Source organism: Mobula birostris, chromosome 8 (genome assembly GCF_030028105.1).
Source record: "Mobula birostris isolate sMobBir1 chromosome 8, sMobBir1.hap1, whole genome shotgun sequence".
Classification (NCBI taxonomy): domain Eukaryota; kingdom Metazoa; phylum Chordata; class Chondrichthyes; order Myliobatiformes; family Myliobatidae; genus Mobula; species Mobula birostris.
The window spans coordinates 122,155,989-122,300,167 of NC_092377.1; the positions used below are offsets into that span (position 1 = coordinate 122,155,989).

The window sequence follows — 144,179 nt, forward strand, 5'->3', positions numbered from 1 at the left end:
AACAGTACCATGCACCCACTTCTTTTGCATCCCTCTCTGTCCTTTCTGAGACATCTAAAACCCGGCACTTGAAGTAACCATTCCTGTCCCTGAGCCATCCAAGTCTCTGTAATATCTACCACATCATAGCTCCAAGTACTGATCCACGCTCTAAGCTCATTCGCGTTGTTCACAATACTCCTTGCGTTAAAATAGACACATCGCAAACCGCTGGTCTGAGTGCGTCCCTTCTCTATCACTGCCTCTCCTCCCTCACATACTGACTCCAAGCTTTCTCTATTTGTGACTCAACCGCCTGTTCCCCAGTCTCTTCAGTTCAATTCCCACCGCCCAACAATTCGAGTTTAAACTCTCCCCAGTAGCCTTAGCAAACCTACCCGCCAGGATATTGGTCCCCCTGGGAATCAGCGGCAAATCGTCCTTTTTGTACAGGTCACACCTGCCTCAAAAGAGGTCCCAATTATCCAGAAATCTGAATCCCTACCCCCTGCTTCAATCCCTCAGCCACGCATTTATCCTCCACCTCATTCTATTCCTATACTCACTGTCACGTGGCACAGGCAGTAATGACGCTCTCGGAGGAGATTGCGTTTGTCAATTTCAACTGACAGTCGTCCAGAACAGAGAAAATCCAGGACCAGTTGCATGAGGAGGCACTGAGGCCAAACGATTGGAGTGTCTAGATTAGTTTTTAGGGGGTGATGGTTCAAAGCTCAGCTTTTTAGCTGTTTCGACACAAAATTATGAGCCAAAGGCCCTGTTCCTGTGCTCTTCTGTTCTACGTTCTATATTTTTGTTCTATGGGAAGGGATGGGAGGGCACGCAAATTTAATTTGACGTCACTTTATCAGAGACATTGTTTTCCTCTGACGTACTATACTATGCTCTACACTTTATGCTCAATGTTGGTAATTATCCCGTCAATGTTCTGTGTTACACGTTATGCTCAACATATAAACTGTCGGTAGTTACCATCTTACCTGGCTTCATGACGTGACTTGGGGAATATATCAACAGCGACCTCTGCTCTGATTTTTACCAAGACTTCTGCTACTGTGGTTTGAGTAACAGCAATGTTACGCCAGATGCTGGAAAAGTCTGAGGACGAACTTATTAAATTCTGACGGTTCAATGGATTTGGAGAGCTCTCGCACGAAGTCTGAAAGGGTGCAAAGCAGCAGAGCCTGAAGGTGCTTATTATGTTTTGAAATGAAGATGTTGAACAATGGATGAAGATGCTCCGGGCTTGCACAAGCACAAAGACGGTCTCTCTGTGAGTGGTGACTGTTTCTTCTCAGTACTAAGACACTTGGGTAATTTTGAAATATGGTAATTATTTGATTCTTCTGAACGAACAGAAAATAAGTAAACTCTGCTCCATGAGTGATGAGTGCTTGTGATAGCCAGATGGAAATGCAGTGGTGATCAGCAAACGGGGACATGATATGGTTATAGAACAGGAAAAAAGGCTGAGACAACCTCTCTGATATCAATAGTACTGAATGAGCACCCAAAAATGCTGATACGCTGAATCAGCGACACTTCGTGGCTACAGCAGCACCACCCAAACCCGAGATCTACGCCCGGAAAATTTGTCAAGTGCTGCAGAAGCTGTGAAACATTTGTCACACAGTCACACACAATCTTTTGAGAAGATGAACTCGGCGGGAAGGACATAGCATTGCAGCTTGCTATCCTGCAGTGAAGTAAACCCCACAAGGCAACTCACATTTGTGCTTCATGTACTTATGAAAATATTTCTTTTATTTTACTGGTTCTTATTGCACTGCCTTTTCCTATTATTAAGTCTGCAAAATAACTATTTCCTTCTTCATTTAGCAGTTCGGTCCTCAGAGCAGGATGTGAAAACATTGCCTTCAGATTGTTAAACATCCGTCCTCCCACTTTAGTAATCTAGTCGATAGGGTTTGGTTAACTCTCTTGAGTGAGACTGGGATTTCGACATATCTAAGACCCTTATGAATTTATATTTCTCGATAAATGCCCTTACTTTTGCTGCAAGGGAAATAATCTAAACATTCCAGACTCTCCTAGACTTTTAACCATTTAATTCAACTGATATCCTGATTATTTCTGTATGCATTACGTCTCTCACCTAATGACATCTTTCCTACAAACAAGGCGTCCAGAACTACGCACTGTCCTCCATGCACGCAATCACTTGTATAGCTGTACTGAACTGTCCTAACTCTTATACTCGAAGCCGCAGTGATTAAGGTAATGCTTCACCATCCTATGTCACATACTACGTGTTGGGGCAACAAGGTCTTTCTTTTCAGCAATCTTACCCAATCTATCTGCTACTGATTTGTCCACTTCTTCAGTTGATTTTGATCTTGTTATCACCTGAGACAACATTCGTCGATATCCACTGTAACCCTATTTTTGTGTTTGGCGGAATCCCGCAGCCATGGTACTCGTTCAAATCAACAGCACACACAATGAAACAAAGGGAACCAATGCGATCCGTTTGGCACAACATGTGTCTCTAAACCGATTCCGAAAATAAATAAGCGATTCAAACTATAGAATGCTTCTTTCCACCAAGTTAATTTTCTATCAATGTGGCTAGTTCACCCTGTGTCCAATATGAATGCAACCCATGTATATGGCGCTGTGTTGAATAGAATTCTGAAGAATGAAGGGTGACCTAATTAAAACTTATCCAATGATGAAAAACCTTAATAGAGAGGATGGGGAGAGGATGTTTCCTATGGTGGGACAGTCTAAGGAGTCTAAGGAAGTTGGAGAGTCAAATTTTAAGAAGGACATTCTTGCTTTTGAGGGAGAGAACCGTAGGTTCACGAGGTTAATTCCCGGGATGGTGGGACTGTCATATGCTGAAAGATTGGAGTGACTGGGCTTGTATACACTGGAACTTAGAAGGATGAGAGGGGATATGATTGAAAGATATAAGATTATTAAGGGATTGGACATGCTAGAGGCAGGAAGCATGTCCCGACGTTGGGAGAGTCCAGAACCAGAGGCCACAGTTTAAGACTAAGAGGTAGGCCATTTAGAATGGAGTTGAGGAAACACTATTTTCACCCATAGAGTTGTGGATCTGTGGAATGCTCTCCCTCAGAAGGCAGTGGAGGCCACTTCTCTAGATGCTTTCAAGAAAGAGTTAGATAGAGCTCTTAAAGATACTGGAGTGAAGGGATACGGGGGAGAAGGTAAGAACGGGGTACTGATTGTGGTTGATCAGCCATGATCACAGTGAAAGGCGGTGCTGGCTCGAAGAGTCGAATGGCCTACTCCTGCACCTATTGTCTATTGTCTATTGTCTAGAACCAAGGGACACAGCACCACAATACAGAGGGGCCCTTTTACAATGGAGATGAGGAGGAATTGCTTTACCCTTAGAATGGTGAATCTGTGGAATTCATTGTCACCGGGAGCTGTGGAGACCAGGATTTTTATATGCACATTTAAGGCAAATGCTTTATACTTTATTGTCGCCAAACAATTGACACAGAGAATGTTTGTTGCGCGGATTGCACTGCCCGCGACGGTGATGGGAGCGGATGCCACTGGGTCTTTTAAGAGCCTCTTAGATAGGTACATGGAGCTTATAAAAGCAGAGGGCTCTGCGCCAGGGAAATTATAGGCAGTTTCTAGAGAAGGTTTCATGGTCGGTGCAACATAGTGGGCCGAAGAACGCTAGGAATTGCCATGAAAGGGTTAGCGATTTATGTTTCAATTTATCTACAATAATAACCGGGTGTTGCTGGAATTCTTGGTCAAAAAGTTGGATAAGTGCAAGGGACTAACCTTTTTCATCTTAGGGCGTGGTGGAAATATACTGACGGGATTGCTGGGGCCCTGGAAGAGATAGGTAAACATTCATTCATTACTCATGAGGTGCTGGAAGGCAGTAGCGCGGCTGATCTTGTGCCTTAGTTGAAGGAAACTTAAAAAGAGACACCAGGGAAACACGGACTAGTTGTTAGCAGGTAATTAGTGGAACGTTGCTGGTCAGTATTCTGTGAGACAGAATCTTCCTGTATCTTGAAAGACAAAGACCATCTACAAATAATCAGCATACCTTCCCGCATCGGAATCTCGTGGACATGAGTGAGTTAATTTCAGGAAGTAACGAAAAAGATAGACGAGACTAGGGAGGAAGGTATTGTCTACATAGACCTTGCCAAGTTTATGAAATGTTGTGACATGACAACCTTGTCGCGGAAGTTAACTGATTTTGGATTCGTACAGAGCGAGCTAACTGAATGTAAGTTAACTTGTTGGTCACAATTAGATTGTGTGAGTAGACAATTGACCTCCTTGACCAATGGTGTGCAGCAAACTTCGCTGCTGGTCCCGCTGTTATTTGCTAATTATGTCAACAATTTGGATGAAAACGTCGATTACCAAGTTTACAAATGATACGAAGATTGCGATTAGATACAGTGAAGAAGGTTCTACATAGTATCTAGATAAACTTGAAAGTGCTCCAAGAATTGTTTGATATTGTCCCACTCGAACTATTGCGCAGTGCTAAAATTAAAAAAAAACACACAAAGTTAAGTTGAGCAGGATAAGCAGGATGCCAGAGTCCTGGAGAGTATGGTAGAGCGATTGGGGGCGGGGGGTGGGATCCGGCGTGCGAGGGTTATTGGAGTAAAAGTACAGTTTTTTGTTCCGTGCAAATGGACACAGAGAATTATATGGTGTTAAAGAATGCATTTGATACTCACCATTAGTCGGGGTATGATTATAGGAACTGGGACGCACTTTATAACTTAAGTAGTTGGTAAAAGTACATTTGAAGTTTTGTGTGCACTTCTGGTTACCCAGTTGTAGAAATAATGCCACTAAGCTTGAATTTCTTCATACATGATCCTCATGGATGTTTCGGAGACCAGTGGTCTTGATATACAAAGAGGGACAAAATATACAGGGACCTTTATCTCCCTGAGTCATGAGTAGCTAAGAACTTAGTTATAGAGGTTTATAAAGGCACGGAGTTCATTGCTATATCCAACAGCCACTGCATTTTTCCAAATTTGTGGCAGTCCAAATTTAGATGGTCTAGTTTTATTGTAGGAGAGGCACGATTTGTAAGCAGAATTAAAGGCTGTTTATATATTTTTTTACACTGCCGAAGAAAGGTTCGTGGAAGAGCCGGATATAGCAGTAGATGCCATTTCTCTTACATGCTTTGCAGAAAATTTGGATGGCCCATAGATCGAAAAGGTTGAATTGGAACAATGGGACCAGAACAAGTCGGTAACATGTAGATATGGATGTATTGGACACAAGGACCTAATTTCATTCTGTCTAACTATGATACTCTAAAGAGGAATCTGGAGCCTTATCCATTTGTTTTCTGTCATTACGGACCTGAACAGAACAATATGTTGGTATTCAAACTAATACTTTAGCGCAGGACCTTAAAGATGTGAAACAAAATATGGTAATTATTTGTGGAGAATATTTTAAATCGACGAAGGTCTTCAGTCCGTAGTTCCCAGTTCACAACTGTGACATGAGAAACTACTTTCATCGGTGTCCGGCAGGCTGGTTTGTTCGAATAAAAACGAAATCTGTGACGATGATTCTCGTACCTTACTGTGCCAACTGGTGATTATTTTGGATCTTTTTTATGTCCGATGTAAACTGCAGTCAATGCAGCCTAGTAGTTTGCGAGAAGGCAAAATACTCAGTAAGCACGATGTGCAGCATGGATCAAAGTTGCTGGGACTCCACGCTCGCCTGGGCTAGACCGCGACGAGTAGGAGGGACGCTGCGGTGAGCACGGAAGCCTAGGGCGCGGGCCCGGGTGGAGCCGCAGCAGGTGCAGACCTTGGTGGTAGTAGCAAATATTCACACGAGAACTTTGAAGGCAGAAGTGGAGAGGGGTTCCATGTGAACAGCAGTTGAACATGGGTCAATCAGTCCTCAGAGATGGGCGAACGCTATTCTAAAGGGACGGGCAATGGCCTCCGTTGCCCTGGGCCAATCGAAAGGGAATTGGGTTCAGATCCCAGGATCCGGAGTGGCGGAGACGGGCGCCTCGCAGCGTCCCTGTTTCTTGTTCGACTGTATGTTCCACCCATTGAAAGCATTCTCCCGTTGTGCAGTTTTTCTTTACCAATTTTCAGGAATATCAACAAAGTCTTCGGCCGTCGTTGAGAAGTTAATGCTGTCAGATAAGGCATTAAACGGTTAATTTAGGAAGGAAATGGCTATTTCTCAAGAAACATAATTCCGCTTCAGAATCTGTCCATCCGAACGTTTGGCGAACGATCTCAAATCAGCAGTCTGCGATAGTTCAGACAACCGCACAGAAGACAGAACACATTATCCGCGGTCTCTGCTGCTATTGCCTTTCACAGAAACATGGAAAACCTACAGCGCAATACAGGGCCTTCAGCCCAAAAAGTTGTGCCGTACATGTCCTTACTTTTGAACTAACTAGGCTTACCCACAATCTTTCTATGTAGAGGTAATGTTGTAGCTATATAGGAAGCTGGTCAGACGCCACTTGGACCCCACTGTGCTCAGTTCTGGTCGCCTCACTACAGGAAGGACGTGGAAACCAGAGAAAGGGTGCAGAGGAGATTTACAAAGATGTTGCCGAGATTGGCGAGGATGCCTTATAAGAAAAAGTTGAGTGAACTCGGCCTTTTCTCCTTGGAGCGACGGAGGATGAGAGGTGACATGATAGACGTGTACAAGATAATAGGTCAACCTGCGTAGCAGCATTGACTGTCCTATGGGCTCGGACCCAAAGCTGCTACACAGGTTGACTCTGTGGTTAATAAGGCATACGGTGCATTGGCCTTCATTAAACCTGAGATTGAGTTTAAGAGCCGGAAGGTAATGTTGCTGCTATATAGGACCCTGGTTAAACCCCACCTGGAGTACTGTGCTCAATTCTGGTCGCCTCACCTCTTCTGTAGGGTTCCCTGAGAACATCTGTTTCCAATTTAGGCTAACAAGTTCCTGCCTGATAGCATCATATTTCCCCTTACTCCAATTAAACGTTTCTTTAACTCGTCCGTTCCTGTCCTTCTCCAGTGCCATGGTAAAGGAGATAGAATTGTGATCACTGTCTCCAAAATGGTCTCCCACTGTGAGACCTGACACCTGCCCAGGCTCATTTCCCAATACCAGATCAAGTACAGCCTCTCCTCTTGCAGGCTTATCAACATGTTGTGAAGAAACCTTCTTGAACACACCTAACAAACTCCACCCTATCTAAACCCCTCGCTCTAGGGAGATGCCAATCGATATTTGGGAAATTGAGATCTCCCACCAGAACAGCCCTGTTATTATTACACCTTTCCAGAATATGTCTCTCTATCTGCTTCTCGATGTCTCTGTTACTATTGTGTGGTCTATAAAAAACAACATTGATGAGGCTTTTGGAGATTTTGTTGTTTCTATGGCACCGTTTTTTTTTACAGGGAAAGGATGCCAACTCCTTGCCCAAACTCGCTTTTTTCGCCGCTGGGATTGGGAAAGTCCATTGCAGAGTTATATTTTGAACTACGTTCTGCTGAATTATTACAGAATCCCAACTCATTCTACATGTCATTTCAATTCTTACTTGTTATTGACTGCGTGATATATTCCTCACATTTAACAGAATCTGAAGCTGTAAGATCCATCTACTTAATATGATCTGAAGAGGTATATGGGCAGAATATTTTACACTAGGTCTAACGTGTTAATTGAAAAGGAACAGTATCCATTATTTTCTCCAGGTATAGTAGATGCGTAACAAATGCAGAACCGTGGATGTGCTCTCTTTCGTGCTCTACGATAATTAGAAGACTCACAAGTAGCAAAGCAGGACTATTGTCTGGCGGGGACAACCAGGTCTCAGTGATTTGTACAGGGGCTATTTTCGTGAACCCATTGCGTTACCAAACGGATAAAGTAATTGGGTGACCCGTTTTAGCGATATTTCAAAACTGATTTAGATAAAATCGAACGTCTCAATTTTAACTTCTTATGGTTGCCGGTTTAGTCAATATAAATCGTATATCATTTCCACAGATGACATCACTGGTGACTTGATAAGGATTGCTACCGATAAATAACCACGATGAAAAACAACATATGAAGGAAGAAGCCGCTGAACGATAGTCTTACAACATTCCTTACCACATTATCCACATCGCCCTCAATTGAATCCTAATTGTCATCTCCTTACGGTGGGACTATCCCTAAGAATTAGGAGATAACGGATGTTATTTTGCTTCTGTTTCCTCACCTCAGCCACTGCCCTGCATCCCATGCAAAATACGGTAGACACTCCTCTCGCTGCCACCCACATTTGCCATCTCAACTATGCCAAACAATGATATCTCAGTCAGACCTTGACCTAAAATGCGGTCTGGTCCATCTCTCGTCACTTCAATGGGTGAACTATTGCGGTATATTACTCTCAAATTTTCATTTTGCTTATGACCATGATCCGACTGCAACTGTTGGTGCAGCTACGTAGCCCCTGATCGCCACGTTTCATACCCCCAAAATTACTCATTCACATCTCGGCCCTTCCTTATGGCAAGACATAAGTATTCCCTCACAGTGCATTGAGTGATGTCCTGCAAGCGCCAGCTTGTTGAAATAACTATCAACAGTCTTTTCAGGTCGACAGCTAGCACACATCTCTCGGGCAGAGGTTTTGGGATCATTCGCGATGGAAAATGAAAATTCGGCAACTGTTCCCGCTACAAACAGATGGCATGCTACTATCTACAATGCTGCTACGCACATGTGAAAATGAGAATGCGAACTCTTCAGTTGCCACTATTCTGCCCTCAACGAGTGATATATAGGCAAACGTGCATGTTGGACAACTTCCTGGATATAAGAGCCCCTAGTGCCGAAGGGCGGATTCTTATGGTTAACAGAATGCAATTTAGCTTTGGGGCTTGGCAGCATAGACGAACAGGGCGTATTTAGGTGATCGTAAAATTTCACATAAACGCATTCATATGTCAATGGACAGAGTCCTAAAAGTAACAAAGATACATTGAGAGAGATATGCATATATCATTGGCTTACCCTGAAATAACTTTTTAAAATTCTAATAACGGGAAGGAATAGAGCAGTAATACTATATTCCATGTTTCAGGAAAAGCTGAAAAAATATGCTCCAGGAATATCTGGGTACTTATATGCAGACCTGATATTAAACGTACTTATTATAATAGAACTATTGTATTTGAGTATTTGTGATAGCAAAATGTCTCAATAATATCTCAAGAACCGTGATATTTTCTGTTATACTTCTGGTGAGTATAAGCATAAATCTCAAAGACGGAGCATGACTGCACTTATTAAGAAAGCTAATGCATTTATACTTTGGGTATTGAAGATCAAGACAAAGCTGAGGGCTCATCGCATTTTTTTTTTGCGCAGCATGCGCTGTCGATCATGCAGCTAAGCTCAAATGTACTCGTCAGTCAATGCAGTTGGCTATTCCGATGATATGGCGAGAGCAGAGTGATCATATGACAAACTACTACTTCTGTCTGACTTGGGTGTCTAGGTTCTCGACTAAAATAATAAATCCATTGCATACCCCAATCTTCCTTCAGCCACGAGACCTATGCCGCAAAATGATAGTCTTCCAGTACCGATGCCAACAGAGTCATGGAGCCTAGAGGAAGCAGATGAAGGTGCCATGATGCACGAGCCTGGAATGGGAAATGTCATTGATACATGCACGAAATGCTGGAGGAACTTATCAGGCGAGACGACATCGATCGAAAAGAGTTAACAGTCCACATTTCGGGATGATGTCTTTCATCAGGACTAGAAAATAAAAATATGATTCGTTAGATCAAGAAGGTGGGGTAGGAGAGGACGAAATACAAGGTGGTAGATGATAGGATAACGGGGAGTGAAGAAAGTTGATGGGTGAAAGAGATAAAGGGCAATAAAAGAGGGAATGTGATTGGAGACGGTATACGACTATGAAAGGAAAGGGAGAGGTGCACCAGAGGAAGGTAAGGAGATCAGGAAGGAGAGGGAAACAAGTCTGGTAATGGCGAAGGGAGGGGGGTGGAGGGCGGGGAATCACAAGAACTTCGATAAATCGATGTTTCTGTTATCGGGGTGATGGCTAACCAGATGGAATATAAGGTGTTGTTCATCGTTCCTGAGTGTGGCCTCATCACGTCAGTAGAGGAGGCCATGGACCGGGAATGGAAAGTAGAATTAAGGTGGATGACCGCTCCGTCAGTAATTGGTTCCAGGACAGAAATGTATGGCTATTAACTCTGAAGCCAAAAGCATTGTGGCTATCGAGTTTGCACATTGTACCAGTGGCATGATAAACACCTCTTTGCCCAGAACAGATGATTGGAGCCATAGAAACATAGAAAACCTACAGCACAATACAGGTCCTTTGGCCCACAAAGCTGTGCCGAACATGTCTTTACCTTAGAATTACCTAGGCTTACCCATATCCCTCTATTTTCCCGAGCTCCATGTACCCACCCAGGAGACAGTTAAAAGACCCTATCGTTTCTGCCTCCGTCACTGCCGACGGCAGCCCATTGCAAGTACTCACTATTCTTTGTGTAATAAAACTTAGCCCTGACATCTCCTCTATACCTAACTCCAAACACCTTTAAGCTATGTCCTCTCATGCTAGCCGTTTCAGCCCCGGGAAAAAAAGCCTCTGAATATCCACACGACCAATGCCTCTCATTATCATGCACACGTCTATCAGGTCACCCCTCATCCACCGTAGCTCTAAGGAGAGAAGGCCGAGTTCACGCAACCTATTTTTATAAGGCATGCTCCCCAATCCAGGCAACATCCTTGTAAATCTGCTTTGCACCTTTTCTATGGTTCCCACGTTATTCCTGTAGTGAGGCGACGAGAACTGAGCACAGTAGTACAAGTGGGGTTTGCCCAGGGTCCTATATAGCTGCAACGTTACCGCTCGGCTCTTAAACTCAGTGTCACTATTGATGAAGCTTGAAGCACCGTATGCCTTCTTAACCGTAGAGTCAACCTGTGTAGCAGCTTTGAGTGTCCTATGCACTCGGATCCTAAGGTCCCTCTGATCATCCACACTACTAAGAGTCTTACCATTAATGCTATATTCTGCCACACCATCTGCCACTTCTCAGCCCAGTTTTGCATCCTATCAATGTCCCGCTGTAACCTCTGACAGTCGCCCACACTCTCCACAACAACTCCAGAATTTGTGTCATCAGCAAATTTACTAACCCATCTCTGCACTTCCTCATCCATGTCCTTCCTCATCCTTTATGAAAATCACAAAGAGTAGGTGTCCCAGAACAGATCCCTGAGGCACACCACTGGTCACCGACCTCCATGCAGAATATGATCCGTCTACAATCACTCTTTACCACATATATAAACTCCACCCCATCTGAACCCCTCACTCTAGGGAGATGCCAATCAATATTTGGGAAAGTAAAATGTCCCACCACAACAATCCTGCTGTTATTACTCCATTCCATAATCTGTCTCCTTATCTGATCCTCGATGTCCCTGTTACTATTGAGTGGTCTATAAAGAACACCCAGTAGAGTTATTGACCCCTTCGTATTACTAAAGTCCACTCACAGAGACTTCATAGACTACCCCTCCATGAGTTCCTCATTTTCTGCAGCCGTGACGCTATCCCTGATCGACAATGCCACGTCCCCACCTCTTTTGCCTCCCTCCCTATTTTTTTTCTGCATCATCTAAAGCCTGGCACTTAAAGTAGCCATTCCTGTTCTTGCACCACACATGTCCCTGTAATGGCCGCAACATTATAGCTCCAAGTGCTGATCCATCCTCTAAGCTCATCCGCTTTATTCACAATGCTCCTCGCAACCCTATCCCCTGCCTATCCTCCTTTTCGCACTGTCTCCAAGCTTTTTCTATTTGTGAGCCAACCTCCTTATCCTCCGTCACTTCAGTTCGGTTCCCACCTCAATTCTAGTTCAAACCCTCCCCAATAGCCGAATTTACTATACAGTACTGTTCTTTAACTTCTAATTCTATGCCGTCAAGGTACATCAATAATGCAGTTCCTTTCGAAATACCAACTTACTGTATTACCCAAGTAAAACAAGATTTTTTTTTCAGTATACATACTTAGAACTGATTTTATTTTCTTAGAGTGAATGTTCTTGGAGTACATCACAGGAGCACAAAGCCATGTGTGAAAAGTAAGTGGAGATAATGTTATACGTTTATATGTAGAAACATTTGCTCTTGAAGTACATGCCATGTTATCTGTAATTTTCTCTACCACTGTGTAGAACTTATTAGGTAGTGTGTGGAAGCTAATCGCCAGGATGTTCAGTTCTAATGAGAAATTAAATAGGCTGGATCGTTCCCACTGGCGTGTAGGAGGCAGAGATTAACATTCTTGCAATTTAAATAATTATAGGTAGTGTGGGCAGTGTAGATAGCCACTTCTTTTCCCTGGACTGAAGAGAGATCATTGACTGAAAGACAAGTTAAGGACAGGCAAACACGTTTACTGGTGGAGATGTGTGAAGTATCTCGGCTTTTGGGACAACCTAGTTCTATATGGTTATTGGATAGACTCTTTCCATCACATGAAGGTGGAGGTAACCATCTCCGAGCCTGAAGTACCTTTCTGACAGAAACTTGCAGGCTGAGATTTCATTTCCCTTGGAGGAGTTATGGAGAGAAAGCTGAAATTGCTCTGAATGAGATACCTCCCAACTTAGAAGGAAGAGTCACGGAATTTATTTTTCAGAGGGCGGGGAATATTCGTATTCTCTCCTCAGGTGGAGTTGTAAACATCATTGACACACGGAACCTTGTTCCATTGCTGGATGAGATTTTTTTTTTTTTGATGGGGTGGCGGTGTTGTTGATATGAGAGAAATTAAGCTTAGGCCATAATCAAATGAGCCATCATGTCAATAAACGGCATAATACTCTCGGGTGACTAACGGCCCCACCCATTTTGTGTTTGTTGCATTAGTAAGGTGCGATTTCAACCAAAGACGCCAGAAAACGTAACACATGCCTTTCGAAGCGACAAGGGCAGTTACGTTGTCGCAGAAGGCAATGCCAATGTGCATATCCAATGACTTGTGCTTGATGCTACCCCTGATATTTTATTTAAGAATTGGGGCTCTTCCAGTTCAACATCTGCAAGGTAATGTTACAAAACAAAGAATACATGCTTGGAACACATGGAGCATTGTGTTCAATTCTGTTTGTCTTATTATAGGAATGATATGGAAGCATTAGTGTGCGTCAAGAGGGATGCTGCCTGCAACAGCACATGCATGATGAGGATAGTTTGAGAGAGCTAGGGATTTTTCTCTTTGGAGTGAAGGGTTGCGAAAGATGACTGGATAGAGGTGTAGACGACGGTAAGAGTTATAGATAAACCTAGCAGCCAGATACACTTTTTATTCCCTGCATCGAAATGGTTAAGACGACAGGGCATAATTTCAAGGAGATTGTAGGAAAATAAATGGTGGAGCTGTCCGCGGTAGTGCTGGGTGCGTGGAACGCGCTGACAATGATGGTGGTAGAAGCAGATATATTAGGGCTAAGTAATGGACTCTTAGAAATGAACATGCATGAAATAAAGGGGAGGCTATGTGAGACGGAAGAGTTAAATCGATATTGGACTAAGTTGAAATCTCGGCACCACATCACGGAAATAGCTTGTACTGTGATGATCTGTGTTCTATCTTCGATGTTCCTCTGACACATGGGTGCCTCGGGTTGCTGCAGTGGTACAAATACGTGTGGCTGCTGCAAACTTCACCGAGAGGAAATGTTTGGCCGGACTCTCCAGACAGAGAGCATGCCAATGAAAATCAATGGAAAAGAGACAACAAATGAGACAGAGTCTTTCGCTGTCAGAAGACATGAGAAAGATATTGAATTCTGCACCATGGTGGTCGCGATGAGTGAACGAGTATCAAAAAGGCCGAGCAGAGTTTAAGCGAAATTGTGCATTAAGCAACAAATGCGATTTACTACAGAAAAACGGCCCGATTGATGATTCGTGAAAGGAAACGCAAATTGGTCACTTCAGAACATCACCTCTGGGGAGCGAAACGTGCAATGCAGCAACAATTAGAACAAAGCAATGCCACTGCTAGAGACCAAGCACTTTAATCTATATTCTGATCAATCCAATTATAATGTTCCATTACAGTCAAAGAGATGAATTCAATTCGTTGTTCGTAACTAGCAAAATGTAAAACCCTGAAGGGACGAAACTTATGAAACCTAAACCTGTCAAATTAAACCTACTTAAGCTGACTTAAGCTAAGTTGAGAATGTAATTAAACAATGTATTTAAGTGGTCAACTTAGGATATGAGACCTGACGGTCCCAAGCTCTCAACTACCGAGAACAACGCATGAATACGTAAGCTATTCCCTTCGTTTTTACCACGGCCCACATACGTGAGTAGCTAATGTATTAAGCACAATAAACTCCCGACAAACCATACAACGTAGATACAAAATTGAACCATTGCTCCAAAATGCAGTGCAAATACAACAGTTTAGCAAACCGTATTTACCTAGTCTTATTGATCTTCGTGATGCAGTCAGCTAGTGCATCCACTTGTCACCGGAATCGGATATGGCCCATGTGCGGAGCAAGAGACATTGAAGCGGGTCGATAGTTCACAAACTTTAATGCGAACAGAATTAGATGGAAAAGAAAAGAATAAATGCTGAGCCAAACAGGGCTATTAGTTAAAACTCTGAAATGGAAAACGAACACTACGCTGCGGCTGAAAGGAATAACTAAATGTAAAACGATTACCGCTAGTCTTCAGAATCAGTTAACACGACAGTCCAATTTCTCAGGCAAGGACGAATGCAAGCAGGCAGCGAAGCATTCAAGTCTGGACAAGCACAACGACGGAAAGAACCGAGTTAAACACCACCACATGAAATAATAATTAGCTGACATGTGTATTATTCAGGAGCGCTATTGCCGTATCAGCTGCGCTGCCGAATCCGTGGTTGTGACATCCACAGTCGCAGCTTCAGCACCATCGCCGACCATAGACCTATCCATCGCTCCAGCTGACAAAACTACAGGGGAGGGAGCACCTCAAACTGAAAACAAAAGTGTCCGCATAAGGAATTAATACATAGGTGTGCAACTTTTCAAATACATTCAATATTAAATCTCGTTTGATTCCTTGTGCTTCCTTTCGTTTACTCCCTTCAATATCATAAAGTTAACAGCAGCTGTACTGTCGAGACATTATTGTACAATTAAACAATAGATTGAAGGTAACAGACGTTAATCCCTTAGAACTCATATTTGCTGTTGTTGTTTTTCTGAAAGCTGGAAATTAGATCTTTCCAGAACACGCCTGTTTTTTGGGGCCACACGGTCCTTCGGGTGTCAGGTTAAAATTGAGCAGGAAGTAAAAGGCGCGAAAAACTAATCGCAGCAGCGCTAGTTACTTAAATAAAATCCTTACTTTTGCTTTGTAATCGTTCATCCTTTTTAGTTTCATTGCAGTTGTGCTTTCTCTAGAACCTCCGGTCGTTCCATATTAAAATACTCGAAATGGGGGAGTCACGTAGGCGCCGGGCAAGATGGCCGCACGTTAGCGGAGTTCCGACAACCCACCATGAAATTCTATTAATTAGAGCATATTTATCCCTCCTTCTCCGGATACAGCTGCTCCGCAGTTAGAAACTGTTTGTTTTCTTCACTAAAAGTGCTAATAACAATTTTGTGAGATAACTCTGTACTATGTCAAGACCTTCTAAGAACTCTACAACGAGACGCGTGGCTACAAGACAGAGCCCACAATCCGAAGTTCAAGCCACACCAACGACACAGACGGACCAAGGCTCCAACGTGGAGAATTTACTGGCTGAGGTTAGTCGTACGAGTTTCACTCTACTCGTGGTGGCTGCTGATGTATCTACGGTTAAGGAAACGACAACAGAGCTGAAGAACTCTGTCAATGCCATTCAAGAGAGTCTGACGGAAGCCGAGGGCTGCCTCTCTAAGGTAGAGGACACTACTGTGCAACTGGTGGGTGCCAGCGAGCAGGATAATAAACGCTTGGACCTGCTGTGGAACCATGTCGAGGAGTTGGAGAGCAGCAGCAGACGCAACAACGTTAGGCTGATCGGTCTAAAGGAGGGTGCGGGAACGGCCGGTCTGAATAAGTGTGTGCAAAGAGCAATGTCCGAAGGATTTGGCATTGAACTGAATGCAAAGTTTGAGATCGAGAAGGCGTATCAGGCCTCGGCTCCTAGACCGGGCGAGGATCGCCCTATCAGGCTGGTCCTAATACGATTCTTGCGCGAGTTCAGTGGGAGGGATGCAAAGTTTCCTTCTTTCCAGATATGTCCAGAGAATTGGCTGAAAAACGGAGGGCAACTGCCATGGCTCGGAAAATGCTGCAAAAAGTCCACGTGAGGTATACACTCGCTTATCCTGCAGTTCTACGCTTCGCGTGGAAAGGAAAGCAAAAACATGTTCTTTACTACTGCTGCAGAAGCAGAAAAATTGATTCAGGAAAACTGCGGTGCTGGCACTGTCTGAGAGACAGGATATGATTACAGTATTAGGCGGAGATAATTTTTTAGGTATAACAAGGTGGGTTGGGAGCTGGTTAAAGTGGTTTGATTAGGGCTAGGCTTACTAGCTGGCACGGCACTTTGCGGACCATATCATGTGTCTTTTTTTTCTTTTCTGTTTCTTTGCGGAGTTTATCCTGCTTGTTTGTTTTTATTTGTTGGTTAATCTGGCAGAAATATATTATTTCTATATTTTTGGGTAATGTTGGTTGTTTACTTGTTGTTTGAGAGCGCAGCATTTGCAGTGCTTGTTAGTAATAATTGAGCATGGGGATAGAGTACAGGTTTTTTTTGGAGTATTCATTCTATGGCATTGCAGACTCAGCCATCCGGGTTAATGTATATTTTTGCACATGTGCGCATGAAGTTTAAGACATGAAAATGGTTAATTTCATATCATGGAATATTAATAGGTGTGGAAATCAATCAAGAAGAAAAAGATTTTATCATACCTTAAAGGTGTACAAACTGATGTTGCATTTGTCCAGGAAACACATTTTAAAGACGTTGAAGCACTGAAATTTAGAAGAGATTAGGTGGGCCAGATATTCTATTCATCATTTAATAGCAAACAAAATGGGACGATGATTTTAGTTAACAAAAAAAAATCGTATTGATTGGGGAATTTAAAGACAAGGAAGGCAGGATAATTTGTATAGATGCACTTATTAATGGGGTGAAAGTAGTACTTTGTAATATATATGCACCTAATAAGGAAGACCCAGACTTTCTTAACAAGGTGAACGAAATTTTTAGGTACCAAGGAAGGAAAAATAATTTTAGCAGGAGACCTTAACCAAGTAATGGACCCTGTTATTGATAAAAGCAAATTTCAGACATCACCAGTACCTAGGGACAGGGCTGCCTTACATCAACTTCTTGAGGCTGTCGGTCTGGTGGATATATGCGGATTGGTGAATCCATCTGGAAAAGAATATACATTTTTCTCTCATCAACATAAATCTTACTCTAGAATAAATTATTTTCTAATATCCAACTCCATTATTGAACAGGTAGACTGTGAAATTGGACCAATAGCATCATCAGACTATGCACCAGTTGAAATTCAATTTAACTTAGAAACTGAAAGGGGAAGGGAGGGAGTAGATGGCGATTGAATACTATGCTACGGATTTTAGTGATAAGTTGGCTGAGGATCTGACTTCGTTTTTTTGAATTAAACTTGGGGACAACAGTAAAGCTGTCACGGTATAGGAGACATCCAAGGGGTATATAAGAGAAAAATTAATAGCACAAAGATCTAAAAGAAAGAAAGAAAGTATGGAGCAAAATAAAATCTGGAAGCAGAAATAACCACTTTGGAAATGGTCTTATCAAGACAATATACCGATGACTTATATAAAGATCTGTGCAATTTGAAATACCAGCTAAATAACATATATAACAAAAAAGCAGAATATGCATTATTTAGATTAAAACAAGTTTCTACAGAGGTGGTAACAAAGCTGGTAATTAAGCCTGTAATTAAGAAATGGGATATATTAGTGTCATCATCTGAAGAAATAAACGAAGTCTTTCTATGTTCTATGAACATTTATATGCATCACCGTTTAACCATGACCAGCAGGATCTGAATCAGTTTTTTTTTTGCTAACATAATGTTGCCTACATTATTCCTACAACGAGCTGAGTCCTTAGATGCCCCAATAACTGAGAATGAGGTTAGACAGACTATTGCGGCTATGAAAATGGGTAAATCTCCAGGTACGGATGGCTTCCCAGTTGAATGTTATAAGAAACTTCTGGACATATTGGCTCTTATTCTAACAAAAATCTATTCAGAAGCATTTAATTTGGAATCTTTACCTAATACATTTAATGAAGCATTAATATCGTTGAACCCAAAAAAAGACAGGGATGCAAAATGTCCTTCCAATTATAGGCCTATAAAATTAATTAATGTGGACTGTAAGATACTGACTAAAATGCCGGCTTCACGATTAGAGAAAGCATTGCCATTTATAATTAATACTGACCAAGTTGGTTTCATTAAAAGCAGATCCCCAAATGACAATTTAAGGAGATTACCGCACTTAACATGGCTGAACTCTTGACGTAATATCTCAGTTACTGCCATATCTCTGGACGTGGAAAAGGCCTTTGACAGGGTTGAGTGGAGATTTTTAACCACAGTCTTGTCATTCATTAGGGTTGGCTGTATCTTTAAATCATGGATTGGAATTTGGTATAAAAACCCTAAGGCTGCAGTTATTACAACTGGTATCATATCCCCATTTTTTAACATTTCAAGGGGTACACGCCAAGGCTGCCCCTCTGTCCAGTGTTAGTTACATTTTTTTTATGAACCATTGGCAATCATGATTCGAGCAGATCTAATTATTAGAGGGATGAAGGGAGGCGCAAAGGAGCATAAGCTGATTTTATTACTAATTAGCGACCCTCCTAATTTCTTACCCTCACTAATGAAAACTATTCAATTATATTCTCAGGTATTTGGTTATAAAATCAACTGCAAAAAATCTAACGTTTTGCCAATGTCAAAATTGTTTTTCAAATTCAGTATCTCAGTTTACTCTCAGATGGGTGCCAGTTGGAATGAAGTATCTAGGGGTCAAACTCAGTCAGAATTTGGATGAAGTAATCACTTTAAATGATGATCCATTATTGAGTATGTGACAAAAGAACCAGTTATCAGAAGATTGATGCCGATAAGAGGACAATGGGGGAACATGCAAGATGCTAATAAGAGAGAGACGAGAGGGATTAACGAAAAGGAGACACAGATCCGAGTATTGTCAGAGACCGGTGGCTTTGAACCGTGAACTGTTTGAAGTTGATGGACAGGAGATACCCCAAAAGGGGGATAAAAAGGGACAGGTTCGCTAAGGCAACAGACACGACTCCACGAGGTAACGAGACCCTGGAAGCGGTGTGCCCCACAAGTGGGTGAGAGTTTTGGAGGTCTGGTCGCGAGACCAGCCATAGACGCACAGGGTAGAAAGGTACGGGTCGGCGGGAACCTGTTGGTGTGTCCGCCCTTGCCTGGGTGCCGGGTTTACCGCAGAAAACGATCGTATCTGGAACGGACGGGACACAGTCGGTGACCTCAGAAGACATTACAAAGGGCTCGCCCGAAAGCTAACTGCGAGGATTATCGAAGGTCTGTTTGGAAACCGTTTTGAATATTCATTCGCTTTCGCTCTCTCTCTTCTCCCCGTCCCAACGGCACAACAGCGATAACTGCGAACTGAACTGAACTTTGCGTCACTTGAAACTGATCATTTACCCCTAGACTGCGATAGAGCTTGATTGATCCTATTATCCAAGTTCTGTGTACATGTGTGTTTTATCATTGCTAAACTGTTGCATTTATATCCTCTTGATTAGAGTACTGTGTTGCTTATTTCTTTAATAAAACTTTCTTAGTTTCAGTAATCCAGTCTCCAACTAAGTGGTCCATTTCTGCTGGTTTGGCAACCCAGTTACGGGGTACCTAACAAGTAGAATAAGAAATAATCTGCATAAGTAGGGTGCACTGAGACTGTCAATCTGGGGTAAAGTCAATGTAGTTAAAATGGTCATAGCACCTCAGTTTAACTATCTTTCTATGATGCTTCCTTTAAAGACATGAAATTTGATCTACAAGCAATACAACAAAATTATTAATGATTTTCTATGGGATAAGAAGAAGCCCAGAATTAAAATGAGTAAGATGTATCTGTCCAGGGACATGGGTGGGCTCAGTCTACCAGACGTCAGGGCATATAAATTATCCTTTGAAATGACTAAGTTAGCTAAACATTGGGACAGGGCTGATGTTGATTTAGATTGGGTAATTAAAGAACGGAGCTTGGCTGCACCACATTCTCCCCTTAACATCCTCTCACAACATGTGGAAAACAAGACTAATCTAAACCATACACTATTTCGCTCAAGGAGTGTGCGGAGTACAATTCATAAAGCCTGTAGAATGTCACATTTAAACCAGTTATACTCCTTGTTCTGGAATAAGCCTGAAATATGCATTGGCAAAAGAATAGTGTACTGGAAAGAATGGAAGATTCAAGGTGTAAATACAGCGGGGGATCTCTATGAGAATGGGATTTTTATGTCATATGTGGATTTGCAGAGGAAATATTACTTTGCAGACAAAGTGAATTTTTGGAAGTATTTACAAATAAGACATTGCATTAGTAGCATATTTAAGAACGGTGACCCACGAAGTCACTCTTTAACTGAATACCTTACATTACCACAGGAAGTTCATAAAGCATCAGTGCTTTATAAAATGTTCAAGCACTCTGTGGGTGAATCGTGTAACAATCTCAAAGCAGCATGGCAGAAAGATCTTCGAAGCGATATTGAAGATAATGAGTGGTCAAATATTTTATCAAATATGGGTAGACATATTCGGGAAGCGAGAGGGAAATTTATTCAGTATAAGAGAGTAAACAGATATTATTGGCCGCCAACTAGACTGTACAGAATGGAGATTGTTGATAATAATTTATGCTGGAAATGTAAAAATGAGATGGGCACACATTTTCACATGATTTGGGAATGTTCCATGGTATGTCCATTTTGGTGTAAAGTTCTTGAGTTGTTGGGGAATTGGTCGAGTTCCACACAGCCCTTGTGCCCACGGCTTTGTCTCTCGAGTGATAGGACAATGATACCTAATGTAAACAATGACAAATTTACTATTTTAAAGGTGGGTCTCATTACAGTTGCAAGAATTATATTGCAAAACTGGAAAAAAGTAGATGTCCCACTGTGAAGGAATGGACTGACGAAATGATTAATATTTCATCATATGAACACATGTTGTGAAGAATTAACAGTGAGGGAAAAGTGCAAGATGCGTGAGATCAATTTTGGTTGTAAGTTAATTTAAACTTAAATTAGAACTTCTGTCTGTCTCTAAGTTTTATTTGTTTTCCTGTCATGGGATAGCTGTGTAAATATGCTGTACTATATCTGCTCTGTGATATGCTGTGCTGCTTTGTAAAATAAGAATAAATAATAATAACAATTAGAATTAAAAAAATACTCGAAATGGAAGGAGGAAAAATGTCCTATTAAATGAAGTTCTGAATGGAAATGTACGCACGGATGTTTGAGTGAAAAGTGATCAACTTATTATATATTGTAAACATGAGAAAATCTGCATATGCTGGAAATTCAAGCAACACCCACAAAATGCTGGTGGAACACGGAAGGTCAAGCAGCATCTATAGGAAGAAGTACAATCGACGTTTTGGGTCGAGACCTTTCGTCAGGACTAATGGAAAAATGTTATAGCAAGAGACTTGAAAGTGGGAGGAGGAGAGGAAGATCCGAAATGATAGGAGAAGACAGGAGGGGGAGAGATGAAGCCACGAACTGGGATGTTGATTGGCAAAAGGGATACAAGGCTGGAGAAGGGCGTGTATCATGGGACAGAAGGCCTTGGAAGAAAGATTGGGGGAGGGGAGCACAAGAGGAAGATGGAGGACAAGCAAGGAGTTATTGTGAGAGGGAAACAGAGAGAGGAAAAAAGAATAAATAAATATAGATAGATAGATAGATCGATAGATAGATAGATAGATAGATAGATAATAAATATATAGATAGGGATTGGGTAAGAAGGGAAGGAGGGTCATTAATGGAGTTAGGGAAATCAATGTTCATGCCATCAGTTTGGAGGCTGCCCAGATGGAATATAAAGTGTTGTTACTGCAAGATGAGTGTGGCTTCATCTCACCCAGACAGAATATAAGGTGCTGTTCCTCCATCTTAAGTGTGGCTTCATTTTAATTCCACGTCCCATTCTCATTCCGATATGTCAATCTACGGTCTCCTCTACTGTCACTTACGCTCTGTCCGCCAGAGGAAGCAGGATCTCCCAGAGGCCACACATTTTAATTCCACGTCCCATTTCCATTCCGATACGTCAATCCGTGGCCACCTCTACTGTCGAGAAGAAGCCACTCTCAGGTTAGAGGAACAACGCCTTATCTTCCATCTGGCTAGCCTCCAACCTGACAGTATGAACATTGATTCTTCTAACTTCCGTTAATGTCCGTCTTCCCCTTCTTACCTTATCCCTTTCCCCTTCTTATCTTATCCCTTGTTTATTTGTGAACGCAGCAGGCCAGGCAGCATCTCTAGGAAGAAGTACAGTCGACGTTTCGGGCCGAAACCCTTCAGTTAGCCCTGACGAAGGGTCTCAGCCCGAAACGTCGACTGTACCTCTTCCTAGAGATGTTGCCTGGCCTGCTGCGTTCACCAGCAACTTTGATGTGTGTTGCTTGAATTCCCTGCATCTGCAGAATTCCTCGTGTTTACCTTTGTTTATCTTTCTATTCTTTTTTTTTCTCTCTTTCTCTCTCACAATAACTCCTTGCCTGTTCTTCATCTTCCTCTGCTGCTCCGCTCCCCCTTTCTTTCTTCCAAGTCCTTCCATACCATGATATTCCCCCTTCTCCAGCCTTGTATCCCTTTTGCCAATCAACTTCCCAGTTCTTGGATTCAGCCCTCCCCTCCTATCTTCTCCTTCATTTCTGGTCTCCCCCTCCCTCTCCGACTTTCAAATCTCTTACTAAATCATTTTTAGGTTAGTCCTGACGAAGGGTCTCGAATCGAATCGTCGATTGTACTTCTTCCTATAGATGCTGCCTGGCCTGCTGCGTTCCACCAGCATTTTGTGTGTGTTAATTAATATCGTCTCAGGCGCAGTTAGGGTACACTGCAGTTAACTGAAATTTTCATTGAGTTTTGCCTGGACTCGGGCATTGTCAAAACGTATTATTTCTCCATATCCGCCGCTGGACTTGAATGATTTCCCAAGCCATTCTAAGTTGCACATCATACGGTGGCAGAGATGACCATACTCCAAAGACAAGTTCTTTCATTTTACAGATTGTCACATTAGCAACTGAAAGGTATTAAAACGAAGTCATACTGATTCAAACGAAAACGAAACAATTGCTAGAAATCTGAAGGAACAGCGAACCATGCAAAATTTCTGCTCGTCAAATAGAGGCTATGGAGATGAAAAAAAAAGAAACACCTCAAATAGGTACTTTGTTTTTCTTGTCAACTGACGCTGACGGAACCTTTCAGTATTTAACACATCACCTTTTTCTGCTTTACTCCATGCTGTGCTCCTTGACTTATTACTTGGGAGAATATCAGAATAAAAACACAAGAACATGAGAAATAGGAGCTGAATTAGGCCATCTGGCCTCTCAAGTCTGTTCTACCATTCAATAAGATTATGGTTGATCTGACCATGCTCATAACTACCCGCATTTCCCCCGCAACCCTTAATTTCCCATACTGTGCAGAAATCTATCCAACCTTGTCTTAAATATTTTTACTGAGCTTGCCTCCACTACTTCGCTGAGCAGAGAATTCTGCAGATTCACCACTCTTTAGGACAAGAAGTTCCTCTTCATCGCCGTCCTAAATGTATTCTGCCCGAATGAGCCATGTCCCTTAGCTCTAGTCTCTCCGACTAGTGGAAACAACTTTCCTGCCTGTATCTTATTATCCCTTTCATAATTTTATAATGTTAATGGAGACCAAATTAAAGTGTATTGGTTTAAGGTGGTAGGTTAATAATTTTAAATTGAAGAGCAAACTTGCACGCAATGTGTTTTGCGGTAAGTGCAATAAGCGGTCAGACGAAGTCTTCATCTCCGTGTTTAAAATGTAACTTGATAAATTCACTGATATGACATGTTTTGGTGGAAATGGGTCTAAGGCGTGTAGTTCCAGTCGATTGACCCTCTTCTTTGTTTAACTTTGCAGCTTCCTCAGTATAACTACTGTATTGCTTTGCGAAGATGCGACCGCTAATACATTTAATTATATCTTGAACTCAGAACCCGAGATGCTAAAACAGCAGACCTTACCAGAACTTCCGACGAGTTTCAATTGTAGTCATTCAAAGCTAATGCAATTTCCTTTAGGAGGCTTCGGTATTCTGAACATGTCTGTACCTTAGATGATAACTGCATATTGGCCGGAAAAGTGTAGACCTACTGGAATGATTTTCAACAGGAGGCAGGTGAGGAGCTTCCTGCAGCTCTAGGTAGGGTCCATGTCCATTATTGAGTCTGAAATCTGAAACGCATTGCTTGGGGGCGACTGCATAGGACATCTCTCTCCGGACGTTGAATCATCGTCAGATCCACAACGGTTTCATTCAAGGATTGCCCCATGGTTGGATTTATTCTGCATCCCGGAGAGCGTGTTCTCCCTGGTGTGAGACTGCATTTTTGTGTTATCCTGTTGGAAACTTTGCACCTGTAATTACCAGTGCAATTCAAGGACAGATTAGGATTGGCTGCTGCTGCAAAGTTAATTAAACCATTAAATTATCTGAAATATATGGCTTCACTAAGTAGGTGAGATTTAACAGTAAAGTTTGAAATAGCAGAACATTTAACCGTGCAGGATATGAAACAAGCTCTGTGTGGTTGAGGCTTTCCAGTCTATTTAAAGCAAACATATTGGTGATTTCAGAATGATGATATCCATGTTCAATTAATACAGACAACTCAGCAATTGTCTGGGCATTTCTAAAATCTGAAGGCAAAAAACTGAAATCTTATAAACTAAACGAACCACGAATCCTTGCAACAAACAAAAAAATCCAGGTAGTCAGTTTTAATCTTGTAATATATATATTTTAATTTCGTTATTAAACATGTTCATGGACATGGAAAGATGGTGCAGTAGTTGATATATTAGTGATACCCTTAATATGAGGCTTCGATCTTTATTCTACAGTGCATTTTCAACAAGCAGATGAAAGACTGGATACTGCAATTTTTGATCAGTATACAGACGAGCAGCCCTGCCATATATTACAAATCCTACATGGCTTTGTATGGCTGAAAATGCAAACAAATAAGTTGAAAGCATTTTCTTTTCAAACTTTAATATTTATGCTTCAATAATAACAGCACGTGTAGAATGTGAACGACTTGGTTTCAAATCCTGCCAATAGTACCGCTACTAATTACGGTGTATTTTCCAGTCTTTTAAAGGTAACATTTAAATGATATGGGTCACATTAATTTCATTATTAGCACCATACGCAGAGCACACGCATTCTCCGTCAGATCACGATCCTCAAGATATGAAGATGGTTTCAACTGCTTTCATTCATGGTATTCCTAACATGCATCACCTTATCCCACTCAACTTACAACTTTTAGCATTCGATAGCTTTACCCTGATTATCGATGCCTCTCATAATTTTGTAAACCTGTCAGGTGTCCTCTCAGGCAACCGAGCTCCAGAGAAGACAAACTAAGTGTGTTTCCTTTTTCCATATAAAGTCCTCTTATACTCTCCAATCCAGGTAGCATCTTGTTAAACTGCGTTTCAGATCTTCCTCTGTCCATGTACATTTTCAGAAAGATAATAAATTCAGGCTTTGCAATTAACGTTGCAACAGTGTACGGGAGGAAACGAGGACGAATAACTGCTAGTTATAATTAATTGATTTTCGTGACGTATTTTGCAGTCATATATCAGTATTTTATGAATTTTAAACCTGTTATTTATTTCTTTGTCATTCTTCTTCAAACTGTTCTACTTCTCTTTCTGACTGTTTAGTGCGCAGCAATACAGAAATAAATGTGGGTGGATTGGACGTACTGAATGCATTGAAATCTAGATTTTGTACTTATATATTCAAATCACCGCCTTGTAAATTACAATGTGTCAATCTCCTCCCTAATTATTTGATTTGGCTGTATTGAAGTTTTATCTGCTTTTCACAAAACGAGAATGTGGTACTCCGCAATTTCTACTTTGCTCAATCTCGACATGACGTTTGTTTTATTTTGCTTGTTTATTCAGGTTATAATTATCCTCCTGAATAGTCTTTGGTTGAAGAAAAATGTAGTTCGTCCTCAATGGAATGTTGTCGTGAATTATTTTCAAACAAGGAGCACGTGCAAGAAGAAGGGGTTTGAAGCTCAATGTACTGTACTTGATTCTGGTGAGACGGCAACTGGAGAGCCGCCTACACTTTAGTCGCTAAACTTATGAAAGAATGTATTGCATTCGAAGCAATACAGTGAACATTTATTACCATTATTCGCGGGTTGAAACAGCAGACGTATGAGGAAACATACAATATAGCAGGACGACACTGTATTCATTCGAGTTTAGAAGGATATCAGGTAGACGGATATAAAAGTAACAATGAGAAGGACTTATTTTGTGGGAAATATGAAGAAGTATTACTTATTCGCTGCATCCGGGGAACTGGGTGGCGATGTAATTTCAGATTAGCTTCGTAGGTTTAAGAAGGACTCGTGTCTTTGGCAAACGCTTTCAGGGATGCGAAAGCGAAGACCTGGAATATGTTCAAGACCGAGACTGACAGACCATTCATGTACAATGTCATCAAAGAAGAATGTGAATGTTTGAAGGCAAGTTTCATTCAGGCATATTAAATAGGAGGAGCAGAATGGTGGGTTAGATTGGCGTGTTCTTGTCTCTGTCTATAAGGAAAGCATTTCAATGTGCCCTTTTCAACTTCGACAAAGCTCCATTTTAAATTATTTTTGATTCGCCAAATAATTATAATTTTGGCAACATGGTGATTGAATTTCTAAGCATTTAGTACTTGAAAACTGTCACAGGATGTTAGTGGAATATTTATGTATTCTTACAACTTGCGTCGCTATGGCTTGGTAGAAGCCCCTACTCTGCATTTCGCCCCGCTTGCAAGGATCCTAAAAACTGTCGCCGATTTCAGTTGTTTTACATTGTCCAAAATAGTACAATTGTCATCCTCGACGTGATTTTTTTAACGTATTTCTTACACCCGTGCTCTGTTAGTGGACTCCATACCCTGGGAAAATTATAGGGACTATCACCTTTCTGTGTTATATACTTCTTCAGAGCAATCCTTCAGCTTCCCACAGTCTATGGAAATTCCCATCCTATCCAGTTTTTACGTACTTCATCACATTCCTCATAATCATATAATCATGGATAATTATGTCCAGTAGCTTGACAAACGTTATTTATAAGCCTATGATCTCCTGGCATTATCGTCTTATCGTGCACAAGCACGCATATCCGATATGCATTACGATGACCTCAGCAAAATTTGAAAGGTATAATCATATCGGCGTAGAATGCCTGGCTCAGATTTGGAAACCTCTTCTCTGAAACAGAAGTGTTCTATGTAGCAATAAAGGACCAGGAGTTTAACACAAAAAATATGACTAAATTAGTAAGTAAAGACCATCAAATTGTGTCTTGCCAACTTGATTGTTTTTTTCTGTCATGGTGACGAGAGAGATTGATGATGGTAGGGCAGTGGATGCTGTCTACCTGGATTTACGTAAGGCATTTGACAAAATCCCTAATGAGAGGCTAATCTTGAAGGTCAATATGCATGGGGTCCGCAGCGAATTGCTGTTTGGGTTTAGAACTCGCTTGCACATGGAAGACAGAGGGTGGCATTCGAAGGGACTTATTCAAGCTGAAGATTGTAATTAATGGCGTCAGCAGGGATCTGTTCGAAGACCACTGCTGCTGGTGATGTACATAAATAACTGGATTAAAATATAGATGGATGGGTTAGGGTGTTTCTACATAATACAAGATTGGTGGAGTTGTGGACAGTGTACAAGACTGTCAAATAATACGGCGCGATATATAGCAGATCAGTTTCAAATATGGGCAGAGAAATGACACATAAATGCGAGGTGTTGCACATTAGTACGGCAAATGCAAGGAGACAGTGCACTGCTGAAGGCAAAATCCTTAACACTGTTGCTGATCTTCGGATCCAAGTATATAGCTCTTTGAAAGTGACTACACAGGTCGATAAGGTGGTTGAGAAGGTTGATGGAATGTTTCCTTTAATTAGTCAAGGCAATGAATTCAAAACTCAAGAGAAAATGTTGCAACTTTATAAATCTATGGTTAGGCCACATCTGGAGTATTCTATGCTGTTCTTATCGCCCCACCACAGAATGGAGTTCGAAGCTTTGGAAAGGGTGAGGCAGAGCTTAACCAGAATGATGCCTGGTTTAGAGGGTACGTGCAATCACGAGAGGCTGGATAAACTTGACTTGTTTTCTTTTGAGCGCCGGCGGCGAAGGGAGACCTGATAGAAGTTTATAAAATTATCAGATGCACAAACTGTATCTGCTTATCAGAATTGAAAAGTCTAAAACCAGCTGGTGTGCACTGAACGTGAGAAGAGTAGGTTCAAGGGCGATGAAGGAGGGAAGATTTATACTCAGATAGTCGTCGATGCCTGAAATGTGATGTCTGGTACAGTATTGTATTAGAGGCTAATATATGAGAGGTCATAAGAGAGGTTTGGATAGACACATGGATATCGGAAGATGGGTGGACAGATAGAGTTAGGAGGGTTTAGCATTTGGGTCTTTTTGATTCGCTTTATAGCTGGTTAGGCACAACATATTGGACGAATGGCCTGTTCCTCATCTGTACTGTTACATGTTCTATGTTCAATGCAAAATAAAGCTCCAATAGAAATAATAGTAACTCGTGAGGCGTTTTCGGTCTGCAGTTTGCGGAATGCTCTGCAGATATAGAGGGGAGCAGGGAAGTTAAATACCGCCGGTGGTCCAAAATAGGAACAAATGCCATTATGCCTGTACAGTAACCAGATTGGGCGGTGCTCTGGTCGGCGTTTACTGTCCATGTGAGAAGCGGCTAGAAGCTCAACCTGACTGTATGTATAAAAACACATACACCTTAATTTTTGAAATTGAAAGGCACCTGCGGATGAGAGTAATACGGCGCTGCCTTGGGATTCCTAGTGCATTCCAGTAAGCCAGCGCGTGACGGTAAAGAGATCCGCTAATGGACACGCGGACAGGCACCGGAAAACCCCCAAAAATGCAGCTTACATTCAAAGTAACCTACCAAAAACACAGACTGCGACTACTGAAGTTGTTTCCAGAGTGGCCGTCCGTTTGCACCTGAGAACACTCAGGGAGTTAAGAGAGGACGCACATGAAATGTTAATTAGAGATCAAAGCAAATTACAATGAGTGTACATTATCAAGTAACGGAGCTTAAGACTGACATGACAGCAGAGCGGAACAAACTTATAGCATAATGTCCCTTCCTGCAAGTAAATGCACAACGAATAGCAGATAAACGTAGAATGATAATAAAAGAAATAAATTAATCTATATAGACACGTAAAGCAGATAAAACAATGCTAAACGAGAAAATAAGGAACATGCTACCACTACAACAACACTCCCCCACCTTTACTCCCCGGAAGTGCTGATGAAAATAGAATTATTTCAGCAACTGCTACAAGGCTGGCAGTAATAGCAACAACACAAACGTCGTCGCCACAGAATATAAATGACGACGCTGAGCTTGCAGACAAAATAATGCTAACCTTTACCACGCAACATAAGAATGCATGGGCCCCTACATGCCAAAGGAAATCACGTTAACAAATGTTGCAAAACTTGTCAATACTCTTAAAAATATATAGCACAATACTTAGAAAAAAAAGAAACTTTTTTAAGAACTACACACGATAACACACTGGGCGGCATGAACAAAAGTGCATTCCAATTGTTCCAAAATAAAGGAGTAATTGAATGAGAACACCAATATGGTAGAGGAGATCGATAAACAAAACTGAAAACTTTACAACCGAAATAGTCCCCAGAATTAGGTATAAACTGCATAATCCTAACAAAAGAGTTGAGAAAACAGCTAAGGAAGGGTGAATATAACTACAGCTGTGAAGATCCCTGCTTCACCTGATGACCCAGTGATCTCTGTCTCAGAAGCCTATGTCAGGCTATCTTTAGAGAGGGTGAACCCAGCAAGGCGGAAGGACACGATGGAGTACCTGGTAAGGCTCCGAAACCTGTGCCAACCATCTGGCAGGAGTATTCAAGGACAGTTTCAACCTTTCACTGCTACGGGTGTAAGTTCCCACTTGCTTCAAAAAGCCAACAATCATACCAGTGCTGAAGAAGAATAATCTGATCTGCCTTAATGAATATCACCGAGTAGCATTCACATCAACAGTGATGAAATGCCTTGAGAGGCTGGTCATGACTAGACTGAACTCCTGCCTCAGAAAGGACCGGACCCATTACAATTTCTCTATCGTCTCAATAGGTCAACGGCAGATGTAATCTCAATAGCTCTTCACACTGCCAAAGACCACCTGGACAATGCAAATACCTATGTCAGGTTGCTGTTCCTTGACTATAGCTCAGCATTTAATACTATCATTCCCACAAATCTGATTCAGAAGTTATGGAACCTGGACCTCTGTACCTCCTTCTTCAATTGGATCCTCGACTTCCTAACCGTAAGACTGAATCTGTGTGGATTTGTGACAACATATTCTCCTCGCTGAGGATCAACACTAGTGCACCTCAGGGGGGTGTGCTTACCTCACTGCTGTACTCTCTCTTTACCCCTGACTGTGTGGTTAGGCGTAGCTCAAATACCATCTATAAGTTTGCGAATCATACAAGCATTGTTGGCATAATCTCAGATGGCGCCAGGAGTTCGTACAGGAGCGAGTGTGGTGGAGTGGTGTCGCAGCAACCTTGTACTCAACGTCAGTAGGACGAACGAGCTGATTGTGGGCCTCAGGAAGGCTATGATGAAGGAAAACAGACCAATTGTCATAGTAGGATGAGAAGTGGAGAGAGTGAGCAGTTGCAACATCCTGGACGTCAAGACCTAACCTGGTCCTAACATATCGATGCACATATAAATAAGGCAAGACCGCGACTATACTCATTAGGGGTTTGAAGAGATTTGGTATGTCAACAAATGCACTCAAAAACCTCTATAGATGTACCGTCGAGAGCATTCTGACTGGCTGCACCACTGCCTGTTATCGGGAGGGGGTGTACTGTACGGGACCGAAATATTCTGCAGAGAGTTGTAAATTTAGTCGGTATCATCTTCGCTGCTAGCCTACAAAGTACCCAGAAATTCTTCCAAGAGCGGTGTCTCATAAAGGCAGCGTCAATTATTAAGGACCTCCAACACCCAGGGCATGCACTTTTCTCACTGTTACCATCAGGTAGGTGGTACAGAAGCCTAAAAGCACTCACTCAGCGAATCAGGAACAGCTTCTTCCCTTCCGCCATCAAATCCTGAATGGACATTGAACACGTGAACACTACCACACTTTTCAGATATATATTATTTCTGTTTTTGTATGGTTTTTAATCTATTCAATGTACGTATACTGTATTGGATCTACTTATTTATCTATTATTATAATTAAATTATGCATTGCATTGAGCTGCTGCTGCTAAGTTAACAAATTTCACGAAACATGCCAGTGATAATCAAACGGAATCTGATTCTGATTTTGAAATATAAAGTTCACCCAAGATGCGTTACCCTTGAGTACTGTTGGCGGAGACAGCCTACCTAAGGGAAGCAAAAGTGGCCGCGCCTCAGACACAGTGTGGCTCTGTGACTCAGAAGGGTCGGGAAGAAGCAGATGGCAGCAGTGATAGGGGACTCTATAGTTAGGGGGTCAGACAGGCGATTTTGTGGACACAGAAAAGAAGCACGGATGGTCGTTTGCCTCCCAGATGCCAAGCTCTGGGATGATTCTGACTGCGTCCATCATATCCTTGTTTCAGTCGAAGCAAGCAGCTGAGAAGAAGGGAGTGAAGAAATCGGGTACAATTTTTTTTTTTTAACGCTGCTCGGGGAGAAGGGTCTGCACTGCGCAGGCACGTGACGTAGCGCGCCAAGGTTTCAAAACAGACCACCATATACAGCGGCCATCGTGGTAGCGGCCATTGTCGGAGTAGACTGAGTCAGAGTGGGCCGGCTTTGGCTCAACAGGCTTTAGCGAGAACAGTCAGAGGGCAGGGCAGGTTCCGGTAAGTTTTTTGTTCAAATTGTTTAGGGCAGAGAGAATACCAGGCAGGATGTTGTAATGCTCCTCTTGCAGGATGTGGGAAGTCAGGGAGACGTCCGATGTCCCTAACAACGACACCTACAAGAAGTGGATTCAGCTGCAGTTCCTAACAAACCGCGTTAGGGAACAGGAGCAGGAGCTGGATGACCTGCGGATCATTCGGGAGAATGAGGAGATTATAGATAGTAGCTACAGGGAGGTAGTTACGCCAAAGGAGCAGAGCACAGGAGATTGGGTCACTTTCAGGCGAGGAAAGAGGAAAGGGCAGGCAGAGCAGGGTTCCCCTGTGGCCATTCCCCTCAACATCAAGTGTACCACTTTGGATACTGTTGGGGGCGATGACTTACTTGGGACAAGCTGCAACAGCCAGATCTCTGGCATTGAGTCTGGTTCTGCAGTGCAGAAGGGAGGAGGGAAAAAGAGGAGAGCGGTAGTGATAGAGGACTCGATAGTTAGAGGTGCAGATAGGAGGTTCTGTGGTCGTGACAGAGAATCCAGGATGGTTTGTTGCCTCCCGGGTGCCAGGGTCAAGGATGTCTCTAATCGCTTGCATGGCATTCTGAAGTGGGAGGGCGATCAGCCAGATGTCGTGGTGCACATCGGTACCAATGACATAGCAAAGAAGAGTGAGGAGGTCCTGGAGAGTGAGTAGAGAGAGCTTGGTAGGAATTTGAAAAGCAGGACCTCAAGGCTGGTAATCTCAGGATTGCTACCTGTGCTACGTGCCAGTGAGGGTAAGAATAGAATGCTCTGGAGGATGAACAAATGGCTGAGGAACTGGTGTAGGGGGCAGGGTTTTCGATTTCAGGACCATTGGGACCTGTACGACGGGGACGGGTTACACTTGAACTACAAGACCAGTACCCTTTCAGGGAGGTTTGTTAGTGCTGTTGGGAGGCATTAAACTAGATTTGCAGGGAGATGAGAACCAGAGTGCCAGAGCTGACAGTGAGGCTGGGATGAAAATAAATGATGTTAAAAGTTCAAGCAAAGCTGCGAATAGAAATGCTGTGAGTGGTGGAAAAAAGTCTTCTGAGGTGTATATTTCAATTCTAGGAGTATTGCGGGGAAGGCAGACGAGCTGGGGACGTGGATTGACACATGGAATTATGACGTTATAGCAATTCGTGAAACTTGGCTACAGGAGGTGTAGGACTGGCAGCTTAATATTCCAGGGTTCCGAAGTTTCAGATGTGATAGAGGCAGAGGAATGAAAGATGGTGGGGTAGCATTGCTTGTCAGGGAAAATGTTACAGCAGTGCTCAGGCAGGACAGATTAGAGGGTTTGTCTATTGAGTCCTTATGGGTGGAACTGAGAAACAGGAAGGGTATGGCCACATTAGTGGGGTTAAATTATAGACCACCTAATAGTCAGTGGAAATTGGAGGAAAAAATCTGCAGAGAGATAGCAGACAACTGCAGGAAACATAAAGTTGTGGGGGTAGGGGATTTTAATTGTCCACATATTGATTGGGACTCCCATACTGTTAGGGGTCTAGATGAGTTAGAGTTTGTAAAACGTGTTCAGTAAAGTTTTCTAAATCAATATATAGAGGTACCAACTAGAGGGGATGCAATATTAGATCTCCTATTAGGAAACCAGTTAGGACAACTGACGGGAGTGTGTCTAGGGGAGCACCATAGTTCCAGTGATCATAACACGATTAGTTTCAACTTGATCATGGATAAAGATGGATCTGGTTCTAGGGTTGAGGTTCTAAACTGGAAGTAGGCCAAATTTGAAGAAATGAGAAAGGATCTAAAAAGCGTGGACTGAGACAGGTTGTTCTCTGGCAAGGATATGATCGGTAAGTGGGAATCCTTCAAAGGAGAAATTTTGAGAGTGCAGAGCTTGTATGTTCATGTCAGGATTAAAGACAAAGAGATTAGGAACAAGAAACCTTGGTTCTCAAGGGATATTGCAACTTTGATAAAGAAGAAGAGGGAGTTGTATGACGTGTATAGGAAACAGGTGCTTTTATAAGGTGCTTGAGGAGTATAAAATGTGCAAGAAAGTACTTAAAAAAGAAATCAGGATGGCTAAAAAGAAGACATGAGGTTGCCTTGGCAGTCAAAGTGAAGGATAATCCAAAGAGCTTTTACAGGTATATTAAGAGTAAAAGGATTGTAAGGGATAAAATTGGTCCTCTTGAAGATCAGAGTGGTCGGCTATGTGTGGAACAAAAGAAATGGGGGAGATCTTAAATGTTTTTTTTTGCATCTGTATTTACTAAGGAAACTGGCTTGAAGTCTATGGAATTAAGGGAAACAATAGTGAGATCATGGAAACTGTACAAATTAAAAAGGAGGAGATGCTTGCTATCTTGAAGTAAATTAAAGTGGCTAAATCCCTAGGACCTGACAGGGTATTCCCTCGGACCTTGAAGAGGACTAGTGTCGAAATTGCTGGGGCCCTGGAAGATATATTTAAAAAGTCGGTGTATACAGGTGAGGTGCCGGAGGACGGGAGAGTGGCTCATGTTGTTCCATTGTTCAAAAAAAGGGATCCAAAAGTAATCCTGGAAATTAGAGGCCGGTAAGTTTGACGTCGGTAGTGGGTAAATTATTGGAGGAAGTACTAAGAGACAGAATCTACAAGCATTTGGATAGACAGGGACTTATTCGGCAGAGTCAACATGGCTTTGTGCGTGGTAGGTCATGTTTAACCAATATATTGGAGTTTTTCGAGGAGATTACGAGGAAAGTGAATGAAGGGAAGGCAGTGGATGTTGTCTACATGGACTTCAGTAAGGCCTTTGACAAGGTCCCGCATGGGAGGTTAGTTAGGAAAATTCAGTCGCTAGGTATACATGAGAGGTGGTAAATTGGATTAGACATTCGCTCAATGAAAGAAGCCAAAGAGTGGTAGTAGAGGATTGCTTCTCAGAGTGGAGGCCAGTGACTAGTGGTGTACCACAGGGATCAGTGCTGGGTCCACTGTTATTTGTCATCTATATCAATGATGTGGATGATAATGTGGTAAATTGGATCGGCAAATTTGCTGATGATACAAAGACTGGAGGTGTAGTGGACAGTGAGGAAGGTTTTCAAAGCTTGCAGAGGGATTTGGACCAGCTGGAAAAATGGGCTGTAAAGTGGCAGATGGAGTTTAATACAGACAAATATGAGGTATTGCATTTTGGAAGGGCAAACCAAGGTAGAAAATATAGGGTAAATGGTAAGGCACTGAGGAGTGCAGTGGAACAGAGGGATCTGGGAATACAGATACAAAATTCCCTAAAAGTGGCGTCACAGGTAGAATAAGGTCCTAAAGAGAGCTTTTGGTACATTGGCCTTTATTAATCAAAGTATTCAGTATAAGAGCTGGAATGTTATGATGAGGTTTTATAAGGCATTGGTGAGGCCGAATCTGGAGTATTGTGTTCAGTTTTGGTCACCAAATTACAGGAAGGATATAAATAAGGTTGAAAGAGTGCAGAGAAGGTTTACAAGGATGTTGCCGGAACTTGAGTATTTTAGTTACAGAGAAAGGTTGAATAGGTTAGGACTTTATTCCCTGGAGCATAGAAGAATGAGGGGAGATTTGATAGAGGTATATAAAATTATGATGGGTATAGATAGAGTGAATGCAAGCAGGCTTTTTCCACTGAGGCAAGGGGAGAGAAAAAAAACAGAGGACATGGGTTAAGTGTGAAGGGGGAAAAGTTTAAAGAGAACATAGGGGGGGGGTGCTTCTTCACACAGAGTTGTGGGAGTATGGAATGAGCTGCCAGACGAGGTGGTAAATGTGGGTTCTTTTTTAACATTTAAGAATAAATAGGACAGATACGTGGATGGGAGGTGTGTGGAGGGATATGGTCCGTGTGCAGGTCAGTGGGACTAGGCAGAAAATGTTTCGGTACAGCCAAGAAGGGCCAAAAGGCCAGGTTCTGTGCTGTAGTTTTTTTTTCTATGGTTTCTACGGTTTCTATCCTGAAGTGGGAAAGAGAACAGCCAGAGGTCTTGGTACATATTCGTACCAACGACATAGGCAGGAAAAGGGAGGAGGGTCTGAAAGGAGACTACAGGGAGTTAGGAAGGAAGTTGAGAAACAGGATCACAAAGTTAGTCCTCTCGGAATTACTGCCTGTGCCACTGACGGTGAGTATTGGAATAAAGTGAGGTGGAGGATAAATGCGTGGCAGACGGTTTGGAGCAGGGGGCAGGGATTCAGATTTCTAGGTTAATTGGGACCTCGTTTGGGGCTGAAGTATGGAACCGGAGGAGATTGCAGAGGTTCTTAATGAATCCTTTTCTTCATTATTCACTACGGAAAAGGATCTTGGCGATTGTAAGGATGACTTGCAGCACACTGAAAAGATTCAGCATGTAGATATTAAGGAAGAGGATTTGCTGAAGCTTGTGGAAAGCATCAAGTTGGATAAGTCACCAGAACCGGACAAGAGGTACCCTAGTCTACTGTGGGAGGCGAGGGAGGAAATTGCTCAGCCTCTGGCAAAGATCTTTGCATCGTAAATGGGGACGGGGGAGGTTCTGGAGGATTGAAATGTTGCGATGCTGTTCCATTATTTAAGAAAGGGAGTACTGATAGCCCAGGAAATTATAGACTTTACTCTGTCTGTAAGTTTTACTTCTGTGGTTGGTAAGTTAATGGAGAAGATCCTGAGAGGCACGATTTATGGACATTCGTAAGACATAATATGATTGGGAATAGTCAGCATGGCTTTGTGAAAGGTAGGTCGTGCCTTACAAGCCTGATTGATTTTTTTGTGGATGTGACTAAACACATTAATGAAGGTAGAGTCGTAGATTTAGTGTATATAGATTTCAGCAAAACATTTGACAAGGTACACCATGGAAGGCTTATCGAAAAAAAGTAAGGAGGCAAGGGATCTAAGGAGACATTGATTTTTGGATCCAGAACTGGCTTGTCCACAGAAGGCAAAGAGTGGTTGTAGACGGGTCATATTCTGCATGGAGGTAGGTCACCAGTGGTGTGCCTCAGGGTTCTGTTCTGGGACCCCTACTCCTTGTGATTTTTACAAATGACTTGGATGAGGAAATGGAGGGATGAGTTATTAAATTTGGTAATGACACAAAGGTTGGGGGTGTTGTGGATAGTGTGGAGGGCTGTCGGAGGTTACAGCGGGACATTGATAGGATGCAAAAATGGGCTGAGAAGTGGCAGATGTTTTTCACCCCAGATAAATGTGAGGTGGGTCATTTTGGTAGGTCAAATATGATGGCAGAATACAGTATTAATGGTAAGACTCTTGACAGTGTGGAGGATCAGAGGGATCTTGAGGTCCGAGTCCATAGGACACTCAAAGCTGCTGCGCAGGTTGACTCTGTGGTTAAGTCAGCATGTGGTGCATTGGCCTTCATCAATCGTGGGATTGAGTTTAGGAGGTGAGGAATCATGTTTCAGCTATATAGGAGCCTGGTCAGACCCCAGATGGAGTGATGTGCACAGTTCTGGTCGCCTCCCTGTAGGAAGGACGTAGAGCCATAGAAAGGGTTCAGAGGAGATTTACAACGATTTTTCCTGGGTTGGAGAGCATGACTTATGAGAATAGGTTGAGTGAACTCGGCCCTTTTTCCTTGGAGCGACGGAGGATGAGAAATGACGTGATAGAGGTGTACAAGATGATGAGAGGCATTGATCGTGTGGATAGTCAGAGACTTGTTTCTAGAGCTGAAATGGCTAGCACGAGGGGACACAGTTTCAAGGTGCTTGGAAGTAGGTACAAAAGGAGATGCCAAGGGTATTTTTTTTTAACTTAGGGAGTGTTGAGTGCGTGGAATGGGCTGCCGACGCCTGTGCTGGAGGCGGATAAGATATGGTCTTTTACGAGACTGCAGAGCAGGTACACGGAGCTCAGATAAATTAAGGGATACAGGTAATCCGAGATAATTTCTAAGGACATGTTCGGCACAGTTTTGTGGGCCGAAGGACCTGTATTGTGCTGCAGGTTTTCTATTGTATTCTGTTGTATATTCATAAGATACCTTATATACAATAATTGATTGTATCTCCATAAAGTGATCAGAATCAGAATCAGATTAATTATCACCAGCATTTGTCGTGAAGTTGTTAACTTTGTGGCAGCAATAGAAAGCACTAGATAATAATACAGAAAACATCGTGACTTGCAGATACATTTAAAAAGTAGTTAAAAATTGAAAAAAAAAGAACAATACTGACAGATTCAATCTCTATTGAGAATTCGGATGGCAGAGAAGAAAATAACTGTTCCTGATTCGTTGAGTCTGTGCCTTCAGGCTTCTGTACCTCCTTCATGATGGTAACAATGAGAAAAGGACATGTCCTGAATGGTGGGGGTCCTTAATGACGGACGTCACCTTTTTGAGGTACCGCTCCGTGAAGATATATTCGATACGATGGAGGCTAATGCTTATGACGTCGCAGACTAATTTCACAACTTTCTGCAGGTTAATTTGATGCAGCGCAGTAGCTCTCCCATACCAGATTCTAAGCGCAGAAATGTCTGTCCATAAGATGACTGAAGGGAATGATAAAGCAGTGGTGTTTTAGGCTGTGGAGGGGTGGGTTAGCGGTGGAGATGTTGATTAGACTTACTGCTTACTACATGACCAAATAATGTAGAGCATGGGGCTGACAATTTATTTTATATCTACAGGACGAAAAGAAAAGTTTTACAGCCAAAATAGGATGAACTTTTAGGAATTACAGTCATAGAACTAGAAAGCTCTGTTTCTCATATATCTGGATAACAATTAGGTGAAGGAGAGGTAGGGCAAAAATCTGTGCCAGTGTCAGTTAGGTTTGCAAGATCAGCCCAGCAGAGGTCTCCATTCTAGATAATTTCGGTAAGGCAACCTTGGGATGCTTCTATTACTGTGTTCCCCGACTTTCAATCTTGTACCTCTAATTCTTTGCCTAGGAAAACAGACTGTTATACTTATTTGCTATTAAGAATGTTTTTGAAACACTACTCTACATTACCTCTTGAAGATTATAGCCTTGAAGAGACAGCTCGAGGGTAACACACAAGGCAAGCACATGGACCAGATTTAACCATTTGGTTTCAAATTAAAAAAAATGATTTCATCAACAGCTCACGCATCACAGTCTTCTTTTGAGGTGACAGGTGGGACCAAATATACATTGATGTCTTGTCAGTCGAAGGCAGGATGGCAGCACTCTACCTGTATTCTTGGTCCCTTCTGTGGAATATTTACAATAGATAAACAGAAGATGAACAGAAGTTGCAAGCATCACACCATTACAATCGATATTTTTGCAATTAATATTATATCTGTAAATGCTGGGCAACAGTCAAGGTTAGGCAAAGAAGTAACGTTTAACTGAAAACATGAAAATGCATTTTAATTGGAAATGGAATACGATTTTCAGAATGCACGTTTCCTTATTTTTTCCTACGTGCAGAAATATCAGAACTATCATGAAGGTTCTCAGATACGTTTAACTGGTTTTGAGTTTGCAGGTTTTAGTTGCAGCTAAGAGAGAAAACACAGAACATATTAATGTCCAGTAAAAGGACAGGCTTTCGATCCGCGATGCCTGCTCTACTAACGTCATTCCTTCTGCCTGCATATGGTCTATATCCTTCAGTTTCCTGGCTGTCCCAGTGACGTACTAAACACCTGTTTGAGCAACCTCAGTAATTATTGAAATAGGTCAGGTTAAAATGATCATGTCACGCCTTTCATGTCAACAATACCAACGAAAGACCCGCTGGTGAAAGCGAAAGATGTTTATGTTCATAAATATCTGGTTAACACTGCATTAATCGGAAGCTGTTCTCTGTAATAGCGACCACGCAGTTGTTGAAGTCATCCTATCTAGATTGTACAGCTTGTCTTTGGAAGCAATGTTCAGCAGGTTGATTTATAGGAACAGTGATGTATATGGAGACCGAAATGCGTAAAGAATTGCTTGACCTGCAGAAGATGGATAGCGTCGCTATTGATACAATCACTCTTAAATTAAAGGAGTCGCTCAGTATTTTGCCTCTCAAATGACGGAGAGCCTTTACAATTCCCTTCCTCGTAGTTTGCTGGAAGCGGAGATTTTAAATTATTTTAAGATAATCTGGTATATCGTTAGTCATAGAGTAGATTCATAGAAAAATACATCACAGAAAAAAAGGCCCATTAACAATAAAGGTCGTGCCAAAACATTTAAACTGCCTAGTTCCATCACCTGCACTCAAACCATACACTCTATACCCCTGCATTCCATCTAACTATCCAAACTTCTCTTGAAATCGAAATCGCCTCCACCATTTGCGCTGGCAATTTGTTCGACACTCTCACTATCCTCTCATTGAAGGTTTTCACTGATGTTCCACCTTTCACCCTTAACCCTTGACTTCTAATTGCAGTCACACGTAACCTCAGAGGAATACTCATGCTCATATTTACCCTATGTCACCTTTTTCAAATGATTTGATTTCATTTTTTGCCAACAGAAAAACCGCCCCTTCTGCCTTCCTGCCTGTCCTTTCGATGCAACGTGGGTCCTCGGGCATCATGCTTCCAGATATGATCTTCTTTCAGATATGATTTAATGATACCTACAGCATCATAACTGCCAATCTGCAATTGTGCTGCAATTTCATACACATTATTCCGTACCCTGTCTGCCTTTAAATGTAACACCTTCAGTGCTGTATTTACCCTTTTCGATTGTGTCCCCCTTTCATGCTGCACCTCTTCCTGCGGACTGCAGTGTACCCTATGAACAGTCTGTCCTTCCTACTATTGCCTCTGTTTGTAAACCAGCTACCACATTTCCATAGTGCATTGTCCGCATTTCATATACAATACCTCGTGCAGCACGTTACACTATTGGCACAGTCCTCAACCTTTTGACTTCCAGCACCTCCAGATTTTCTCGTCTTTGCACATTATCATCCAGATCTTTCATACAGACAACAAACAACAGCAGGCCCAAGCCTTCTGTCGGAGAAGGAACCAAGGACTGCCACTGTTTGAATGTTATCACGAAGCCAATGTTTAATCAACGTGACTACTTCATTTTTCATACCAAGTGACCGAATCTTATTAACTAACCCTGCCATGCGGGATCTTGTTAAATGCCTTGCTGCGGTTCATGTAGACAACCTTGCAATCGTCAACTTTCTTGCCAAATTCCTTGCCATCATTAACTTTCTTCGTGATATCCTCGAGAATCTACGCAGTATATGTCACACACAAAGCCATACTATTTATTCTTAATCAGCCCCTATCTATTCAAATACTCATATATCCGTTCTCCTAGAACACCTTCCAATAATTTCTCCACTACTGATGTAAGGCGCAACAATGTTAAATTTTCTGGTTGATTCGCACAGCCTTTCTTAAACAGAGGAACTACAGTCACTACATTTTAATCGTCTCGTAGCTTATCTGTCGCTACAGATTATTTATATGTCTCTGCTAATGCCCCATGCAATTTCTGCACATGCCTTCTACAGGGAACGAAGAAATACCTAGTCTGGTTCTGGAGATTTATAATTTCTCTCCAGACAGCAAACACTTCCTCCTTTGTAATATTAGTTCCGCGACCTTCCTACTAATTTTCCTCACTTCCATAGAGAGTGCATCTCCCGAATCAATAGTGATGAAAAGAATATATCTTTATGGTCTCCCCCATCTAATATTGTCTCCACGCATAGATTAACATTCTAATCTTCGAGATGACCAATTTTGTCACTTGCAATCCTTCGGCTCTTAACATAGCTGTAGAATTACTTACGATTCTACTTCACCTCGTTTGCGAGGGCAATTTCCTTCCTTCTTTTAGCTCTGTTGATGTCCTTATTAGATGCTCCCTTGCATTTTGTATATTACATAATTACTTCATTTGATCCTCCGTATGAATGCCTGCTATGGATCTTTTTTTTTTTTTTATCTCTCTAACCAGGGCCTGTATCACACTATCGCACACTTTCTCGTTGGAACTTCTACGTGCTGATTAAGGATCCTTCCCTGAGCACATTTTATATAGTCTTATCTAGTCATTTTACAGTATGGAAGTCATCGTCAAAATGTCGAAATTTAAAATCACCTCCTATAACAACTTTATGTTTGCATTAATAGTCTGGGATTTCTGCAGATTTGTCCTTGAAATCCCAGTGGATTGTTATATGGTCCGTTATATCCCTCACTAATGTGGTCACACTTGTCATATTCCTCAGTTCCACCCATAAAAGCTAACGAGACTAGTTCCTGATTGGGCCTATACGGAGCTTTCCGAATGCATCAGTGCAGCAGAATGTGGAGTTGAGGGTATTTTTTCATTGCATCCGGGAGTAGACCCCTGGGTTTGACGCTGGCAGTCCGGAGTCTGACCCATGTCCTTGTGGCCTTATGGGTTTAGCCTGCGTGCTCCATTTCCCTTTCACGGCTCATCGACGTGCGGTGTTGATGCGTTATTCGGCTGCTAAGAATGGTTTCCCTTTTGTGTGGGTGAAGATTAGAACAACGGGACAATATACCACAATGTGGATGGCGTCGATTAAATGTAAAATAATTCGTGTGTGTTTGTTTGTGAGTGGGGCGGTGGTGGTGTTGGTGGGGTGGGGAGGGCTGTTACTGTATTGCTCTGAGCTGGCAGATATTCGATGAGCCGATTAGAAATATAGAAAACTTTCCTGTATCCGAGTAACGTGTTTTAATTCACATGCTCCTCCCCAGGACTTTGATTATACCTCCACACTTCCCTCATCTCCACCCAGACATTTACATACAAACTGTAAATGTGCAACTTACTTTGGTCGATTGACCCATCGACCGTGCGCATCACTGCAATGCGAGAGAAAACAGGAGATCCCGGGGTAACCCCACGATTTTGCTGCGAGAACCCGGACAGCACGAGAACTCGAGATCGAAGGTGGATATTTCGGAATTCGGGGCAGCGGCACTACCTGCTGCAGCACGAAAAGCACCGATGATTCGGCAAATTTCCTGAAATATACTGAACGTTTTTTGTGTTTAAACTTTGAACTTGTACTGAACGTTAACGGTTTTTATTTATACGCTTTGAATTGGCGAGACCGATGAGGAACATTGATGCATAATTAAAAAAAAACACTCTGGCACATACTGAAGGCTAGAAAGTAAATATTTTTTCTCAGTTGGGAAGACCCGAAGTTAGCTCGCACTGTGAAGATATAAACGCAGGGTGGGTGAAATGTGGTGTTGCTAGTGGGGTATGTGTGCATTGGCGATGGGTGTTGCTGTTTTCATTGGGCATTGGAGGAGAATGGTAGGAATGTGTAGAATAGTGTTGTAAGTTGTCTTCGGTTCGCTGCGGGAGTATTTAGCAGCAAGTCGATGGGGTTACCCGCCCTTTGATACTTATCTTGTTTTCAATTAACGGTGGGACAGAATTGAAAAAATATATATATATCTCCTGGGAGTGCTGGGCAGCGGACTGCCAAAACAAACTGGAGACGATCAGGAGAGAAGTTTTCCACGAACGGCTGCGCCCACATGTTTCCTTTCTGTTAACTATTTGGAATATGTGGCTCATACTTTTCGTAAACTGTATAGGCAGTAATTCTATTTTTATATCAAACGTCTGTCTGTTTCTCAGCGTCGAACTGTTACTTGTGAATTTAAAATTGAGTCTGCGATTATGCTTACAGCGCAATCACTCGTTCGCAGGCTGCAGGTTCAGTTGACGGAGGTAGGGGTGCGATTTGGGGCGAGGTGCGAGTGCGAAAGACGTTTAGTCACACAGTGCTCTTTCCCTGTCATGACCAGTGCAAACAACTGAGCCTTGTGAAAGGAAGTTCCGAAGAAGTGCGATTACTTTGAGTTTCCTGCCCTTTTGGGAATTGTTTTGACTGTTCCGCGGGTGGGGGGGGCATGTTTGAGCGTAGATAAGAGCGAGGATTGGAAGTGGGCCACGGGCGCATTCCGGCGATGTGACTCACCAGCTGAGCTCCGCACAGAGGCGGCTGTAGCGAAGAGGCCGGCAGCAAAAGACGTATGCTGCTCCGCCGAAATGCAAAACCTCGGATTCTCTCTGCTCCTTTGCTCTTTGTGCATAGTCGCTGGTGAGATAATGCTCTTGTGTTTCAAAAACCCGGTGTTGTATGCGAGAGGTGCTGCTGAAACCCAGTGTGTGCCGATGTGGGACTGGGTGTAGGGGTTATTTTCTACGTTACTCCAGCGTTGCTAATTCGGGGCCCGTTTCTATTTACAGTCAGGCCGGAGCCGCTCGCGGCGCAAGACGAAACGGACGTGATCTATGCTGCGGTGGGGGCACCTATTGTCCTTCAGGCAGAAGTATCCGCTGACTCTCGAAGCGGCACATGGAGGTTCAGTTGCAGAGACGTAGCTGTATGGATCGGTAACACGACAGATGTCAACAACGATTACTCGGACAGAGTGGAGTTGCTGAGTAACGGGTCTCTAACTCTCAGATATCTGACAGTGAACGACAGTGGAGAATATGTTGTTACTACGAACCCGACGTTCTCCAACTCATCAGTCACAACCCGCATGGAACTGAAAGTTCTGGGTAAGCAGATTGCGTCTATGGTGATTGTTAACAAATTCGTGTGAAACAACAGAACTCAATGTGAGAGAGTCAGGAGAGATGTGAAGCTCACGGGAATGTGAGTGCAATGGGCCGAAGGCCTTAATCTCTGTAGACCGCTGATTTTTTTGTTACCATAAATCATAGATTTCATCTCATTATGTCACAGTCATGTGTTTTTCTAGATTCAATTAACCGGAACATCAGGGAGCTGTTATCTGGCCACAGTTAGAGTCGAAGAGAATTGCGAACAATTTCCATTGCAATGACTGCACTGTGATTTAAGTGGTTCAGTAAGAGATTAGATGTTTAGCTCTTTAGTTTCGAAACACACTCTGTGCTTCACTCACCCACGCTCATTCTCTTTCCGTGTCCTTTTCTGTCTTCCTCTGACCTCTTTTTTCTCTCTCTCTGTATAGCTCCCCTTGTCTCTATGTCTCTCCATCTATCTATCTCTCATTCCCCCCTCTCTCTTTCTTTCTCCCTGTCTCGCCCACACACACACACAAACATCCCAGAGGCACCACACACACTCTCTGTATTTCCCCCCAAAATTCCATCATCCAGTCATCCAGAATTAGTCTATCTCCCTTTGCTCACTCTGAACTCTTCTCTGGTCCCTTGTTTGTTTTCTGATCATTCTCTTCTCTCTCTCTCTCTCTCTCTCTCTCTCACACACAAACACACACACACACACACACTCTCTCTCTCTCTCTCTCTCTCTCTGTTCTCTCTCCTCCCCCCCCTCTCTCTCTCTCTCTTTCTCTTTCTCTTTCTATGTCACTGTCTCCCTCTCCCTCTCTCCCTCCCTCCCCCCGGTCCCATTTCAGCTTCCGTCCACCATCACCACCTCTCGCTTCTTTAAAATACGCGTCTTCAGAAGTTTTTATCTTTGTCAAGCTTCTACCGACTCGCTTCGTCAACTCTTTCCAACGTTTTCATAATAAAACATGCATGAAAATGATTCATTTTTACAAGAAATAAAGGGGTAACATTACCGTGCCAACTCCTCCACCCATCTTCTTTCTCACACTTACTCATCATTTCTGTCCCTATCTCCCTCTCCTTCCCCTCCAGCGTCTCGCTATCCAACTGCTCTCTCCTGCTCACTTTCTCTATCTTTCAACTTTCTAACTGTTATTTCTTACCTTAAAAGTTGAACAAATCCCAGCACTCTGCACTGGATAGATCCTGCTATGAAAATAATCATCAAAAAATGGTGAAACACTCTCCAGGTCAGATCGCATGAGAGGGAGGATAGATAGCTGGAGTAGACTTTTCAGGTCAAGAACTTTTCAAAGGTTTCAAAGGTACATTTAACGTTAGAGAATGTGCACATTATACATCCTGAAATGCCTTTTCTCTTTATCAGAATTGGGAAAGTGGTAAAAATACTCATGCTTTAAACAGAAAAGAACGATAGAATTTGACAGGGTCTGGGTATTTTCCCCGAGTTGAACACATCCGTGAACAAGTTTGAGCTCTTTGTAGCGGGAACATAACGATTGTCGGTAACCAGCCGTCGATTTCACTTTCCTTCTCTGTACTTCCGTTTCTTTATCACCTTCACCCGTCTGTTCCTTCAGCTCTGTTACACCTCGTAAGTAGATATGCCCGGAAAATTTGGGATTACATTTATTTTCCTTCTCTCTTTCTTTTTTGTCCATACATGATGTGTACTTGTTTCTTTAATCCAAGCACAGGAAGCGCCCTCTCAACTATTATCTGCATCCTGTTACAAAATTCCTTTGTTTGCTTCATTACTCCCCATCCCTCGGTGGTGGAACCACGCAACTCCTGAATGTTCCAGGCCTGATGATGTGCCTTGACTCAAAATGTTGTTTTATTTCGATTTCCAATGCCCTGTCTGTTTCACCGTGTTCTTCCACCTTGGTCTTTTTTAACATGACGAAATTCTAAGTAAAATAAACGTTTGATGAGTTTTTCCTCATAGATCCTGTTGCTGCCAGTAAGTTCAAATCACTGTCATCTTCTGCTACAAACTCCCTTTAATCCCTAAACATACACGTACGCTATTTAGATGTCTACCCCATTGCTAAGAATTGTGCATCCTTCCCATCTGGTCCACTCATATTCGACATTCTGCAGTTTCATTGTCCTCAGCCTCCACCGCTGGACAGTAAACAATATTATCTCGGTAATCTTATATTGTCGGTGTTTTACTGTTCTAGACGAAAGCGTATTCTGTGCATTTCAACTGCACGATCTGCAGCCGTGCCTCCTATTTTCTGCCACGTAGTAAATAGACTTAAAGAACTACACTCACCTCCGGCCTACTAATATTTTACAATGTTAGGAGGACTGCACGCTATTAATGTAAATGCCTTAGGCAAGAAAATTGAGTTAGGATTTTTATTAAAATATATATGACGATGGAAGAGAACCAAAACAAGATATAGGTACTTTACATGGACTATTTATTCTAATTCTCTTATTTCTGCGTATTTCCCATTCCTCCTAACCTTACTCAATGTATCTACATTGTGGGGATCTCTGCCAATGAGAATTAAGCACACAGCTCTAGGATTGTCTCTATTGCTTCCATAATTTGGTAATGGATTGAAATTCTTGACAATTGCGTGTCAAATCACCAACAGAACACAGGAGTTCTCAGTTACTTTGAAGTAGAACAAAAGTTGCCAAATATTATCTGATAAAAATAAGTCCGGCATTGCACAGCAGACCAAAGAAGGGGCTGCAAGGGAAAATGAAATAATTTTCTCTTAGGAGTATTTCAGTTATATATAGTGTAAAAATGATACAGGAATGCAGTCGCAACAAGCAAAGTTACAGGGTTTTGATCCCAACTGTGGACAATACCTTTCTCGCCACAGATGCTCTGCGACTCCCTGATATGTTTCAACAGATTGTTTGTTGCTCCAAATTTCAGCATCTATAAAATACTAAATCTCCATTCAAGAATGCAGGAGAGGTCGAAATACTTGAACTGAGAAATCCACGATTTTAAAGCTCATCTTTATTAAAAAGAAACACCCCAGAACAATATCTTGTCTGAAAGAAAGTAAAGTGACATAGCAGAACTGAATTCAGTTTGTGGTGGCCAAAGTTAAATTTTTGTTGCTGGGAGAAGTAAATTTAATTTATTACAAGAAAGGAAATTAGTACACTTCTTCGAAAGTTGAAAACAAAGTAGCATTTGATGATCATATGAAGGAAAGAAGCGCAGATGACTTCAATTCGATGAAAATGTGATCTTTGTTCACGAGTAACTGAAGACGTTTCCTGATAATATTAGGTAGCATGTTCTTCAATTTTAAACACTTGTATACTTGTAGATAGAATGTGGTTTCGGAGTCCGCAATTTTTAGCGAGGCTCTTCATAGCAGCAGGAAAATACAGAGCTCGTAAAATAAAACAAACTGTTTCTGCCCGTGTAGAGGCAGAAGCTGAAATAAGAGGCGACCACAGTTAAAACCGTTCACTGTTGGCTCGACAAATCAGTCTCCATGATTCAGGACTGTTTTGTTTATATCAATTGGAAGGTATTCTGCGATGAAGATGTCTCCGAGTTCACGGAAGGGGTCACGAGCTTCATCCGGAAGTACGTCAAGGACGTTGTCCGCCAAAAATTGGTCAGGGTCTATACAAACCAGAGACCCTGGATCAACAAGAGATAAAGGGGCAACATGTTCCGGGCGCGCTGCACTCACCGCGCGAGACAGAGTTTTCGCCGCCGGTAACCACCATGAACTCAAGAAATGCAGCTGCGATCTATGCAAAGTCATCAAGGCAGCGAAGCGACAACACAGGGACATGATCCAGACACAATCCTCCACCAACAACACATGCAGATTGTGGCAAATTCCGAACACTATCTCAGATTCAAAGCTAAACGCAGTGGTGCTGCTAACATCGCTGCCTCCCTCCCAGATGAGCTAAATATTTTTTGCGCTCGGTTCGATTTCGCCAACACTATGCCCGCCTGGAAAGCCGCCGATACGACCTGCAACTTGGTCATCTCTGAGACTGAAGCGCGCAAGTGATTCGAACGACTCAACAGCCGCAAGATTGCGGGACCGAATGGCGTTTCAGGGTGGGACCTCGGAGTGTGCACAGCAAAACTGGCAGATGTGTTTACATACATTTTAACCTCTCCCTTTCACCGTGTGGAGAGCCCTCCTGCTTCAAAAATCCACCATTATCCCTGTACCTAAAAAGATCGAGGTAACATATCTGAAGGATTCACCTCAATAATAAGCAAATGCTTTGAGAGGCTTATTAAGGACTACATCTGCAGCATGCTGCCACCCATACTGGACCTCTACAATTCCCCTACCAGCACAAACGATCGACAGATGACACAATAGCCACAGCTCTACAGACCGTCCTTATCGCCTAGAGAGGTGGGAATCTCATATGAGCATGTTGGTTTTGGACTACAGCATTCGACACCTAATTCCCTCCAGGCTGAACATGCAGCTCAGAGGCCTCGGCCTTCACCCTGCCTTGTGTCGTTGGATCCCGGTCTTCTTGTCAGACCGCCAGCAGGTGGTAAGATTGAGCTCCCTCACCTCTGCCCCTCTGGCAATCAACACAGGAGCCCCCAGGGCTGCGCCTTAAGCCCCTTCCTTTATCTATGTACACCCAGCACTATGTCGCCACCTAGAGCTCCAAACTGCTCATTAAATTTGCAGTTGATATAACATTGATTGGCCTTATCTGAAAGGAGGCAGCCTACAGAGAAGAAGTCATCACACTGACAGGTGGTACCAAGAAAACAACCTCTCCCTCAGTGTCACAAAAACAGAGGAACTGGTTGTGGACTACAGGAGTCACGGAGACACAGTCACCCCTATTGACATCAATGTATCTGGAGTTTGGAGGGTGAACATCTTCAGGCTCGTTGATAAACACATCAACGAGGGATCTCATTTGGTCTCTACATACTGGCTGTGTGGTAAAAAAAAAACACAAAAGCGCCCTTCTCATCTCAGATGGTTGAAAAAGTTCAGCATGAGTTCGAAATCCTAGGGACTTTCTACAGGGGCACAATTTAGAGCATCCTGATTGGTTGTATGACTACCTAGTATGGAGACTGTACTCCCCACAATCACAGGACTTTGCAGAGAGTGGTGCAGACAGCCCAGTGCATCTATGTATGTGAACTTTGCACAATTAAGGACATTTACAGGAATCATTGGAGACCAGAGTGAACCCAACCACAGACTGTTCCAGCCACTATCACCCGGGAAACGGTATCATAGCATTAAAGCCAGGACCAATAGGCTCCGGAACAGTTTCTTCCACCAGGCCATTATTGAATGTAGTCTCTGTACTACTTTGGTAACATTTGTTTCAGAAGTTCAGAAATTTCACTTCAAAGTTTTGTATTTGACATTTATACCTTTGTTAAATACTCTAACGAGCTACCCAATCTATAACTCACGTAGTTCTATATACTTCTGTCTGTGTCTTCTCTATCCAATGTTCAGTCCAATCTACCAAATCAACACGGATTCCATGCATCGTAATCTTATCGATCAGAACATGAGGAGAAACATTTTTTTTAATGCCATATTAATAACAAAGCAGACAACAGTAACTACCCTCTCGTCATTTAACTTCTTGCTCAACTACCTCAAGAATCTATCAAGTTTATTGCGCATGATCTGCGACAGACAAGTTTTTTCCAAACGTAAGTACACCACGTCCGCATGAATATTTTCCAATAGCTCCTTTATCACTCTTGGTGAGGCTCACAGACATTTCGTAATCTGTATTGTCACTGCTGTCCTGCTTGAACAAATTAGCTCAGAGGTAGTCCTACATTCCTCTGCCCATAGTGGATGAAAATAACTTTGTCAAGAAGAGAGCAACCTCCTCTCCTGCCTCTCTCAATAACTTGGGACGGATTGCATCGGGCCTGAAGACTCATTCACACTAATTTAATCAAGAGACGCAATGCAGCTCCTTCTTGTCTACAATACGCTCTGGGATTATTAGCACACTGCACTGTGGTCTCATTATCGTCCATGTCCTATCCGTTGAAACTTGATGCGAAATCTCTCGTTTAGTACCTCCAATGCCTCCCATGAATGATCTACAAAATTCAGAGTCACCTCCATAGCTAACTTCTTTTTAATGTAGATATACCATGCCTTTGTATTTTCTCTATTTCTATTTGTTAAAACATGTCATCCCTAATTATCGACTGATGTATTTTCCCACTTCCTTTATATTCCATCAGGGTTATGTCTGAAATAGGTCATAATTGTCAAATGGTCTTAATGCAAGTGTGAGAGTGTGCTGTTACAGTTTGGAAAGACCATTGGTGTTTTCTCCTCCGTGGTGATTTCCGTACTTCGGAGTCAGAGACTCCAGGCTTGAAGGCGTTGTCTTCTAGGAGTGGTTTGCACTTACTGAAGTTAACAAGAATAAAGTATGATCTCATACATCGAATGAGATTCTAATGCTGAAAGTCTGTTTCCTTAAACTGGAGGAACTTGAATTAGTCGTTATTACAAGATAAAACAAAAGTTATTTGAAAAGAATTGGTATGACGCTAAAATTAAATCTCAAAATGTCTGTCAATCTTCTGCAATTTGAATTGCAGTCTAACAGGAATGGTAATTACATGAGACCATCTAATTTTGCCGGCAACCAATGACATTGAAGAACACAACACAGCAACTTCCCCTTCTGTGGGTTCTGACTGTAAAGATTATGCCATTAATTTAAACCGCACATACTGCAGTGCGTTGCCGATAACCCTCAACCCTATCTACTCATGCGCCTCTTTCAACGCATCGAGAATTACTATCGTATACGTTCCCATCGGCAGGAACCACAACAATTCTATTTCGGTAAACGTGCTTCATACAGCTTCATTAAACCTGTCCACTCAACCTAAAATGATACCCGTTGGTATTTGACTTTTCCACCCTCGGAAGAAGACGTTGACTACATGTATTAGAGAGTCACAGAATCATAGCGAATACAGGACAGAAACAGGCCCTTCGGCCGATCTAATCCATGCCAAAAGCATTTAAACGGCCTACTCCCAACGACATACACCGGGACCATAACCTTCACTATCCCTACTATCCATGCAACAAACCAAACTGCTTTCAAACGTTGAAATCGACCTGGCATAGACGACTAGTGTTGGCAGCTCATTCCACATTCTCAGGACCCTGTGAGTGCAGATGATTCCCTTCATGTCCCCCTTAAACTTCTCACCTTTCTACGTTAAACTATGACCTCTGGTTGAGCCCCACCTAACCTCAATGGAAAAAAAAACCTGCTTGCATTTATCCTTTCCATGCTGTTGAAAATGTTGCTTGCATTTATTCGTCATATGTTGTATACCTATATCAAACTTCCTCTCAAACTTCCACGTTTTAAATTATATAGTCCTATTCAATCTTTCCTTTTAACTCAGGTCACCAGATTCAGCAACATCCTTGTAAATTTTCTCTGCACTCTTTCAAACATGTTACATCTTTCCTTCAGGTAGGTAAGCAAAACGGTACACAACACTCCAAGTTAGGCTTCATCAACGTCTTATACAACTTCATAATAACCTCGCAGTTTCTGTACTTAGTACATGGATTTATGAAAGCTAATGTTCTGAAAGCTTTCCTTACAACTCTATGTACCTGTGTCAACACTTTCAACGAATTATGTATCTCTGTTCCCAAATCATTTTGGTCTAATACATTCCACTGCCCCCTAAAGTTAACTGTTTAAGAGATAGCCTGGTTGGTCCGACGGAAGTGCAAAACTTCGTAGTTATCTGCATTAAATTCCATCTGCATTTTCATCCCATTTTCTAGCTGATGCTGATTCCTCCGCAAGCCGTGATAGCCTTCCTTACTGTCGACTACAGCCCCAATCTTGGTGTCATCGTAAATTTGCTGATCTAGTTAAGAACATTACCATCTAGATCATTGATAACGATGACAAACAACAAAGGAACCAGCGCCGATCCCTGCGGCACACCACACGCTTCCAAACAGAGGTGGCAACTCTCTGTTACCACTTTGGCCCCTGCCAGAAAACTAATGTCTAATCCAATTTGCTATCTGATCGTGAATGCCGAGCGACTGTACCTTCTTAAGCAGCCTCCCATTTAGGACCCTGTCAAATGCCTTGCTAAAGTCTATGTAAACAACATCCACTGTCCTGCCTTTATCCACTTTCCTGGCAACTTCCTCAAAAAACTCTACAAGGCTGGTTAGACATAACCTAGTATGCACAAAGCCATACCAATTATCCTTAATCAATCCTTGTCTACCTGGACCTTTAGAGTATCTTCCAATAACTTTCCCACAGCAGATGTCGGAGTCATTGGCGTATAATTTCCTGGTTTATGTTTATAGCCTTTGTTCAACAGCGGAACAACATTCGATATCCTCCAATCCTTTGGTGTTCCTCCTGTCTATTAGGATGTTTCAACAATGATCCGGTTAATTACCACACAGGAAGGGATCGGTAGTGTTTAATCGGAGAGCAGGTGGGACACCAGGTCTTGTTTTCATTGGTTATACAGACCCAGTTAGGAACGAATGGCCCGAATAGCATCCTCCCATGCCGTAGCCATTCTATAATTCCGCGATTCTGTACGTAAGGACAAACATAATGATAGAACCACCTGCAATGTCAAACCATCACCTTTCATTCCTCTATCTATTTCATCCTTTCTATTTTGGAAACTGCCTCTCATGGTCCTCAAAGTAAGCCTTGTCTACATTTTTTGTGGAAAACTCAATTAGTCCCATTACTTTCGAAACGACTTCTCAGATACCCCTTAATCGTTAGCCTCTTCCCTAAGATGGAATATTAGGGAATATAATGATGGCCAAAACGTTCTTTATTGTCCCAAAAGCAATTTGGGATGTTTTGAATGGGTGTGTTGAAAGCTATTGTGAGCGGGATGAAATCACCAGTACAAATTGAATGCACAGTTAAAATCTTCAAAACAATGACCCCCACAACAAATAGAAAGACATAAAATCTTAAAGGAAATTTCGTAAAGGAAATATTGGAAGTCCTGTAACCGGCAATCGGGGGCTGTTAAAGAAATTAAGCAGAAACGTGAAGTGGAATTGCATTTTACAGAACAATAAAACGCAGCCCAGGTGTTTAACAACTCTGCTTATTACAAAAGGGCTTACAATAACATCAGACTTTCATTTAGCAGATAGGTTCCATAAGGATCACGATCGGTGAACAGGGCGGGGGTCAAAGATGACAGGCAGATAAGGCCAGCTCGGAGTGGAGTTGGGAGACAATGCATGTGAATTTTTGTGTGTGTGAGAGAAAGAGGAGAGAGAGAGAGAGAGAGAGAGAGAGAGAGAGAGAGAGAGAGAGAGAGAGAGAGGAGGGGCTGGAGCGGGACAGAGAGAGAGGGGGAGATGGGGATGAAGGAAAACGCTGAAAGAAGGTGAACAACAGGAATTCTGCAGATGCTGGAAATTCAAGCAACACACATCAAAGTTGCTTGTGAACGCAGCAGGCCAGGCAGCATCTCTAGGAAGAGGTACAGTCGACGTTTCAGGTCGAGACCCTTCGTCAGGACTAACTGAAGGAAGAGTTCGTAAGAGATTTGAAAGTGGGAGTGGGAGGGGGAGATCCAAAATGATAGGAGAAGACAGGAGGGGGAGGGATGGAGCCAAGAGCTGGACAGGTGATTGGCAAAGGGGATATGAGAAGTTCATGGGACAGGAGGTCTGCAGAGAAAGACAAGGGGGGGGGGAACCCAGAGGATGGGCAAGGGGTATAGACAGAGGGACAGAGAGAGAAAAAGGAGAGAGAGAGAGAAAGAATGTGTGTATATAAATAAATAATGGATGGGGTACGAGGGGGAGGTGGGGCAATAGCGGAAGTTAGAGAAGTCAATGTTCATCCCATCAGGTTGGAGGCTACCCAGACGGAATATAAGGTGTTGTTCCTCCAACCTGAGTGTGGCTTCATCTTTATAGTAGAGGAGGCCGTGGATAGACCTGTCAGAATGGGAATGGGATGTGGAATTAAAATGTGTGGCCACTGGGAGATCCTGCTTTCTCTGGCAGACAGAGCGTAGGTGTTCAGCAAAGCGGTCTCCCAGTCTGCGTCGGGTCTCGCCAATATATAGAAGGCCACATCGGGAGCACCGGACGCAGTATATCACCCCAGCCGACTCACAGGTGAAGTGTCGCCTCACCTGGAAGGACTGCCTGGGGCCCTGAATGGTGGTAAGTGAGGAAGTGTAAGGGTATGTGTAGCACTTGTTCCGCTTACACGGATAAGTGCCAGGAGGGAGATCAGTGGGGAGGGATGGGGGGCACGAATGGACAAGGGGGTCGTGTAGGGAGCGATCCCTGTGGAAAGCGGGAGAGCGGGGGACGGAAAGATATGCTTAGTGTTTGGATATCGTTGGAGGTGGCGGAAGTTACGGAGAATAATATGTTGGACCCGGAGGCTGGTGGGGTGGTAGGTGAGGACCAGGGGAACCCTATTCCTAGTGGGGTGGCGGGAGGATGGAGTGAGAGCAGATGTGCGTGAAATGGGGGAGATGCGTTTGAGAGCAGAGTTGATGGTGGAGGAAGGGAAGCCTCTTTCTTTAAAAAAAGGTGGACATCTCCCTCGTCCTGGAAAGGAAAGCCTCATCCTGAGAGCAGATGCGGCAGAGACGGAGGAATTGCGAGCAAGGAATGGCATTTTTACCATTCAAGAGACAGGGTGAGAAGAGGAATAGTCCAGATAGCTGTGAGAGTCAGTAGGCTTATAGTAGATACCAGTGGGTAAGCTGTCTCCAGAGATAGAGACAAAAAGATCTAGAAAGGGGAGGGTGGTGTCGGAAATGGACCAGGTAAACTTGAGGGCAGGGTGAAAGTTGGAGGCAAAGTTCATAAAGTCAACGACCTCAGCATGCGTGCAGGAAGCAGCACCAATGCAGTCGTCGACGTAGCGAAGGAAAAGAAGGTGATGTAGTTTGGTTAGAATGGGAATGTGAAGAGATCAGACATGTAGTGGAGGAAGAACAGCGAGAACAAAAGGAGCTGATGACTTTCTAGATTCGGATACGCATAGAATGTGAGAATGAGGACTATTATCGGAAGGGTGAACGGCAGTTAGAACCCAATGGAATGGTTGGCGATAGATGGAGGAATTATTGTGTGTGAAAATGGACGGGAAGAGTAACACAAATGCGGAGACGTTGGGGGTGTGAGCAATGTGGTGAAGCGATAAAACACTGGAGGTGACGAGTAAATAAGAGCTAATGATCAGATAAATAAGCTGTGAATCAACATCCATTTTTGTCAATTTACCAGCAGAACACTGCGCAGAGATAATTGTGGTGTGCGATATGCAAGTATTTAATATAATAGATGACTTCACATTTCGCTGATCAAATGAGCAGTGTGATATTTTATGCCAAGGAGCAGAGTTTCTTGTGCTCGTAGTTACGAATTTGCCTTATTCCCGTTACAATAAACGTAAAGCCACTATCGGGAAAAGAATATGTTTTATTTTTATCAAAGGAAATTTAGCTGCAACGTAATAATGTAAACGCTGGATTATATCACTTCAGATTTGTTTATTGATCAGAGGTCCTTATCACTCTTCTATAAATCCTTCAACCAATATCCACATTTGACATGAAAAAGGCGCTTGAATTTATGTTAGTTGGCTACCCATAGAACGATAGAACACAAAAGCACAGAAAACCGGCAATTCGGTCCTTCTAGTCTGTACCGAAACATTATTCCGCTACTCCCATTGACCTGCATCCAGTCCATAACCCTCCAAACCTCTCCCATCCATGTACCTATCCAATTTATTCTTAAAACTTAAGAGTGAGCCCGCATTTACCACATAGATGGCAGCTCGTTCCACACTCCCACCACTCTCTGAGTAAAGATGTTCCGCCTAAGCCTTTCCCCTTTCACTCTAAAGCCGTCCTCTCATATTTATCTCTCCTAATCTAAGTAGAAAGAGCCTATTCACATTTTCTCTGTCTGCACCCCTCATAATTTTGTAAACCTCTATCAAATCTCCCCTCATTCTTCTATGCTCCAAGGAATAAATGCCTAAGCTGTTCAATCTTTCCCTGTAACTCAACTCTTGAAGATCCGGCAACATCCTAGTAAATCTTCTCTGCATTCTTTCAAACTTACTGATATCCTTCCTATAGTTTGGTGACCAGAACTGTACACAATACTCCAAATTTGACCTCACCAATGTCTTATACAGCCTCCCCATAACATTCCAGCTCCTATCCTCAATTCTTTGATTCATGAATGCCAGGATGCCAAAAGACTTCTTTACAACCCTGTCTGCCAGTGATGCCACTTTCAGGGAATTATGTACATGAACTCCCAGATCGCTTTGTTCTTCCGCATTCCTCAGTGCCCTACCATTTACTGTGTATGTCGTACCTTGATTTGTCCTTCCAAAATGCAACACCTCACACTTGTCTGCATTAAATTCCATCTGCCATTTTCCAGCCCATTTTTCCATTTGGTCGAGATCCCTCTGCAAGCTTTGAATGCTTTCCTCGCTGTCTACAATGCCTCCAATCTTAGTGTCATCAGCAAACTTGCTGATCCAATTTACCACATTATTATCTAGATCGTTGATATATACAACAGACAACAACGGTTCCAGCACAGATTCTTGAGGCACACCACTGGTCACAGGCCTCCAGTCTGATAAGCAATCATCCACTACCACTCCCTGTCTTCTCCCACACAGCCAATTTCGAATCCAGTTTACAACCACTCCAGTGGATACCTAGTATCTGAACCTTCTGATCTAACCTCCCATGTGGGACCTTGTCAAAGGCTTTACTAAAGTCTATGCAGACAACATCCACAGCCTTTCCTTTATCAGTTTTCTTGGCATCCCCCTCGCAAAACTCTACAAATTTTGTTAAGGGTCTCGTCCTGAAACGTCGACTGTACCTCTTCCTAGAGATGCTGCCTGGCCTGCTGCGTTCACCAGCAACTTTGATGTGTGTTGCTTGAATTTCCAGCATCTGCAGAATTCCTGTTGTTATCCCAATCCACTCTTCCTAGATCTTCCTAGATCTTTTCTCATTTCCTCAAAATTGGGCTTTCTCCAATTTAGAACTTTAACTCCAGGACGAGACCTGTCTTTATCTATAATTAAACCCGTTAAATTCGGCTGTTCAGTTCTTCCCCGTGGGTCATACAGACTGGCAGGCCAGCCCAAGGGCAGAGGGATGACAATCCAGTTCTAACAATATATGCAAAAACCCCATTGACGCCAATATGTTTCCAAAGCTTTCGCGGACTGTTCACACCAGTTGTTAAACTGCTAAGAAAATTTTCTCTAATATAGTTTGATAAATATTGGTATATTTTTAATTACTTTAACATTTTCTTTCAACAAGCCCTTCACCTCCAGTAACCCGCCGAGACAAACTGTAACTGGATTTAAGAGATGCATAATATACAGAAAATATTGGAAATATTCAGCAGGCCGTGCGGTGTCTGTGGTGGGAACATCTGAGTCAGGCGTTTGGGAATGCTGACGCTTTATCAGAGATTGGAAAGATATAATGTTGTCTTTATGCTCCAATGTTCATCTGACTGTAAAATCTTATTTATGAATACATAGATATAGATGAGAGACAGCAAGTCTATTTTTTCTAGGAATTATCATAGAGATAGGCACAACATTGCAAGCGGAGTGGTCTGACCAGTGAAATACTGGCCTATATTGAGCTTGAGTTTTCATCTGAATTACGTTAATGTGAATACCAAGAACCATCCTTAACATCATCGTAGAACTATCAGCCGAGAATTTATGATCCAGATCAACGAACGTATAACAATCTTTGTATGTGACGGAGGTCAGAGGACATTTTGAAATCAGTAGGTAACTTTAATTTCTTAACCTTATATTTCTGCTGACATGTCAAGATGTATATTTTTGCAAACCATGCGTTATTCAATCTGTGCAAATATCTTATGATAAGGTCAATGCCTTCTGTTTATGCTTTACGACTATATGGCGAGAGGAATTGTACAAAACTCGCGAATAAGTGCATTCACACGAAGTTAGAAATATATGTAGAGATGTTTCAGAAATAATAGTTTGCAGATGTGGTCTATGAGGATATACGGTATAATAGCCTATGTATTTATTTAAAAATCAAGAAATTAACCATTTGGCCTGTGGCCAAGTGGTTAAGGCGTTCGTCTAGTGATTTGAAGGTCGCTAGTTCGAGCCTTGGCTGAGGCAGCGTGTGTTTTCTTGAGCAAGGCACTTAACCACACATTGTTCTGCGACGACACCGGTGCCAAGCTTTATGGATCCTAATGCCCTTCCCTTGGATAACATCGGTGGCGTGGAGAGGGGAGACTTGCAGCATGGGCAACTGCTGGTCTTGTATACAACCTTGCCCAGGCCTGCACCCTGGAAACCTTCCAAGGCGCAAATCCATGGTCTCATGAGACTAACGGATGCCTACAAAAAAATTGAGTGATAAATCTCTTTTTTCTGTAGCCTTCCAAACGTCCGTCCATCTTTCAACAATTTTGCAATGTTCCGACGATAGCAACATAGGGAACAAGCCAGATACATTGACATGAAATTTCCTGAACATCTCTGACATCAACATTGAATCATATTTCTGATATATTGGTGATTGATGGTGTTAAATAGGGGAGTCAACAAGCTTGTCAGGATATTGTGGATGTAAGACTAATAGCAATATTTTTTAGACAAATGTTGGAATATGGAGCAACAAAAATCTGCTATAGGAATTAATTGTGTCCATTTGAACTAGTGAGAAGATATAAATAGTCTATGTTGATCTAGAGCTTTGATCCGAAAATGTGACCATCTCTTTTTCCCACAAACATTGTTCCACCCGCTGACAACAAATGATCTGTTGGAAGACGAACATATAAAGAACATATTTCAGTCATTGTATAGCATTGTCGGTCAATCGGGTAAATTCGATGGTCCGAATAGTCTCTAACGTTTTCTGCTGCCCTACGTTAAAACATTCCCGAGAGATGGTGCTCCCGGCAGTCAAGCAATGCACCATCAACCAAGGCAAGTCCTAAATTGTGGCGATAACTCATGTCCGAAATATTATGGAACAACTCTTCACAAGCAAGGCGGAAACTTAATGCACAGTAGTTACCGCAGTGCCGTACCATGTGAAGGTTAATGGGCCAAGCTATGTTGTTGGTCATAAAACTGGATTATTAAGCATTATAATGTCACCTCTAGGATCAAGGAGACAGGGCCAGAGAGTAATTTAAGCGGCCTGTCCATTTACTGATTCAACTGTTTCGGAAATGTTATTATTATGCCTGCTTGAACCAATTCCTCTGGAAGCACGTTCCACGTACTAACCGCTCTCTCTGTGAAGAAATTGCCCCTCGGGCCCCTTTTAAATATTCCGCCTATCAGCTTAAACGTGTGTTTACGAGTTAGAGTTTCCTTTCCCTGGAAAAGTGTATGTTCTTTTACATTATCTATGTACACGATCTTCTTGAGCAACTGCAACATAACGTCCTCAGCATCTGTACTTAGTGCCCTTTCTGATGAAGGCAAGAGTGAAAAACACCATCTGTAACATCTTATTGAACAGTGCCGCTTACTTTCATGGAGACACGGACTTGGGCTCCTCGGCCGTCTCCATTGCACAACAACTTCGTCTGGTTGGAAGAATGAAAAATGAATGTCACTTGTTACATACTCCCTAGCGAATTCTGGCATGCTCAGAACAGTACAATGCATTGCATGGAGACAATATTTGAACAATGAGACAACTTGTTATTTCCCTTTGAATATCCCAGCTAAGTACACTGTACTTTCATAATATGTGGCCTGTAACAATAGCATATTTTCCCACATGTTCTATTTATATTGCTGGAAACAGCTCTGTTTTTAGCCAGCTTGTATAGTTGAACCTCTCAATGTTTGGTAGGAATATATGTTTATGACTGGCACGCAAATTCTCGTCCTCTATTGTTGCAAACACCTGAACAATATTTTCTTTATATAATGATGAGAAAGATCCCAGCAATACAATAAGTACCAAAGAAACAAAGGTGTTTACGTTCCTCTTATAAGAAAATAGTAAAATCCGCTTTACTTTCTATAATCAAACTATATTCCATGAAACAAAATCAATCAACAAGCTGGGATTTACGAAATTATGTGCTCTGTCTTGCAGTTCCTGTTTCGAAGCCTATAGTTGTAGCCAACTTTTCTGAGGTCGTGGAGGGCCATGGGATTCTCACACTGTTTTGCGAAGTCACTGGTGATTCACCCACGATTCGTTGGTTGAAAGACGGAGAATGGCTCCAATATCACGACAGAATGAACATTTCGGCGGATAATCTGACAATAACAATTGCATCAGTCAATAGGTCCGATTCTGGAGGTTATCAGTGCGAGGGGTACAACCCTGTTAGTACGCAAACAAGTGATTTAAGAAATCTGACAGTTTTCTGTGAGTATAAATATCTTTCGATTCAATGGAAGAATTATATTGCATTTCCTTGCCATTTCTTTCCTCCTCTTCACTCCCCTTGCCTTTCCATACTTTACCTTCTATTCCATCCTCTTTATTCCCATTTCTCCCCTTCCCTCCTCATTCATTCTATCTTCTTCCCTTTCCTTCCTTTCTCTCCCATTCTCTTGTTTTTCCTCACTTCTGTTAACTTCCTCTTTCTTCGTTTCCCTTTTTACTCCGCTTTCCATCCCTCCCCTTTCCTTCCCTCCCCTGTTCTTCCCTCCTCTTTCCTTCTTTTCCAGTTTCTTTCTTTCCCCTTCTCTTCTGCTTACTTCCCATTACTTCCCTTCGTTTTCCTTCACTTTCTCCCCTTCCTTATCTTCCCTTCCATTCCCTTCCATCCACTTCTCTCCCTGCTTTTAACTTCCATTCCCTTGTTTTTCCTTTCTCAACCTTTCCCTTCATTTCCTTCCCTTCTGTTCTCTTCCATTTGATTTCCCTTCCCTTCCATCTCCTTTCTTCGCCTTCCTTCCCGTACCTTCCCTACGCTTCCTTCTCATCCATTCCTTTGTCTTTCTATCTCCTTCCTTCCACTTCCATTTCTGAATGTTTTCCCATCCCTTCCCTTCCCGTTTCTTCCATTCCCTTTTCTTCGCATCTGTTTCCTTCCCTTATCTCCCCATCCATTCCATATTCTTCCCTTCCCTTCACTTCCATTCCTTTTTCTGTTGATACCTTTCTTTTCCTTCCATTTCTTCCCTTCCGTTCCCTTCTGTTCCCTTTCAATCTCCTTTGTTTCTCATCCCTTTTCTTCTGTTCCCCTTGTCTATCCTTCCCTTCCTTTTGCCACGTCCCTTTCCGCCCCTTGCTTTTCTTTCCCTACCTATCCTTCCTCGCCCTTCCCTTCTCTTCCATTTCCTTCTCTGCCTTCTCATCTCTTCCTTTCTCCTTCTTTTCCATTCATTCGCTTCCATTTTTACTTCGTTTCTTCCCCCCACCCTCATCTCCTTTCCTTCCGTTTTCTTCTCGTACCTTTCTTACCCTTTCCTTCTCTTCCATACCCTTCCCTTTACTTCCTGTCTCTTCCATTCCCTTTACACTCATTTCCTTCCCCTTTCTTCGCTTCGCTTCCCTTCCTTTCCCACCATATCTATTCCATTTTCTTTCCTTCCCTTCACTGCCATTCCCTTCTCGTTCCTTCCCTTTCTTTCTCTGTCTCTACTCTTCCCTTTTAATCCCCTTTGATCCATTTCTCTTTTCTTCTCTTCCCTTCCCATATTTTTCATTCCTTTCTATTTCCTTGCTTTCCATTCCTTTCCTTCCCTTACCTTGTTGCACCCCTTTCATAGAACATGGAACATAGAACATAGAATAATACAACACAGTACAGGCCCTTCAGCCCACAATTTTGCGCCGACACTCACACCCTGCCTCCCATATAAGCCCCGACCTTAAATTCCTCCATGTACCTGTCTAGTAGTCTCTTAAACTTCACTCGGGTATCTGCCTCCACCACTGACTCAGGCTGTGCATTCCACGCACCAACGACACTCTGAGTAAAATACCTTCCTCTAATATCCCCTTTGATCTTCCCACCCCTTACCTTAAAACCATGTCCTCTTGTATTGAGCAGTGGTGCACTGGGGAAGAGGCGCTGGATATCCACTCTATCTATTCCTCTTATTATCTTGTACACCTCTATCATGTCTCCTCTCATCCTCCTTCTCTCCAAAGAGTAAAGCCCTAGCTCCCTTAATCTCTGATCATAATTCTTATTCTCTAAACCAGGTAGCATCCTGGTAAATCTCCTCTGTACCCTTTCCAATGCTTCCACATCCTTCCTATAGTGAGGCGACCAGAACTGGACACAGTACTCCAAGTGTGGCCTACCAGAGTTTTATAGAGCTGCATCATTACATCGCAACTCTTAAACTCTATCCCTCGACTTATGAAAGCTAACACCCCATAAGCTTTCTTAACTACCGTATTCACCTGTGGGGCAACTTCCAGGGATCTGTGGACATGTACCCCCATGTACCCCCCCCCCCCGCTCCTCCACACTACCAAGTATCCTGCCATTTACTTTGTACTCTGCCTTGGAGTTTGTCCTTCCAAAGTGTACCACCTCACACTTCTCCGGGTTGAACTCCATCTGCCACTTCTCAGCCCACTCCTGCATCCTATCAATGTCTCTCTGCAATCTTTGACAATCCTCTACACTATCTACAATACCACCAACCTTTGTGTCGTCTGCAAACTTGCCAACCCACCCTTCTACCCCGACATCCAGGTCGTTAATAAAAATCACGAAAAGTAGAAGTCCCAGAACAGATCCTTGTGGGACACCACTAGTCACAATCCTCCAATCTGAATGTACTCCCTCCACCATGACCCTCTGCCTTCTGCAGGCAAGCCAATTCTGAATCCACCTGGCCAAACTTCCCTGGATCCCATGCCTTCTGACTTTCTGAATAAGCCTACCGTGTGGAACCTTGTAAAATGCCCTACTAAAATCCATATAGATCACATCCATTGCCCTAACCTGATCTATATGCCTGGTCACCTCCTCAAAGAACTCTATCAGGCTTGTTAGATACGATCTGCCCTTCACAAAGCCATGCCGACTGTCCCTGATCAGACCATGATTCTCTAAATGCCGAGAGATCCTATCTCTAAGAATCTTTTCCAACAGCTTTCCCACCACAAACGTAAGGCTCACTGGTCTATAATTAACCTCCCTTCTCTTTCCTTTCCTTCCTTCACATTCTTCTACACTTTCCTACCCACCTTTTCCCTCCCCTTCCTTCCCTTCCTTCCTTTCAATTTTCTTCGCTTTACATTCTTCTCCTTCTCTTCCCTTTCTTCTGCTTCCTATCCTTCATTTCCCTTTCTTCCTTTCCCTTCATTTTCCTTCCCTGCCATTCCCTTCTCTCCCTTCTCGTTCCTTGCACTCTTTTTCTTTTGATCGCTGCATGCAAAATAAAACTAATATCTATGTGGAATATTGAGAAATCTAGTAAACTGAATCATAACTTTGCCAAAATTAAAGGTTTCCAATACTGTCAATGGAAAACTTTGCTGTTTTATAGATGGACCAGAGAATATGAATTTATCCGTAAAACCAACGGATGAAGATATTACACTGGGAACAAATGTCACCTTCGAGTGCTCTGCACAGTCCATTCCGCGTCCCGAGTTCGAGTGGCTCTTTAACGGTGAAACGTTGGATCACAGGGGGCCAAAACTAGAGCTGGTGGACGTTCGCAGAAATAACAGTGGCAATTATACATGCCATGCCTATAACAATATGACGGGCTATTACATGAGGTCAACAAGGACACTGAACCTGATAGGTAAGGTTATGTACCAGTTCAGTAATAATATGTGAACAAATATCCAAAAAGAAAACAAAGCGAACAAGGTTGTAAACTTTTTTTCCTAGGGGTATGGAAATCCAAAACTGAGGGGAGCTGGAGGATGGTGGGACATGAGTTCAATTTATAGGCTTCGAGTAGGAGGGGATTTTCTTTTTAATATGGAAGTGAGATTAACATGAATGTAATTTTCTTTACCCACAAAAGGTGGTGAGTATAAGGAATAAGTTGCATCGAGGAGGGTTGTCAATAAAAGAGAATCATTTAAGAAGCAATTCGATGGTGCATTGAAGGACAGTACTGACGGTATTGTGGTTGGTGTGGATTAGCTCCACTGAAGGCACCGTTGTCTGTGTGTATTGCACCGTGTCTCTCTGCTTCTAACTCCAAATTGTTGTAAAATGTAGGGAACAGTGGGATAGAAATGAAGTCGATTCGGTTGATTTAATTTCCATATTGCATTGGGCAGATACAAGGCCTTGGACCCAGCACATCGATACAGCCAATTAATTCCCCAGATATAGTAACCCAATGTACTAGTACCCGGTGAATCAATTGTTGGTACAAGCATTTATTTAGTATTCAGAGGTTATTTGGCTCCACCATCTTCGCAGACTTTTCGTTTCCATCTCGACAAATCTTCTGTCACCCCTCTTTCCCAAAGAAAATTAACGTTTGATTTCTCACTAAACAGCGTAAAGACTAATCTCTAATTTCCCTTTTCCCCTTTAAAGTACCGGAACAAGTTGTTACATGTAATCTATGCTCTCCTTCACAGGAAATAATCGTCATCCAGCTGACTCGTAGCCTCCTCTATGAATGCAACAGAAGAGAATATATCTCTGATCATTATCTTTCGCCTTAGATCAGGCTCACTTGTAGTCATTATTGGTAGCCCCATTGTAGTCCCGCCATATCTTTCACTGAAGGCGACTCTACAAACTAACATTCTTGCGGAAAATGTTATCATTTGCCCCAGCAGTTTCATGTTACCCCAGCATGTGGATTTCTTCGAGACTTTTCACATCGTTCGCCTAAATTCACATGATTGAAAGTTATCATGACTATCCGTATGCATATTGTTGATATCATTCTTTCTAACATTGCAATACAGCATCACATAAATCAGAATATATTGTGAAAATCAAACACTAGGATACTTTGATTATTATTTCTCTAATTTTAACATGTTTTACATTTCTTAAAACGTTCCGCAGGCTTCTCAAGTAAATGCATTGCTCATTATCATAAAGAATGGCATGGACATCCATTATTCGAACATCCATTAATGCGTCCCTCCATCATAATTTCCCATCCCCTTTTCTTTCTCTCCTTTTATCTCCTCCTCTGCCCTTCGCCTCCCTCTGATGATCACCCCTTTTCTTTCTTCCATGGTCTTCTGTCCATTCCTGTTATATACCCCCTTCTTCAGCCCTGTATCTCTTTCACCAATCAATTCCCCAGCTCTTTACTTCACCACCTACCCTCCCGGTTTCACCTATCACCTTGTGTTTCTTCCTTTTCCCCGACGCCCCATCTTTTAAATCTACCCCTCGTCTGTTTTTTTTTTCTCCAACTCTGCGGAAGGGTCTCGGCGTGAAAAGTCGACTGTATTCTTTTCCATAGAGGCCGCCTGGTCTGCTGAGTTCCTCCAGCATTTTCTGTGTGTTGCTTGAATTTCCAGCATCCGCAGATTTTCTGCTGGAAAGCAACGAGTGTCTTTTTTATCTTCCAGAGCCAATCTCGAAGCCATTAATTACCACGGATGTTTCACACCCTGTCGAATATAATGACACAGTGACGTTGACTTGTAAAGTTACCGGGGATGTGCAGCGCATTGAGTGGATTCTGCCCGACGGCATTGCCTTGATAAATGCATCACTTGACAGTGTGAATTTGACTATATCATCAATCGATAGATCATATTCCGGTGCATACTCGTGCCAGGCATGGGGTGTTGTTAACAATGAAACAAGCGAACCTTTTTCAGTGAAAGTGTCTTGTAAGTACAAGCTAATATAATGGTTATTGTTTTGAAATATTGGTGTGTGTACTCAATATGCTGATTAAGCACGCGCATTGTGCTACCATTATTCGACCCGCAAACAATTAAGGCTTGGTTGGAAAGACCGATGTGCCATTGCAATGCTGTATGCCATGAAAAACAGAGTGCAAATTTATGCCGTAGCTGTTTAATCGCGCAGGACTGTCTCTTGAAACAGAGATCGCTGTCTCTAGGGGATAGAACTTCAAGTTAAATGATTGCAGGTTTAGCGGTGCGGAGGCGATAGGATCAATAATGAGCCAGAGGGGACGTCTGGAAATCAGTGTATAAAGAGTCAAAAGCTGTTCAGAACTGATCCACGAGCCAGGATATGGAACTATCATGCTGTTCATATTTTGCCTAAAAAGTCGCTATGGATAAACGGCCGCTTTCTATCTTGGAACCCTATTTGACCTGTTAGAGGATTTTATTCGTTGTGGAACATCCCTGAATTTGAGAGTTCGTGCCATTACATCAGTAGAAGTTTAATTGTTTTGTACTGCAGGGTCAGGATGGAATTTAGATGGAGCTTTACAGCGAACTCAGCCAGGTATCAACATTAATGTTTCACGCGTTCATCTTTTTGATATGTCATCTATTGATGGAGGGCATGACATTGAGAACATGAAGGTCCCTTGAAATAACAAAAGGAAGTAAATACTCCAAAAGGCAATGTTTTCCCGGATGCATATTCATTAATAATCTGCATTAAATGTTCGTCATGGAAAGGAATTCAGATATTGCATTTTTGGGGTTGACACGTAACTTTGACATTGAGTTAGACTCTTGAATATCCAAGAACTTCTAGTCACGGCAAAGTCGTTTTGCATTTATTTGTATAATGAAAATAATATCAAAATGCCTGCATGTTTTCAAGTGGCTTTAGAATTGTTTTAATTGCAATACTGATTTTACGCAGTTCCGACTTTACGACAAAATATGTATTGAACAGCAATTTCGTTTGAGATTCAAAAGGCATCTATAAGGGCGTTGCCTGATTGAGAGGGCATATGCCATGAATACAAGTTTGACAACTAGGATTGTTTACTCTGCAGTGGCAGAGGTTGAGGTCAGACTAGATAAAAGAATAATAATATATGAGAGGCATCCAGTATACACCAGTTTAATCTCCTCTACACAAACATTGAAGATGAGAGGGAAAAGCTCAAAGGAGATGTGTGGGCATTTTTTTTTTTTTTGGTACGCTTTAGGTACCTGGAATTCGCTGCCATGGGTGGTGATCTACTAAGATACAATATGGACGTTCAGCATAGGTACATGGATATGCAGAGAATTGAGGAATATAGACAACGTGCGGGTAGAAGATTTTAATTTAATTAGGTTTCATTAGCTTAATTATTTCAGTACAACATTTGTGGACTGAAAGGCCTGTTCCTGCACAGAAATATTATAATAGTCTATGCTTTCTTACATGTAACTGTGCATTACATTATTTTAGATGGACCGGATGCAATTAAAATTACGTCTAAAGACGAAGAAGAAACGTACACTGTCGAATCAAATCTCACGCTCAACTGTACTGCGGATTCAGTTCCACCCGCGGAATTTGAGTGGCAGCTAAATGGAAAAAGTCTTGAAATGAAAACACAGGAGCTTGTTATTATCAATATGACCAAACATGACTTCGGAAATTATACCTGTCGTGCATATAATAACATCACTAAAATATACGCCACGACAACAAAACTAATAGTTGCAAACGGTAAGAAATTATCTCTTTATCTATCAAGTATGAAACGGCATTATTCATTTGTCAGGATTCTCAAACGAGTGACACCGCATGTTTGAACTGTGACTCTAATAACCGTTGATAAAATTACAGTTCACAGAATGTGATAAAAATGCACAGAGCATTAGCAGCATCATAGATCAGTGTAAACACACACACACACACACACACACACACACATAAAATAGCAGCTAGCAATGCACACAATGTGCTGGAGGAACTCAGCCGACAAGTCAACATCTATGGAAAAGAGTACAGTCGACGTTTCGGGCCGAGACCCCTCATCAGAACTCCTCATCTTTTTTTTTTTCTCCGGTACTGATGAAGGTTCTCATAGAGACAGAGTCGTCGAACAGTACAGCACAGAAACGAGAACTTGGGCATACCAGGTCTGCGCTGAACTATTAGTCTGCCCAGCTCCTCGAACTGCAGCTGCAATATCGCCCTCATTATCCGGCCCTTCTCTGTATCTATTCAAATTTCTCTTAAACACTGGAGAGGAGACAGAGAATGATGCCGGATATCAGCAATAGAAGCACTGATGGAAAATTTTATCAGATGGGAATATTTCCTAACAGGAAGGATGAGATGGATAAAAGCGTCAGGTGTGGAATGCGCTGCCAGCAACGGTGGTAGAGGTGGACACAATAGGGTTTTTTTAGAGACTCTTAAAGAGGTACATTGAGCTTAGAAAAAAAAATACAGGGCAATGAGGTAGGGAAATTCTACGGAATTTCTACATTAGGTTACATTGTCGGCACAATATTGTGGGCCGAAGGGCCTTCAATGTGCTGTAGCTTTCTGTGTTCTATGTTCTATGTTCTAGGTCTGGATAAATAAGTAGGAATTAGAAGGGTTATCAAAATAGAGAAACGGTGAAATCATATAAGGAAATATTTTTTTTTACGAAGAAGGGATGCCAGATGTTTAAAAGGAGTGATGCAGAGAAGAAAATTTCCTCATTTTTAAAACGTCTGGATTTATATTCAAAGTTTGAACTTGCAGTTTGCAGTTTCATTGTGGAAGCAGGATTAAGTTGGTGTTTTCTTTCTTGACATGTATCTTGATGATGTGTCAGAGGTTTTATTTGGTGCCTGTATTTCATGATTCATTCATAGACAAAATTTATAACATGTTTGTGCATCCCAGGGAGACCCCGATTTTGTTATGACTTCTGTATGTATGCGCGTGAAAGTTTGTGTGTGTTTGTGTGTGTGTGTGTGTGTGTGTGTGTGTGTGTGTGTGTGTTGTATCTGTGGTGTGCGTGTGTATATATCTGTGAGTGTGTGCGCGTCCTGCAACATATACCTCATACACTAGAACAGCAGCAACAGATTATTCAGCTAAAGATGCTGCGTGGAACCTGTAAAACTAGTGATCAAATACCATCTAAACAAACCCATCAGCCAATCTATAAAATTTGCACGTTCCTTCATTTCTTGTACATTCATGTGCCTGGCCAATTATCCTGTGTATGGCTTTATCACATGCGCCAACAGTACTACCACAGCAATGGATTAAATGTGTAAAATCTTGCCCAACACATCTTACAGAGACAGAGTCGTCGAATAGTACAGCAGAGAAAACGAGACCTTGGACAGATCTAGTCTGTGCTGAGCTATTAGTCTGCCTGGCTCATCGAACTGCACCTGCAATATAGCCCTGCATATCCGGCCCATTTTTGTATCTATCGAAATTTATCTTAAATACTGATATCGAACCCGCATCCACAACTTACGCAGCCTGATTTGTCCATACTCTCAGCCTTTTTGAGTGAAAATGTCTCGCCTCATTTTCTCCTTAAATATTTCCGCATTAACTTCTCACCTTTCACCTTTCACCATCTGTAGCTCTTCTCTCACCTAAGAGCCTGCTTGCCTTTGCCGTACCTACAACTCTCATAATTATATTCCCCACATTCTCCTGCGCTTTAGGGAAGAAAGTCCAAATCTAATCAATATTTTCCTATAACTCTGGTCCTCAAATCCTGGCAACATCATTGTAAATTTTCTTTGCACTCTTTCAATTTTCTTAACATTGCTTTGATTTCTGAAGTGTGCCAAACGCTCTCCTTATGACATTATCTCCCTGTGAAGCCACTCACAAGGAATTACAGACTCTTCTCGTATTCTGAGAATCCTCTGCTCTGCTATACTCCTCAGTGCCTTGCAGATCAACGTGATTTATTGGTGCATTTATTTATTTGTTTGTTTGTTTAATTAATTATTTGTTTATTCATTCATTTATTTATTCAATTATTACTTTACTTAGAACATAGGACAATACAGCACAGAGGCTTTGTGGGCCGTTCGCCCACAATATTCTATGGAACCAGCTAAAATGTAAACCAAAAAAATCCATATACTATATGCTCCAATAGACCAACAGAATATCTATATCCTTCCATCTTTCACATATTAATATGCCTATCCAAACGTCTCTTAAAACATCTAATGTAGTTGCCTCTTTCACACTACCAGGCAGCACATTCCAGGCATCTACCATTCTCTGTTCAAAAAAATATATCCCTCACATCCCCTTTGAACCTATCAGCTCTGGTATTAGACTGAAAATATACCCCCTGTCTACTCTGTCCATGGTTGCCATAATCTTATAAACATCTATCAGATCTCCTCTCAGCCTCTGTCGCTCCAAAAAAAAAAACAGCAGAATTTTGCCTAGCCTCTCATAACAGTACTTGCCCTCTAAACCAGGCAGCATCTAGTTAAACCGCCTCTGATCTCAGTCCAAAGCCTCAACATCCTTCCTATAGTGGGGCGACCAGAAATGTCCGCAATACTCCAGATGTGACATAACCAGTTTTATAAAGATGCAAAATAACCTCTTGACTTTAAAACTCAATACCTCTTCTAATAAAACGAAGAATTCCATATGGCTTCATAACTACCTTACCGATCGATGTAGCCACTTTAATGGAGCAATGAACTTTGACCTCAAGATCTCTCTGCACTGCAGTACTGTTAAAGGTATTATCGATAACAGCTGCCTCGTTGCATTTGCCCTACCAAGTGAAACACCTCACATGTAGAGGCATTGGTGGACTTTCTTGACCATGACATCCAGGTGGTTAGACGAAAGCAACAAATTAATGATGTTCACTCCTCGGGTCTTGGAAATCTCAAGTTTAAAAGGAGATTTGCTGAGCAAAAATTTTTACACTGGCAGTAGTGAGAGATAGAACGTGTTATCAAGGGTAGCGGTGGAGGCGGTAAGATCGAGGTTTTTAAGGCACTGTTAAGCTGTTAATTGCCAGGACGGATATGGACATTTACATGCAAAAGTGATCAGTTGAGCTTAGAATTTAATTATTTGCTTAATCAGTTCTGCACTACAACATGGGCTGAAACGGCTATTCCTCTGTTGTGCTGCTTATAACGCATTATAACTGAACCTATGCCTTTGTTGCAACGTCGCCGGAAAATGAATGGCAAGAAAATGAGTCGTATAATAAAATGTGCTGAATTACCCATTAGATTTACGTTCCATATTACTATATGTTCACAGAGGAAAATTGTCCTCATTTGTCTGGATGATGTTTTAGCAATATTTTCGAATCTCACCAGCTGGATGTCATGAATTGCTCACTGACTTCTGTAATCGTTTGTTGTAAATGTTGTTTTGCATGTGTTTGCCTGAACCATTTCATCTAGGCCTCTGCAGATTTTCCGTCTGGGTTTCCGTCTTTTTGTTCTCTGTACTCATGAGTAAGTCTCTGCCTCCCAAGAAGAGAAGCTTCTCTCCCGTTTTGTGTAGAAACAGTTGCATTCCAAGCAGTTTGTTCCCAGAACAGCTCATAGCTAAGTTTGGTACAATGATGTCGGCCAATACTCAGTCTCATTCTCTCCAGTTATTTTCAGTTACATCTGTACCTTGTCTGTGAATATGAGCAACAATTTCCCAGCACGTTGCCAAAATCTTTGCTGAAATCTAACTTGGGAAATTAGCCTCCTCTGTCCAATCTAGTGTTGCCTGCCAGGTACTTGCGGTTGCCATGGCCATTTCCAGCTGTTTCTTTTTGCTTTGTTTAGGTAACAACTTCTATGACTAAGTTTCCAGTTGGCAAACGAATGTTACTGCTAAATTAAGAGAATCTTATACATTTGAATTTCAACCATATCAGGCTGCGCAGTCTCCAAATAACGGTAAACAAAAGAGCAAGATAATCTTATTAAGTGAACTGCAGTATTTAGCTTTTGTGTCTTTAGATATAAGGATCTGCTTGATAGAATTTCTGATCTGATCTGAAGGAGAACTTAAGTTAAATTTACACTCATATAAACGCCTCTCTGGACAGAGAAGACAGTTTTACTAATTTAGATTTTATCAAAGATTTAGGCAATGTGCCCCGCCAGCAGCTTACACTAAAATTCCATGAATTCTTTGAGTTTGACTTTATAGAAACAGATCCTTCCAGCATGCAAGCTCAAACTCCCTGTGTCTAGCACATATCGCTATACACCCCTTCTCTCTCTGTGGTTGCGTTGTAACTCTACCTGTGTGTACAGTTTCCTCTAGCACGTCGTTCCCACGATCCCGTGTTAAAAAACAATCCGCATTGATGTCAATTAATTTTTCCCTCCTCACCTGTCAAAGAAAGCACAGCAGCGCCTTTACTGAGAAGTTTGCTGAGATTTGGCCTGTCATCTAAAACTTTGACAAGCATCTATAGATGTGCGTTGGAGAGTATATTAATGGGTGCATCACGACCTGGTATGCAGACAACAATCTGTTTGAACGGAGAAGCCTACAAAACTTAAAGAGTACAGCCCAGACTATCACGGGCAAAGCCCTCCTCACTTTTGAGTAAATCTATAAGAGGAGCAGTTGCAGGAAAACACTATCCAACATCATGGAGCTCCACCAACCAGGCCCATTCCAACATAACTTATCAACAACAGCAAAACAAAAGCGATTCCGTGCTATTCAAAAGAGCTATTAAAACGTTATCGAAACGGACTGGTGGAATACTGGAAAATACTACCCTGCTCTAAAGAGCAATTTTCAGCTAAAATCAGTGTCCCTTTCAATGTGTGTGATCACCATAAAATAGTAAATGATTTGGAAAGTCCTTCGAGTTTAAATGACTGTGATCGTGATATGCAGACATGGCTGAATACAATGGAATGAAGGTTTATATTCAAGCATAAAGCGCCTCATTAGAGAATGACGTGGAATTCGTTTCCACTTGTTTGTTGTCTTTAAAGGTTCGTGTATACTTATTTTGGAGCCATGACTTTCTGCGTATATGCAGATCTAAGTATTGTGTTTTAGTTTTAATTATTTCTTGAATTATATTGTCACTAAAATGGCGTTAACGTTATTTATTGATATCACTACATTTCACTTTGGTGACATCGCTCCTATGATGAGTTCCACCTGCCGACCCTTCTTTCTTTCGCCGTCGGCACATTGAGATATTTAGAATTAAGGTACAGTTGCATTAAGCAACGATATAACAGGTCACACTAGTATAGGAAGGAGGTGCTTAAATTGGAAAGACTACAAAAAAAAAAAAATCATACTGAAGTTACAAGACCTAGAGAATTTGATTTAGAGGAACTTGCTAGCCAGGTTAGATCTTTGTTCCTTAGAATGTAGGAAAAAATGATGCTAGGTCAGATAAGCCATGAGAATTACGAAAGGAATAGATAAGATGCATAGTAACAGGCTTTTCCAATGGCAAATTAGGCCAAAAATAGGCGGCAAAGGCTCACTATGCGACGATAAAGATTTAAAAGGAAACAGAGGAACTAATTCTTCTCACGGAGAGGGAGGGGAATATATATGGTATGGACTGTAAGAAAAAGTGGTTAAGGCACTTTTAATATACTATCGTTTCAAAAGCACTTGGATAGCTACATAGAGTTGCAAGGCATAGAATCATGTGAGCCAAAATTGAGACCAGGTGGCTAAACACACTGCTCGCAATGAGGTATTCTCTCTCTCTCTCTCTCTCTCTCCCTCTCTCTCTCTCTCCCTCTCTCTCTCCCTCTCCCCTTCCCCCTCCCCTCCCCCTTCCCCTCCCCCTCCCTCTTCCCCTCCCTCTCTCTCCCTATCTCTCTCCCTCTCCCTCTCTCTCTCCCTCTCCCTCTCCCCTCCCTCTCCCCCTCCCCTCACTTTCCCTCTCCCCTTCCCTCTCTTCCTCTCCCTCTCTCTCTCCCCCTCTCCTTCCCTCCCCCCCTCTCTCTCTCTCTCTCTCTCTCTCTCTCTCTCTCTCTCTCTCTCTCTCTCTCTCTCTCTCTTACTCGTGAATCTTTGTCAGTTTCACTGTCGGAAGTGAAGGGAACAGCCGAGTCACTGAATATATTAAAGTCAACGTCTTGGGGCATGGAAGTTACAAAGAGTAGATAACCGGGTCTCATCAGCCGAGACCCAATGTGACAACAGAACTAGTTATCCATTCTCATATTGCTTATATTCTGGAGAAATCCATTTTCACTTCGATTTAAATTTATTTCAAAAGATATAAATATGTCTTACAAAAATAGAGGTTTCACCCAAGATGATGAGTCCCTGTATCAGATTGCTTATTTGCTCAAGCGTCCATCATCTAGGATCTATTGTGTATCTAACGCGTCACCGTTCGTCGCTCCATATATTCACAGCAACATTAACTCTATAGCTTAATCAAATTCGCTAAAATTCTGATTTGGTTTTCTGTTTCTTTCCCAAGGCATTTCCGTACCCCAAATCACATCCAGTTCCCAGGAACCGATTGAGTACAACACAACCGTGACCCTCACCTGTGACGTGTCTGGTCAGCCAGTTTCCATTCGATGGAACAAAAACGAGCATGCTCTCCCCGAAACCAAGAGCACAATACTCTCAGAGAGAAATAAAACCTTAACAATAACAGAAGTGAAGAGAAATGATGCGGGGAACTACTCCTGTGAGGCGGTGGGTCAGAGCGAATGGAAAGAGAGCAAGCTGTTCCAGCTAATAGTTTACTGTAAGTTCCGAGTAATCGGCTATTAGAGTTGTCTGTTCTGTTCTTACTGTGGGTCACCCTGATCCAAGGGTAAACAAGGTCGCAGTGCTAAACAATGAACGGACTTGTTGGGCGCGGTTTTCATTTCTATTGAAGCCAGTCTGAGCAATCTTTCTGGCGGTCAGAGCAAGCATTTGAGGCTTATTGAAAGGCGCCTGCAACATATTGACTGTAGGATTCTTAACATCACGGCCGTCGTCACGAAACAAGTCTTCCTATCCCGGTCAAATAAAAATCAATGTTAAATTGACTTTAAAGCGTCCCGAAATATGCTGCGATAATTAAACCTTATAAAGGACATAACACAACGTTTCTGTTTCAAGATTTTCCCCATTGTTGGGCTGATGCTTGCAGGTGCTTTTCCCTCTCTCTCTCTCAGACGCATCACTGTTCGTCTCACATGCTTCGCTTCAATTGTCGTATGATAATTACTATACACAGTCCGGAGTTACGGAGTGCGCATGGTAAGGCCGCAATGTGACCTCTGAATCATGGGCTTGTGGTCAATTCCTGCTACCGCAATCTGCCCTACTCGTTATTATCAAAGTTTCTTCCCCTCTTCCCATGTTACATGGCGGTTATCTGCCTCACTCTATGACATCCGGGCACCGGCTGATGCCCTTCTGTTCTATTAGGCCCTTAAATGTGAGATCTCTGCGTGACTTTCTGTCCATAACAAGTACCGACACGCTCATTGATTTCTGCTGCCATTTCTCCCTGTCAACAAATTGCCACATACTTTTCCTTCATAGAGAAACCATTTTACATTCTGCCTTTCAGTCCAGCAAATATTACTTCTTTTTAAGGGATTAAACCCTACTGGGGCTTAAGCCACCAAAGGCAGCTCCCAGAGACTCTCTGTTCTGGGCCGAAGGTTGATCAGCCCTGTGGCGTCCGCTTCACATGAATTCATACGTCGCCTAGTCCAAGACCCTTCCTATCCGAGGGATGAAGTATTTGGAGCTTCAGTCGTCCTTACCGTAGCACTGAGTTTTTTACAGGATGAGGTTGCTAGCTCCTTGCACAACCCTCCTAATTTTGCATTCGGGTTTTGCTAGCGTCTCTGGCTGAGTTTTACAGATTTTTTTGCAAGAATAAAGAAATTCCAGTCACTGCACTGGGTCTCTGATTACTGGCGCGTCTGCTGGCAACATTCCGGGTTATCCAATGTGCGGCAAATAAATAGTATAGATAACAGAAGACGCATTTATTGCTGAAAAGGCAGAGTACCTTTCAATTAATTGTGAACTGATTAGTTAGTTATGTTTAAACTGCGTTGTTGTTTAGATTGTTTTACTCTTTATTTTTATAGATCGGGGTGTTTACTTAGTTCAAATGATGCTGAAGGGGTTGGGGGAGGAATATAACCTTAAACGCAAAATACTCTGCAGATGCTGGGGTCAAAGCAACACTCACGACACGCTGGAGGAACTCAGCAGGTCGGGCAGCATCCGTGGAAACGATCAATCAACGTTTTGGGTTTCGGATACTTCTTGCCACCTGCCACATGCAAAAATTCTATTCCCTATTGCCAGTGTCCCCATCTCCGCCGCATCTGCTCCCAGGATGAGGCTTTCCATTCCAGGACATCTCAAATATCCTCTTCCTTTAAGGATCGTGGTTTCCCTTCTGCCGTCATCCATAATGCCCTCACTCGCATCTCCTCCATTTCCCGTGTTTCGGCCCTCACGCCATCCTCCCGCCACCACAACAGGGACAGAGTTCCCCTTGTCCTCACCTACTATCCCACCAGCCTCCGGATCCAGCACATTATCCTCCACAACTTCTGCCACCTTCAACAGGACCCCACCACTAAGCACATCTTTTCCTCTCCACCCCTCTTCACTTTCCGCAGGGATCAGTCCCTCTGCAACTCCCTGATCCACACATCCCTCCCTGTGGATCTCCCACCCGGCACTTATCCCTGTAAGCGCAAGTGCTACACCTGTCCCTGCATCTCCTCTCTTGCCACCATTCAGGGCTCCAAATAGAACTTCCACGTGAGGGAACACTTCACTTTTGAGTCTGATGGGGTCATCTACTGCATCCGGTGCTCCCAGTGTGGCCTCCTCTACATCGGTGAAACCTGACGCAGATTGGGGGACCACTTCGTCGAGCACCTCCACTCCGTCCGCCACAACACACAGGATCTCCCATTTGCCACCCACTTCAACTCTGCTTCCCATTCCCATTCGGATATATCCATATATGACCTTCTCTACTCCCATGATGGGGCTAATCTCATGTTGGAGGAGCAACACCTCATCTACCGTCTGGGTAGTCTCCAGCCCCTTGGTATGAACATAGAATTTTCCAGCTTCCGGTAATTCCCACCCCTCCCTTTCCCTATCCTTATTTCACTCTGCCCCCCTCCCCCAGCTGCCTATCACCTCCCTTATGATTCTGCTACCCATTGTGTTTTTCACTATTCCTTCCTCACCTTTCCAGCCTATCATCTCCCTGCTTCCACTCCCCGACCCCTTTAACTTTCCCCTTACTAGTTTTTCACCTGGAACCCACCAGCTTTCTCCTTCCCACCCGCCCCAGCCCCCCACCTTCTTTACAGGGCCTCTGACCCTTCCCTCTTCAGTCCTGACGAAGGGTTCCGGCCCGAAACGTTGACTGATCGTTTCCACAGATGCTGCCCGACCTGCTGAGTTCCTCCAGCGTGTTATGAGGAATATAATCTGCCTTGCAATGTTATAGGAAGCCTAGAGTGGCTCGATAGAAAGGCGTCCTTTTGCACGATTAGGTGAGAATGAGTTGCAATTAATCGAACGATAATCTTAGAAAAAACACGAACAAAATGGACCGAATGACATCCTTCTGTCTCGCAATTATATGAGATATATGATGCCGTGTTATGTTGAAATATTTTGTCCTGATTGAAACGGGAGTTATTTCGGTGGGCGCAATATCATCAAATCTTATTTCCAGTTTATAACTCGAAAGAATACCATTTAAATTTCTCAGTTCCTTGCAAACTGGACGCATTTTCCTCTGAGTCCGCTAACTTATTAACATGTTGACTTGTTGCAGACGGACCAGATGATCTCCAGCTATTAATGAGTCCCGATTCAGCATTTCACAGTGGGTTAAATGTGACACTAACGTGCAATGCATCATCCTTTCCATCTTCGGCATTTCAATGGCTATTCAATGGAAACTCACTACAACACAGCGAAGAGCAACTGGTGATCCTCAACCTTCACCAAAATAAAACAGGAAATTATACCTGCGAGGCCTTTAACAGCAAAACCGGACTCAGGAAACGGACATCGGTACAAGTTTTCTTGACAGGTAAATGTAAAATGTTCTGAAAATAAATAATTGAGTTCAATATATGCAGAAAATGTACATATTGGCAAGGTACGGCGGAATAAGATAAAACTAGATTTCATATGTTGCATCTCAAGTAGTCTATCAAGGTATTCACACACAAAATGCGGGAGAAAATCATCAGGCCAGGTAGCATCTATAGACAAGAGTACAGTCAACGCTTCGGGCCGAGACCCTTAACCAGGCCTGGAAAAAAAAAGATGAGGTCGGAGTGAGAGGTGGGGGGAGGGGAGGAAAAAGTACATCGGTGAAACCATGAGAGGCGACGGGGTGAAGTAAAGCGGTGGGAAATTGATATGTCAAAGAAATAACGCAGAAGAAGGGGCAATCTGATTGGACAGGGTAAAAGACCATAGAACAAAAGGGAAGGGGGGGAAGCTTCAGAAAGAGGTGATGGGCAGGTAAAGAGCTAAATTGAGTGAGAAAATCGAAATGGACAGCGGTGAAGGAGAGTGCGTTGGCAATTACCGAAAGTTCTAGAGATATATGTGCATGTCGTCATGTAGGAGGTTAACCAGACAGAATACAAGGTGTTGCTCCTCCAACCTGAGTGTGGCCTCATCGCAGCTGTATAGGAGGCCATGAACTGACACCTTGGTATGGGAATGGGAAGAAGAATTGAAATGGGTGGCTACCGGGAGATCCTGCATTTCCTTGCAGAGTGGTCTTTCAATCTACATCGGGTTTACCAATATATAGGAGGCAACACCGGAAGTATCGAATACAGTCGATGACACCAACAGACTCACAGGCGAAGTATCGCCTCATGTTGAAGTATTGGTTCGGCCTGAATGGTAGGGAGGGAGGAGAAACAGGAGCAGGTGTGGCACTTGTTCCACCGACAAGGCTGGGTGCCAGGAGGGAGATCGGCGGGGAGGGACAAATGGAGGAGTCGTGTAGGAAACGAAACCATGAGGAAAGCGGAAAGTTATGGTGAGGGAAAGATGTGCCTGGATCCCGTTAGAGATGGCGGAAGTTACGGAGAATTATACGCTGGGTGCGGAGGCTAGTGGAGTGATAGGTGAGGGCAAAGAAACCCTCTGTCTGGTGGAGAGGCGGAAGAATGGGGTGAGTTCAGACCGGCGCAAAATGGATGATATGTGGGTGAGGGCGGTGATGACGATGGAGGAATGAAAGCCACTTTCTTTGAAAAAGGAGGACATCTCTTTAGTTTTGGAATGAAAACCCTCATCCTCAGAGCAGATGCGGCTGAGACCGAGGAACTGAGAGAAGTGAATGTCATTTTTACACGTAAAACAGTATGAAGAAGTATGGTCCAAGTAGTTGTGAGAATCAGTGGATTTATAATATATAACAGTAGATAATCTGTCTCCAGAAATAGAGACAGAGAGCTCGAGAAAGAGAAGGGAAATCTCGGGAGTGAACTAGCTAAATTTGAGGGCAGGGTGGTAATTGCAGGAAAACAGAATGAGATGTGGATGAATTCGACAAGCACAGCATGGGTGCAGGAAGCAGCACCAATGCTGTCGTCAATGTAGCGTAGGAAAGGTTGGGGGAGTGAGACCGTAGTTGTTCCACGTAGCTGACAAAAAAGGCAAGCATAGCTGGGACCCATGAGAGTGGCTCTGGCTACACCTTTTGTTTGAAAGAAGTGGAAGGATCGGAAGGAGAAATTATTGAAAGTGAAGACCAGTTCCGCAAGATGGATAAGAGTGGTGGTTCAGGGGAACAGGTTGCGTCTGCTGTCTAGAAAGGAGCAAAGAGCTCTAAGCCCCTGCTGTTGGGGGATGGATGTGCATAGGGTGTGGACCTCCACGCTAAAAATGAGACAATCTGGGCCAGGAAACTTGACGTCATTGAAAAGATCCAGAGCGTGTGACGCGTCACGGATGTAGGTAGGAAGAGACTAAACCGGGAGGATAAAACAGAGTTGAAGTGTGCAGATATAAATTCGGCGGGGCAGGAATAAGAAAGAAGCAATGGGTCTACCTGGACAGCAAGTAGGACAAATGAACGGAGAGTTTCAATGTCGAGTTGTTCCAATGCATAAGTAGGTGTATAGTTTCAAATCAAAATTTGCAAAAACATCACAGGAATAAAGAATCATGCAAGCAGCATTCATAATAACAAATTAAACCTAAGTTATGGAATGCATATTTTAGAAGCAAACAAAATTAATGCAAACACAACTAACTCTATTTTGGTGCAATGTGGTCACAATGTTATAACTGCAGTGATTAAAGTTTTTCCGGTGTTTCCACAACCAAATTCTTGAAGAAAAGTAACAGATCTTGAGCCTACCCGTGTGGAACATCAGGCTTGTTTCATTTTTGCCGGTTTGTAATCTATGGAAGATGGAATGGTCTGAATGGTGGGGATTTCGGATGAATGATGTTGCTTTCTTGCGGCAGCGCCTCCTGGAAAAACTACCGATGGTGACGAGTGACGTGTCCATGATGAATTGGGCAAATCATAATCTCAGAATATAATACAGCTGCTGTCACAGATGTAATTGAAATACAGACACCTAGCATTTGTCAGTGTCCAGATGGTCCAAGAAAAAGTAACAGCTTCTTTTAGCAGAGATCGGAATAATCGTGAGAATGTGATTACGGTAAAAAGAGCTAGAAACAAAGACAAGTTGAGATTTTTTTCAGGTAGACGGTATTTAAAATCTGCGTCTCACTGCCTGAGTCGACGATAGAAAAACGATACTCCAACCACTTTCTGGAGTTATTCACGCGATCACTCGTAATGTCATAGTATAGAAGGCTACAAATGAATGCTAGAATATGGAACGCATAGGTTGTTTGTTGATAGTCGGCAGGGACACGGTGGTGTGATGAACCTGCTTCCATGTTGTACTGCTGCCTCTCTCTAAAAAGTGCAAATTTATATTTCATTTGATGTGACCAACCGTTTTATGTGTAATACTGGATAAAATAGATAGCCTCCCTGCACTATACTCTTTAAACTTTGCCGGCCGCCAATCATAATGAAGATGTCACGAAACACAACATTTATGGCATTCCCCTGATATCGATGTCAGTTATCAGAGAACATCAAAAAAAAGATTGAACAGAAAATGATTTTCATTGTGTGCGAGTCTCAGACAGCATTGGAAAAGGGACCTTCAGCCTACCCGTGAGCTCCTTCCAAACACTCCTTTCAACTAATACTACATTAAATCCATGTCAGCTTTCCTACGTTCCACTCTATTTCTTTATACGTCGACACCCTTCAACCAGCACGTCTTTACCGATATGGCGGGAGGAGGGGAAAGATCGAACACCCCACAGGCAACACAGTATGTCATGTCCAGTCTCTCCTCGGAACTGTAAGGTACTGCTGATGGCTATCTGTTGTAACCACTCCAGTGCGATGCTCCCAATAGTGTTGCGACCAGGACTGTACACAATGCTCCCGATGAGACCGTATACATATATTTCATTTTCTTTTTCTACATGACCCCGGCTATCGAACGCATGTATATAAAATACCTCCTTAACTGATTGTCTACCTGTGATATTGGTTTGGAGTGCCAATCGATTCCTCTGCATTATGGTTGAAGTTCATGAGTCATGGGGAGAACGCGAACACCTGTTCTGTATTGCCTTGAACTCGATTGCCAACGCCGTTAGCCTTTAGCGGGAGAGACATAATTTTTATTCTCCATACATGTTCCTGGGCTATTTCATCCTTTAAGGCTAGAGCATGGTAGTAATTATTGGCTGGTGTTGCACTGGAAGCGCGATGTGTCCCTAAGTGCAGATTGAAATAGCACTTGACAATTCATAGCTAAAACAAGATCAGTATTTTTAAAACTATAGTAAATAGGGTAATTTCTTGCTGAAGGCGACTTTGCATTTTAGGCTGAACTCCACATACATTTTCGAGGATGATGCAGCTGGAGGCGTTGGCTCCACAAGTGCATTGATCAACGCCTCGAAATATATATCCTTACGGCTTTTCCATGTTCTCTCCAATGACACTGTGGATTTGCGCCAAGATCTCCGGTTTCTGGAGATCTACTGGCAGTTGAACTGGCTCCTGTAAATTGTAACCCCATCTAGGCAGATTCCAGAGCCAGATGGGTTTTGCTTCGCCCGTGGAAGATAATAATTTGCTTTGCAACGTGGCTGTTGGGGTTGGTCTGTCCAGAAAAGAGCGCAACAGACAGCCATGTAATATGAATGAATATTATCTCTAGCCACAATAAAACACTCTTCTACCCTTCTACCCTCAGTAAATTATTTTATCTCGGGGAATGCTAGTATCGTTATGCCTGAGATTTATATATTAACATATTGACTTTAATTCTAAGAGGCTGGATGGCACAAAATTGTTGGGATCCTTCCACATGGTTCAAAATCACGAGACAACGGTTTATAATGTTTATTCGAAAGACCAGATTTTTCTTTTTTTTTCACTGTGTGTTCTGCTCGGGATTTAGAGTTGGGAAGCGTGGTAGAATGAGAAACCTCGCCACTTTGACAGCTCGAGGATTCTCTAAGACTGTAAACTCCTGGGCATTAAAACCGCGCTGAGTACAGAATTATTGGCGTGGTCTGCTGATGCATATTTTTGGAAGATTCTATAGAATGAGTAACATGACGGAGAAGTTTAATTTATAGCGTTGATATCATGGGCTACCGTTCTAAACTATTTAATTTATAACAATATGGTCATTACCTTCTATTTCCATTCTGTCATTTCTTCATCCAATTGCTAAACATGCTGGGTGATTTAGGACTTTGGGATTAATCCTGGAATATGGCAAAGTTGCTACTGAACCCAAACTTTTCGTACTAAAATACGAACAGGTATGTTTTAGCTTGTTCAGTTATCTTCCAATAGCGCACTGCAGATAAACTAGTTGCAGCAGGCATCTTGTGATGAAGAATACCGTCCGAGATCGTGACATCCCTGATAAATGGCGGGACGAGATATGATCTCACGGACACAGATTGAACGGGGAAGAGTGAGATATTTAGCAATCGCACAATAATGTATAGAGTCTGGACTCAGTGCGTTAATGTCAGGTAATGCGATATTATGCGGTGTGGAACCAAGAAAAAGGTTGAGCTGTTTTGCAAGATGATTTATTTTCACTACGAAGGAATGATGTGGAAATATTTCAGAGACCAGAGGGATGAAACAATGAATTAGCCATTCTTTTACTGCATGCGCGAGCAGCCACTCGACTTCTAAACCTTTTAAGTTTCATGATACAAAATGTCAATTATCTTCACTAAATAGGAAAATATATTTGGTTGTTCCATACTTATAGGATGTTCAAACTATACCAATTGTCTATCTTATTTCTTAATTCCTGAAGAATCAAATGATCTGGACGAGTACGGAAATAAGTCCTGGATCGCTGCTGCTGTCATTGGTGTTCTGGTCATCATTGCTCTCAGTGCCTGCGCATGCTTCAGAAACAGAAACTAAAGTAAGCTCCTTCTCCCTTCAGCACATTACAATTAAACTTTTCTCGGCGTGAAGTGGGACGACTAGAGTAATTAAAATTGGAAGATGAAGGCCATAAACATCAACATTTTGAAGGAACAGGCATTTCCTTTGCAATATGGGAGTCTGGACATGAATTGTTGGTTGCGTACTTATTGCAATAGAATCAGGCAAAAAAAAAAACACATCGACTGAAGAGGGGATGCAAGCCTGGGCTGATTGGTCCGAGTGGCTAGTGTGGATGTCCTATGTCCCAAGTAGGTGTTAGAATCATTATTGTGTCACAGAGACATGCAACACTTGGCCCATGCCGACTAGGTTATCTAAATGAGCGAGTTCAATTTGTCTGCATTTAAACTATATCCCTATAATAATTTCCTATCCAGATCCCATCCATCTGTATTTTAAACTCTATAACTGTACCCACCTCTCCCAATGCCTCTGACAAGGCCTGATATTTATTGACACCCTTTGTGTGAGAAGATGGATGTCCTGTCCCTTTCAAAACCTTTTATTCCCACATGAAATTCCTGCCAGCTAACTTTTGGCTCTTTTATCCTGGGAAAATGATCGTGACTATTCATGGTACCTATATGTCTCACAAATTCATATATCTCTACATGTTCACCTCAGAGCGTCCAGTGATCCAAGGGGAAAATGTTCCAATCAATCCAATCTCTCCTTTTAACCTAAACCTACCAATCCCGGCATTATTTTCGTGAATCCTTTGTGTACCTGTTCGAGCTAAATAGCATCCTCTCCATAGCAGGCAGGCTACGACTACACGCAGTATTCAAATGTGGAGTATGAACGTCTTGTATAGCTGCAACATAACATCCCAACTCAAAATCCTGACCAATAAACCAAGTGTGTTAAATGCATTTTTCCACCCGACCCACTTTCAAAATGCTACACCCCTATATTCAATATGCGGGAACAAATTTGCCAGTTGACATAATAAAGTCTGTTACGATCTCTGGGTTGTCTTCGAACTAACATTCTTATGTTTATATCCAGCAGGCGGAGGAGGTGTGGATGGAAGATTATTGTGCACCAAATCTATCTATTAAACACCATAAAAAAAAAGAGAAATATGCTGGAAATTCTTACCCCAGACGTCTATCTCCTGCTGAAATCGTACTGTCAAAAGTCGCTTTCGATTTGAGAAATTTGTGTTGATACCATATGATGGGGCTGGTACAATATGGATCCTGGCTTGCCTTTATTAATCTGATTATGCAACAATTGCGTCGTAGGGTTATTTGAAAAGGGGCAGGTCTGCTGTGATGACAGGCTCTTTAATATTTTTATTAAAGTTATATTTTTCTTTGTACCAGCTGAATACATCGAAGTTCTCTCTTCCTGCTGCCTCAAAGCAAACATGCTGGGACACTTTTGGATTTAGAAGGTTTACGGGTATCCTCTGTTTGGCAGCCCTGGCCTTGCTCCTAATTCTTCTGGATAACACAGACGTACTTGCTTAGACTTAAACATAATGTGTTGCTTTATGATATTAAAGTGCTTTATTTGTAAATAATGCAGTCCATTATTTCATATCAACATAGAAGCAAAAGCCCAACACTGGTTATTTTCCACAAGTTTACTTGCCCCTCCTTGTGGTGTCTGAGGAATCATTTGATAAAACATACCATTGGTATTGTAATGCTTATGCTATTTTTTTCCATCCTGTTCTGCAAGTGACCACAATGTAGGGGTGGGGTTAGAGATTAAAGATTCAGATTTATTTGTTACTTGTATTGAAACATACAGTGAAATACTTTGTTTGAGTTAATAACTAACACACCCAATAATATGCTAGGGGGCAGCTAGTAAATGTCGCCACACACTTCAGCACCAACAAAGAATGCCCACAATGCTTGCCAGAACAATACAGAACACAGCAAGCGAGGAAACAGAAACATCATAAGATGTTCCTCCTTTGCTCGCAGACTTCTCAAGTAGTCCCATCTTTCAGGTGGCACTGGCACAGTATCGATCTATTAGCTCCACCATTCTCAAATCCAGATTATTGTCATTTAACTATATGCACATATATAATGCATAAATAATACATATAGAAGCGGGATGTTTCTCCGAACCAGAGTGTAATTCACCAATCTGTTGGTTATATCTTTACGGTTACGTTCGATTTAATGTTGCACTAATCCATATTGCACTGCTGTATTCTACATGTCTATTGTTTTGCACTCTCCTATATATCTGTCATATTTATGCATCATGTATGCCAGTTACTCTGTGTACTTCAGACACACAAGGAATTTCATTCCACCATGTTGCAAATTACAATAAACCAATCTAAGTCTAACAGAAAAATCAGAAACAATACTTAAGAGAAATGGACAATAATGGAATAAGTATCCAACCCCCACCCTCGGCTGTTCAGATCTGTCTGTTTCAATGAAACTGTGTCCTCGATGGGGTTGTAAATTCTGTGTGACTTTATATTGTCATTTGCTGCCTGCTGAATTTCGTGTTAACTTATTTAGAAGAAACAACACAGAGAACAGGCACATGTTCTGTGAGAGACAAGGGAAGGATCTATGTTGGAGCCGTTTTGAATGGATTACAGTTGCTGCAAACAGCCCATCTCCTGGCTACTGTGGGAAACATCTGTATTCCGGATAACACAATGAATAGCCATGAAGTTAAAACTTAATCTTCAGCCGGCATCCTCCAACAGAATGTTTAATTAGAGTGGATATGAAGCACGATTCGTTGAATGTCTGGAATAATAATTAGAATCTCAATCACATTGAATATCACTGGCATATGAGTGAAATTTGTTAAGTTAGCAGCAGTTCAATGCAATACATGATAAAAATAGAAACAAATCAATTACAGTAAGTATATTAAATAGTCGTATGTTAAAAATAGTGCAAGAACAGAAATAATAAAAAGTGAGGTAGTGTTCATGGATTCAATGTCCATTTAAAAACAGATGGCAGAGGGGAAGAAGCTGTTCCAGAGTCGCTGAGTGTGTGCCTTCAGGCTTCTGTACCTCCTTCCAAATGGCAGCAATGGGAACAAGGCATATCCTGGGTAATGAGGGTCCTTTCTAAGGCACCGCTCATTGACAATGTCTTGAATACTGTGGAGGCTAGTACCCGTGATGGAGCTGACTAATTTCACAATATCCTTTAGGCTCTTGTAACCTTATGCAGTAGCACCCCCACCCTCATCCGTGCCATACCAATCAGTGATGTAGCCTGTCAGAAGGTTTTCCGTGGTACATCTGCAGAAGTTTTCGAGGGTTTTGGGTGACAATCCAAATCTCCTCAAACTCTGAATGAAATATAGCAGCTGTCTTACCTTCTTTACAGCTGTATCGATATGTTGGGACCAAGTTAGATACACAGTGATACGGACACCCAGAAAATTGAAATTGCTCACTCTCTCCATTTCTAACCCCTCTATAAGGACTGGTTTGCTTTTCCTCATCTAACACTTTTTGAAGTCCACAGTCTTTGGTCTTACCGACTCCATCTGAGATTTTGCCAACAATGGTAGAAGGCAGAGTTCATTGATTAGGGGAAAACTTAAAATATAACACTGTTTATTTCTCAATTATCATTCATGTAGATTAGCTTAGATTATGAGGATACTCAGTCCTCGTTTATTGTCATTTAGAAATGCATGTATTAAAAAATGATACAATGATCCTCCAGAATGGTATCACAAGAAACACAGGACAAACCAAGACTAAAATTGACAAAACCACGTAATTATAACATATAGTTACAACAGTGCAAAGCAATACCATAATCTGAGGAAGAGCAGACCATGGACATGGTAAAAAAAAATGTCTCAAAGTCCCGATAGACCCATCATCTCATGCAGACGGTAGAAGGGAGAAACTCTCCCTGCCACGAACCTCCAAACGCTGCAAACTTGCCGATGCAGCACCATTGGAAGCACCCGACCGCAACGGACTCTAGTCCGTCTGAAAACTTCGAGCCTCCGACCAGCCCTCCGACAGCAAGCACCAAGCGCCATCCTCTGCCCAGCGCTTCGACCCCGCTCCGGCCGCTAAGCAACAAGCAAAGCCGAGGACCCGGGTCCTTCCCCTCCGGAGATTCTGGATCACACAGTAGCAGCGGCAGTGAAGCAGGTATTTCAGAAGTTTCACCAGATGTTCCTCCGTGCTCTCACGTCTGTCTCCATCAAATCAGGATTGTGCACGGCACCCTACTTGACAGATAACAGTAATCACCACCGGAGTGGCCACTGCGAGTTGCGTCGCGCCGCCATCTTCTTGTAATGTACATTACAATAACCATGCCTTTGTTTATATTATATCACAAATTAAGGGGAAAAAGGTGAGGATTAGTTACAAAGTGTTCGACAGAGGTCAGAACTGGCAGGCACAACAGGTTTTCTGCGAAACATTCGGGAAGAAGAAACTTTTGGACCTGGGGATAGGTCGTGCAAATTTGTTTGGAGTAATCTCACTAAAACCATACGTATTTACTAATTCAGCGTTCTCTTTAATATAATTCTGCTCTTCAACTGCCAAAGATGAATTTGAACTCAGCCACCTGAGTTCATGGCCTGATACTCTGATCACTAATTAAACAATTTAAACTCCAACAAACACTGAGGTTTGCAAAGCAAATACAAAATGCTGCAGGGACTCAACAGGTCCGGAGCATCCATGGAAATGACCAAACAGTTGATGTTTCAGGCTCAGACTCTTCTTCAGGCACAGATACCTTCTATAAATACAAGGCTGATTCAGATTTATAATCAGAGTCGTACAAATTATATTATGACCAATCTATTATTACAGATCGGGAAATCCATAAATAACGGTCCAGGTTTAATATTGTGGGGTAAACACACAAGAAGAACTTCAAGAGAGATAGCCATGCCAGGCACACACTACTGTTTAAACTAATGAATGGGAATTGGGTGGGGGAGGGGGAGGGGGGACGGTAGAATGGACCAGGCTGGACTGTTTGAGCATCTCAGTGGAGAGCAATATATTAGGACATAATCAGATTGTGGGCTTCAAAACTATTTTTTTAATAGGTCGGAATAGGATAAAAAACATTGGCAATAAATCAAGGATGGCTTGTATAAATACAAGAAGTATTACAAAAAAAATAAACCAGCTGGATGATCAATATGGTATTAAAGGATATACTTCACTTAGGAAAGGTAGGCAAGATTGTAAAGGTGGAGGAGTAGCCATTTCAGAAGAGAGAACTTACATGTGAGACTGCTTATGATAGAAGATCAATCAGTCTTTGTGATGACATCTGTGAGAGAATTGAAAACTATAAGGATAAATGAATAACTGGGTGTATGTCATAGATTGCCTAATATCGCTAGTAATTTTAATAATAAACTCAATTAGAATATTTTAAAAAAAGCAAGCTCAGAGAGTGGTGTTACAGTTATGGGTGACTTTAATTTCACAAATATTGAGTGGGAGAACCCCGTGATTAATGGATTACAAGAAAGTGAATTTATTGAGTTGTTTGTTGTTTTGCTTGACCCAGTACGTTAATGTACCAACAAGATGGCAGGTCTTCCTGGATATCAGTATCAGCATAGAACTTTGAGTATGGAAGTTGTTGAGCCTTTAGGAACAAGTGAACATAATATTTTGTCCCAGAGTTTTTTTCGGGGGGAGGAGTATATCAATAAAAACAAAAGCATTAAATCGAATTCCAGAAAGGCAAAGCTTCTGCAAGTGCAGCAAAGCGTTCAAGAAGTAAACTGCAAGAAACTGCTTGATGTTGAGTCAATTGAAGAACAACTGGGATGACTTCAAGAGGTAATACATGCAGTGCATGAAATGTTCATACTCAAGGTCAAGAGAAGCAATAAAAACAATGGAATGATAAAGATATAGACAAAAATGACATTCTGCTTCAGCTGAAAAAGCTGATAGTTAATAACTCCCCAGAGTCAGACAACATATATTCAAGTGTACTTAAAGAGGTGTTTGATTATATATACATACCCCTAACGTATATTTTTTAGAAGTCACTGAAGGCTGATGAAATCCCTAAGGGCTGAAAATGTGCTAATGTTGTCCCAGTATATAAGAAGGGTGACCACACTGACCCTGATAACTATACATCAGTAAGATTAATGTGTATCTCTGGCAAGATAATAATGAAGAATGAGATGGAAAGCAGCTGTAAAGAACATGCATGTTGCTTAGGAAAGGGAAATAATGCTTTACTAATATGTTGGAATTCTCAGAAGAGGCAACTGAAATTTATGATAACAATAGGATGGTTGATATAATTTGCTTGGCCTTTCTGACGGCTTTTGATAAGTATTCCACAAGAGGTTAATAATCACTTTATAGAAGGTAGGGATTCTGGGTAGGTTTTGTGAATTGGTCAAAACCAGAAAACGAGTTATGGTAAGAGGATCATCTTCACACCCAGAAGATGTTAGAAGTGGCGCTCCACAGGGTTCGGTTTTGGGGCCACTGCTGTTGTTAGTTTGCATTAATGATCTAACAAATATACTAGTAAAGTTTGCTGATGACACAAAATTATGGTTGGTAACATGCTGGCAGCAGGATAAATACAATTAGATCTAAGCCAAATTCTGATGTTGGCAGATAAATGGCAGATGAAATTTAATGTAAGTAAGTAAATGTAAAGAAATACATGTAATAAGTAGAAATATTAGATACAAGTATACAATGCGAGTCTTCAGTTAGAAAGTACATTGTTTGAAAGGGATTTCGGCATCCTGGTTGACTTGTCATAATCAGTATCAAGTCAAAACAATGCACAGAAGTGTCTGGGATGACTAACAGAGTGTTGGGCTATATAATGTGCTCACTGGAGTACATAGAAACATAGAAAATAGGTGCAGGAGTAGGCCATTTGGCCCTTCGAGCCTGCACCGCCATTTATTATGATCATGGCTGATCATCCAACTCAGAACCCTGCACCAGCCTTCCCTCCATACCCCCTGATCCCCGTAGCCACAAGGGCCATATCTAACTCCCTCTTAAATATAGCCAATGAACTAGCCTCAACTGTTTCCTGTGGCAGAGAATTCCACAGATTCACCACTCTCTGTGTAAAGAAGTTTTTCCTAATCTCGGTCCTAAAAGGCTTCCCCTTTATCCTCAAACTGTGACCCCTCGTTCTGGACTACCCCAACATCGGGAACAATCTTCCTGCATCTAGCCTGTCCAATCCCTTTAGGATTTTATACGTTTCAATCAGATCCCCCCTCAATCCTCTAAATTCCAACGAGTACAAGCCCAGTTCATCCAGTCTTTCTTCATATGAAAGTCCTGCTATCCCAGGAATCAATCTGGTGAACCTTCTTTGTATTCCCTCTATGGCAAGGATGTCTTTCCTCAGATTAGGGGACCAAAACTGCACACAATACTCCAGGTGTGGTCTCACCAAGGCCTTGTACAACTGCAGTAGTACCTCCCTGCTCCTGTACTCGAATCCTCTCGCTATAAATGCCAGCATACCATTCGCCTTTTTCACCGCCTGCTGTACCTGGAAATCTAGAGACTTTCTGCTTAAGCAGTACAATGTGCTTATGAGGCCACACCTTGAGAACTGTGTACAATTTTGGTTTCCATATTGTGAAGCCTAAGTAGATGTAGAACGAGAGAAGACATGACAAACTGCTTGAAATCATTAACGGTATAAGTAGATGCCAGCTGATATTTCAAAATTAATCCACCATCAAGGACACGGAGCCATAGTTGGAGATTAGTTAAGGGGAGATTTCAGACGAACGCGAGGAAGCATTTATTTACAGAGTGAATGTGAAACTATGTAATTGTGCAGCTGAGGGGAGTACATTAGAGACTTCCAAACCTGAACGCAATAGCTATTTCAACACATTATGTGAACAGGAATTTGGCAGGATTTATTAGACTGAATAGCCCGTTCTTGTCAAAAACTTTTTCACTGTTCCAACATACAGAAATCAATGAGTGAAAAATATCAGAAATATGCTGAATTAAAAGAGGAAAATGAATGGCAATGGAACATGAACAATATTGTCCAAATAGTTATATCTACAACTAGCATTATCCCAAAATCACTTTAAACTAGCTTTAAACATTTAAGCCTACAGAAATCTCCGGAAAGCCACTGGTAAACCCACTATAGGAACCGAAGATTCCGATAAATTGAGAAATGAGTGTGGTTGCCTCTGCCGATACCCCAGGCTTTGCAAGCTTGAGCGGAAAAAAGAAATAATATTGCTCAAAAAGCTTAGCAGATCACTATAGGAATCAAAAGTTCCCATAACTTGAGAAATGTGCGTCTTTGCTGGTGTCCATACCCAGATTTTACAAACTTGAGCGAAAAAAAGTGCAAACTTAAAGCACACGGTATTGGGGGTAAGGTATTGATGTGGATATATAATTCGTTAGCAGACAGGAAGCAAAGAGTGGGAATAAACGGGACCTTTTCAGAATGGCAGGCGGTGACTAGTGGGGTACCGCAAGGCTCAGTGCTGGGACCCCAGTTGTTTACAATATATATTAATGACTTGGATGAGGGAATTAAATGCAGCATCTCCAAGTCTGCGGATGACACGAAGCTGGGCGGCAGTGTTAGCTGTGAGGAGGATGCTAAGAGGATGCAGGGTGACTTGGATAGGTTAGCTGAGTGGACAAATTCATGGCAGATGCAATTTAATGTGGATAAATGTGAAGTTATCCACTTTGGTGGCAAAAACAGGAAAACAGGTTATTATCTGAATGGTGCCCGATTAGGAAAAGGGGAGGTGAACGAGACCTGGGTGTCATTATACACCAGTCATTGAAAGTGGGCATGCAGGTACAGCAGGCGGTGAAAAAGGCGAATGGTATGCTGGCATTTATAGCAACAGGATTCGAGTACAGGAGCAGGGAGGTACTACTGCAGTTGTACAAGGCCTTGGTGAGACCACACCTGGAGCATTGTGTGCAGTTTTGGTCCCCTAATCTGAGGAAAGACATCCTTGCCATAGAGGGAGTACAAAGATGGTTCACCAGATTGATTCCTGGGATGGCAGGACTTTCATATGATGAAAGACTGGATGAACTAGGCTTGTACTCGTTGGAAGTTAGAAGATTGAGGGGGGATCTGATTGAAACGTATAAAATCCTAAAGGGATTGGACAGGCTAGAAGCAGGAAGATTGTTCCCGATGTCGGGGTAGTCCAGAACGAGGGGTCACAGTTTGAGGATAAAGGGGAAGCCTTTTAGGACCGAGATTAGGAAAAACTTCTTCACACAGAGAGTGGTGAATCTGTGGAATTCTCTGCCACAGGAAACAGTTGAGGCCAGTTCATTGGCTATATTTAAGAGGGAGTTAGATATGGCCCTTGTGGCTAAAGGGATTAGGGGGTATGGAGGGAAGGCTGGTGCAGGGTTCTGAGTTGGATGATCAGCCATGATCATACTGAATGGTGGTGCAGGCTTGAAGGGCCGAATGGCCTACTCCTGCACCTATTTTCTATGTTTCTATGGAAAAACAATAGGGTTATCAGATCAGTCAGCATTTCCACGGCTGCTACCTTACATGCTTGATTTGGATTTAAGTGAGGGAGAGTTGCACAGCGTCAGCGTCACTCTCTCTTCCCAATTCCCATCTTTAGTAGTAGTAGTAGTAGTAGTAGTAGTAGTAGTAGTCATACTTTATTGATCCCAGGTGGAAATTGGTTTTCGTTACAGTTGCACCATAAATAATAAATAGTAATAGAAATAGTAATAGAACCATAAATAGTTAAATAGTAATATGTAAGTTATGCCAGTAAATTATGAAATAAGTCCAGGACCAGCCTGTCGGCACAGGGTGTCTGACCCTTCAAGGGAGGAGTTGTAAAGTTTGATGGCCACAGTCAGGAATGACTTCCTATGATGCTCTGTGCTGCATCTTGGAGGAATGAGTCTCTGGTTGAATGTACTCCTGTGCCCACCCAGTACATTATGTAGTGGATGGGAGACATTGACCAAGATGGCATGCAACTTGGACAGCATCCTCTTTTCAGACACCACCGTGAGAGAGTCCAGTTCCATCCCCACAACATCACTGGCCTTACGAATAAGTTTGTTAGAAACCATAGAAACCAAAGAAAACTACAGCACAGAAACAGGCCTTTTGGCCCTTCTGGGCTGTGCCGAACCATTTTCTGCCTAGTACCACTGACCTGCACATGGACCATATCCCTCCATACACCTCCCGTCCATGTATCTATCCAATTTATTCTTAAATGTTAAAAAAGAACCCGCATTTACCACTTCATCTGGAAGCTCATTCCATACTCCCACCACTCTCTGTGCGAAGAAGCCGCCCCCTAATGTTCCCTTTAAATTTTTCCCCCCTCACCCTTAACCATGTCCTCTGGTTTCTTTCTCCCCTTGCCTCAGTGGAAAAAAACCTGCTTGCATTCACTCTATCTATACCCATCATAATTTTATATACCTCTATCAAATCTCCCCTCATTCTTCTAAACTCCAGGGAATAAAGTCCTAACCTATTCAACCTTTCTCTGTAACTGAGTTTTTCAAGTCCTGGCAACATCCTTGTAAACCTTCTCTGCACTCTTTCAACCTTATTTATATCCTTCCTGTAATTTGGTGACCAAAACTGAACACAATACTCCAGATTCGGCCTCACCAATGCCTTAAACAACCTCATCATAACTTTCCAGCTCTTATACTCAATACTTTGATTAATAAAGGCCAGTGTAACAAAAGCTCTCTTTACGACCCTATCTACCTGTGATGCCACTTTTAGGGAATTTTGTATCTGTATTTCCAGATCCCTCTGTTCTACTGCACTCCTCAGTGCCTTACCATTAACCCTGTATGTTCTACCTTGGTTTGTCCTTCCAACGTGCAATATCTCACACTTGTCTGTATTAAACTCCATCTGCTATTTTTCAGCCCATTTTTCCAGCTGGTCCAAGTCCCTCTGCAGGCTCTGAAAACCTTCCTCACTGTCTACTACACCTCCAATCTTTGTATCATCAACAAATTTGCTGATCCAATTTACCACATTATCATCCAGATCATTGATATAGATGACAAATAACAATGGACCCAGCACTGATCCCTGTAGCACACCACTAGTCACAGGCCTCCACACAGCGAAGCAATTCTCTCCTACCACTCTTTGGCTTCTTTCATTGAGCCAAAGTCTAATCCAATGTACTACCTCTCCATGTATACCTAGCGACTGAATTTTCCTAACTAACCTCCCATGCGGGACCTTGTCAAATGCCTTACTGAAGTCCATGTAGACAATATCCGTTGCCTTCCCTTCATCCAATTTCCTGGTAACCTCCTCGAAAAACTCCAATAGATTGGTCAAACATGACCTACCACGCACAAAGCCATGTTGACTCTCCCTAATAAGTCCCTGTCTATCCAAATGCTTGTAGATTCTGTCTGCTAGTACTTCCTCCAATAACTTACCTACTACCGACGTTAAACTTACCGGCGTATAATTTCCCACATTACTTTTCGATCCTCTTTTAAACAACGGAACAACATGAGCCACTCTCCAATCCTCCGGCACCTCACCCGTAGACAGCGACATTTTAAATATTTCTGCCAGGGCCCCCGCAATTTCAACACTAGTCTCCTTCAAGGTCCGAGGGAACACCCTGTCAGGTCCCGGGGATTTATCCACTTTAATTTTCCTCAAGACAGCAAGCACCTCCTCCCTTTCAATCTGTACAGTTTCCATGATCTCACTACTTGATTCCCTTAATTCCATAGACTTCATGCCAGTTTCCTTAGTAAATACAGACGCAAAAAAACTATTTAAGATCTTCCCCATTTCCTTTGGTTCCGCACATAGCCGACCACTCTGATCTTCAAGAGGACCAATTTTATCCCTTATAATCCTTTTGCTCTTAATATACCTGTAAAAGCTCTTTGGATTATCCTTCACTTTGACTGCCAAGGTAACCTCATGTCTTCTTTTAGCCCTCCTGATTACTTTCTTAAGTATTTTCTTGCACTTTTTATACTCCTCAAGCACCTGATTTACTGCCTGTTTCCTATACATTTCATACAACTCCCTCTTCTTCTTTATCAGCGTTGCAATATCCCTTGAGAACCAAGGTTCCTTATTCCTATTCACTTTGCCTTTAATCCTGACAGGAACATACAAACTCTGCGCTCTCAAAATTTCTCCTTTGAAGGCTTCCCACCTACCGATCACATCTTTGCCAGAGAACAACCTGTCCCAATCCACGCTTTTTAGATCCTTTCTCATTTCTTCAAATTTGGTCTTCTTCCAGTTCAGAACCTCAACCCTAGGACGAGATCTTTCCTTGTCCATGATCAAACTGAAACTAATGGTGTTATGATCACTGGAACCAAAGTGCTCCCTTACACAGACTTCCGTCACTTGTCCTAACTTGTTTCCTAACAGGAGATCCAATATTGCATCCCCTCTAGTTGGTCCCTCTATATAGTGATTTAGAAAACTTTCCTGAATACATTTTACAAACTCTAAACCATCTAGACCCCTAACAGTATGGGAGTCCCAATCAATATATGGAAAATTAAAATCCCCTACCACCACAACTTTATGTTTCCTGCAGTTGCCTGCCATCTCTCTGCAGATTTGCTCTTCCAAGTCTCGTTGACGATTGGGTGGTCTGTAATACAATCCCACTAATGTGGCCATACCTTTCCTGTTTCTCAGCTCCACCCATAAGGACTCAGTAGACAAGCCCTCTAATCTGTCCTGCCTGAGCACTGCTGTAATATTTTCCCTAACAAACAATGCTATTCCCCCACCTTACATTCCTCCACCTCGATCACATCTGAAACATCGGAACCCTGGAATATTAAGCTGCCAGTCCTGCCCCTCCTGTAGCCAAGTTTCACTAATTGCTATAACGTCATCATTCCATGTGTCAATCCACGCCCTGAACTCGTCCGCCTTCCCGGCAATACTCCTAGCATTGAAATATATACACCTCAGAAGGTTTTTATCACCACTCACAACCTTTCTATTAGCAGATTTGCTTGAACTTTTAACATCATTTATTTTCACCCCAGCCACACTGTCAGCTCTGGCACTCTGGTTCCCATCCCCCTGCAAATTGTTGATTCTATTGGTGTCTGCTACCCTCAGCCTGCTGCCACAGTACACAACAGCAGATGTGATAGCACTGGCCACCACAGACTTGTAGAACATCCTCAGCACCGTCCTGCAGATGTTAAAGGACCTCAATCTCCTCAGGAAAAAGAGACGGCTCTGACCCTTCTGGTAGACAGCCTGAACATCTGGATCCAGTGGCAAGACATGAGTCGAGACGGCTGGAGATGGGACTAGGCGCAGTGGATGACCAGGTCGTCTTCTGTGTCTTGTAATGCTCTACATGTTCCATAACGCTTGCAGAGACCGCCTTCTGGACCATTGGACCTTCCATTGGTCTCATCTGCTCAATCCGCTGGTAGACCTGTAAAACTTGGACTCTGTATTGAAGGCATATAAGACAGCTCAACCATTTCCACATGGCCTGTCATTGCAGAATATTAGGCATCAAATGGCAAGACAAAGTACCAGACACTTAAGTTCCCTCTAGAGCAAGTCTACTATCAGTCCACATACTGCTGATGAGAGCACAGACCCGGTGGACAGGTCATGTCATCCGCATGCTGGACGACCGCATACCAAAGCAGATCCTTTTTGGGGAACTTTCTGCTGGAAGACACTCGCACGGAGGGCAGAAGGAACATTACAAAGACACACTAAAGGGCTCCCTGAAGTCGCTTGCCATAGACACGACCACCTGGGAATCACTGGCACAAAACTGCCCTACCTAGCGCGGCCTTATCCACAAAGGCTGCCAAGCTTACGAAGCAAGACATATTGCTGAATCACAACATATGCACAAGCTGCACAAGTCTAGAGCCATTAGCACAACAACTGCAGTGCCTACACGTCTGCCCATGATATGCCAGGACATTTCGTGCCCGAATTGACCTGACCAGTCATCTTCAGACACACCGCATCCCACCTCAAAGTGACTAATGGTGTCGAGGTCTTCACTGACGACGGCAATGGACGAACTGAGAACCTTACATGCTAAAACTTTACAGCGTCTTCTCGATTACTTCCAGATTTCTGGAATCTGCAATTTTTTTTGGGAACGGGGAAATTGAGAAAACAGTTTAAAACCTCATATCCTTTTTTTAAATTTCAGTTCGAGACTACATGAAATTTGGCTCATGTTTAATATCAATAAAGTGTAATGCTCATCACAGTCTTAAAAAAAAGTATGGTTCAGAATTGACTTGGGAGGGAACTTTCTAAATTTGCTTATAAACTCTCATCTAATGGACAGAGCAAAGAAGGTGTATTGGGAGAGTTAACCAATGAGCCTTGAGAATTTCCTCATGATTATGATTATACACTCAGTGGCAACTCTATTAGTTTCCTTCTATACCTAATAAAGTGGTCACTGAGTGCATGTTTGTAGTCTTCTGCTGTGGTACCCCATCCACTTCAGATTTCAAAGTGCTGTGCTTTCAAAGATGCTCTTCTGCAAACAACTACTGTAACCCGTTGTTACTTGAAGTACTATCGCCTTCCTGTCAGCTTGAACCAATCTGACCAATCTCTTCTGACCTCTTTTGTTAACAAGGTGTTTTCTACCACAGAACTGCCATTTACTGGATGTTTTCTTCACACCATTCTCTGTAAACCGTAGAGATTGTTGTGTGTGAAAATCCCAGGAAATCAGCAATTACTGAGATGCGCAAGGCACCCCGTCTGGTACCAACAATCGCTCCAAGCTCAAAGACAATTAGACCACATTTCTTCTCCATTCTTACATTTGGTCTGAACAACAACTGAAACACTTGACCATTTCTGCATGCTTTAATGCAATGAGTTGCTGCCCCATGTCTGGCTGTTTAGATATTTGCATTCAGGATCAGGCGTACCTAATAAAGTAGCCTCTAAATGTAAATGATGTTTTTGATACAATTATAACTTGAGGGAAGAAGTTGACACCAAAATGGTGATGAGGAAAACATTACTGAGTTTGGATAATCATGGGACAAAGAAATGAATCGCTCTAAGTCGATAGGTTTAGATCAGGGAACAGGAGGAGTTTGGAGTGTAGGGTGAACTGATTTGCAAGAATGGCTCCTTTCCTGTGACACGTTACCAAATGTTACATGTCACCAAAACATCAAAACACCGAGGCAATGTGTGTTATATGAACTTGTATGGCAATTAATAAACCCTGTGTCTGCCTGGAAGCAATAGGGTATGACTAGGCAGTGATTTCAGATGGAAAGGCGTCAAAATTCACAGAATGCTGGTGGAACGCAGCAGGCCAGGCAGCATCTATAGGAAGAGGTACAGTTGACGTACCTCTTCGTATAGATGCTGCCTGGCCGGCTGCGTTCCACCAGCATTTTGTGTGTGTTGCTCGAATTTCTAGCATCTGCAGAGTTCCTCGTGTCAGGTGTCAAAATTCACCCATTTGATGAGGACTTCAAATCGGAAATGAGAAAATGCCCTCAAGTCTCAACATCATTCAAAAAGACAAGAGGTAGTGTAGATGCTAGAAATCCATAATAAAACATACAAATGACACTCTGGAGCAACAAAATCCACATGTAATGAACTCAGCAGGTCAGCTGGCATCGATAGAAATGAACAAACAGTCAGTGTTTCGGGCTAAAATAGATCCAGTGAAGAACTGTATTTTGTTGAACATCAGCCTGTCTGACAGTACTTAAACTTCCTGTTGCAACCTCTCCAATAAAAGATGTGCCCACTGACCATGTGAAATAAGAAAAATGCTGATGTACCAGGTTTTTCTTTTGCTCCAGTTGCCTTATCCTGAGGACCAGAACCGCTGCCGTCATCAGAGCCAGGATGCCCACGAAGCTGGTAGGTGTCTCTGCTTCTAACTGCTTGAATCTTACAGGCACATCAAAGGTACTTCCCAAGGCATGGTGTATATTCTTTTGCTTTATTTTAACATGATTGAAGGAAATATTCAAATTAAATCTGGTCTCTCCTCATAAAGACAAAAGTGCAATTCAACATCTTTAGTCTCAGATTATAAACAGTATATGCAATGCAGTGTCTGCAGCATTTAAAAAAAAAACTCAGATGTCTCCCATTATGTCATGCCCAGCCTTTAACCGGAGTGTTTCAGAAATGCATACCTACTTCAACTGCTTCCTTTGATCCGTATTCTTTATCAACCTTCTTAAATCGGAACTCACATAGGGTAAGGTTTGTAACCCAACTTGATTCCCTGAATGTAATGAGCCGAACAAACCTTTAGCCATTTTGTTGGGGAGAGTTTAAACTAGGGTTGCTGGGGGGTGGGAACTGAACTGAAGAGACGGAGGAAGGAACGGTTGGCTCACAAATAGAGAAAGCTTGGAGACAGTGTGTGAGGGAGAATAGGCAGGTGATAGAGAAGCGATGTGCTCATACTGGTGGTTTGAGATGTCTCTATTTTAATGCAGAAAGCATCATGAAAAGAGCAGATGGGCTTAGAGGGTGGATTAATACTTGGAGCTACGATATTGTGGCCATTACAGAGACTTGGATGGCTCAATGGTAGGAATGGTTACTCAGAGTGCCAAGCTTTAGATGTTTCAGAAAGGACAGGGAGGGAGGCAAAAGAGGTGGGGGCGTGGCACTGTTGATCAGAGTTAGTGTCACGGCTGCAGAAAGGGAGGAAGTCATGGAAGGATTGTCTACTAAGTCTCTGTAGCTGGACGTTAGGAACAGGAAGGGGTCAATAACTCTGCTGGGTGTTTTTTATTGACCTCCCAATAGAAACAAGGAGATTAAGGAGCAGATAGGGAGACAAATTCTGGAAAGGTGTAATAATAACCGGGTCGTTCTGGTAGGAGATTTTAATTTCCCAAATATTGACAGGCATCTTCCTAGAACAAGGGATTTAGATGGAGTGGAGTTTTGTTAGGTGTGTTCAGGAAGGTTTCCTGACACAATATGTAGCTAAGTCTACAAGAGGAGAGGCTGTACTTGATCTGTTATTGGGAAATGGACCTGGTAAGGTGTCAGGTCTCTCAGTGGGAGAGTATTTTGGAGATAGAATTATGATCACTATCTCCTTTACCATAGCATTGGAGAGGGATAGGAGCAGACAAGTTAGGAAAGCATCTAATTAGAGCAAGGGGAAATATGGAGCTACTAGATAGGAACTTGGAAGTATAAATTGGGAACAGATGTTCTCAGGGAAATGCATGACAGAAATGAGGTAACTGTTCAGGGAATATTTGCATGATGTTCTGCCTAGGTACATTCTAATGAGACAGGGAATGGATGGTAGGGTACAGAAACCGTGATGTACAAAGGCTATTGAAAATTTTGACAAGAAGAAAAGAAAAAAAAACTTACAAAAGGTTCAAAAAACTAGGTAATGATAGAGATCGAGAAAATTATAAGGCTAGTAGGAAGGAGCTTAAGAATAAAATTAGTAGAGCCAGAAGGGGCCATGAGAAGGCCTTGGCAGACAGGATTAAGGAAAACCTCAAAGCATTCTGCAAGTATGTGAAGAACAAGAGGATGAAATCTGAGAGAACAGGACCAATCAAGTGTGACAGTGGGAAAGAGTGTATGAAGCTGCAGGAGATAGCAGACTTACTTAATGAATACTTTGCTTCAGTATTCACTACAGAAAAGGACATTGGCGATTGCAGGAATAACTTACAGCAGTCTGAAAAGCTTGAACATATAAACATTAAGAAAGAGGATGTGCTGGAGCTTTTAGAATGCATCAAGTTGAATAAGTCACCAGGACCGGACAAGATATACTCCAGGCTACAGTGGAGGTGAAGGAGCAGATTTCTAATCCTCTGGGAGTTGATCTTTCCATCATCAAAGGGCTGGGAGAGGTTCTGGAAGACTGAAGGGCTGCAGATGTTGTTCCCTTATTCAAGAAAGGGAGTAGAGATAGCCCAGGAAATTATAGCCCAGTGAGTCTTACTTGGTAAGTCGATGGAGAAGATCCTGAGAGGCAGGATTTATGAATATTTGGAGAGGAATAATATGATTAGGAATAGCCAGTATGACTTTGTCAAAGGCAGGTCAAGGCTTACGAGCCTGATTGAGTTTTTTGAAGATGTGTCTAAACACATTGATGAAGGTAGAGCAGTAGATGTAGTGTATATGGATTTCAGCAAGGCATTTGGTAAGGTACTCCATGCAAAACTTATTGAGAAGGTAAGGAGGCATGGGATCCAAGGGAACCTTGCTTTGTGGATCGAGAACTGGCTTGCCACAGAAGGCAAAGAGTGGTTGTAAATGGATCATGTTCTGCATGGAGGTAGGTGACCAGAGGGGTGCCTCAGGGATCTGTTCTGGGACCCCTTCTCTTCATGATTTTTATAAATGACCTGGATGAGAAAGTGGAGGGTTGGGTTAGTGAATATACCGATGACACAAAGGTTGGGGGTGTTCTGGATAGTGTGGCTGTCAGAGGTTACAGAGGGACATTGATAGGATGCAAAACTGGGCTGAAAAGTGGCAGATGGAGTGCAACCCAGATAAGTGTGAGCTGGTTCATTTTGGTAGGTCAAATATGATGGCAGAATATAGCACTAATGGTAAGACTCTTGGCAGTATGGAGGATCAGGGGGATCTTAGGGTTCAAGTCCATAGGACACTCAAAGCTGCTGCGCAGGTTGACTGTGTAGTTAAGAAGGCATACGGTGTATTGGCCTTCATGAATGGTGGGACTGAGTATAAGAGCTGAGAGGTAATGATACAGCTTTATAGAACCCTGACTGTACTCAGTTCTGGTCACCTCACTACAGAAGTATGTGGATAATAGCGACAGAGTGCAGAGGAGATTTACAAGGATGTTGCCTTGATTGGGGAGCATGCCTTATGAGAATAGGTTGAATGAACTTGGCTTTTTCTCCTTGCAGCAACGAAGCATGAGAGCTGACCTAATAGAGGTGCATAAGATGATGAGAGGCACTGATCATGTGGATAGTCTGAGGTTTTTTCCCAGGGCTGAAATGGCTAGCACGAGAGGGCACAGTTTAAGGTGCTTAGAAGTAGATACAGAGGAGATGTCAGAGAATGGTGAGTGTGTGGAACAGGCTGTCGGCGACGGTGGTGGAGGTGGATAAGATAGGGTGTTTTAAGAGACTCCTGGATAGTTACATGGAGCTTAGGAAAATAGAGGGCTATGGGTAACCCTCAGTAATTTCTAAAATAAGCACATGTTCGGCACGGAATTGTGGGCTGAAGGGCCTGTATTGTGCTGTAGGTTTCCTATGTTTCTATGTTACTTGTGAAACATTTCGGGCATCCTGATATCCTGCACACTGCTTGTCAAACAGTTCGGTATACGGATGCTACTGGATAACTGCATCTCTCTCACAAACTTTCCTATCTTACCTATGCCTTTCAAAAATTTAAAAACTTCTACCAGCACTCCTCTTAGGCACCGCTGATCCAGAGAAAATTACACAAGTTTATCAGTCTTCCGCTTATAGCTTATACCCCTTTTCCACAGCCTCCTGCTTTTAATGAGGGGGATGGAACTGCACACAATACTGCAAATCCAGCTGAACTAAAGTTCAATAAACTGTAACATTTCTTCTATAGATTTGAATATCCCTGCCAAGAAAAGGCGACCAAATCTTAAGCCTTATTTATCACCCTATTTGCTTGTAAATGCATTTTCAGAGAACTAAAGACTTGGGACCCTAACATCCCTCAGTATATCTGAAATTAAGTTCTGAATACTTTCCTGTTTAAATAATGTTGAACTGAATAGTATGAATCAAGTTCATATCGCTCAACAAAAGGAAGCCTTTGATTATATTCACCTCTACTATTGAACAGGCCTCGTTTTTTTCGGTGACTAATGGGGCAGTTTGGTGGCATTTGCCAGCATCAGCCACTGTGACAGCTAGTATTACCAATGTGACATAATCGGCAGATAAAATTGTTTTTGCATTACTTGGGAGAACCTCCCGGACTACAGTCCAAAGAATGCGCAACGTCACACTGATATCGTTAAGCCATCTCACTGTCGGTTCCTCTTGAGAAGTTACTGCACCTAACATTCAGTTACTCATTTCATAGTAGATTTCTCTCCATTTAATGTTGCTACAATAAATAATAGTGTTAAATATAAAATATGTCACGAACATACACACACACACAAACATGAAATCCCTCACAGACGTCATCTTGATTCAATTCACTGTTTATATTTACTGTTGCAACTATCGTTGAATATTATCTTTGTATGAAAAGTTTAAGTATAAAATGAAGTACCATATATTTTCAGTTCGATCTTTGCCTGTGTAGAACATCGTCTGATAGATTTACTGACTTGAAAAAGAGGGATCCGCTCAGAGCAAAAACTCAGTCTGAGCTCTGTAATCATAATTCACTTCTATAATCTTCTACTTCCAAGTACAAATGGTTGCTTCGTATGGTTCCAGAGCCCCTCCTTCACAAAACATGATGGGATCACCTTCAGCATCACGGATTCCCCGAACGGCGCTTCATCTCTCCATTATCTCTGCTTCTGTCTTCCAAGGCATGTTCTTTCCAAATTATCCATCTGATTGTAAACATAACAATTAATTTGCTGCCTCTGCTTTTCCTGACAGCGTCTTCTGGACTCCAGTTATGCAATACATTAATAAAGTTTGTGTTTATTACATTGTTTTTCAGTCCGTCACCTTTGGGTTATTTTGCCAATCAAGATTTATTCTCTGTCACTTGATCCACCATATCTTGACGAATGGAACCAATCCCCCTGTGTCGATCTGGACTCTAAAACCATAAGATATAGTATCTGAATTAGGACATTTGGCCCATCGGGCTTGCTTCGCCACTTATCATGGTTTATCTATTTTTCTTGTCATCCTCAATCTCCTGCCTTCTCCCAGTATCCTTTCATGCCCTGACCAATCAAGAATCTATCAAACTCTGCCTTAAGTATACATAAAGACTTGGCCTCCACAGCTGCCGACTACTCTCTACGTCCATTCTGTCATGCGTTTTCATCATTCAATAGGTTTCAATGAAGTCACCGCCTATTCTTCTGTACTCTAGTGAATACAGGCCCAGAGCCATCAAGCTTTCTTCATATGTCAAGCCATTCAATCCTGGATTTTTTTTTTCCTGAGCCTCCTTTGAAACCTATCCAGTTTCAGCACAGCCTTTATAAGATAAGGGGCCCAAAACTGCTTACAATGCTCTGTGCTCATGAGTGTACAGTACTCCAAGTGTGGCCTAACCAGAGTTTTATAGCGCTGCATCATTACATCGCGACTCTTAAACTCTATCCCTCAACTTATGAAAGCTAACACTCCATAAGCTTTCTTAACTACCCTATCTACCTGTGAGGCAACTTTCAGGGATCTGTGGACATATACCCCCAGATCCCTCTGCTCCTCCATACTTCCAAGTATCCTGCCATTTACTTTGTACTCTACTTTTGAGTTTGTCCTTCCAAAGTGTACCACCTCACACTTCTCCGGGTTGAACTCCATCTGCCACTTCTCAGCCCACTTCTGCATCCTATCAATGTCTCTCTGCAATCTTTGACATTCCTCTGCACTATCCACAACACCACCAACCTTTGGTGTTATCTGCAAACTTGCTAACCCACCCTTCTACCCCCACATCCAGGTCTTTAATAAAAATCATGAAAAGTAGAGGTCCCAGAACACATCCTTGTGGGACACCACTAGTCACAACCCTCCAATCTGAATGTACTCCCTCCACCACGATCCTCTGCCTTCTGCAGGCAAGCCATTTCTGAATCCACCTGGCCAAATTTCCCTGGATCCCATGCCTTCTGACTTCCTGATCAAGCCTACCGATTGGAACCATGTCAAATGCCTTACTAAAATCCATGTAAATTCCTTACTAAAATCCATGTAGATCCACTGCACTATCCTCATCTATATGCCGGGTCACCACCTCAAAGAACTCTATCAGGCTTGTTAGAAATGATCTGCCCTTCACAAAGCCATGCTGACTGTCCCTGATCAGATCATGATTCTCTAAATGCCCACAGATCCCATCTCTAAGAATCATTTCCAACAGCTTACCCACCACAGACGTAAGGCTCACTGGTGTACAATTACCCGGACAATCCCTACTACCTTTTTTGAACAAGGGGACAACATTTGCCTCCCTCCAATCTTCCGGTAACATTCGCGTGGACGAGGACGTAAAGATCCTAGCCAGAGGTTCAACAATCTCTTCCCTCGCCTTGTGGAGCAGCCTGGGGAATATTCCGTCAGGCTCCAGGGAGTTATCCGTCTTCATGTATTTTAACAACTCCAACACCTCCTCTCCCTTAATATCAACATGCTCCAGAACATAAACCTCACTCATATTGTCCTCACTGTCAACAAATTCCCTTGTAATGTAGGTGCTTCCCCACCACCCCGGGCAGGGCGTTCCACAGATCCATCACTCTGTGTAAAAAACTTACTTTGGACATCCCCTATATTTTTCTCCAATCACCTTAAAATTATGTCCCCTGATCTTAGTCATTTCCACCTGAGATAAAGTCTCTATCGATTCGATCTATGCCTCTTACAATCTTGTACAACTTTATCAAGTCACCTCTCTTTCCCCTTCACTGCAAAAAGCAAAACCCTAGCTCGTATCATGTCACTCTTCAACACCCTTAGCTCCACTTGCCTCCCCGGTGGCTTTTTCCAGTTTATGAGTTTGGGGTCTCAAAAACTCTTCTGCTTTTTAATTTGGACATATTTCAGAATATCGATGATCTTTCCTTTGGTTTCCCCAGCTTCGATTACCTTCTCCACAGGAACTGAAGATGGTAGATATTAATTTGTGTTCTAGATCATTTTCCGTGGATTGCCACATTTATTGACAGGGGACTATACCTTCTGGAGATCCCAGAGTCTGCAGATATTGGCATTTGGTGCAATAAACTATTTGTTTGAGAAACTCAGTGGGACCAGCAATATTTAGGGTTGTGACGGTTAGGGAGGAGATTGTCGCTGTTTGGTGCCTTTTACTCTATACCAAATGAATCAGGAATCTCCTTTACCTTCAGGGATACCTTGTCACCTCTTTGTTCCCCATCTGATTCCTTCTTAAGGGTACCCCAGCGCCCTTTATATTCTTCTAAGTTTCTAACACTTTTCAGTGCTTGTCCTTCTTTATTCTGTGTACATATCAGCTTTTGCAGTCAAACACCTCCGCTCCAAAGGGGAGGTATCCATACTGTCACCACCCAGAATCTCTTCATTCTAGACAACATTCTGGTGACTCCTTTCTGCACCCTACCCAGTGTAAGCACATTATTCCTATTGTGCCAATCTGAACTACGGCCAATATCCCAACTCCGGTATAACCATTGTACACATTTCAATCTGCTGAACGACATGTATCAACAGTGCCCCTGGCAATGGATGTCCGATGTGATGCATTCCACCTTTTAAGTTTCCGTTACTTGTTCAGACAGTTTCTGCTTTTGATTCACATTCCCAGCATCTGCAGTGACTTGACTTTCAACAGATTTCAGCATGATTTGTTGTTGGTTGTCATGAATTTGAATGCAGCTGCACGAAGCAGGGAAGGGTTACGTATAGAAGGCTAAGAATGTATGGGTAGTGCGGCATTCAGGGTGGCACATGGATACAATCAACTATTTCCTCGCACAGACAAAGAAAATCAGAGAATGAGGCCCCCAACAACAGTAACTGTGCACAAAGCGTTTCAAACAATTGAAGTCATATTTTATTGCATCAGGACTATAAGACAGAGGAATAGATTCAGGCCATTCAGCCAATCAAGTCTGCTCCACCATTCCATGGTTGCTGAGTTTTTATCATTCTCAAACCCATTCTCCTGCCTTCTCCCTGATTAGACCAAAAGGCTTAAGAGTAGAATTAGGCCATTCAGCCCATTGAGTCTGCAACACCAACAGTCAAGGAAAGATCAGCTATGTAGCAAAAACAAAAGCAAGCTGCTGGAGGAACTCAGCGGGGCAGGCAGCATCACTAGAGGGAAAGGAGTAATTGTTGTTTTTGATCAGACCCTGCCTCAGGGCTGATAAGTTAGCAGAATGACAGTTGTGGAAAAGAGCAGAGAGGGAAGGGTGAGGCAGGAGCAGCAAAGTGATATGTCAGTCCACATGAGAAAGGGTTAATAAGTGCATGAGCGAGGAGTGAGTTGCTTTGTTAGAGGCAAAATTCTATTCCAAGGAATAGCGTGGCAAAGCATTGCATTTTAGTCAGATTAAACAAGGTTCAGATCAACAATCTAAAATGAACTCTGCAGTACGCTGTTTTTCTTCAAATGAAAGTGGTAAACTCTTCCTTCTGCTTACACCAGAGTGATTAGTTTATCAAACTCAATCTTTGTACACCTGGTTAGTAATTAATATTGCATGCCTATTATATTAATAAATGTTCCACTCAAAACCTGCATGGGTATCGATATTCCACACATTCTGAGTGATGTTGGTGCATAGACCATTAACAATTTCACAGTCAACATTTCTCAGACACAAACATGAGTGGGGACCTCAGATACCAGACTTCAGAGAAGGCAGAAAGAACTGAGGATTAGAAAAGTTGTGAATTGGATTCAGAGCATGGCGTTGGGTGGTGGATATTTGTAGGAGGCAGGTTGGAGAGATGAGGCAAGCAAAAAGAGATCAGGGAAGGCTCATGTTGATGTAAATGCAGTGGACATAAGACAATGGTGGGACTAATTATTGTGCTGATTACATTTGGATCGATCATTGTCACAGAAAGTAAATGATGCGACGCTGGATGCATACTTAAGGGTAATGCTTACCGGTGATGTTTCCATTTAATGGTGTGAAGCCCGACACTAGGCTTAACTATAAGGCACGGTGATGGTAAAATCATGTTCTGGACAATGTCATCGCAAAGGCTTCCATTTATGATGTTTGTTCCTTCTGCACCCTTTATTCCCCAGACATAACTTTGCTAATTGCGGCCAAAAAGTTCTATTCAAAAGGTTCAAAGGAACATCTAAACAAGCCTGATGCATATTGGAAACAAGTCCTGTGGACTGATGATGTTAAAATGGAACTTTTTGGCTGCAATGAGCAAAGTTATGTTTAGGGAAAAAAGGGTGCACAATTTTATGAAAAGAACCCCTCTCCAACTGTTAAGCACGGAGGTGGATCAATCATGCTTTGGGCTTGTGTTGCAGCCAGAACACTTACTGGTAGAGGGAAGAATGAATTGAATTAAATACCAGGAAATTCTGGAAGCAAAAATCACACCATCTGTAAAAAAGCCGAAGATGAAAAGAGGATGGCTTCTATAACAGAATAATGAACGTAAACACACCTCAAAAATCCACAATAACTACTTCACGAGGCACAAGCTGAAGGTTTTGTCATGGCCCTCACAGTCCCCTGACCTAAACATCATCGAGAATCTGTGGATAGACCTCAAAAGAGCAGTGCATGCAAGACGGCCCAAGTGTCTCACAGTACTAGAAGCCTTTGCAAGGACGAATGGGTGAAAATCCCCCAAACAAGAATTGAAAGACCCTTAGCTGGCTACAAAAAGCGCTGACAAGCTGTGATACTTGCCAACCGGGGTGTTACTAAGTACTGCCATGCAGGGTGCCCAAACTTTTGGTTCGGGCCCTTTTCCTTTTTTGTTATTTTGAAACTGTAAAAAGATGGAAATAAAAAAGTTTTCTTGCTTAAAATATTGAAGAAATGTGTCATCTTTAACCTTACGCCTTTTGGAAATCAGTTCATCTTTTACTCGCTTAGTTATTCACAGTAAAAGAAATTTTGACTGGGGTGCCCAAACTTCTGCATGCCACTGTATGTACTTTGGTAATAAATTTACTTTGAACTTTGAAGATGCACACACACATGAACACAAACTCAGACATGCACATACATCTTTGACAAACTTCTGCAGAAACCCAATCTAAAATGGTTGCATTATGCCCTGGTATGGAAACACCAATGCCCAAGAGTGGAGAAGGCTACAGAAAGTGGTGGATACATACGGGCTAAACACAGGTAAATGAGACTGGCTTAGATGGGCAAATTGGATAGCATGAACTAGATGGGTTGAAGGGGCTGTGTCCATGCCGTATGGCACTATAACAAGGCAGGAAGAGTCTATTTGGCCCTCTAAGGTTATGCTAGCTCCCTGGGAAGCAGTCCTATTAATTCCACCCCTTCTGCTTGTTTCCCCTTACCTTTGCACCTAATTCTCTTTCATCAATAACATCAGGTATACATCAATAACTTGTTTAATTAACTTACACGAAATACCTAATTTAGAGCACCCAAGTAACTGACTCACTCACCTTTGTGATGCGAGAAGAAACTGGAGTACCCGGGGGGGCACAGCGGGAGACCCACATAGAAACATGCAAACTCCACACAGACAGCATCAGGGGCAGGATCAAATATGATTTGATTGACACATGAGATGTCAAAATCAGGTTTATTATAAGCCAAATGTCAGAAAGTTCGTAATTTTGTAGCAGCAGTGCAGTGAAATACAGAAAACAATGAGTTACAATAAAAGTAAGAAATAATGTGATTTGAACTTTGTAAAAACTTTGATTAAGTTCTGGAGATTCCAATGCACGGAATAGAAAGAGGTTGCAAAGTGTTGTCGACTCACCTAGCTCCATCACGGACCCAACTTCCATGCCTTTGAGGATATCTTCGCGAGTCTGTGATTGAAGAAGGTGGCAGCTATTACAAAGAGGCAGGTGTAGCACGTCTACTCTCACCACATCCTCCCGCCACCCATCAGGGATAGGGTTCCTTTTCCTCACCTAGCACCCCACCAGCCTCACTGTCCAGCACGTATTTCTTCGTAAGTTTTGCCTTCTCGAACGCGATCCCATTAGCAAGCACATCCTTCTCTGCATCCACTTTTTGCTTTGCAGGGATTGCTCCCCATGCGATTCCCATGTCCATTGGTCCCTCCCCACTGATCTTCCTCCTGGCACTGATCCTTGCAAGCAGAGTAAGTGCCACATTTGCCCCGACACCTCCTCCCTCATTACCATTTAGGGCCCCAAGGAGTCCTTCCAGTTCAGAGGCAACACTTCACCTATGAGCAACACACATCAAAGTTGCTGGTGAATGCAGCAGGCCAGGCAGCATCTCTAGGAAGAGGTACAGTCGACGTTTCGTGCCGAGACCCTTCGTCAGGACTAACTGAAGGAAGGGCTAGTAAGAGATTTGAAAGTGGGAGGGGGAGGGGGAGATCCAAAATGATAGGAGAAGACAGGAGGGGGAGGGATGGAGCCAAGAGCTGGACAGGTGATTGGCAAAAGGGATATGAGAGGATCATGGGACAGGAGGCCCAGGGAGAAGGAAAAGGGGGAGAGGAGGAAAACCCAGAGGATGGGCAAGGGGTATAGTCGGAAGGACAGAGGGAGAAAAAGGAGATTGAGAGAAAGAATGTGTGTATATAAATAAATAACGGATGGGGTACGAGGGGGAGGTGGGGCATTAGCGGAAGTTAGAGAAGTCAATGTTCATGCCATCAGGTTGGAGGCTACCCGGACGGAATATAAGGTGTTGTTCCTCCAGCCTGAGTGTGGCTTCATCTTTACAGTAGAGAAGGCCGTGGATACACATGTCATAATGGGAATGGGATGTGGAATTAAAATGTGTGGCCACTGGGAGATCCTGCATTCTCTGGTGGACAGAGCGCAGGTGTTCAGCAAAGCGGCCTCCCAGTCTGCGTCGGGTCTCACCAATATATAGAAGGCTACGTCGGGAGCACCGGACGCAGTATATCACCCCAACCGACTCACAGGTGAAGTGTCGCCTCACCTGAAAGGGCTGTCTGAGGCCCTGAATGTTAATGAGGGAGGAAGTGTAAGGGCATGTGTAGCACTTGTTCCGCTTACAAGGATAAGTGCCAGGAGGGAGATCAGTGGGGAGGGATGGGGGGGACGAACGGACAAGGGAGTCGCGTAGCGAGCGATCCCTGCGGAAAGCAGTGGGGGAGGGGGGGAGGGAAAGATGTGCTTAGTGGTGGGATCCCGTTGGAGGTAGCGGAAGTTACGGAGAATAATATGTTGGACCTGGAGGCTGGTGGGGTGGTAGGTGAGGACAAGGGGAACCCTATTCCAAGTGGGGTAGTCGGAGGATGGAGTAGGAGCAGATGTGCGTGAAGTGGGGGAGATGCGTTTGAGAGCAGAGGTGAGGGTGGAGGAAGGGAAGTCCCTTCCTTTATAAAAGGAGGACATCTCCCTCGTCCTGGAATGAAAAGCCCCTCATCCTGAGAGCAGATGTGGCGGAGACAGAGGAATTGCGAGAAGGGGATGGCATTTTTGAAAGAGACAGGGTGAGAAGAGGAATAGTCCAGATAACTGTGAGAGTCAGTAGGCTTATAGTAGACATCAGTGGATAAGCTGTCTCCAGAGATAGAGACAGAAAGATCTAGACAGGGGAGGGAGGTGTCGGAAATGGACCAGGTAAACTTGAGGGCAGGGTGAAAGTTGGAGGGAAAGTTAATGAAGTCAGTGAGCTCAGCATGTGTGCAGGAAGCAGCACCAATGCAGTCGTCAATGTAGCGAAGGAAAAGTGGGGGACAGACACCAGAATAGGTTTGGAACATAGATTGTTCCATAAAGCCAACAAAAAGGCAGGCATAGCTAGGACCCATACGGGTGCCCATAGCTACACCTTTAGTTTGGCTGAAGTGGGAGGAGCCAAAGGTGAAATTATTAAGGGTAAGGATTAATTCCGCTAGACGGAGCAGAGTGGTGGTAGAGGGGAACTGATTAGATCTGGAATCCAAAAAGAAGCGGAGAGCTTTGAGACCTTCCTGATGGGGGATGGAAGTACATAGGGACTGGACATCCATGGTGAAAATAAAGCAGTGGGTCCAAGGAACTTAAAATCATTGAAAAATTTAAGAGCGTGAGAAGTGTCACGAACATAGGTTGGAAGGGATTGAACAAGTGGAAATAAAACCGTGTCGAGGTATGCAGAAACGAGTTCGGTGGGGCAGGAGCAAGCTGAGCCAATGGGTCTACCTGGACAGGCAGGTTTGTGGATCTTGGGTGGGAGGTGGAAACGGGAAGTGCGGGGTGTGGGAACTATAAGGTTGGTAGCAGTGGATGGGAGATCTCCTGAGTGGATAAAGTCGGTGATGGTGTGGGAGACAATGGCCTGGTGCTCCTTAGTGGGGTCACGTTGAGGGGTAACTAAGAGGAGGTGTCCGCGAGTTGTCGCTGTGCCTCGGCAAGGTAGAGGTTAGTACGCCAGACTACAACAGCACCCCACTTATCGGCGGGTTTTATAGTAAGGTTAGTAGTAGGGCGGAGTGAGTGGACAGCAGAGCATTCGGAAGGAGTAAGGTTGGAATGGGAATAAGATTGTGGGGTACCCCATCCGTTATTTATTTATATACACACATTCTCTCTCTCTTTTTTCTCCCTCTGTCCCTCTGAATATGCTCCTTGCCCATCCTCCGGGTTCCCCCCCCATCTTTCTTCCCGGACCCCCTGTCCCATGATCCTCTCATATCCCTTTTGCCAATCACCTGTCCAGCTCTTGGCTCCATCCCTCCCCCTCCTGTCTTTTCCTCTCATTTTGGATCTCCCCCTCCCACTTTCAAATCTCTTACTAGCTCTTCCTTCAGTTAGTCCTGACGAAGGGTCTCGGCCCAAAAGGTCGACTGTACCTCTTCCTAGAGATGCTGCCTGGCCTGCTGCGTTCACCAGCAACTTTGATGTGTGTTGTATGAATTTCCAGCATCTGCAGAATTCCTCATGTTTGCGTTTTTAACTTCACCTATGAGTTTGTTCGGGTCATCTAAGGTATCTGCTGCTCTTGGTCTGGACTCTTGTATATCGGTGAGACCCAACATTGCTCGGGAGACCACTTCGCTGAGCACCTAAGCTCCATCCACGACAAAAAACGAGATTTCCCAGTGGCCAACAATTTGAATTCCACTTCCCACTCCCATTCCAACATGTCAGTTCATGGCCTTGTCTACTGCCACGATGAGGCCACACTCAGGTTAAGGAGCAACACCTTGTATTCTGTCTGGGTAGCCTCCAACCTGGTGGCATAAACATCAATTTCTTGAACTTGCAGTAATGCTGCCCCCACTGCAGCATTCCCTATTCCCATTTCCCTCTCTCACTTTCTCTCCTTATCTACCCATCATCTCCCTCTAGTCCTCCTCCCCATTTTCCCTTTCTTCCATGGCCTTCTGCCCTTACAGACTCCTCCTTGTCCATTCCTTTAACCAATGAACTTCCCAGTTCTTTACCTCACCTCACCTCCCCTCCTGGTTTCACATATCACATACTAGCTTGTATTTCTCCCTTCCCTCCACCCATCTTCTTACTCTGACTTCACATCTTTTTTTCTCCAGTCCTGATGAAGGGTCTCAGCCCAAAACATCAACTGTATTCTTTTCCGTCAATGCTGCCTTGCCTGCTGAGTTCCTCCAGCATTTTGTGTGTGTTGCATGAAGAGGGCATGCCCTGGGTGGTGGGGATCCTTCATCCCTAATGCCCTGCTCCTTGAAGATGTCTTAGATACTATGGAGACTTGTACCCATAACAGACCTGACTAATTTTATAAGTTTTCGTAACTTATTTCCATCTTATGCAGTAGCCCCAACGCCTCATACCAGACGGTGATGCAGCCAGTCAGAATACTCTCCATGGTATATTTGTAAACATTTTTGAGTATTGTACTTGACAAACCAAATCTCCTTAAACTCCAAATGAAATATAGCTGCTGATCTGCCTTCTTTATAGGTACATCAATGTGTGTGTTCAGATTAGATCCTCAAAGATTGTCAGGGTGCTGGTGCAGGGATACAATCACAGACCCAATACTGTGCACACAGTGATATTAGCTGAGTAACAAATCCCGAGGTGTGAGCAAAGTTGGAATCAAAGTTCAGGCAGGGATGAAAACATCCAGAGAAATCCAAAAACCAAAATCAGGAAACAGACAGAGTTGAAATTCAGATGAACAGAGTACAGACACGAATGCTGGAAAGGCTCAGAAAAATTGACTGCCACAATCTGGCAATAAATAGGTGAAAGCACAGGACTGAAATACACTGAGCAATAAACAGAGAGGCAGATGATAGGTGGAGCACAATGAGACACAGGTGGCAGCAATACAGGTAATAATGAGAAGCAAATGAGAGACTGAATACTCAGTAATACAGGGGCCACAGTAGAGCAAGAGCGGGGATAGGAGCACATGGAAATACAACACCATAGACTGACAGCTTGGGGGAAACACACAAAAAGGCAGGGTTCAACTGGAGGTACTGACAGTAACTCCCCCACCCCCTGCCCTACGACACCTCCTGGCGTCATGGCAGGTAGAGTAGGGTGCTGGTGATGAAAGTCCCTGATGAGAGAGGGGTCCAGGATGTTATGGGTGGGGACCCAGCACCACTCCTCAGGCTCGTAGCCCTCCCAGTCCACAAGGTACTGGAGGCCAAAGCCCCGACGACGCACCATGAAGGCCTCTGACCCATCGATGAGCCATGGGGGGGGTGGGGGGTTTGGGTACAGGATACAAGGGGTGGCTCAGGAAAGGCTTGATGCGGGACACATGGAAGGTGGGATGAATGCGGCAGAGAGTGGAAGGGAGCTTGAGATGGACAGCAGCAGGGCAAATGAATTTAGCAATGGGAAAGGGGCCAATGAAGCGAGGGGTGAGCTTGCAGGAACCCACCTTGAGGGGCAGGTCTCGGGTTGAAAGCCACACACGCTATCCCTGGCGGTAATGTGGGGCCTCAGAGCGACGATGGCCAGCTTGACACTTAATCCTAGCAGGGGTGCGGAGAAGGGCAGAGCGAGTGCACCTCTACGTCTGCTGACATCATCAGATGAACACCTCAGCAGATGGAACGCCAACCTCCTCCTCCTGGGCAGGAAATAGTGGAGGTTGGTAGCCAAGGCAGCACTCGAAAGGGAACAGACTGGTGGATGAGAACGGATGAGAGTTTATGGTGTACTCGGCCCAGGGTAGCTGCTGACTCCACACAGAGAGGTTCTGGGAGACCAGACACCGCAATACAGTCTCTAGCTGTTGGCTGGCCCGCTCGGTCTGGCCTGAAGGCAGACCCACGGAGGCACCCAGAAGATTACAGAATGCCCTCCAGAAGTTGGTTGTGAATTGAGAACTCCTGTCTGACACAACATCTACAACTAAACCATGGAATTTAAAAACATTCAGTACTAGTAATTTTAACTCAAACAACAGGAATTCTGCAGATACTGGAAATTCAAGCAACACACATAAAAGTTGCTGGTGAACGCAGCAGGCTAGGCAGCATCTCTAGGAAGGGGTGCAGTCGACGTTTCAGGCCGAGACTGTTCGTCAGGACTAACTGAAGGAAGAGTGAGTAAGGGATTTGAAAGTTGGAGGGGGAGGGGGAGATCCAAAATGATAGGAGAAGACAGGAGGGGGAGGGATGGAGCCAAGAGCTGGACAGGTGATAGGTAAAAGGGATACGAGAGGATCATGGGACAGGAGGTCCGGGAAGAAAGACGGGGGGGGGCCAGAGGATGGGCAAGGGGTATATTCAGAGGGACAGAGGGAGAAAAAGGAGAGTGAGAGAAAGAATGTGTGCATAAAAATAAGTAACAGATGGGGTACGAGGGGGAGGTGGGGCATTAGCAGAAGTTAGAGAAGTCGATGTTCATGCCATCAGGTTGGAGGCTACCCAGACGGAATATAAGGTGTTGTTCCTCCAACCTGAGTGTGGCTTCATCTTTACAGTAGAGGAGGCCGTGGATAGACATGTCAGTACTAGTAATTTGGCTGTTTCTTTGGTAGAGGGGAGTTTAGGTAAAGGAATGAAGGGTACAGACTTGGAGAAACGATCAACTACTGTGAGAATGGTGGTGTTACCACCTGATGGGGATAGATCAGTGACAAAATCCAGGGCAATGTGGGACCAGGGTGTCTTGGGGATAGATAGGGTTTGTAACAGACTAGCAGGTGACCGGTTAGAGTTCTTGCCTTGAGCACACACCGAGTAGGCTGATACAAAGTTGCGGATGTCATCTCCCATGGAACGCCACCAGAACCACTGACTGATGAAGGCCTGAGTACGCTTGGTTCCAGGGTGAAAGGAAAACCGGGAAGAAGGACCCCACTGCAATGCCTGTGATCAGACAGAGTTGGGAACATAAACCTGGTTAGTGGGGCGTTGACTGGGGGCTGCCTCGTTCTGTTGAGCAGCTTGTACCATGGATTCGCTGTCCCATTGCGCTGACCCACGAGACAGTGAGCAGGGAGGATGACATCGGGTACCTCAAGGTCTCAGAGGAAGGAAATCTTCAGGAAAGGGCATCAGGTTTTCCATTCTTGGAACCGGGGCAAAAGGACAGAGTAAAATTGAGTCTTGAGAAAAACAGGGACTAACAGCCCAGGACAATGGGAGCTTGAGGAGAGTCAATAACATAAACGGTTAACTGTTCATGTTGGTTGCCGGATAAACTGAGACTCACCTGGGCCGTGACATGGGTGATGTTAGCCGGTCTCTGACCATTCAAGCTATTGGCCATTAAAGGTGACTGGAGAGCAGACATGGTAGTCCCCACTGGGCAGCCAAGCCGGAGTCGATCAAAAAAACCCTCCGCACCAGAATCAACCAAGATGGAGACTGCTCAGCGTTGGATGCCCCACTCCAGAGAATCAGGTATGAAAGTGAGTGGTGCCGAGGAGGGCAGGTCAGGGGTTATGCTCACCAGTACTCCTTGTCCTACTGGTGAGCGCTGCACTTACTGGGCAGGTGGAGATGAAATGGCCTGGTTGGCCACAGTACAGACAAGAGTGGATGCTGATTCTCCTTTGTCTTTCAGTCGGTGCCAGGTGGGTACGGTCAACGTGCATAGTCTCGGGCTCTGGAACGCGAATTGTAGATTGAGGCAAACGGCAGGGAAACGTAGACTGATGTGGAGCTTGGAAGTCACCCAGTGCCCCCAGGTACCCTCTGGAACCCCTTCCTCCGCGGCACTGCTGAAGGCGAACATTAATACGGATGGCCAAATCCACCAAGGCTTCAAAGGTGGCAGGAAGGTCCTGAGTGACCAGCTCATCTTTGATGTCTTTGGAGAGGCCGTTCAGGAAGATGTTGTACTGTGCTTCCGAGTTCCAGCCGCTGGAGGTCGCTAGGGTCCGGAAATCTATGGCATAATCTGACACAGATCTGCACCCCTGATGCATGTGCAGCATTTCACGGGCAGCCTCTCTCCGATGTTTGGAGCAATCAAACACTTTTCTCATCTCCTCCAAAAATAACTGAAAACTACTGCAGAAAGGGGACCCTGCCTCCCAGACAGCTGTTTGCCATTCTCTCACCTGACCTGACAGTTGGGTGATGATGTTGGCTACCTTGGCTCGATCAGTCGGAAATGTTGTTGGTTGTAATTCAAAAATGAGTGTGCACTGGGAAAGAAAAGAGTGGTAGGAACCGAGCTCACCTGAGTACTTTTCTGGAGGAGGCAGACGGGGCTTTTGGATAGGAGGAGTGAGCGAGAACGTAGAGGGCCGGGCGGAAGATGCAGTCACAGAATGTTGATGGGCGCTCTGGGACAGCTGGAGTGACTAAGTCTGGGCCACAAGATCAGCTACATTGGCAGAAAGCGACTCCACTGTCCTGAACATGGAGTCCAGCTGGTTCTAGTGTCTCCCCAGCATCACTCCCTGTTGTTCCAGGACAGCTCTCAGACGACCGGGGTCTGCTGGATCCATTCTGGCCAGATTGTATCTCAGGGCGCTGGAGCAGGGATCCAATTGCAGACCCAGTAATGTGCACACAGTGATATTAATTGAGTAACAAATCCCGAGGTGCAAACAAAGAAGGCGTCAAAGTTCAGGCAGAGATAAAAATATCCAGAGAAATCCAAACACCAGAATCGGGAAACAGGCAGAGTCGATACTCAGACGGACAGAGTACAATCCCAAGGTGCAAACAAAGATGGCGAGAGAAATCAAAAACCAGAATCGGGAAACAGGCAGAGTCAATATTCAGATGTACAGATACTCTGTACTGGAAAGGCTCAGGAAAATTCACTGGCACAATCTGGCAACAAACAGGTGAAAACAGGACTGAAATACATTGAGCATGAAACAGAGAGGCAGATGATAGGTGGAGCACAGTGAGACACAAGTGGCAGCAAAACAGGTAATAAGGAGAAGCAGATGAGAGACGGAGTACTCAGTAATACAGGAGTCGGGGTAGAGCAGGAGCACGTGGCAATACAAAACGTCAGGCTGACAGCTAGGGGGAAACGCACAAAAAGAAAGTTCAACTGGAGGTACTGAAAAGATATTGACACCCAGGCACTTGAAATTGCTCACTCTCAACTTCTGATCCCTCTATGAGGATTGATTTGTGTTCCCCCGTCTTACCCTTCCTGAAGTCCACAACTAGCCTTTTGGTCTTGCTAACATTGAGCAAAAGGCTGTTGCTGCGACAGCACTCAACTAACTGGTACACCTCTCTCCTTTATGCCCTTTTGTCACCATCTAGAATTCTGCCAACAATGGTTGTATATCAGCAAATATATGGATGCTGTTTGAGCTATACATAGCCACAGAGTCGTGGGTGGTAAAGATAGCAGAGCTGTGGGCTAAGCGCACATCCATGCGGAGCACTAGTGTTAATTGTCAGCAAGGTGGAGATGTCATTTCCAATCCAACCACATTGTGGTCTTCCAGTTAGTAAGTCAAGGATGCAGTTGCATTGGGAGATACAAGAGCCTAAGTTTGGTAGCTTTTCAATCAGGACTGTAGCAATGATAATGTTAAGTGCTGAGCTATAGTCAGTAAACAGCATCCTGACATAGGTATTTGCATTTTCCAGGAGAACCAGGGCTGAGTTGAGAGCCATTGAGATCACTCCTGCTGTAGACCTATTGTGTCAATAGACAAATTGCAGTGGGCACAGGCCCTTCCTGAGACAGGTGTTGATTCTAGCCATGACTATCCTCTCAAAGTATTTTTGTCACTGTAGATGTGAGTGCTACTGGATGACAGGAGTCAAGGCAGCTCACACTATTTTCTAGGTCACCAGTATAATTGTTACCCTTTTGAAGCAGGTGGGAACTTCCGACTGTATCGGAGAGATTGAAAATATCTTTGAATACTCCCGCCACTTGGTGGACAGAGGTTTTCAGTGCCTTACCACGTACTCCATTGGGCCCTGTTGCCTTGCGACGGTTCATCCTCCAGAAAGACAGCTTGACATTGCCCTGCAAGACAGAGAGCACAGGGTCTTTCAATACTGCAGGGATCTGGATAGCTGTGGTTTTACTTTGTAGGACGTAATAGTCTGCAAACCCTGCCAGAGTTCACGTGCATCCAATGTCACCCTTATCTGATCTTCCAGGAAATCCTCAGTTATTGACCATCTCTGAAAGATCCATGGCAGGGTTTACTCCCACCACCATCCCCAACCCCAACACACTCACTGGTGATTTCTGCATTTCTTCTGCTTTATTGTCTGCATGTTATTAAATAGTTAACGCCATGTGCTCCAATAAAACAGCCTCCACAGAGAAGTGAGGAATATCACACAGAGAAGCACAAGCTTGAACTGAGAGACAGTCTACATCAGCCAGTCACTGAGTTACTGATATAGCAATCCATGGTCTATTTTTAATAACCACACTGCAAATTCACAGGGCAGGTAGATCATTTTACCAGGTAGTGCAGCAGAGAATTACATAGCAGAAGAACCAGGCCCTCTGCTACATTGACTCAAAGCTAGTCATTACTGAGACTTTTATACCAATTCTGATGCACTATAGGATAAGACAAGAAGACATACGCGCAAAGTTAGGCCCATCAAGTCCACTTTGCCATTTTATCATGGTCGATTTATTTGCCCTTTCAACCCCATTCTCCTGCCTTCTCCAGTAACATGTGACACTTTGATCAAGAACCTATCAACCTCTGGTTTAAATATACCCAATAACTTTCACAGTCATCTGTGACAAATAATTCCACAGAACCTGTTTGGCTGAAGAAATTCCTCTTCACCTCTGTTCTGAAGGACAGCCCTCTATTCTGAGGCTGTGCCCTGTAGTCCTAGACTCCTCCACTATAGAAAACAACCACTCCACTCTATCTCAGTCTTTCAATATTCAATAGGTTTCAATGAGATCAACCCTCATTCTTCCAAATTCTAGAGAGGACAGGCCCAGATCATTCCAGGAATCATTGTCATGAACTACGGCTGGACCTTCTCCAAGGCCAGCACATCGATTCTTAGATAAGGGGCCTAAAATTGCTCACACTCTCCCATTAACTCCACCGCACTGCCGGATACTACCATCAACCGCACAACATAGGAGCAATCCACAGCAGATGATTAACACCCACAGGTTGTTGGGATACGGAGAAACCCACGTGGTCATGGGAAGAACATACAAATTCCATACACACATAGACAGTTCCAAAATTCAAGATGAAACCCAGATTTCAGGGGCTGAAAAGCAGCATCTCTCCCTGCTGTGCTACTGAGCCTAATAATAACATGGATTGAGACAAAGAACTACACATGGACACTCCATGGAATATATCTATCATTATGGAATATATCTATCTTCAGTTGGATGTACAGGTGGCTCAAGGTTAGTTGTGATCTAGATGATGATGTAGTCTTGTGAATACTCAAGGTGGCCCAGCTCTCTTCTCTCCAGGGTGGCAATGGTTAATCGAGAATGCACACTTTAAACATGCTAAGAGGAAAGTGTAGTGCAGATTCAGAGGTAAGCTTCTTTACCTGGTTGAGGGATTTTTGGATGTCTCTGTGCAATCCGCCTGACCCATGAAGTAGTCCAAAGACTGCAAACCTCCCTGTAACAGAGGAAGTCAAACAAAGTTGTTAACCTCCACCAACCTGTCTAAACAGCCTTGTGGAATTCCGAAGGCCAAACAACGCAAAGATTCAAGATTCAAAGTACACTTATTATCAAAGTATGTATGCACTATACCTCCCTGAAATTCGTCTTCCCCAGAGACAGTCACAGAATGAAGAACCATAGCACCAATCCATTCAAAGAAAAATATCAAATGTCAAACTCCCCTCCTCCCCATCTGCAAAAAAAGTTGTACAAACAGCAACAAAACAACAACCAAAAACACAGAATATAAATACAGGTATATTAAGAGCAAAAGGATAGTAAGGGATAATATTGGTCCACTTGAAGATCAGAGTGGTTGGCTATGTATGGAACCAAAATAAATGGGAGAGATCTTAAATAGTTTTTTTGTGTCTGTATTTACGAAGGAAACTGGCATGGAGTCAACAGAAATAAGGCAAACAAGTAGTGAGGTCATGGAACCTATACAGATTGAAGAGGAGGAGGTGCTTGCTATCTTGAGGCAAATCAGAGTAGATAAATCCCCAGGACCTGACAGGGTATTCCCTCGGACCTTGAAGGAAACCAGTGTTGAAATTGCAGGGGCCCTGGCAGATATATTTAAAATGTCAGTATCTATGGGTGAGGTGCCAGAGGATTGGAGGATAGCTCATGTTGTTCCGTTGTTTAAAAAAGGCTCTAAAAATAATCTGGAAAATTATAGGCCGGTAAGTTTGATGTCAGTAGTAGGTAAATTATTGGAAGGAGTACTAAGAGATAGGATCTATAAGTACTTGGATAAAAGAAACTTATTAGGGAGAGTTAACATGGCTCTGTGCGTGGTAGATTAAACAAATCTATTAGAGTTTTTAAGAAGGTTACCAGGAAAGTGGATGTAGGGACGGCAGTGGATGTTGTCTATATGGACTTCAGTAAGGCCTTTGACAAGGTCCCACATGGGAGGTTAGTTAGGAAGATTCAGACACTAGGTATACATGGTGAGGTAGTAAGTTGGATTAGACAGAGGGAGGAGAAGATGGTGGCGTGACGCAGCGCGCGCGGCCGTTCCGAATGAATATTGATTATGTGTAACTAGGGGCCATGCACAATCCGGATTTGATGGAGACAGTCGTGAGAAACGCAGAAGAACATCTGGAGTAACTTCTGAAATGCCTGCTTCGCTGCTGCTGCTACTGTGCGATCCAGAATCTCTGGAGACGAAGGCCCCAAATCCTCGGCTTTGCATATCGCCTGTTGCCAGGGCCGGGGTCGAAGCGCTCAGCAGAGATGGTGCTCGGTGTCGAACAGGTGGTCGGAGGCTCGGAGTTTTTCGGATGGACTCGGAGTCAGACTGTGGTCGGATGCTTCCAGGATGCTGCACCGGCAAGTTGGTGGCGCTGGAGGTTTACCATCTGCGTGAAATGATGGGACTTTCAACAGACTTCGAGACTTTCACTGTGCCATGGTCTGTTCTTATCAAATTACGGTATTGCTTTGCACTGTTGTAACTATATGTTTATAATTACGTGGTTTTTGTTAGTTTTTAAGTCGGTTTGTCATGTGTTTTTCGTGATATCATTCTGGAAAAACATTTTATCATTTCTTAATGCATGCGTGTCCTCATAATCATAATCATAATAATAGACATTGGCTCAATGGGAGAAGCCAGGGGGTGGTAGTGGAGGATTGCTTCTCTGAGTGGAGGCCTCAGACTTGTGGTGTGCCACAGAGATCAGTGCTGGGTCCATTGTTATTTGTCATCTATATCAATGATCTGGATGATAATGTGGTAAATTGGATCAGCAAGTTTGCTGATGATACAAAGATTTGAGCAGTAGTGGACAGTGAGGAAGGTTTTCAAAGCCTGCAGAGGGATTTGGACCAGCTGGAAAAATGGGCTGAAAAATGGCAGATGGAGTTTAATACTGTCAAGTGTGAGGTATTGCACTTTGGAAGGGCAAACCAAGGTAGAACATATAGGGTTAATGGTAAGGCACTGAGGAGTGCAGGAGAACAGAGGGATCTGGGAATACAGATACAAATTTCCTTAAAAGTGGCGTCACAGGTAGATAGGGTCGTAAAGAGAGCTTTTGGTACATTGGCCTTTATAAATCAAAGTATTGAGTATAGAGTTGGAATGTTATGGTGAGGTTGTATAAGATATTGGTGAGGTCGATTTTGGAGTATTGTGTAACACACATAAAGGTTGCTGGTGAACGCAGCAGGCCAGGCAGCATCTGTAGGAAGAGGTACAGTCGATGTTTCAGGCCGAGACCCTTCGTCAGGACTAACTGAAGGAAGAGTGAGTAAGGGATTTGAAAGTTGGAGGGCGAGGGAGAGATCCAAAATGATAGGAGAGACAGGAGGGGGAGGGATAGAGCCAAGAGCTGGACAGGTGATAGGCAAAAGGAGATACGAGAGGATCATGGGACAGGGGGTCTGGGAAGAAAGACGGGGGGGGGGAATGCAGAGGATGGGCAAGAGGTATATTCAGAGGGACAGAGGGAGAAAAAGGAGAGTGAGAGAGAGGATGCATGCATAAAAATAAGTAACGGATGGGGTACGAGGGGGAGGTGGGGCCTTAGCGGAAGTTAGAGAAGTCGATGTTCATGCCATCAGGTTGGAGGCTACCCAGACGGAATATAAGGTGTTGTTCCTCCAACCTGAGTGTGGCTTCATCTTTACAGTAGAGGAGGCCGTGGATAGACATGTCAGAATGGGAATGGGATGTGGAATTAAAATGTGTGGCCACTGGGAGATCCTACTTTCTCTGGCGGACAGAGCGTAGATGTTCAGCAAAGCGGTCTCCCAGTCTGCGTCGGGTCTCGCCAATATATAAAAGGCCACATCGGGAGCACCGGACGCAGTATATCACCCCAGTCGACTCACAGGTGAAGTGTTGTCTCACCTGGAAGGACTGTTTGGGGCCCTGAATGGTGGTAAGGGAGGAAGTGTAAGGTCATGTGTAGCACTTGTTCCGCTTACACGGATAGGTGCCAGGAGGGAGATCAGTGGGGAGGGATGGGGGGGACGAATGGACAAGGGAGTCGCGTAGGGAGCGATCCCTGCGGAATGCAGGGGGGGGGAGGGAAAGATGTGCTTAGTGGTGGGATCCCGTTGGAGGTGGCGGAAGTTACGGAGAATAATATGTTGGACCCGGAGGCTGGTGGGGTGGTAGGTGAGGACTAGGGGAACCCTATTCCTAGTGGGGTGGCGGGAGGATGGAGTGAGAGCAGATGTACGTGAAATGGGGGAGATGCGTTTAAGAGCAGAGTTGATAGTGGAGGAAGGGAAGCCCCTTTCTTTAAAAAAGGAAGACATCTCCCTCATCCTAGAATGAAAAGCCTCATCCTGAGAGCAGATGCGGCGGAGATGGAGGAATTGCGAGAAGGGGATGGCGTTTTTGCAAGAGACAGGGTGAGAAGAGGAATAGTCCAGATAGCTGTCAGAGTCAGTAGGCTTATAGTAGACATCAGTGGATAAGCTGTCTCCAGAGACAGAGACAGAGAGATCTAGAAAGGGGAGGGAGGTGTCCGAAATGGATCAGGTAAACTTGAGGGCAGGGTGAAGGTTGGAGGCTCCCATCCGTTACTTATTTTTATGCACACATTCTTTCTCTCACTCTCCTTTTTCTCCCTCTGTCCCTCTGAATATACCTCTTGCCCATTCTCTGGGTCCCCCCCAACCCCCCGTCTTTCTTCCCGGACCTCCTGTCCCATGATCCTCTCGTATCTCCTTTTGCCTATCACCTGTCCAGCTCTTGGCTCTATCCCTCCCCCTCCTGTCTTCTCCTATCATTTTGGATCTCCCCCTCCCCCTCCAACTTTCAAATCCCTTACTCACTCTTCCTTCAGTTAGTCCTGATGAAGGGTCTCGGCCTGAAACGTCGACTGCACCTCTTCCTACAGATGCTGCCTGGCCTGCTGCGTTCACCAGCAACTTTTATGTGTGTTGCTTGAATTTCCAGCATCTGCAGAATTCCTGTTGTTGGAGTGTTGTGTGCAGTTTTGGTCACCTAATTACAGGAAGGATATAAATAAGGTTGAAAGAGTGCAGAGAAGGTTTACAAGGATGCTGCTGGGACTTGAGAATCTCAGTTACAGGGAAAGGTTGAATAGGTTAGGACTTTATTCCCTGGAGCGTAGAAGAATGAGGGGAGATTTGATAGAGGTATATAAAATTATGATGGGTATAGATAGAGTGAATGCAAGCAGGCTTTTTCCACTGAGGCAAGGGGAGAAAAAAAACCCAGAGGGCATGGGTTAAAGGTGAAGGGGGAAAAGTTTAAAGGGAACATTGGGGGGGCTTCTTCACACAGAGAGTGGTGGGAGTGTGGAATGAGCTGCCAGATAAAATGGTAAGTGCGGGCTCACTTTTAACATTTAAGAAAACTTGGACAGGTACATGGATGAGAGGTGTATGGAGGGATACGGTCCAGGTGTTGGTCACTGGGACTAGGCAGAAAAATGGTTAGGCACAGCCAAGAAAGGCCAAAAGGCCTGTTTCTGTGCTATAATATTTCTATGGTTTCTACAACACAACATCAATCGGCATTTCCGTTCAGTTTAGCTCAGTGTTCATTATCTGCCAGGTGCCCCAATTCAAAATTCATCGAAAAGTAGTAACAAAAAAAGAAGGACCAGAACTAGAACACATCATAAAAACTACTCTACGATCTGCATAAATTAAACCTTGGTCTGGCACCATCCGCTGACAGCAATGAGGGAGAGAGTGATCACTCGGGAGCAGCAAGTGCGAGAAAATGAAAGACTGCCACACATAGACACCTTGTCTGGCAGCAGAGAATGAGAGACTGGTAGAGGGTGCTGAACACTCACTGATGCAGTGCCTCAATGATTTCAACCTTCCTCCATGGTTTAATTGGTGAGCTGTTCACAGGCCCACACCCCATCTGGCTTCCTGGCCTCCATGCTTCACGCTTTAGTTGCAGCTTCGTGGAACACTACCAGAGACGGCAAAGCGCCGCATTGCCCGATAGATGAACCATACTGTATCTGAACTTATAAGATGAGAAATAAGCGAAAGGAATGTCTTTGTGAACCATCTCAAGGACGTCACTTCTGGTTGCATTGTTCACCAGTGCTACCTTCTTATATTTGGTCTCAACTGTTTTCAAAATAGGATTTATGCAGACATCAAAGCTTCAAATCTTGACAAAACTAAGCAGCTACAAAGAAATATTAAACAGTTCCTGGAAATTATTTCTTAAATAAAAACAAAGGGAAAAAGGGCAGGCAATCAGCAATAAAATCACAAGAGAAGGGATGGCACAGTCTAATTAGATCCACTCCTTCACATCCCCAGAGGTCCAGGTTCAATCCCAACCTCTGGTTCATTGTGTTTGTTAGCGTGTGTGTGAATGTAGAGTTTGCATGTTTTTCCTGTGACCCCACCCCGAACGCTCCTCCTGGGATCTCCAGTTTCCTCCACATAGATGGGTTAAACAGCCACCATAAATTGTAATCCTAATGTGTGGGGAGTGGTAGAAGGTGGCAGGGGCAGGGGGAATAATGAAAGGGGCTTTGTGTAAATTGATGTTTGATAGTCAGCATGGACTGAGTAGGCCTGTTTCTGTGATGTATGACTGCACCGTTCAGCTGCTGTCAGTAACTCTGAGATTCCCTGAGCCCACCACCAGAGATGTAGGTCTCGATGAAAGAAGCTTGGCACAGTATTTTATGATGTATAAAAATGCAAGTTGTTCCATTGACGTTTCGCACATTGGAATGTCTGCTTGGGATGGGAGGAGGAAAGGGAGGAGCATCAGCTGATTTCACTGCCTTTTTCTGACTGTGTCAACTACTGTTAGCAAGCAAAGTTCACTGCATACTAAAAAAAAACTTTGTACAGATATCCTGTTGAAAATGTCCTTACTGGTTGCATCATGGTCTGATGGGGGAATTTGAATGCACAGGAATGCAAGAAGCTGCAAAGAATAGTAGACTGAGCCCAATATATCACGGGTACATACACCACCCCCACCTACATTAAAAAGGCAACAAACAACATCAAAGTGCCCATCAGAGGCTGAGGACGAGCTTGCTCCCAGTGAGGTAAAGCGGGTAAGTTCCTTTAATAACTCTAATTAATCGAGTGCTCCGTTTGCAGTATGTGGGAAGTCAGGGCCAGCACATTCGTCCCTGATGACTACACCTGTAAAAGGTGCATCCAGCTGCAGCTCATAATAAACCGAGTTAGGGAACTGGAGCTGGATGAACGTCGGATCATACATGAGATAGAGGCAGAGTTACAGGGAGATATTCACCCCTAAAAGTCAGGAGGCAGGTAGCTGGGTGACTGTCAGGAGAGGGAAGGGGAACAGACAGAATGAGCAGTGCACCCCTGTGGCCATTCCCATCAACAATAAGTATACTGTTTTGGATACTGTTGGTGGGGACGACTTACTCGGGACAAGTTGCAGTGGTCCTGTCTCTGGCACCGAGACTGGACCCTCAGTTCAGAAGGGAAGGAGGGAAAAGAGGAGAGCAGTAGTGATAGGGGATTCAACAGTCAGGGGGACAGATAAGAGGTTCTGTGGAAGAGATTGAGAATCCTGGATGATCTGTTGCCTCCCTGGTGCCAGGGTCCGCAATATCTCGGATCGAGTTCTCAGTATTCTCAAGAGGGAGGGTGAGCAGCCAGATGTCATGGTCCATGTAGGGACCAATGACGTGGATAGGAAGAAGGAGGAGGTCTTGCAAAGAGAATTTAGGGAGTTAGTTGCAAAGTTGAAGGACAGGACCTCCAGGGTTGCAATCTCAGGATTGCTACCCCTGCGACGTGCTAGTGAGGCTAGAAATAGGAAGATAATGCAGCTAAATATGTGGCTAATGAGTTGGTGCAGGAGGGAGGGTTTCATGTTTCTGGACAATTGGGCCTTGTTCCAGGGAAGGTGGGCCCTGTTCCGATGGGACGGTTTGCACCTGAACTGAAGGGGGACTAACATACTTGCGGGAAGGTTTGCTAGTGCTGCTCTGGGGGGTTTAAACTAGATTTGTAGGGGGAGGGGAACCAGAGTGTTAGAGTAGATAGTGAGGTGGAGCAGGATGAAGGTCATGTGAGAACTGCAAGTATAGTGCATGGAGTAAAGCGAGATCTAACATATAAAGAGGCTTTGAGGAAAGAGAAACAGAATAAGGGGTGTAAAGGTAGGAAGGTAGAAGGGCTAAAGTGTGTGTACTTCAATACAAGAAGCATCAGGAACAAAGGTAATGAACTGAGAGCATGGATACATACATGAAATTATGATGTAGTGGCCATTACAGAGACTTGGCTGGCACCAGGGCAGGAATGGATTCTCAATATTCCTGGACGTCAGTGCTTTAAAAGGGATAGAGAGGGGAGAAAAAGGGGAGGAGGGATGGCATTACTGGTCAGGGATACTATTACAGCTACAGAAAGGGTGGGTAATGTAGCAGGATCCTCTTTTGAGTCAATATGGGTGGAAGTCAGAAACAGGAAGGGAGCAGTTACTCTACTGGGGGTTTTCTATAGGCCCCCTGGTAGCAGCAGAGATAACAAGGAGCAGATTGGGAGGGAAATTATGGAAAGGTGCAAAAATAACAGGGTTGTTGTCATGGGTGACTTTAAATTCCTTAATTCATTCCAATGGTTTAGATGGGGCAGAGTTTGTTAAGTGTGTCCAGGACAGATTCCTGTCACAGTATGTTGACAGGCCAACTAGGGGGAATGCCAAACTAGATCTAGTATTAGAAGACAAACCGGGTCAGGTCACAGATCTCTCAGTGGGTGAGCATCTGGGGGACAAGGGCCACCGCTCCCTGGCCTTTAACCTTATGATGGAAAAGGATAGAATCAGAGAGGACAGGAAAATCTTTAATTGGGGAAAGGCAAACTATGAGGCAAAAAGGCTAGAATTTGCGGGTGTGAATTGGGATGATGTTTTTGCAGGGAAATGTGCTATGGACCTGTGGTCGATGTTTAGGGATCTCTTGCAGGACGTTAGGGATAGATTTGTCCCGGTGAAGAAGATAAAGAATGGTAGGGTGAAGAAACCATGGGTGACAAGTGAGGTGGAGAATCTAGTCAGGTGAAAGAAGGCAGCATTCATGAGGTTTCGGAAGCAAGGATCAGATGTGTCTGTTGAGGAATATAGGGTAGCAAGAAAGGAGCTTAAGAAGGGGCTGAGGAGAGCAAGAAGGGGGCATGAGAAGGCCTTGGCCAGTAGGATAAAAGAAAACACCAAGGCTTTCTTCAATTATGTAAAGAACAAAAGGATGACAGGATTGAAGATAGGATCAATTAGAGATAAAGGTGGGAAGATGTGCCTGGAGGCTGTGGAAGTGAGCGAGGTCCTCAGTGAATACTTCTCCGGTATTCACCAATGAGAGGGAACTTGATGACGGTGAGGACAATATGAGTGAGGCTGATGTTCTGGAGCATGTTGATATTAAGGGAGAGGAGGTGCTGGAGTTGTTAAAATACATTAGGACCGATAGTTCTCTGGGGCCTGACGGAATATTCCCCAGGCTGCTCCACAAGGCGAGGGAAGAGATTGCTGAGCATCTGGCTAGGATCTTTATGTCTTCGTCCACGCGAATGGTACCAGAGGATTGGAGGGAGGCGAATGTTGTCCCCTTGTTAAAAAAAGGTAGTAGGGATAGTCCGGGTAATTATAGACCAGTGAGCATTACGGCTGTGGTGGGTAAGCTGTTGGAAGATTGTTAGAGATAGGATCTATGGGCATTTAGAGAATCATGGTCTGATCAGGGACAGTCAGCATGGCTTTGTGAAGGGCAGATCATGTCTAACAAGCCTGATAGAGTTCTTTGAGGAGGTGACCAGGTATATGGATGCGGGTAGTGCAGTGGATGTGATCTACATGGATTTTAGCAAAGCATTTGACAAGGTTCCACACAGTAGGCTTATTCATAAAGTCAGAAGGCATGGGAGCCTGGGAAATTTGGCCAGGTGGATTCAGAATTGGCTTGTCTGTAGAAAGCAGAGGGTCGTGGTGGAAGGAGTACACTTGGATTGGAGGATCGTGACTTGTGGTGTCCCACAAGGATCGGTTCTGGGTCCTCTGCTTTTCGTGATTTTTATTAACGACCTGGATGTGGGGGTGGACGTGTGGGTTGGCAAGTTTGCATATGACACAAAGGTTGGTGGTGTTCTGGATAGTGTGGAGGATTGTTGAAGATTGCAGAGAGACATTGATAGGATGCAGAAGTGGGCTGAGAAGTGGCAGATGGAGTTCAACCCGGAGAAGTGTGAGGTGGTACACATTGGAAAGACAAACTCCAAGGAAGAGTACAAAGTAAATGGCAGGATACTTGGTAGTGTGGAGGAGCAGAGGGATCTGGGAGTACATGTCCACAGATCCCTGAAAGTTGCCTCACAGGTAGATAGGGTAGTTCAGAAAGCTTACGGAGTGTTAGCTTTCATAAGTCGAGGGATAGAGTTTAAGAGTCGCAGGGTAATGATGTAGCTCTATAAAACTCAGGTTAGGCCACACTTGGAGTGTCCAGTTCTGGTCACCTCACTATCGGAAGGATGTGGAAGCATTGGAAAGGGTACAGAGGAGATTTACCAGGATGCTGCCTGGTTTAGAGAGTACGCATTATGATCAGAGATTAAGGGAGTCAGGGCTTTACTCTCTGGAGAGAAGGAGGATGAGAGGAGACATGATAGAGGTATACAAGATGTTAAAAGGAATAGATAGAGTGGACACCCAGCACCTCTTCCCCAGGGCACCACTGCTCAATACAAGAGGACATGGCTTTAAGGTAAGGGGTGGGAAATTCAAGGGGGATATTAGAGGAAGGTTTTTTACTTAGAGAGTGGTTGGTGCATGGAATGCACTGCCTGAGTCAGTGGTGGAGGCAGATACACTAGTGAAATTTAAGAGACTACTAGACAGGTATACGGAGGAATTTAAGGTGGGGGGGGGGTTATATGGGAAGCAGGGTTTAAGGGTCAGCACAACATTGTGGGCCGAAGGGCTGGTTATGTGCTGTATTGTTCTGTGTTCTATCTAGGCCATGCCATCTTTTTGCAGTACCCATCGAACAGGAGCTATAGGAACAAGTTCAGGAACAGCTGCTTTCCTTCAACCATTCATTTCCTGAACCAACTGACACAGCACTAATCACTACAGTTTAGCAAAACAACGACCACTTTGATTCTTTATACTAAAATGGACTTAACTTTGAGAATGGGTGAACATAACTTGTTGCATCATGGCCTGGTACGGTAATTTGAATGCACAGGAATACAACACGCTGGAGGGATTAGTCAACTCAGCCCAATATATCAGTAGCAACACTTGGATCATTTTTCAGGAAAGCTAACTATTTTTGTGTTCAAGTTGTGCATAAGCTGTGTACTGTATGTTTTCCTAGAGACTGTTACTCATCTGATGTTCTGTAGCTGTAATGCTGCTACAGCTAAGATTTTCTTTGCAGCTGGGCACACATGCACGTGTACTTAGTTTATAAATTCATCACTGACTGTGACTCTGTTGGATCTATTTTTAAACAGTAACCCTGAGACAGTTAAAGGGGCCTCTCTATCCCCACCCACCTCGCTGTTCTGCAGGAGGTTTTTTCCCTTTCACAAGGATTGGCAGATCGCCTGCCTGCAGCAAGTTCCAAAGCTGGGATAAGCCTTACCCATAAAAAGGCATCTGTATTTTCATGTAGTCTTGACTCATGCTGACAGGACAAATCATATTATTTGAACCAATGTCATTTATGGAAATTTAAACAACACTGAGTAACAGGCTAATACATCGCAAAGGATCATGAAACATAATCAGATTCAGGTTTATTATTACTGGCATGTATCGTGAAATTTGTTAACTTAGCAGCAGCAGTACAACAAAATACATGATAATACAGAAAAAATAATAAATTACAGTAACAATCAATAACACACAAAATACTGAAGGAACTCAGCAGGCCAGGCAGCATCTACGGAAGAGAGTTGAAGTTTTTGGCTGAGACCCTTCATCAGGGGCTGAGACCCTTCATCAGGACTGGAGAAAGATGAGAGTTCAGAGCAAGAAGGTGGGGAGAGGGGAGAGCTAAACACAAGGTGATAGACGAAACCTGAAGGGGGAGGGATGAAGTAAAGAGCTGGAAAGTTGATTAGTGAAAGAGATACAGGACTGGAGAAGGGGGAGTCTGATAGAAGAGGACAGCAGGCCATGGAAGAAAGAAAAAATGGGCAGGCAATGAGCTAAGGAGCCTGAGTGTGGCCTCATCACGACAGTGAAGGAGGCCTTGGATAGACAAATTAGAATGGGGATGGGAAGTGGAATTAAAATAGGTGGCCACCGGGAGATCCCGCTTTTTCTGGTGGGTGCTTGGCAAAGCGGTCTCCGAATCGATGTCCGGTCTCACCGATATACAGGAGGCCACATCAGGAGCACCGGATGTAGTAGATAACCCAAGCAGACTTACGGGTAAAGTTCCTGCTCATCTGGAGGGACTGTGTGGGACCCTGCATGGTTGTGGAGGGGCAGGTGTGGCAATTGTTCCACTTGTGAGACAATACAAACACCTATGAGAGGACATCTTCCCTTCCACCCTCCCCCGACTTTCTGCTTTCCGCAGGGATTGCTCCCTACGCAACTCCCTTGTCCATTCATCCCTCCCCACTAATCAATAACACACAAAATGCTGGAGGAACTCAGCAGGCCAGGCAGCATCTATGGAAAGGAGTTGAAATTTTTGGCTGAGACCCTTCATCAGGACTGGAGAAAGATGAGAGTTCAGAGTAAGAAGGTGGGGAGAGGGGAGAGCTAAACACAAGGTGATAGATAAAACCTGAAGGGGGAGGGACGAAGTGAAGAACTGGAAAGTTGATTAGTGAAAGAGATACAGTGGGGAGGGATGAATGGACAAGGGAGTTGCATAGGGAGCAATCCCTGCGGAAAGCATAAAATGGGAGGAGGGAGGGAAAAATGTCCTCACATAGGTGTTTGTATTGTCCAGGTGATATAAGGCTGTGTGAAGAGCTATTGAGATTGCATCTGCCATAGACCTATTGTGGCAATAGGAAAATTGCAGTGAGTCCAGGTCCTTGCCAAGGCACGAGTTCATTTTAGGCATGACTAACCTCTCAGAGCATTTCATCAGTGCTAATGGGCGATAGTCATTACAGCAGCTTACACTACTCTTTGGCATTAGTATAATTGTTGCCTTTTTGAAGCAGGTGGAAACTTCTCACTGTAGCAGTGAGAGTTTGAAAATATCCTTGCATTCTCCTGGCAGTTGGCTGGCACAGGTTTTTGAAACCTTACCAAGTACTCCATCAGGGACTGCTGCCCTGCAAGGGCTCGCCTTCCTTGAAAAAGGCTCACTGGGTGAAGCAGGGATCTTCACAGCTGTAGTCATATTCTCCCTTTCAAAGCGGGCATAGAAGGCATTGAGGTAATTTGGCAGACCACAGTTTGTGTGGCTTCAGAGCTGTGTGTCAGACATGGCTATAAGCAGCATTGGAGTCCCACGAGGCACAGTACTGGCTCCCTTCCTGTCTGCCCGGTATATCCCGGACTTTAGTTACAACACTGAGTCGTGTCATCTGCAGAGGACTGAGAAAAGCTGCAGAGGGTTGTAGACTCAGCTAGCTCCATCAAGGGCACAAACCTTCCCACCAACGAGGAGATCGCCAAAAGGTGGTGCCTCGAGACGCAGGTTATTATGCAGGCCTCTATATCCCTCCATTCTCGACCTGTTGTATAGGTTTATTGTTGCCACATGTACAAAGATACAGTGACCAACTTGTCTTGGGTACTGCTCACAGAGATCAAATCACTACTATAAAATATAGGAGCATCTGGCTCATCGAATCTGCTCTACCATTTCATCATGGCTGATCCATTTTCCCTCTCAACCCCTTTCTCCTGCCTTCTCTCCATAATCTTTCAACATCTAGTAAATCATCCTCTGCCTTAAATATACCCAATAATCTGGCCTCCACAGCCACCTGTGGTAATGATTTCCACAAAGTTACCATCCTGTGGCTTAAGTAATTCCTTCTCAGCTCCATTCTAAATGGAGATTCCTCTATACCGAGGCTATGCCCTTTAGTCATGGATCCATCCACTCCAGGAAACAATCTCTCCACATCCACTCTATCTCAGCATTTGAACATTTGATAGGTTTCAATGAGATCCCCCCCTTATTCTTCTGAAATCCAGCAAATACAGGCCCTGAATGATCAATCACTCCTCATATGATAACACTTCATTCCTGTGAACCTCCTCTGAACCCTCTCCAATGTCAGCACATCCATTTTTAGATAACGGGGCCAAAACCGCTCACAGTACTCAAGTGAGGCCTCAGCATTGCACTCTTGCTTGTATATTCCAGTCCTCTCAAAATGAATGCAAACATTATATTTGTCTTCCTCACCACTAACTCAAGCTGTAAACTGATCTTTACGGATTAATACTGCACAAGGACTTCCAAGTCGCTTTGCAACATGTACTTTTAATTTTCTAGTCATTAAAAAAAAGCCTATGCTTTTGTTACTTCTACCAAAGTAAATAACTATACAATTCCTGACACTGTATTTCATCTGCCACTTCTTTGCCCATTCTCCTAATCTGTCTAAGTCTTTCTGCAGCCTTCCTGCTTCCTCAACTCTACTTGCCCCTCCATTTATTTATGTATTGCCTACAAACTTGGCCAAAAAGCCACCAAGTCCATCATCTAAATCATTGACATAAAGTAGAAAAAGAAGCAGACTCAACACGGACCCCCGAACAACACCACTAATCACCAGCAGCCAATCAGAAAAGGCTCTCTTTACTCCCACTCTTTGCCTCTTGCCAATCAGCTGATGCTCTATCCATGCTTGTAACACCCATGCTCCACCCATGCTTCCTGTAACACCCAGGTCTTGTTAAGCAGCCCATGGGCGCAGCTTGTCAAAGTCCTTCTGTAAATCCAAGTACAAAACATCCACCAATTCTCCTTTGTCTATGCTGCTTGTTGTTTCCTCAAGAAATTCCAACAGATTTGTCAGGCAAGATTTAACCTTAAGGAAACCACGCTGACTTTGACTAATTTTATCATGTGCCTCCAAGTACCCTGAGATCTCATTCTTGACAATTATCTTTCAACACCTTCCCAACCACCAAGGTCAGCTAACGGACACTTGATTTTCTTTCTTCTGCTTTCCTCTCTTCTTGAAGAGTGAGGTGACATTTGCAATTTTCCAGTCCTTCAGAACCATGCCAGAATCTAGTGAATCTTGAAAGATCATTATCATCTCCACAATCTCCCCAGTCAACTCTTTCAAAACCCTACCTTCTCCCTAGTACTAGCAAATGCACTCACTGTTGCCCCCTGACACTCTTGAAATTCCAGCTTTCTGCTGGTATCTGTCACAGTGAAGGCAGATACAAAGTAATTATTTAGTTCATGCATTATTTCCTTGTTCACTATTACTTCTTCTGCAGCATGATTTTCCTGCTGTCCGATATCCACTCTCACCTCTGTTTTACTCTTAAAATATCTTAAAAATCTTTTGGTGTCCTTTCTGATATTATTGGCTAGTTTACCTTCACATTTCATCTCACCTTATGTTTATTTTAGTTACCTTCTGTTGATTTTTATAAGCTTCTAAATCCTCTGACTTCCACTATTTTTTAATCTATTTTATGCTCTCTTTTTTGTTTTTATGTTGTCTTTGATTCCCCTTGTCAGCAACAGCTATGTCATCCTGGATTTAGAATAATACATCTTCTTTGGGATGTATCTATCCTGGGCCATCTGAATTACTCCCAGAAATTCCAGCCATCTCTGCGAATTTCCCCTTCCAATCAACTTTTAGCAGCTCCTCTCTCATGCCCTTATAATTCCCTTTATTCTACTATTAAACTGATACACCTGACTTTAGCTCCCACTCAAATTGCAAGGTATGAGCGTATGAGAGTCAGTATGAGATTCTATGGAAGTTAAAAAGATACTCAGATGGTATGTTGCCTCCCAGGTGCCAAGGTCAGGGACATCTCCAATTGGGTTCACAGAATTCAAAAGGGAGAGAGTGAGCAGCCAGAAGTCTTGGTCAATTTTGGTCACCCTGCTATTGTAAAGATGTTTTTAAATTAAGATTGCAGACAAGATGTTGCCTGGAATTGGGGGCTTGAATTACAATGAGAAATTGTGCAGATTAGTATTTTATTCCCTGGACATAGATAAACAGGTAAAATGAAAAAGGAGATTAATAGGGTGAAAGCATAGTCTTTTTTTGACAGGGATGTGGTGCAAAAAACAAAAAGGTTTAACATCAGAGACAAAGAGAGTTTAGAAGTACATTAGAGGCACCTTCTTTATGCAGAGGGTGGTGTGTATTTGGAACAAGTTGCCAGAAATACTAGTTGAGTTGGGCATGTTAGCAACACTTAAAAGCCACCTAGATGAACCTATGGATACCTGAAGAGAAGATGGTAGTGCGACGCAGCGCGCAGCGGCCACTCCAGAATGAATATCGGTTATCTGTCAAGTAGGACGTGAGAAGCATGGAGGAACATCTGGTGAAAGTTTGGCAAAAGAATAAATCAAGGAAGGTAGTGCACCCGTGGCTGACAAGAGAAATTAGGGATAGTATCAATTCCAAAGAAGAAGCATACAAATTAGCCAGAAAAAGTGGCTCACTTGAGGACTGGGAGAAATTCAGAGTTCAGCAGAGGAGGACAAAGGGCTTAATTAGGAAGGGGAAAAAAGATTATGAGAGAAAACTGGCAGGGAACATAAAAACTGACTGTAAAAGCTTTTATAGATATGTAAAAAGGAAAGAACTGGTAAAGACAAATGTAGGTCCCCTACAGACAGAAACAGGTGAATTGATTATGGGGAGCAAGGACATGGCAGACCAATTGAATAATTACTTTGGTTCTGTCTTCACTAAGGAGGACATAAATAATCTTCCAGAAATAGTAGGGGACAGAGGGTCCAGTGAGATGGAGGAACTGAGCGAAATACATGTTAGTAGGGAAGCGGTGTTAGGTAAATTGAAGGGATTAAAGGCAGATAAATCCCCAGGGCCAGATGGTCTGCATCCTAGAGTGCTTAAGGAAGTAGCCCAAGAAATAGTGGATGCATTAGTGATAATTTTTCAAAACTCGTTAGATTCTGGACTAGTTCCTGAGGATTGGAGGGTGACTAATGTAACCCCACTTTTTAAAAAAGAAGGGAGAGAGAAACTGGGGAATTATAGACCGGTTAGCCTAACGTCGTGGGTGGGGAAACTGCTGGAGTCAGTTATCAAAGATGTGATAACAGCACATTTGGAAAGCGGTGAAATCATCGGACAAAGTCAGCATGGATTTGTGAAAGGAAAATCATGTCTGACGAATCTCATAGAATTGTTTGAGGATGTAACTAGTAGAGTGGATAGGGGAGAACCAGTGGATGTGGTATATTTGGATTCTCAAAAGGCTTTTGACAAGGTCCCACACAGGAGATTAGTGTGCAAACTTAAAGCACACGGTATTGGGGGTAAGGTATTGGTGTGGGTGGAGAATTGGTTAGCAGACAGGAAGCAAAGAGTGGGAATAAACGGGACCTTTTCAGAATGGCAGGCGGTGACTAGTGGGGTACCGCAAGGCTCAGTGCTGGGACCCCAGTTGTTTACAATATATATTAATGACTTGGATGAGGGAATTAAATGCAGCATCTCCAAGTTTGCGGATGACACGAAGCTGGGCGGCAGTGTTAGCTGTGAGGAGGATGCTAAGAGGATGCAGGGTGATTTGGATAGGTTGGGTGAGTGGGCAAATTCATGGCAGATGCAATTTAATGTGAATAAATGTGAAGTTATCCACTTTGGTGGCAAAAATAGGAAAACAGATTATTATCTGAATGGTGGCCGATTAGGAAAAGGGGAGGTGCAACGAGACCTGGGTGTCATTGTACACCAGTCATTGAAAGTGGGCATGCAGGTACAGCAGGCGGTGAAAAAGGCGAATGGTATGCTGGCATTTATAGCGAGAGGATTCGAGTACAGGAGCAGGGAGGTACTACTGCAGTTGTACAAGGCCTTGGTGAGACCACAGCTGGAGTATTGTGTGCAGTTTTGGTCCCCTAATCTGAAGAAAGACATCCTTGCCATAGAGGGAGTACAAAAAGGGTTCACCAGATTGATTCCTGGGATGGCAGGACTTTCATATGAAGAAAGACTGGATGAACTAGGCTTGTACTCGTTGGAATTTAGAAGATCGAGGGGGGATCTGATTGAAACGTATAAAATCCTAAAGGGATTGGACAGGCTAGATGCAGGAAGATTGCTCCCAATGTTGGGGAAGTCCAGAACGAGGGGCCACAGTTTGAGGATAAATGGGAAGCCTTTTAGGACTGAGATTAGGAAAAACTTCTTCACACAGAGAGTGGTGAATCTGTGGAATTCTCTGCCACAGGAAACAGTTGAGGCCGGTTCATTGGCTATATTTAAGAGGGAGTTAGATATGGCCCTTGTGGCTACGGGGATCAGGGGGAATGGAGGGAAGGCTGGGGCGGGGTTCTGAGTTGAATGATCAGCCATGATCATAATAAATGGCGGTGCAGGCTTGAAGGGCCGAATGGCCTACTCCTGCACCTACTTTCTATGTTTCTATGTTTCTATGAAACTTCTGAAATGCCTGTTTCGCTGCCGCTGCTACTGTGCGATCCAGAATCTCCGGAGGGGAAGGCCCTGAATCCTCAGCTTTGCCTGTTGCTTGGCGGCGGGGGCCGGGGTCGAAGCGCTTGGCAGAGATGACGCTCAGTGCTCAGAGTCGGAGGTTCAAAATCTTCAGACGGACTCAGAGTCGGCTGTGGTCGGGTGCTTCCAGGGTGCTGCATTGGCAAGTTTGCCGCGCTGGAGGTTCATGGCAGGGAGAGTTTTTCTTCCTTCTACCGTCTGTGTGAGATGATGGGGCTATCGGGACTTTAAGACTTTTTCTTACCGTGCCCATGGTCTGTTCTTTATCAAATTACTGTATTGCTTTGCACTGTTGTAACTATATGTTATAATTATATGGTTTTTGTCAGTTTTAGTCTTGGTCTGTCTTGTGTTTCTGTGACATCATACTGGAGGATCATTGTATCATTTCTTAATGCATGCATTGCTAAATGACAATAAACGAGGACTGAGTGTCCTCATAATCTAATCTAATCTAGGAGAGGTTTAGAGGATCAAAACCAGGTTGGTGGGATTAGTCTGTTGGACTACATGATTAGTATTGACAGTTGGGCCAAAGAGCCCGTTTCGGTGCTGTGTATGAAAATAATTCTAGAAAGTTAGACAACAATGAAGGAACTCACTTTAAACACAGAATAAACATAAACCTGCACCTCATAGAACCTGGTACAAACGGTGACCACACTGAACACTAGGAATTCACAAACCCACAGTGGTTTGTGTGAGGCAGGACATCCCCTGGTCACCTCTAAAACAGGAAACCTGTTATAAACATCAGGACTAAATACAGCAGAAAAAACACTAAGTGCAGACGGAAAAAAACATCAAGAAAGGAAATAGCAGGAAACAAAAGGAACGAGAACTTTGAAGGTACTTCCTAAACACACAGGCAGAAGGACCAACAGGAAAACCAACCAGAGGAGGAGGAGGAGGATGAGGCATGGCTGAGGGTATAAGAAAGGTGTAGGCTATTTCTGACTGGGGAGTGAATTCAGAATTTAGAGGTACCATGAGATTTGGGAGTGCAAGTTTTCCCAAAGGTTAACTTACAGGTTGAGGAAGGCAAGGAAGGTAAATGCAATGTTACCAATCATTTTACCGGGACTAGAATATAGAAGCAAAGACATAATGCTGAGGCTTCATAAAGCATTGGTCAGACCTCACTTTAGGTATTGTGAAGAATTTTTGGCCCATATCTAAAAAGGATATCCTGGATTTGGAGAGGCTCAGGACTCAGGAGGAGGTTCACAATAATGATCCTGGGAATGAAAAGCTAAATGTTTGAGGAATGCTTGATGGCTCTGGGCCTGTATTCCCTAGGGAAATACCAATGCCCTTGAATGGAAAATCCTTCAAAAAGTAGTGGACATGGCCCAGGCAATCACAGATAAGTCCCTCCCCACCACTGATCTCATCTATGCAGAGCGTTGTCACTGGAAAGCAGCACCCATTATAAGTGGCCCACCCCCACTAGTCATGCTCACTTCTCACTGCTCTCATCAGGAAGAAGGTACAGGAGCCCCAGAACTCACACCAGCAGTTTCAGGAGCAGTTATTACCCCTCAACCATTAGGCTCTTGCACCAAAGAGGATATCTTTACTCAGTGCCACTTGCCCTATAATTGAACAGTTCCCACAATCTATGGACTCACTTTCAAGGACTCTTGATCTTGATGCTTACGTATTATTATTTATTTTTTTAATATTTGCATTCACACAGTTTGTTGTCTTTTGTACACCCTAACTGGTGTGGCCTTTCACTGATTCTATATGGCTGTTATATTTACTGAGTATGCCCTGAAGAAAATGAATCTCAGCAATGTATATAGTGACATTTATGTTCTTTGATAATAAATTTACTTTGAACTTTGAGATCTCATTGAAATCACAGATAGGTGTACATAGATAGGATGCTTTCATTGGCAAGACAGTCTAGGACCAGAGAGTACGGCCTCAGAATACAGAGATGAGGAGATTTTTTCTTAACTAGATGGTAGCACAGTAAGAGGGTATATCATGGACGGTGAGGGTCCTCAGTGATGAATACCACCTTTTGAGACACTGCCTCAAGGTCGCCCAGCATTTGGTTCAAGAACAGATACTTCCTCTTCAACCATTCTCCTGTTGTACCAACTGACACAACACTAGTCACTGCAGCTTAGCAACACAATGACCTCTTTGATCACTTTGCACTAAATTAGGCTTTATTTGTTTGTTTTTTCTTGAAAAACATGAGTAATTTATGTTTATTCTTGTGAACGTTTTTTATCTGATGCGATGTGCCTGTGATGTTGCTGAATTTAAGGTTTTCATTGCACTTGTGCATACACGTATTTAAGATAGTAACCTTGACTTTGTAGATGTCTTCGATGGTGGGGAGGGTTTGTGTTTCTGCAGATATTGCCCGACCGGGTTTGAAATTATATGGGAGAATTGGGAGCCATGGAAGCGCAGAGGTTAGCATGACACTGTTACAGCCCAGGGCACTGGAGTTCAGATTTCAGATTCATTGTCATTTGCAAGGAGTCTGTATGTCTCCCTGTGCAATGCATGACATTTCTCTGGGTACTCCAGTTTCCTCCCACAGTCCAAAGACATTCTGGTCAGTTGGATAATTGATCACTGGAATTAGTCCCGAGATTAGGTCAGGGTCTCAGAATTAGGGGTTGCTGGGCAGTGGAGTTCAAAGGGGCAAGGACACATTCTGCATTGTATCTCTAGATAGAAATAAATAAAATTACATGCAGTTACCTGTAATGAAGGGAACCCATGTACCTATGGATCTGTGTGTGAATGCAAAAACATTTGGGAAATGGGAAATGTGCTTAAAGTACTTTGAAACAGTGACAGGAAATGCCAAACACCATACAGCAGAGTTCCAAAGAGATAGGGAAAGCTTAAAATAAATTTAAGAGTTTTTTTTTCCCACACAGAGGGCAGAAGGAGTCTAGAACATGCTGCCAAGGCAATGGTGGAGGCAAGTATGACAGCAATATTTAGAATCAAAATCAGACTTAATATCACTGGTATATATTATGAAATATGTTGTTTTGTTGCAGCAGTAAATTGCAATACATAATTAAAAACTATAAACTACAATAAGAAATATAATGTACTGTACTGCTGCTGCAAAAAAACCCCCACAAATTTCATGACATTGTGCAGCGACAACTCACCTCAACAGAGGAGTGCTTCTCGCAGGTCAGTGTCGGTGATTTAAAACAAGAGCTTCATGGAAGTTAGTCCATTGTGCGGGGCCTATCAGCAGCAGTAACTGAGCTCGACAGAGCAGTTAAAAGTACAGGAGGGATAAGCGGAGTGGCCATTGTCAGGAGTAGGCCAGTGGTGACAGTAAAAGCAACAGGCTTTTGCTTATTCAGGCTTCTGCGAGGTAAGTGGGTAAGTGGACTTTGTTTCTGGGTTTCCTTTGCTTTTTTTTGAGGAATAGCGAGCATGTCAGTAGGGTTAGTATTTTGTTCTGGATGTTGGATGTGGGAATCTTCCAGTCTCCCAGATGGCCACATCTGTGCCAGGTGCACTGAGATGCAGCTCCTGAGATACCGTGTAAAGGATCTGGAGCTGCAGCTTGATGACCTAGAGCTTATTAGGGAGAGTGAACAGGAGATAGAAAGAAGCTACAAGGAGTTAGTCACCTCAAGGCTGCAGAAGTTAGATAAGTGGATGACAGTTAGGGAAGCGAGGGAAAGAGCTCAGATGGCAGAGAGCACCCCTGTGGCCATCCCCCTCAGTAATTGTTATCTCATTTTGGATGTGGTTGAGGGTGATGACCTGACAGAGGATGACCATGGTGATCGGGTCTCTGGCACTGAGCCCGGTTCCGTGGTGCAGAAGGGAAAGAGGAGGATGAAGAATGCGGTAGTCATAGGGGATTCCATAGTGAGAGGAACAGATGAGGTTCTGTCAGTCTGACAGAGATACCTGCATGGTGTGTTGCCTCCCAGGTGCCAGGGTACGGGATGTCTCGTATCGGGTGCAGAGTATTCTGAACGGAGAGGGTGAACAGCCAGAAGTCTTGGTACACGTTGGTGCTAATGACAAAGGCAGAAAAAGGGAGGAGGTCTTGAAGAGAGAATACAGGGAGTAGGGTAGGAAGTTGAGTGGTAGGACTTCTAGGGTAGTAATCTCAGGATTGCTGCCTGTGCCACGTGCTAGCGAGTGCAAGAATAGCATGATCAGATGCATTAATGTGTGGCTGAGAGACTGGTG

General features: G+C 43.3%; 1 protein-coding gene and 1 long non-coding RNA gene across 3 annotated transcripts; one reads left to right on the forward strand and one right to left on the reverse strand.

Moving 5' to 3' along the window:
* Nucleotides 1-25,240: 25,240 nt before the first annotated feature.
* LOC140201654 (uncharacterized) lies at nt 25,241-45,013 on the reverse strand. Its single transcript, XR_011886922.1, has 3 exons — nt 42,226-45,013; nt 39,448-39,668; nt 25,241-31,206 (listed from the first exon to the last, which is right to left on the reverse strand). It is a non-coding gene; the product is annotated as an uncharacterized lncRNA (long non-coding RNA).
* LOC140201649 (cell adhesion molecule CEACAM5-like) lies at nt 42,963-85,969 on the forward strand. Of its 2 annotated transcripts, none has more exons than XM_072266098.1 (10): nt 42,963-42,993; nt 44,683-45,000; nt 61,205-61,483; nt 64,576-64,839; nt 66,596-66,862; nt 68,364-68,627; nt 75,349-75,624; nt 78,703-78,963; nt 84,302-84,415; nt 85,450-85,969. In XM_072266098.1, the coding sequence occupies exons 1-9, from the start codon at nt 42,972-42,974 to the stop codon at nt 84,412-84,414; spliced, it is 2,064 nt and encodes a 687-aa protein (XP_072122199.1). In that variant the 5' UTR covers nt 42,963-42,971; the 3' UTR covers nt 84,415; nt 85,450-85,969. The 2 variants fall into 2 exon arrangements, with proteins under 2 accessions (XP_072122199.1, XP_072122200.1); XM_072266099.1 differs by lacking the exon at nt 42,963-42,993 and adding an exon at nt 44,371-44,533.
* The last annotated feature ends 58,210 nt before the right edge of the window (nt 85,970-144,179 follow it).

Bases quoted from the DNA above. Each gene is read 5' to 3' on its own strand.
- LOC140201649 (XM_072266099.1), top strand. From the start codon at position 44,482: ATGCAAAACCTCGGATTCTCTCTGCTCCTTTGCTCTTTGTGCATAGTC. The intron at 61,484-64,575 runs GTGAGTATAAAT...GCTGTTTTATAG, and splicing joins AAGAAATCTGACAGTTTTCT to ATGGACCAGAGAATATGAAT. The intron at 66,863-68,363 runs GTAAGTACAAGC...ACATTATTTTAG, and splicing joins TTTTTCAGTGAAAGTGTCTT to ATGGACCGGATGCAATTAAA.